Source organism: Salmo salar, chromosome ssa09, assembly GCF_905237065.1.
Source record: "Salmo salar chromosome ssa09, Ssal_v3.1, whole genome shotgun sequence".
NCBI lineage: Eukaryota > Metazoa > Chordata > Actinopteri > Salmoniformes > Salmonidae > Salmo > Salmo salar.
In genome coordinates, this window is record NC_059450.1 from 130,621,325 (window position 1) to 130,728,959 (window position 107,635).

The 107,635-nt window shown below is 43.4% G+C and overlaps 2 protein-coding genes across 4 annotated transcripts; both read right to left on the reverse strand.

The window, feature by feature from the left end:
• Positions 1–2,018: 2,018 nt before the first annotated feature.
• LOC106612791 (synergin gamma-like) lies at positions 2,019–49,190 on the reverse strand. Its single transcript, XM_014214286.2, is given in 25 exon segments — positions 2,019–3,407; positions 4,364–4,402; positions 10,288–10,326; positions 10,757–10,867; positions 12,376–12,524; positions 15,146–15,242; positions 15,558–15,611; positions 15,831–15,997; positions 17,134–17,709; positions 27,037–28,035; positions 29,236–29,301; positions 29,544–29,659; positions 30,529–30,659; positions 30,661–30,665; positions 30,862–31,123; positions 33,443–33,639; positions 33,810–33,875; positions 35,462–35,740; positions 37,149–37,499; positions 38,288–38,402; positions 38,569–38,674; positions 38,818–38,930; positions 39,890–40,023; positions 42,103–42,143; positions 48,804–49,190. Coding segments are annotated over 25 exon segments (4,380 nt in total). The 5' UTR covers positions 48,839–49,190; the 3' UTR covers positions 2,019–3,275.
• Positions 49,191–57,173: 7,983 nt separating this feature from the next.
• On the reverse strand, positions 57,174–76,120 carry LOC106612790 (hepatocyte nuclear factor 1-beta-A). 3 transcript variants are annotated; one of them, XM_014214283.2, is made up of 10 exons: positions 75,551–76,120; positions 72,678–72,877; positions 72,063–72,333; positions 71,442–71,677; positions 64,890–65,041; positions 63,286–63,412; positions 62,835–63,026; positions 62,398–62,516; positions 61,509–61,553; positions 57,174–59,563 (listed from the first exon to the last, which is right to left on the reverse strand). In XM_014214283.2, the coding sequence occupies exons 1-10, from the start codon at positions 75,919–75,921 to the stop codon at positions 59,543–59,545; spliced, it is 1,734 nt and encodes a 577-aa protein (XP_014069758.1). In that variant the 5' UTR covers positions 75,922–76,120; the 3' UTR covers positions 57,174–59,542. The 3 variants fall into 3 exon arrangements, with proteins under 3 accessions (XP_014069758.1, XP_014069757.1, XP_014069760.1); XM_014214282.2 differs by having other exon boundaries at positions 71,430–71,677; positions 75,551–76,119; XM_014214285.2 differs by having other exon boundaries at positions 62,853–63,026; positions 71,430–71,677; positions 75,551–76,118.
• Positions 76,121–107,635: the final 31,515 nt, after the last annotated feature.

Below are 107,635 nucleotides of genomic sequence, written 5' to 3' on the forward strand. Positions count from 1 at the left end.
CGCTTGTTACACCATTGATGGCGTAAGAGAAGGCTGCCTAAAAGGGACATGATTTTCTAAAGCAACCAATCCTCATAGAGGAGTGGAGAGATGCACTTTGTATGACAATACCTTGACAGCAAATGAAAACTACAGTAACCTTGGTAATGGTCACCAAGTGCAGTGGTGCTGTTAGTGATGAACATTAACACTGAATCAATGCCTGGGCACAGTAATCAATTGCTGTGGCAAGCAAGTGCTGTGGAGGAAAGAATGGTGGGAGAAGGTGAGGAAGAGAGTATACTGTATGTATGAATGACAGACTGAGTTCATGTTCATTTGAAAGTGAAACTCAATAAAAATGGAGACAGAATGTGATGGGTTATGAATAGCCCAAGCATCATCAAAGCAGTTATATTTGTCCTCGTGTTCATTACAAAACCATTTGGTACGACGACTTCTACTGAAACACAATCATGGATGTTTCAGAAAACGATCACAGAAAATCACAGAATTCTTGCTCCTTTTCCATAGTCATATAGTCAAAGATGGAAGTTCAATCGAGAGAGGGAGACTGACCTTGAAGTAATTCAATTTAAGCAGGGGTGGATGAAGTCATTCTTTCTCAGTGATCGGTTGACTGAGGGTGATTCTATCCTCTCTTCAAGCCTGCCTTTGACTCATCTGTCCATTCCCCTTTAGAATGAACACTGATGAGCTCTAAATCCATGGCCCTGTTGTCTGGATAAGTTTATAGAAGGACATAGATGCTGAATACTGTCATCTATTTGTAATAAATAATTTGTGATTAATACATAGTAAGGAATTCTAATAGTTTCATCTTGTCATTTTTAAACTGAACAATTGAAAGTGACTGTAGGAGATATCTGACTAATCTTGTCAGTGCCTTCTTCAAAGACCCATATTTCACCAGACAGGGGTTTCAAATCCTTCATTTCAAAGTACAAGATCTTGGACACTCAAGTGAAAATCTTCACAGATCTCAAGTCATTCAAGCCTCAAGCCTTTTTAAATCAGCAAAACTACAGCTCAGTCTGAAATATCACCCAGATTAGGCTGTGAACACTAGCTTTCATGACCGATAGGATGTTTGTATGAATTCTAAAGAAAAAAAAGGTGAGTCAGGTGAGCAAAAAAATCTGCCTTTAATCAATACTGTAACTGACAATGGGCAGAAAATCTGAAAGAGCCTGTGGCTGAAGAATAGCAGTCAATACAGTAGGGTAGCACTCCCATCTCTCCAGACCCATTCTCCTCAGGTGATCCTACGAGGCACAGCCCTGCAGACAATACTAGGCATGAAGAAGACAGGACATGGGGACAGACGGGTGGGTCTGAATTTCAAATTTACAAAGCCTTATTATTCAGTAATTTGAGCATTTGTAATTTTCAGTAATCTGGCAGCTCACGGTGAGAAGACGGAGAGAGGAATTCATTTTCAGCAGGATGTTCAATTAGGGAATGGTGAGAGATAAAAATGTATGTTGGAGAACACACACACCTGTCCTGTACACACGAGACAGAATGATAATGAGACTGGTTCCATGCATGGTGCCACTACAGGCATGTTTTTCATTTGATTGTCTTAGCTCTCCGTCCTCCAGCGATGGCCCAGCAGGCTTGTCTGAGGTTAATGTATTTCATTTGGTCACAAAGTGATAGAGATGAAACCTCCCTGGTCTGAGAAATAACATGTTATTGAGTGAAAAATGAAAGACGTGACAATCTCAAACCATTTGGCATTTTAGGAGAAGTAGTGCTAATATGATATTGCTGCATTAGACTCTGAACCTGACTTTGTTACAGATGTCATCCAGATTAAACGACTCGTGCTATTGAGACAATAGAATGCCTTCAGGATTCATGTTGACATTCAAACCAACCTTGATTATATTCAGAAAATATTGAAAACAAAACCAAATTCAGCAGAATTGTACAATACTCTTAATTAATGTGTATGGTAATAGGCTTCCAGGTAATACATTCATTGATTAATTGATTAATGACCATGAAATGTATTTAATTTATGCATCAATGTATTATTTATGTATATGTCATCACTTCACATTACAGTTAGTCATTGTAATTACAACACTATGATACTGTAATCCACACAAAGTGCTGCTGCAATAGTAGTCCATAATCATAGTTGACTTCATTCAAGACTTAGATCTGCCAAAACATCCCCATCAGTGTGAGTATATATACACTGGCACAGCAAGACAGAAAAACAAAACCCACAGCCAACAATCTTTAAGAATTAAGACTCCCTTTCAAGTCCCAATGTCACAAAAAAATTCAAACAGCACATTAACATTCATTTAGATAAAGCAATCCTTTTCAAACAATACAAAGACATTAAAAAGCAGTTAATGTCACACAATACCTAAAAAGTTAAATATGAATTAAAATGTTAGCAACCATAGACTATCCTTTTAGAGACCCGACCGTAAAATTGATTCAGTTCCAGCAGTGTGATGATACCACAACCCCGACTCGAGAAGAACAAAGGACAAAATACTACTTTAAGACCGAAACACCAACACAGTCCCTCAAGCATTAAACAGTAACAAAGCAACAAGTGACAATCAAGGGAAACGACAGATAACTTTACACTTCAGTTTGTCTCCAAGTTCCTTCATTAGTAGTATATTGCACAGTTTTAATAGTTTGTTATGGACTTGTTGAGTCACAGAAAGAGTGCATTACAGAAAACGTTGAGACCCATTACCCCATTCATATAAGTGTCCACATTTTCCCCTGCTCTGACATAGGGACTAGACCTCCTCTGGGTTACCGTAGCACAACATTGGTTCATTATCTGAATAATGTTTGCCAAAATAAATCCTGCCAGAGAAGTCGCATAAGCATCAATGCTAAAATGCCAACTTGTAACTTCTATTGCATTATACTGTATATGAGACCAGACAATGGAAAAAAAAGAAGGAAAAATGAGAAAATGACACCATTTATAAAGTATAATTTTACAATACATTATGATACAGAATAGTCTTTACTGTGTCAAGCCTTGAATTTGTACAAACTAGCAGATTTGCACTTCTTCACCGCTGCAAAGAGCACAGAGTACCTCTGAGAGAGAAAGAGAGAGAATAAAAGGCAAATAAATAAAGATGATTCCAGTGACTTCTGAGGTCTCTCTGTGATCTCTGTATTCGCAGCCCAAGGTGTGAGGTGTGCGGTGGGGAGCCCGGCTGTTGCACCTCGCCGGTGTTGATTACCTGGCGCCCGTTGCCATGGCAGCGGTTGTCTGCAGTTCAGAGCAGGTCGGGCAGAATGAGGCCCGGCGGTTTGGGCTCCACGCAGTTAATCCAGAAATTGGCACAGCTGGCGTGGTACTGGTGGCCCCCGTACGGCAGCTTGAAGTTGTCCGTCTCTGAGTTGAAAGCCTGGCGGAAGGGTCAAATAAGAGCGAAACGGGGGGGATGTTAGGACAAGGTTCTACTGAATAGTTAATAAACAGATGAACTTGGCAGTAGCTCAGGCTAACAAATAGAAAGCAGTGGTAAAGATAAATCAACGATCAACAGGAACTAAATAATTGATCTATGAGAGTAATGCTAGAAGCAGGGATTTGTAGGTAGCTTAACCTGCATACAGTATCTCCACTGTGGCATACAAAGAAGGGGTCAATGAAAACTGGTCCTTTGAAAATATGACTCATGTTTGGCACAATGATCTGTTTACTGATCAATAAGACTGCTGCTCATTGGCTGTCCTCCTGACTGTTAGTTGAATATATTGAGATAGCTGAATGGCACTCCCACATAACATCTGAATATAGCCGTTGAGAAAATAAACTGAGTGAACTGAGAGGGGCAGAGAGCTGTTATGTGAGCTTGCATTTAGCTGAGCCCAGCTGTAGCAGCAGGTTGGTGATAAGGAGGAGATGCTAATGTTTAAGAGTTTGCATAACCCCTCGTCTCCACGTCCTCCCTCTCCTCCTCCTCACCCTCACCTCCCCCTCCACAGTCCCAGCCTGCAGAACTGTAATGATGTGCAATTTACCCATCAAACATGATTGTGCCAACACATATAATGTGGTGAGACATAACAGAAGTAGAAAGTGCTGGAGAGAGGATATGCTTGGGAGAGTTAGACAATTTGAAAACAGATGGAGGAATAAAACCAAAATGAAAGGTCAGCATGATTAATCCTAGGTGACCTTTCTAACTGTAATCTAAAGGTTAATGACCCTCCATTAGGAAACCAAGAGGACAGTGCTGCTCATGGTGCTCCAGGGCTCCAGACTAGAAACACCACCTGTAAATGCAAGGGGCATCATGCCTAAAGAGGGAGGCTACAGTCTACTGCTGCTTAAGAGGCGGAAATAAGTGAAGCATACCTTTACCCTTAACCTCTTGTCATGGTCTTTAGCCAGTGCCTGTAAGTAGCATAAGAGGTGTCAGCATTTTCCTGGTTTCATGCATTGTCCTGAGTAAGCAAAGTTAAACTCTACAGTAACTGAGGATCAGTCCGTCAGTTTGTACAGAACGGAACGTTGGTACACCAAAGTTAAACTGTACAGTAACTGAGGATCAGTCCGTCAGTTTGTACAGAACGGAACGTTGGTACACCAAAGTTAAACTGTACAGTAACTGAGGATCAGTCCGTCAGTTTGTACAGAACGGAACGTTTGTACACCAAAGTTAAACTGTACAGTAACTGAGGATCAGTCCGTCAGTTTGTACAGAACGGAACGTTGGTACACCAAAGTTAAACTGTACAGTAACTGAGGATCAGTCCGTCAGTTTGTACAGAACGGAACGTTGGTACACCAAAGTTAAACTGTACAGTAACTGAGGATCAGTCTGTCAGTTTGTACAGAACGGAACGTTGGTACACCAAAGTTAAACTGTACAGTAACTGAGGATCAGTCCGTCAGTTTGTACAGAACGGAACGTTGGTACACCAAAGTTAAACTGTACAGTAACTGAGGATCAGTCCGTCAGTTTGTACAGAACGGAACGTTGGTACACCAAAGTTAAACTGTACAGTAACTGAGGATCAGTCCGTCAGTTTGTACAGAACGGAACGTTGGTACACCAAAGTTAAACTGTACAGTAACTGAGGATCAGTCCGTCAGTTTGTACAGAACGGAACGTTGGTACACCAAAGTTAAACTGTACAGTAACTGAGGATCAGTCCGTCAGTTTGTACAGAACGGAACGTTGGTACACCAAAGTTAAACTGTACAGTAACTGAGGATCAGTCCGTCAGTTTGTACAGAACGGAACGTTGGTACACCAAAGGAATTGAAAGAGCAACATTCCAAGAGCCCCAAAGTGAAAGAATCTAAAGAACCACCTTACAATCATCCATCTAATTTTCCAATAAACATCAAACAGGGATGGGCATCTTTCAAACAGGGATGGGCATCTTTCAAACAGGGATGGGCATCTTTCAAACAGGGATGGGCATCTTTCAAACAGGGATGGGCATCTTTCAAACAGAGATGGGCATCTTTCAAACAGAGATGGGCATCTTTCAAACAGGGATGGGCATCTTTCAAACAGGGATGGGCATCTTTCAAACAGGGATGGGCATCTTTCAAACAGGGATGGGCATCTTTCAAACAGGGATGGGCATCTTTCAAACAGGGATGGGCATCTTTCAAACAGGGATGGGCATCTTTCAAACAGAGATGGGCATCTTTCAAACAGGGATGGGCATCTTTCAAACAGGGATGGGCATCTTTCAAACAGGGATGGGCATCTTTCAAACAGGGATGGGCATCTTTCAAACAGGGATGGGCATCTTTCAAACAGGGATGGGCATCTTTCAAACAGGGATGGGCATCTTTCAAACAGGGATGGGCATCTTTCAAACAGGGATGGGCATCTTTCAAACAGGGATGGGCATCTTTCAAACAGGGATGGGCATCTTTCAAACAGGGATGGGCATCTTTCAAACAGGGATGGGCATCTTTCAAACAGGGATGGGCATCTTTCAAACAGGGATGGGCATCTTTCAAACAGGGATGGGCATCTTTCAAACAGGGATGGGCAGGATTCCAGACTCTGCAATAGATTGAGAGAAATACTGTGCAGTCTGCAAAGCGATGGAATTAGGCATCCACTGCCAAGTAAACTTATTTAAATGTTATTGGCCTAGTTCCAGATAAAGTCATAACCAAATTAAACAAACTGAAAGATAATTTAAAATACAGTATATTTCAGAATCTGACATTTATGAATAATAATGCATCATACTGCATAAATTATTATTGGGAAAAAATCCAAACCAGTACTTTTGGGAATGATTGCACTCATTAGCATTTATCACTGACCAAAAATAGCAATACTTCATTAAACCCAAATGATCACTCAGAGAGTTTATAGCTTGTTGCAGTCTCCAAGTAATAAACTATGTTTAGATGCTACCTGTTGCTTAGCCTGATAGCAGATCTGTATGTGCTGTAACCAACTCCCTTGTCATTCGTTGTCATACCATACATGTTTGCCATGACAACAAGCACATCAGAGGACTTGGCTAAAACCCAGGCTGATCTGCTACCAGGCTACATGGTGCTGCCCATCCCTGACTCAACATATGAAGGTGAATGGATGAAGAACATGGAGACAGGTCTCCGTTGGATAAGTTAAAACCCAGAACCGAGTCAGCAGTATCAAAGACCAACAGCCTAGGTCCAGTCTCTCAACGGTGCCCATCATAATATTATGCCGGTGATGCCATCAACACCACACCTCTACTTCTAGTTGGAAGGCAGACAGAAACTACCTGTACTCTGAAAGATAATAGTTTTATCCGCTTCTGTATTAAAACGCTTTCTGTGATTTCATTATTCTCTGAGGGGATGTTATTCTCTGTTTGGCTTTTATGCTTTCTTACAAATGTTCCTCTGGACAAAAGTTGAATTAAAAGGTGGGTTATTAATCTGATGTCAGGGGCATGCTGAATAAAACTATTATTCAGCCTGACTCAGTCCATGCGAAAGAGAGAGAGAAAGATGGAGATGAACACAGAGAGAGTGTGAGAGAGAAAGATGGAGATGAACACAGAGAGAGTGTGAGAGAGAAAGATGGAGATGAACACAGAGAGAGTGTGAGTGAGAAAGATGGAGATGAACACAGAGAGAGTGTTGAGAGAGAAAGATGGAGATGAACACAGAGAGAGTGTGAGAGAGAAAGATGGAGATGAACACAGAGAGAGTGTGAGAGAGAAAGATGGAGATGAACACAGAGAGAGTGTTGAGAGAGAAAGATGGAGATGAACACAGAGTGTGAGAGAGAAAGATGGAGATGAACACAGATTGTGAAAGAGAAAGATGGAGATGAACACAGAGAGAGTGTGAGTGAGAAAGATGGAGATGAACACAGAGAGAGTGTTGAGAGAGAAAGATGGAGATGAACACAGAGAGAGTGTGAGAGAGAAAGATGAAGATGAACACAGAGAGAGTGTTGAGAGAGAAAGATGGAGATGAACACAGATTGTGAAAGAGAAAGATGGAGATGAACACAGAGAGAGTGTGAGAGAGAAAGATGGAGATGAACACAGAGAGAGTGTTGAGAGAGAAAGATGGAGATGAACACAGAGAGAGTGTGAGAGAGAAAGATGGAGATGAACACAGAGAGAGTGTTGAGAGAGAAAGATGGAGATGAACACAGAGAGAGTGTGAGAGAGAAAGATGGAGATGAACACTGAGAGAGTGTGAGAGAGAAAGATGGAGATGAACACAGAGAGAGTGTGAGAGAGAAAGATGGAGATGAAGACAGAGAGAGTGTTGAGAGAGAAAGATGGAGATGAACACAGAGTGTGAGAGAGAAAGATGGAGATGAACACAGATTGTGAAAGAGAAAGATGGAGATGAACACAGAGAGAGTGTGAGAGAGAAAGATGGAGATGAACACAGAGAGAGTGTTGAGAGAGAAAGATGGAGATGAACACAGAGAGAGTGTGAGAGAGAAAGATGGAGATGAACACAGAGAGAGTGTTGAGAGAGAAAGATGGAGATGAACACAGAGAGAGTGTGAGAGAGAAAGATGGAGATGAACACTGAGAGAGTGTGAGAGAGAAAGATGGAGATGAACACAGAGAGAGTGTGAGAGAGAAAGATGGAGATGAAGACAGAGAGAGTGTTGAGAGAGAAAGATGGAGATGAACACAGAGTGTGAGAGAGAAAGATGGAGATGAACACAGATTGTGAAAGAGAAAGATGGAGATGAACACAGAGAGCGTGTGAGAGAGAAAGATGGAGATGAACACAGAGAGAGTGTGAGAGAGAAAGATGGAGATGAACACAGAGAGAGTGTGAGAGAGAAAGATGGAGATGAACACAGAGAGAGTGTGAGAGAGAAAGATGGAGATGAACACAGAGAGAGTGTTGAGAGAGAAAGATGGAGATGAACACAGAGAGAGTGTGAGAGAGAAAGATGGAGATGAACACAGAGAGAGTGTGAGAGAGAAAGATGGAGATGAACACAGAGTGTGAGAGAGAAAGATGGAGATGAACACAGAGAGAGTGTGAGAGAGAAAGATGGAGATGAACACAGAGAGAGTGTGAGAGAGAAAGATGGAGATGAACACAGAGAGAGTGTGAGAGAGAAAGATGGAGATGAACACAGAGAGAGTGTGAGAGAGAAAGATGGAGATGAACACAGAGAGAGTGTGAGAGAGAAAGATGGAGATGAACACAGAGAGTGTTGAGAGAGAAAGATGGAGATGAACACAGAGAGAGTGTGAGAGAGAAAGATGGAGATGAACACAGAGAGAGTGTTGAGAGAGAAAGATGGAGATGAACACAGAGAGAGTGTGAGAGAGAACGATGGAGATGAACACAGAGAGAGTGTGAGAGAGAAAGATGGAGATGAACACAGAGAGAGTGTGAGAGAGAAAGATGGAGATGAACACAGAGAGAGTGTTGAGAGAGAAAGATGGAGATGAACACAGAGAGAGTGTTGAGAGAGAAAGATGGAGATGAACACAGAGAGAGTGTTGAGAGAGAAAGATGGAGATGAACACAGAGAGAGTGTGAGAGAGAAAGATGGAGATGAACACAGAGAGAGTGTGAGAGAGAAAGATGGAGATGAACACAGAGTGTGAGAGAGAAAGATGGAGATGAACACAGAGAGTGTGAGAGAGAAAGATGGAGATGAACACAGAGTGTGAGAGAGAAAGATGGAGATGAACACAGAGAGAGTGTGAGAGAGAAAGATGGAGATGAACACAGAGAGAGTGTGAAAGAGAAAGATGGAGATGAACACAGAGAGAGTGTGAGAGAGAAAGATGGAGATGAACACAGAGAGAGTGTGAGAGAGAAAGATGGAGAAATACCCTCAGCAGATTTCTTAGCACCTGTGCTCCCAGCTCCTGACTGATCTGATGCGTGAACCACATCAGCTGTCTAAACTCAGCCATCCTCCGCCTCACCAATCCATCTCTAGCTAAATGATGCAGGGGAACATCGCAACAAACAATCAAAGCAACCCTGCCCCGCAGACTGTCCAGTCAAACAATAAAATTAATGGACCCCAATATGACAAATAGTTACTGATGATCAGGGTTTGACAAGTGGAAAAGAAAGTGTCACAAACACATTTTAAGTCACAGCAGAACTCAAATGATGAAACAAATGAACACACAGATATGGATGAGTATTGTTTAGACTTGTTGTTAGTAGCTGGTAAGAGGTGAAGTGAGAGGTGGCTGTCAGATGAGGGTTGAGCTAAAAGCCTGTTATTGTAAGAGTAAAGCTGCATGCTTCACTGACCCTCCAGAAACCTTCCCACAATTCCCTCAGCCCAACCAGAGGTGCCAAAAGAACAACTTCACTCCTCTCACGTCCTGTCTGTCTGTCTCCTCCAACTCTCTTTTTATCGTCCTCTTTTTCTCCGTCTCTCTCTCTTCCTGAATTGTTATCATCTTAACAGGTGTCATTTTATCATCATTGTTTCATCACGTTCTCTTCTAAGACTCATAAATGAAGGTGACCTGAAATCATTTTGGAGGGATATTTGGTGAAATCGGATTGTCTGGTCATTTCTAACACATCTGTGCATGAACACAGTGCTGCTGCCGGCACTGGTAGCATCTCAAATAGCACTCTATTCCCTGTATAGTGCACTAGTTTTGACCAGGGCCCATTTTGTCTTTTGGGATGCAGTCAGTGTGAAGGGAGGGAGCTGTGAGGAGAAGAGTGTGCTGTCATTTTGGCACCCCATCGGCTGTCTATCAGTGGAGAATTTGGCCCCCAGGCCCCCAATAGCAGAGAGTGAAGTGAGATTCAGTTGACAGTTCACGGCCTCATACTCTTTTAAACAGACGTCCAATAGTTGTCTCTTCTTTGCTCTGCAAAATGTTCAAAGTCAAAGAAACGATCATTTAGTTATTATGCGTCAACCACTAGTTTAAAAACAACTCTAAAATAAATGGCAAAATGATTCATGGTTTATTCAGCTTGAGAAATCTGTTGGAACGGATTTGTAATCAAATGTTTCAACAGTTGTTGGGTCCATCTGTTGAGGGATTGAGGGTGTGTTGGTTGGCAATCATGATTGTGTGTTGACTGAGAATTACTGTATGCTTATTGTGTTGTGTGTCCTGTACATTAGTGTGTGTGTGTGTGTGTGTGTGTGTGTGTGTATGTGTGTGTGTATGTGTGTGTGTGTGTGTGTGTGTGTGTGTGTGTGTGTGTGTGTGTGTGTGTGTGTGTGTGTGTGTGTGTGTGTGTGTGTGTGTGTGTGTGTGTGTGTGTGTGTGTGTGTGTGTGTGTGTAGACCTTGCTGCGTGAGTCCACGTTGAGCAGGCACACTCCACAGGCCAGCTCCTTGGCGTTCTTGATGCCGTGTCTCAGGATACAGGAGGAGAAGTCCAGCGAGCTCTCATCAGGCTGTACAGAGAAACACACAACACAACATTACACAAGGAGAAACACACACACACACACATTTTATTACTTTTAATACTTTATTTGAATCCACAAATTGCATTACATTCAAGAAGGATTCAAAATGCATGGACACTTAAGGATACAGAAAGCACCTTCTCATAACAGCTGAAACAGAGCAGTACCGAGCCAATTACTTTGTGTTAGGCTGGCCTGCAACCTGGAGGCCACGTACTGTAAGCCTATGTTTGTGACCGAGACACACGGTTGGTGGCTTGCCTCCTGTATGGAGGTGCTGGCAGATTGGTCTGATCATAGTGGGTGGGGCACACTATGTTGCTACGCCTCACAAAACACTGCATGAAACCAGGGATCTACAGTTCTGAAATTTGAGGAAATGTACCATATTTGCAAGGATTTTATAAGGGTGCCAACCAATTTACATTTAAACAAATAAGTTGTATATTTAAGCAATAAGGCCGGGGGGGTGGGGTATACGGCCAACATACCATGGCTGAGGGCTGTTCTTAGGCACGACGCAACGCATTCAAGGCTCGAACAACCTGGTTTACAATACCTAGATACAGACCACTAACTGTACAGGTGTAGCAGCTTCCTCTCCAACACTGAGCTACAGAACAATAGCTCAAAGGAATAGACATGTCTCTATTCATTCATTAACCAGCTAAATGAACTGAAGTAGAAATATGTCTTTAATCTGGGAAATGAAAGTAAATACAGTCCATTAGTCTGTTGGCAGCAGAGCTGTGTGAACAAGTGAGTGTGCCCAGACAGCTCTCTCTCTCTCTCTCTCTCTGAGGAGGACCGAGCCTGCAGAATCAAAAAGCAGCTGCAGGTCTACGGTCTGAGATAACGTAACATTACTACTCACTCACTGACTCCGTCTCCCTCTACCTCCCTCTGTCCCTCTCCGCTAATTCTCGCTCTTTCTGTACTGACATTATCTCGAGTCAGGAGATGGCCAGCCTGTATTATCTGCTGGCATTTGAGAAGCAATGTTATTCCTGAGGCTGGCTGTAGAGGATAAGGCCAGCCCATCTCCTCTCTGCCTCTGTTCTCAACACATCACTACAGCCTCAACAGACAGCTCTACACTCCCTGTCCCCTCAGCTACACACACTAACAGATACCACCATAGGGCTTGGTTTAGTACACGGTCACACAATCAAGGTTTCATTGATAATCCTACTAGACAGTCTTTATCCACTCAACATTTCATCAGGAACATTTTCTAGACAAAGTTGTTACAATCAAGTGTCAATTTCTCAGGTCTGTGTGTAGCCTAACCAAGTGAATTTTAGGAAGGGAGGTCTGTGAGTGTGTGTGTTGACTGTACTGTGTGCGTGAGTCTGGGTCTGTGTGCGTGAGTCTGGGTCTGTGTGCGTGAGTCTGGGTCTGTGTGTGCGTGTGTGCGTGTGTGTGTGTGTGTGTGTGTGTGTGTGTGTGTGTGTGTGTGTGTCTGTCGGTACAGTACTGTGTGTGTTTCTTACCGCCAGGTTGGCCAGGGACATGAAGCCCATGAGGTTGTTCCAGACGTGGCTGATGTCCTTCAGCAGCTGCTGCAGCTTCTCAGAACACACGGCCGTGGCTTTGATCCCCAGCTCCACACGCTTGGTCACGCGGTACACCTCCACCACACCTGCCACATAAACACACGTAGACAATAAGACAACACCCCTGCTCCCAGTTCTCTCCCACAGCCAGCTCCAACATAAGCCAAAGATAAGAGAGTGAGAAATACAACAAAGACAATAAAAAACAGCTAACATGTCTACACTCCCCTATGTTGAAACCAACCTGACATAATGTTGGCTGTAACACTACCCTCCCTGGGGAATAAAAGGTTAACATGGAAGGGTTGTTAATAGAGTTGTTGTTCTCCGTTGAGAGGGTAAAGGTTTATAATGGTGTGTTTTTGGAAGAAGACTCATTGGTGGTACACTGTGTTCTGTTCTCAGCCCCTCACAACAGTATGTGTCCCTGTCCCACTCTCATCGCTCATTAAAAAGACACACTGCTGTCTGTCTGGTCAGATACACACTCTTGTGCATCCCAAATGGCACCCTATTCCTTACATAGTGCACTGCCTTTGACCAGAGCCCTATAGGGCCCGGTCAAATGGAATAAGGTGACATTTGAGACGCATCCACAGTCTGTCAGGCCGAGCGAAGACAAGCCCCCACTAGGATCCACAGTCTGTCAGGCCGAGCGAAGACAAGCCCCCACTAGGATCCACAGTCTGTCAGGCCGAGCGAAGACAAGCCCCCACTAGGATCCACAGTCCGTCAGGCCGAGCGAAGACAAGCCCCCACAGTCCGTCAGGCCGAGCGAAGACAAGCCCCCACAGTCCGTCAGGCCGAGCGAAGACAAGCCCCCACAGTCCGTCAGGCCGAGCGAAGACAAGCCCCCACAGTCCGTCAGGCCGAGCGAAGACAAGCCCCCACTAGGATCCACAGTCCGTCAGGCCGAGCGAAGACAAGCCCCCACAGTCCGTCAGGCCGAGCGAAGACAAGCCCCCACAGTCCGTCAGGCCGAGCGAAGACAAGCCCCCACTAGGATCCACAGTCCGTCAGGCCGAGCGAAGACAAGCCCCCACAGTCCGTCAGGCCGAGCGAAGACAAGCCCCCACTAGGATCCACAGTCCGTCAGGCCGGGAGAAGACAAGCCCCCACTAGGATCCACAGTCCGTCAGGCCGGGCGAAGACAAGCCCCCACTAGGATCCACAGTCCGTCAGGCCGGGCGAAGACAAGCCCCCACTAGGATCCACAGTCCGTCAGGCCGGGCGAAGACAAGCCCCCACTAGGATCCACAGTCCGTCAGGCCGGGCGAAGACAAGCCCCCACTAGGATCCACAGTCCGTCAGGCCGAGCGAAGACAAGCCCCCACTAGGATCCACAGTCCGTCAGGCCGAGCGAAGACAAGCCCCCACTAGGATCCACAGTCCGTCAGGCTGGGCGAAGACAAGCCCCCACTAGGATCCACAGTCCGTCAGGCCGGGCGAAGACAAGCCTCCACTAGGATCCACAGTCCGTCAGGCCGAGCGAAGACAAGCCCCCACTAGGAACCACAGTCCGTCAGGCCGGGCGAAGACAAGACCCCACTAGGATCCACAGTCCGTCAGGCCGGGCGAAGACAAGCCCCCACCAGGATCCACAGTCCGTCAGGCCGGGCGAAGACAAGCACCCACCAGGATCCACAGTCCGTCAGGCCGGGCGAAGACAAGCCCCCACTAGGATCCACAGTCCGTCAGGCCGGGCGAAGACAAGCCCCCACTAGGATCCACAGTCCGTCAGGCCGAGCGAAGACAAGCCCCCACTAGGATCCACAGTCCGTCAGGCCGAGCGAAGACAAGCCCCCACTAGGATCCACAGTCCGTCAGGCCGAGCGAAGACAAGCCCCCACTAGGAACCACAGTCCGTCAGGCCGGGCGAAGACAAGCCCCCACTACGATCCACAGTCCGTCAGGCCGAGCGAAGACAAGCCCCCATTAGGATCCACAGACCGTCAGGCCGGGCGAAGACAAGCCCCCACTAGGATCCACAGTCTGTCAGGCCGAGCGAAGACAAGCCCCCACTAGGATCCACAGACCGTCAGGCTGAGCGAAGACAAGCCCCCACTAGGATCCACAGTCCGTCAGGCCGAGCGAAGACAAGCCCCGCACTAGGATCCACAGTCCGTCAGGCCGAGCGAAGACAAGCCCCCACTAGGATCCACAGTCCGTCAGACCGAGCTTAGACAAGCCCCCACTAGGATCCACAGTCCGTCAGGCCAAGCGAAGACAAGCCCCCACAGTCCGTCAGGCCGAGCGAAGACAAGCCCCCACTAGGATCCACAGTCTGTCAGGCCGAGCGAAGACAAGCCCCCACTAGGATCCACAGTCTGTCAGGCAGAGCGAAGACAAGCCCCCACTAGGATCCACAGTCTGTCAGGCCGAGCGAAGACAAGCCCCCACTAGGATCCACAGTCCGTCAGGCAGAGCGAAGACAAGCCCCCACTAGGATCCACAGTCTGTCAGGCCGAGCGAAGACAAGCCTCCACTAGGATCCACAGTCTGTCAGGCCGAGCGAAGACAAGCCCCCACTAGGATCCACAGGCAACACTGGAGCGCTGGATAAATCTCTCAGAGGGGATCAGGCAGAGTTTGGGGTTCTAGCTGAAGACTGTTGGACCTTGTTTAACAAGCTCAGGACCTCCCTGTTGGCGTGTGTGTGTCGGCGCGTGTGTGTGGGTCAGCGTGTGTGTGGGTCTGTGAGTCTCACCCAGTAGGTAATCCATGCCCTGAGCAGACTGGATGACCTCAGTGCAAACAGTAGAGCAGCTGATGCTGTTTAGGGTGTTGTTGGCTTTAATGATGACCTGGGGACAGAGACAGACAGCAGAATGGGTTAGGGTTACACACACACAGCAGAATGGGTTAGGGTTACACACGCACAGCAGAATGGGTTAGGGTTACACACACACACACACACACACACACACACACACACACACACACACACACACACACACACACACACACACACACACACACACACACACACACACACACACACACACACACACACACACACACACACACACACACACACACACACACACACACACACACACACACACACGTTCAGATACGGCAAAACAGGAGAGGGGGAACAGTCCTGCACACTATCTTACCTGTACAGCACTCTCCAGACACCTCTGCCACTCATATGCATAGCGCTCACTCTCCTGAAACAACATGTTATAGTTGTTAGAATGACTTCAGATATATGAGAAGACATTTACACATTTCCATAAAGACACTTACAAAAATACCAAAAAAAACTAAAGAACTTATTAAGGCCAAAGCCTCTGTGGTTTGCTACTGAAATCAATGTCTACTGAACTTGTAAACACTCTACAGAGCATCTGGATAATTGGAACGTAGTTAACATGTCTGGGTCTCACCTCCACCTCCCCAGTCAGGTCCTTGTACTTGTCTCTGATGACGGGCAGGGCAGGCTTCTTCTCACTCAGGGTGCTGGAGCGGTCTCTGAAGGGCTGCTCCGGGGCGGGGGAGGGGGGCGAGCGCCCAATCTCCTTCTCCCCCAAACTGTGGCTACGCTTGTGGGAGCCTGAGGCAAGGAGAAGAGGAGAGAGTGTCTTGATACATACATAAATAGTATATACAGGCAATGTCTGGCATACATTCAAATGTCATTTTAATGGCCACTTCTACTAACCCAGAGATGTTGGCTAATTCCAGATATGCACCCGTTTGTTTACTATGGCATAATTGGGACTTTTTACTGAGCTCATTTTCTGTTGTGGCTAATTCCTTCCGGACAAGGACACAGACGTCAAAACACTTTATTTACAACAAATGATAATTATGTACAAAATAGCGCCACGGCAACCAATGCAAGTATGAATAATTCATGATGGCTCACTCACTCACACAGACAGACACACACAGAAAAAACAGACAGACACATAAAAAAAGACACACAGTCACATGCTGAGCCCAAACTATGCCACAGGGGCTCTGTCTGTCTGTGTGTGTGTGTGTGTGTGTGTGTGTGTGTGTGTGTGTGTGTGTGTGTGTGTGTGTGTGTGTGTGAACCAGGTAATCACCCCCTGCGGAGACATACATCATCCTCCCCACAGCATGACAGCACTAATACATTCCCCCATTACCTCACAGTGATCAGATTACCATTCAATAAGGACAGAAGAATAACAAGTAAAAGGTAATTAGGGTTAACACTGGGAGAGAAATCATTGAGGCAAATGAGCCTTTATCACTTTGGAGGTAGGAATCGCTAATTAACTATGCATGAAACATAACACCGGAAAACAGCAGTAAAAAATGAACACACAAGGAGTGAATACGGTTAATTTCGTCTGGGCATGGATTTTCTGGGCTGCGCTGTTAATTAATCTAATTTGCCTGTGTTGTGTACGAAGGATGTGTTTTACAGTCTCTGGGCTGTAGTCACCACATTGCCATCTATTGTCTGTCAGCGGAACTGCACTGAGCTGCAGGAGTAGCCACAGATGCTCCAATACGAGGTGATGAAAGTCCTGCTATGTCACATCACAGCCAGCGGATCTGATTCACACCACTACATCAGAACTAGAAGGCATGGCGTAACTGGACACAATATACCACCATCTACTTACTGAGGATCAGAAAATGTATGTATATCTACTTATCAGAAAATAAATCAACAAGAGGAAAGAGAGAGAGAGTACCGATCAGATGACTCACCTTGTACAGAGAGGTCAAAGGTGGCCAGTTCGCTCTTGATCATCTCTTCACTGGACTTGACCTTGGTCTGAGAGCTGGCCTTCAAAAAGTCAGACTTCCCAAACTTGGCCTTGTCCCCCTGAAAGGCCCTGAACTCATCCGAGGCCTCGTTCAGGTTCCCCTCTGAGCCCGGCTCGGCCGCTGCCGCGGGGGAGTCTGACTTCTCCGACACCGTGCTGGCAAAGTCCCCAAAGTCATCATTCTCATCCCCACCCAAACCTCCCGGCTCACAAGAGCCAAAGTCAGCGAAGGCCTCAAACTTGCTGTCGGTCGACCCACTATCCTCTGTTGAGAAGGTGGTGATCTTAGTCTGGGCGGTGTGTGTGATGGGGATGTTCTCTGTGCTGCCGAACGACGTCTCCTTCCTGTGGACTACGTCTGAGGGGAGAGAGGAGGAAACACCAACACTGTCCAGGCCCAGATGCTTCTTGGCCTGATCCTGAGCGGACAGGCATTCCTCTCTGTCTGACCAATCATAGCTGGCCAGACTGCTGACCGCTGACGTTCCGAAGGGGTCAAACTTCACGTCGTCTCCTTCTGTAATGACATCAAAAAATACACACTGGTACCTCTAAGTGGGAAAAGGGTGCTGAAATGATAGCTACTACTCAGTCAGCCATGATAAAGTGAAAAAGCATTTGGGCAAGCTATGATACGTTATATGAAAAATACTTACTGTGGAAGCCATATTGTTTCTGACGCTGAATGTGTGTTGACTTACAACAAGCAGCTTTACTTTGCTCCGAGTACCACCTCATCTCCCCTACATTGTAACAGCGAGATCAAATGCACTGCATTTAATCGTGTGCTGCACTATAGCGTGTGTAAGGGTTCACTTACTAGGATGTGATCACCAGCTTAAAGGAGGGATAAAAAGCTGAAATTGATTGGGTTCTAAAAATATCTTTCTTCACCAGTCTATTTCCAATTGGTGACATAGATGACAGATAATATAGGGGTACAACATACGCTCGTTGCTCACATACAGATACAGTGAAATATTAGTTTGGATAATACCAATAGGTTTAAAACCTTTACAGGATCCCCCCGGCGGGATGGTTGAGCTAACGTAGGCTCATTAGCATGAGGTTATAAGTAACAAGAACATTTCCCAGGACATATCTGATATGGACAGAAAGCTTAAATTCATTGTTAATCTAACTGCATTGTCCAATTTACAGTAGATATTACAATGAAAGAATACCATGCTATTGTTTGAGGAGAATGCACAGTTATGACCTTGAAAATGTATTAATAAACCAATTAGGCCCTTTTGGGTAGTCTTGATACAACATTTTGAACAGCAATGCAATGGTTCATTGAATCAGTCTAAAACTTTGCACATACACTGCTGTCAGCTAGTGGCCAAAATCTAAACTGCGCCTAACCTGGAATAATACATTATGGCCTTTCTCTTGCATTTCAAAGATAAAAAAAACTATTTTTTCTATCTTTTACCAGATCTAGTTTGCTATATTCTCCCACATTAATTTCACATTTCCACAAATGTTTCAAATGGTATCAAGAATATGCATATTATTGCTTCAGGTCCTGAGCTACAGGCAGTTAGATTAGGGTATGTCAATTTAGGCGAAAATTGGAAAAAAAGGGTCCGATCCTTAAGTTAAAGGGATACTTTGGGATTTTAGCAATGAGGCTCTTTATGTACTTCTCCAGAATCAGATGAACTTGTAGATACCATTTGTATGTGTCTCCACCTTCCGGAGACACCTGAAACCCCACCTCTTTAAGGAATACCTGGGATAGGATAAAGTAATCCTTCTAACCCCCCCCTTAAAAGATTTAGATGCACTATTGTAAAGTGGTTGTTCCACTGGATATCATAAGGTGAATGCACCAATTTGTAAGTCGCTCTGGATAAGAGCGTCTGCTAAATGACTTAAATGTAAATGTAAATGTGTCCAGTATGAAGGAAGTTAGAGGTAGTTTTGTGAGCCAATGCTAACTAGCGTTAGCACAACGTCTGGAAGTCTATGGGTATCTGCTAGCATAAATTAACCAAGGGTTGTGTTAGCTGTCCTCTGATCCAAAGGAAATAGATGTCCTGTCAGGGTTGGTTGTTGGGGTTGTGAGGTAGATTGGAGACCTGACAGTTCTGAGGCAGATAAGACATGATAGGACGAGGCCCTGCTATAGAACACCTCTCTACTGTTTTCTCTAGGTGTGTGACAATACTGTAGCACAAACTATTAGGAGCAGACAGTTCTGCTAACATGATGATACAAAATGACATCCTTTTCATTACAGATTGCCATGGCAACCTCAGTAGTGAGTGGAGCCGTTCTGTCTCTGTATTGACTATCTACCCCACAAACTGTGTTGTACAAGCAGAACACTGTTCAATTCATAACATATCGGGCAGGAATTGTAGAACTACCGGTAACATAAACAAGCACACATTCTTACAAGTGCTCACACAGTCACACACTCATACACTCAGATACACACTCCTTCTAAGATACAGTATAACCTGCAGGAATGTGTGGACCCAGTCAGCGTAGCCTCATGTGTGACACAACCCTTGCACGCAAAAAAAGCAATTTGTGAAATTGACAAGGAGCTAGTGTAGTAGTAGGCCTAATGTAGCTGAACATAATCTGGCCTCTGAGGATAGGAAAGGGAGAAAATAAGACGGTACGCATTTCAGCAATACCAATAGTAATATTTATTACGACAACATGGGTTAAGAGAGCGAGAAAGATCACAAAATACTCTGAGAGAGGTCTACTGTTACAAGAGGTTTGTCAAACTAACACTTGTAAAAGTATATTTGAATCATTTAGAACACAAGGGCATGCAGAGTCAGAAAATAAGAGAAGAAAAACAAACAGAGAAAACGGTAAAAGAAAGAAACCCCCAGAAGAATATAGCTGCAGAAAGCAGAATGAGAAGGCACATTCACAGACTAAAATGAGTAGATCTCGGTAGAAGACGACACACTGTAGTTGTACTAATAGGGTGGAAAGCAACAGGTTGATTGATAGAAAGATAATTGAATACAGAACACTTGAAAAGCCAAAGTGATTTACAGTGAGGGGAAAATGTATTTGATCCCCTGCTGATTTTGTCCACTGACAAAGAAATGATCAGTCTATAATTTTAATGGTAGGTTTATTTAAACAGTGAGACAGAATAACAACAAAAAAATCCAGAAAAACGCATGTCAAAGATGTTATAAATTGATTTGCATTTAATGAGGGAAATAAGTATTTGACTCCCTCTCAATCAGAAAGATTTCTGGCTCCCAGGTGTCTTTTATACAGGTAAGGAGCTGAGATTAGGAGCACACTCTTAAAGGGAGTGCTCCTAATCTCAGTTTGTTATCTGTATAAAAGACACCTGTCCACAGAAGCAATCAATCAATCAGATTCCAAACTCTCCACCATGGCCAAGATCAAAGAGCTCTCCAAGGATGTCAGGGACAAGATTGTAGACCTACACGAGGCTGGAATGGGCGACAAGACCATTGCCAAGCAGCTTGGTGAGAAGGTGACAACAGTTGGTGCGATTATTCGCAAATGGAAGAAACACAAAAGAACTGTCAATCTCCCTCGGCCTGGGGCTCCATGCAAGATCTCACCTCGTGGAGTTGCAATGATCATGAGAACGGTGAGGAATCAGCCCAGAACTACACGGGAGGATCTTGTCAATGATCTCAAGGCAGCTGGGACCATAGTCACCAAGAAAACAATTGGTAACACACTACGCTGTGAAGGACTGAAATCCTGCAGAGCCCACAAGGTCCCCCTGCTCAAGAAAGCACATATACATGCCCGTCTGAAGTTGCCAATGAACATCTGAATGATTCAGAGGACAACTGGGTGGAAGTGTTGTGGTCAGATGAGACCAAAATGGAGCTCTTTGGCATCAACTCAACTCGCCGTGTTTGGAGGAGGAGGAATGCTGCCTATGACCCCAAGTACACCATCCCCACCGTCAAACATGGAGGTGGAAACATTATGCTTTGGGGGTGTTTTTCTGCTAAGGGGACAGGACAACTTCACCGCATCAAAGGGACGATGGACGGGGCCATGTACCGTCAAATCTTGGGTGAGAACCTCCTTCCCTCAGCCAGGGCATTGAAAATGGGTCGTGGATGGGTATTCCAGCATGACAATGACCCAAAACACACAGCCAAGGCAACAAAGGAGTGGCTCAATGTCTGGACTGGTCTAGCCAGTCGCCAGACATTAATCCCATAGAAAATCTGTGGAGGGAACTGAAGGTTCGAGTTGCCAAACGTCAGCCTCGAAACCTTGGAGAAGATCTGCAAAGAGGAGTGGGACAAAATCCCTCCTGAGATGTGTGCAAACCTGGTGGCCAACTACAAGAAACATCTGACCTCTGTGATTGCCAACAAGGGTTTTGCCACCAAGTACTAAGTCATGTTTTGCAGAGGGGTCAAATACGTATTTCCCTCATTAAAATGCAAATCATTTTATAACATTTTTGACATGTGTTTTTCTGGATTTTTGTTGTTGTTATTCTGTCTCTCACTGTTCAAATAAACCTACCATTAAAATTATAGACTGATCATTTCTTTGTCAGTGGGCAAACGTACAAAATCAGCAGGGGATCAAATACTTTTTTCCCCTCACTGTAAAGGACAGGTTCAAGGCAGGACAGTGATTAACCCTTTGAGGACCTGAACGCTTCTCTACTATTCTCGCCATGATAGAAACTCAAATGTCAACGGCAGACTTTAGAGATAAAATAAATAAGGGTTTTGTCATTTTTAAATCAAAACTTTGTGTCCTACTACATAATGACAACATCATATACATTGGATACATTTCTACAGTCTACTACATCCAATAGGACTCCGAGGCATTACATTGCCTTACATTCTATTTCTGAGAATTTGGAGGAGAGGTATGGATCACCAAATCCATTGTTTAGCCCATGTACATTACCGGTCACAAGTTTGGGGTCACTTAGAAATGTCCTTGTTTTTAAAGAAAAGCTCATTTTTTGTCCATTTAAAATACCATCAAATTGATCAGAACAGCGCAAACTGTCTCTAACCAGAACAGAAATAGGAGTGGGAGACCCCGGTGCACAACTGAGCAAGAGGACAAGTACATTTGAGTAGTACACAGCGTTGTACGAGATCTTCAGTTTCTTGGAAATTTCTCGCATGAAATAGCCTTCATTTCTCAGAACAAGAATAGAATGACGAGTTTCAGAAGAAAGTTCTTTGTTTCTGGCCATTTTGAGCATGTAATCAAACCCACAAATGCCGATGCTCCAGATACTCAACTAGTCTAAAGATGGCCAGTTTTATTGCTTCTTTAAATCAGTACGAAACAGTTTTCAGCTGTGCTAACATAATTGCAAAAGGGTTTTCTCATGATCAATTAGCCTTTGAAATTATAAACTTGGATTACTTAATAACACAACGTGCCATTGGAACACAGGAGTGATGGTTGCTGATAATGGGCTTCTGTCCGCCTATGTAGATATTCCATTTAAAAAATCTGCCGTTTCCAGCTACAATAGTCATTTACAACATTAACAATGTCTACACTATATTTCTGATCAATTTGATGTTATTTTAAATGGACAAAAAATGTCCTTTCCTTTCAAAAACAAGGACATTTCTAAGTTACCCCAAACTTTTGAACGGTAGTGTATGTAAACTTGTAAAGTGATCCAACTACATTTTTCTCCATTATGATTCTTCATAAAACCATTCTGCTCAAGCTCTCAAAGGGTTAAAGAAACAAAGCAGGCTATCTTACCACAAGACCTCAGAGAGGTTCTGCATCTTCTCCAATCACAGGTGACAAAATAGATTTAAAGAGACAGTATCATTTTTCTCTTGCTACCTATTAGTTCAACGCTCCTGTGTACAAGCTCTTAAAAAGACTCATTCAATAACTAACAGCAAGATAGGGTTTCTCAAGATAATAATCAATCTTTGATTCTGAACCAATCTAAAATATTTTCCATAACTAGCCTATCCTCATAAATACATTTAATCTTCAAATAGTTTACACAACACAGTTTAAAACAATATCAGGAAGTCTATCTAGTTTGAAAATAAATAAGAATTCATTTTCCTGTAATAAAAATACACTATTAAATCTGTATACATTTAGAATTTTTTGATTTTCTTTAATAAAAACAACTAGTAATACTGTTAAGCAGAAAAATGGCATCCTATAATATGTTCTTGTCAATTTCACAAATTGAACAGGCAGGCACACTGCAGCAAAAAAGCAAGGCAGGGCGGGTATCACTAACTTCAGTGTGTTCTCAAGGAGCCTGTTCGTAGATCAACACATAACAAAACATACCTGAATATCAAAGACAAATGAAAAGGCTTCCTTTTGAGCTGCTCTGACCCAAAGGAGCCCCGGTCGGGGAAAATAAATACTGTCTCTTTGAGGTTGGTTTCATTATATCCAGGATTGAACACAGTGCAAGCATGTTGAGACTTTCACACTCCAAGGCCTGCTACTGTACGCTTTCTTAAAGATGAGAATTGATTGGTGCTGTCCAAAAACAAAAATACTGATTGGATGAACGTGGGCCAGAATAAAAGCGAGCAGCAATTAACAGGTTCTGAGGAATGTTTTCAACTCTCCACTATCTCCATCATATTAACGGCAACCATTTTGCTGCAGCTCCGGGATCCGTTGCCATTGGTTATTGTCTTACTCTCTCCTTCGAGAGTAGCCTAACCATTTCAGTTAAACTGAAAGTTGATTTATTCTGATGTGCAATAAAACTTAAACAAAGAAATGGGTATCATTACATTGATCATTTCCGATTTAGAATAACTAAAATGGTGAATTCCTAGACGGAACTTGATTGTGATGCCTCTTTGCCTGAACTGCTAAAACCAATAAACTGATATGTTGGCTAGTGTTGAAATATTATAGGCTATAAGGACATCTCACTGCACACTTATGCTAATAGATAAGCACATGGGTGTTAAAAGGAGTGTGCTGCTCACACACAGGGGATGTAAGGAGAGACCTTGAATGTACTCAGAGGAATATGAGACGTGACATGGAAGATGAGATGCTTGGTAAATTAATTACGACCATGAGAGGGGAGAAGGGTGCTGATATGGACAATGCCTGGACATTAAAGGCTAATTAGATTCCATGAGAGTGTTTCCATTTAGAGGTTCAGTGCCCTGGTCTGCTAACCTCTTATCTCTTTGTAGTGATGTGGGCTTTGTGGGGTCAGGGCCAAGAGACCACTTAGGTTTAGGGAGATGGAGCAAAAGCACTATGGGAGATTGATGCCTAACACTGGGAGTGTCAAGGAATACTATATGGGTACTCTCACACACAGTAGGAAAACTCACTCGTACACATACAAAACACAACCAAGCAATCACACTCACACATACCAACACATAACGAGCAATCAAAACAATTTACTCAATGCAATAAGATGAACTGTATGATATGATAAACTGTAGGTGATTTCTGCCATTCATAAATACTTTTTGCCTTTTCATAAATACTTTCTTTTCACCTAATACTTAAGTACAGTGCATTTGGAAAGTAATCAGACCCCTTCCCTTTTTCCACATTCTGTTACGTTACAGCATTATTCTAAAAGTTATTAAATAAAACATTTCCTCATCAATCTACAGACAATACCCCACAATGACAAAGCAAAAACTGGATTTTAGAAATTATTGCAAATAAAAAAAGAACACCTTATTTACAGAAGTATTCAGACCCTTTGCTATTAGACTGGAAATTGAGCTCAGGTGAATCCTATTTCCATTGGTCATCCTTGAGATGTTTCTACAACTTGATTGGAGTCCACCTGTGTAAAATTTAATTGATTGGACATGATTTGGAAAGGCACACACCTGTCTATATAAGGTCCCACAGAAGACGGTGCATGTCAGAGCAAAAACCAAGCCATGAGGTGGAAGGAATTGTCCAAGACAGGATTGTGTGGAGGCACAGATCTGGGGAAGGGTACCAAAATAATTCTGCGGCATTGAAGGTCCCCAAGAACAGTGGCCTCCATCATTCTTAAACGGAAGAAGTTTGGAACCACCAAGACTCTTCCTAGAGCTGGCCGCCCAGCCAAACTGAGCAATCAGGGGAGAAGGGCCTTGGTCAGGGAGGTGACCAAAAACCCGATGGTCACTCTGACAGAGCTCCAGAGTTCCTCTGTGGAGATGGGAGAACCTTCAAGAAGGACAACAATCTCTGCAACACTCCATCAATCAGGCCTTTATGGTAAAGTGGCCAGACGGAAGCCATTCCTCAGTAAAAGACACATGACAGCCCGTTTGGAGTTGCAAAAAGGCACCTAAAGGACTTTCAGACCATGAGAAACAAGATGCTCTGGTCTGATGAAACCAAGATTGAACTCTGGTCTGAATGCCAACCATCACGTCTGGAGGAAACCTGGCACCATCCCTACGGTGCCGTATGGTGGCGGCAGCATCATGCTGTGGGGATGTTTTTCAGCTGCAGGGTCTCGGAGACTAGTCAGGATCGAGGAAAAGATTAACAGAGTAAAGTATAGAGAGAAAACCTGCTCCAGAGCGCTCAGGACCTCAGACTGGGATGGTTCACCTTCCAACAGGACAATGACCCTAAGCACACAGCCAAGACAACGCAGGAATGGCTTTGGGACAAGTCATTGAATGTCTTTGAGTGGCCCAGCCAGAGCCCGGACTTGAACCCGATCAAACCTCTCTGGTGAGACGCCATCCAACCTGACAGAGCTTGAGAGGATCTGCAGAGAATAATTTAAGAAACAGGTGTGCCAAGCTTGTAGCGTCATACCCAACAAGATGAGGCTGTAATTGCTGCCAAAGGTGCTTCAACAAAGTACTGAGTAAAGGGTCTGCATACCTAAGTAATATTATTTTTAATTATTTTTATTTTTGCAAAAAAATCTAAAAACCAGTTTTTGCTTTGTCATTATGGGGTATTGTATGTTGATTGATGAGGACAAAAAAACAATTTAAGCAATTTTAGAATAATGCTGTAACGTAACAAAATGTGGAAAAAGTCAAGGGGTCTGAATACTTTCTGAATGCACTGTATGTCCACGCTCAAGGAACATCTTTACAAATGTTCCTTGTATGCCTCCTATTATCATCATGTTTGATTTGATAACTGAGCATTAAGCATCAATATAATACATCTGAGGAAGAATTTGGCTTGCTGTGAGTAAAGGTAAAGCCTACTGCAGCATACAGTAACTGGGCATTCTGAAAGTGATAAATAAAAGAAAATCTCCTTGTACAGAGGCCCATCGCCATTACATGGCCCTGCGTTAATCTGCATTCAGCCATTTTAGTTGCATCACTCAACACACAATCACGACTGGGGAGACAAAAGGTGCATTAAGGAGATGAGCGATGTGTGCTATGACAGCACAGACAGGGAATGAAGGCCAGTGGTATCATAGAGCAGCTTGACTGCATCACATCAACCTGACTGTCTCTCATCAGAGGAGGCGAGGAGGCCTGTGCTTTTTGACTGTGCTACAAATTCTAAACAAATTAGTATTAAATAATAAATTAATCAAAAGTACCTTAATACGGTTAATAAATAAATAAATAATAAATAAATATTAGGTGAATAAATATGCTGAATTTAATACCAGGTAACGATGGGTTTGGGAATGAATGACTGGTGGGTGTGATGAGATGACTGTCTCATCATGATTCAGCAGTAATGTGGATGAGCTAGCTCACTGCTTTGCCCTCTAGTCTAAACCCTAGTTTAATGGGCGCTATGGGGCACTGAGGAGGGTGGAGACAGAGAGGCCACCGCCAGGCCTACGATTGGTTCTCTATGTGTGACTGGGCGGGGCCTCACCAGAGGAGGCGCACTAGTTCCTCACCTGCGGCGGGGGGTTGGTGGGCCGAGAGGCCCGGCAGGTCCAGAGAGCTGTCTGACATCACGTGCTTCAGGTCTCCACCCATGTCCGACAGCTTCATGTCCAGCTGCACTGACAGAGCGTCCTCAGAGTCCTCCTTGCCCACGCTGCTGCCCCCGATGGATGGGAGGTCTAGGGACTTAACTGAAGCCGAGTCCTCCTTGCCTCCATGTTTGAAGGCTGACACCTTATCCACCAGGCTCTTCTCTGAGGCCCCCAGCGCCGTGCAGAACTTGGACGACTGGAAGTCGGCGAAGTCGTCTGCTTCGCTCCTGAGTGAAGAAAACGAGCCGCCGGCACTCTCCTTGTTGTCGTCGTACGCCAAGCCTCCCTCCAGAGACAGCTGCTTGAACACGTCGTACTTGTCAGAGCCCTGCTGGGGCCGCTGTGGAGCGATGATGGTCTCTCCTCTCCCCTCTGCCCTGCCCTCTCCAGACCTCAACCCCTCACCCTTGGCCTCCCCCCCAGAGCTGCCGAAAGCCATGAAGTCTGCAAAGTCATCCTGAGATGCTGCCACGCCCCCTCCCAGAGCAGTGCCAATAGGAGCAGCCTCAGAAGACGAGGCGGGGCCAAAGAGGGCAAAGTTGCCAAAGTCCTCAGCCCCTCCCCCTGGGGGCTTGGCCCCACCTGGTGGGAGCACTAGGGAGGGGGGCACAGAGGGGAAGGGACTGGGCTTGGTCTCAGCAGGGGTGGGGGCTGAGGGAGCCATAGAGGAGAAGAGATCCAGGTCAGCCATGTTGAGAGGGTTTTTAGGCTGAGAGAGAGACACTGCTGATTGTTGTTGATGATGTAGCTGGTGTTGTAGTTGTGGTAGAGAATGAGAGTTAGGAAAAGCAGGAGGGAAGGCTGGCTGAAACATCTTGGCCTGGTCTGGAGGGTCTAGTGGAGAGATGCTGTCGGCGGTTTTAAAGTCTGTGAAGCCATCATCCACGCTGACAGACTTGAAATCGGCAAATCCTTCCCCTGCGAAACAAATAGAACAATTGAAGAGGATTGCAAAAGCATTTAACACAGCAGCCAGACAGGGAGGACATTGGCATGACACAAAGTAACATCAGTCGCCTCAGTTCCAGATTTTTTTATAATTTCACAATCCTACAAGAAAGAGAGGGGCGGATTAGTTACGCCTCTGTAACATAGCAGAGGCGCGTGGTGAATTTCAAGCAGTGGTGAGACCTGCGCTGGGCTGTAGTCCAGAGACACACTGCTATGAGAGAACAGCAGCAGCACACAGCAGTACACAAACCAGGCTGGGCTCTCTACAGAGACACACACAACACCACAACATGCAACAAGCCGTCTGTCAGTCCCTAACCGTGGGAAAGAACTCCCTACAATCTACAAAGACTTCCTTCCAAGTCTCAGTAGTGTTTTTGATTTTTAGAACAGCATCTTAATCCCAAACCACACATTTTACTTCAATCATGACAGGAGGGCCCTAGAAAACCACAAAGGAAAAGTGAGTAGAGAAAGTTGTGGTTGTAGGGGCTGCTACACCGCTGCACTGACAGAAGCAGGAAATTGTGTTCACACCACTTCTGTTTTGCTGGGAAAGAGAGAACTAATGTGGTCATTATGGAGAATGAGCCTGGCAGGCAGCACACAGGAAAGGTCACTGCAATCAGACTCAGGCAGGACTTACTGGAGTCGTGAGAGCTGCTGTCCCCATCGGAAACTGTTCTAGTGAAACAGGGAGCAGCAGGAAACAGATCTACATCAGGGATACTTCTGAATGTACTGAACACTCTGGAAATGTGCGCAAGATAAAAGCACACACACTACAAAGCAAACACAGCACTCAGAAATTATACAAATAGTATTCTTCTTGGTACTCAGTCGCTAACCCCGTCCCATTTACACAACTCTACATTGGTCTAAATCTAGGTAGAAAACATGGCTATTTCGGTCTACCTACAAAAACAAGTCATCAAACATATTTTCTCCTCCAAGGCTGCTGTGACTTTGTGTTTGAACGTCTGTCAGTTTCTTCCTCTAGCCATCTGTTGAGTACAGGGACCATCTCAGCCCAGTCCCACTACGCACTCTCTGAGAGAAGGCTTGGGATCTGTGGGGTTTTGCTTGGGAACAGTGTGTGTGTGTGTGTGTGTGTGTGTGTGTGTGAGACCCAGCCCAGAGCCAGGGAGGAGGGAGAGCTCTACTTACCTACTGGTTTCCTGTCACCTGGTGGCTCTAGCTGTCGGAACACACTGTATTTGTCTCCGCCAAAATCTGGGTCAAACGAGATAAACAAAACAGGTAAGCTTTCAACTGAATGATAAATGACAGCATATTTGGCAGGCAGGCAAGCAAATGTACTGTACTACAATACCACACAAAGACTATTAGGTAAGTATTCTATGACAAACAACATGAACAATGTCTATTTCCTACACATGTGTTAGTTGTGGTGGAGGATGAGCGTATCAGCAGTGAATAGTTGAGGTGTGTTGTAGGGCCAGGAGGGTGTGTACCTGAGACAGGCTGAGAGGGCTCTGGAGGCTGCTCCACAGAGAGCTGCTTGAAGACAGCATACTTATCAGAGGATGACGAGGAGGAGCCAGAGACCGGAGTCAGAATGGCAGGAGCACTGCAGACAGACAGACAATACACCATGCTCAGTCCACAGGGGAGTCTGGGGCTGTGTCCCAAGTTGCACCCCATTGCCTATATCGTGCACTACTTATGACCAGAGTGCGCTATGTATGTAAGGAATGTATGTAGGGATTTATGGACGCAGTCTGGGGGTCAATGCTGCACCCATCTCCCCTACCTTAATCCCTTTAAACTGCCTGACTCGATTGGACACATACAATGGTGAAATCCCATGGCAGTTTTACACCATACTGTCCCGCAGATAAGACACAGGGAATCCAAAGCCTGGAGGGGATGAGGGATCTCTCCTGACGCCTAGCCTTCAACTGACCATCATCTTGTTAAGAGCCATTCTACTGCTGCTGTGAGAGCCACCTGTCTATCCTGACGATTCAAGATGGGGTTTTTCAGTCTCCCTTTCAATTAGACAGTGATCTGAGCCCGGGGTGGGGGGGGTGGAGATACGCAGGAGGAAACAATTAAGCTTTTGTTTTTTGGGAGAGAGGAAGGGGATTGTAAGGGACTATGCCACCATGCCACTCAGACGTGAGATCCTTTATTTCCACATTCTCTTTGTTCTTTGTCTTCTAAGATAACTGGCTTTGGGCTGCCTCTTCCTGAGGGACACTCCCCACGCAGGGTTTGAAAAGTAACATAAAGAAACTCATTAAGAGATGGTGAGGTGCAATTGTTACGCTGGAGAGACTATTACAAGCAACTAAGAGACCATGTACTTGTTACCCACAATACCTGTATAACATGTAGCATTCAGCTTTACTTCCATACAGGACGCATCATCTTATTTAAAGTACTAGCAAACACTGATCCAGCCACTGAACTGAAGTCAGTCAGTCTGTACGGTACCTGTTCTGGTGCAGAGAGGGTGTGGTGGTGGGGAAGGTTTCCCCTGACTCCCCCTGGAATTCAGTGAAGGACTGGTCCCCTCCTCCTGCCCTGGGGGCCTCCTGGAAGTCCTGGAACTCATCATCGTCTGCTTTCCCCTAAACACACCACCAAGACGATGGACACATGAGTGAGTAAACACAGAATGAATGAACACACTACTGTAAGTCGCTTTGGATAAAAGTGTCTACTAAATGGCATAAATTCTATAATTATACATAATGTGAAATGAAACCACATGTATCTGTATATACTATGGAGAGGCTTGGTTGGCTCATTGGCTGGATGTGATACCTGCAAATGTGGGAAGTTGGTGATGAAGTTGGTGGGTAGTTGGGCAGAGGGTAGAGGAGTACCAGGAGGAGCCCTGCCCATGACTGCTGGGGTAGGCATGGCCATGGACACGGGGACGGGGGGCTGAGTCATCATGGGCTGCTGGTGTTGGGGACTGCTGGGGCATGACAGGGGCCATAGCCATAGCCAGGGCAGGCAGGTTGGGCACCGGGGGAGAGGGGAACTGGCTCAGGATCTCCACATTCATGGCTGGAAGACCACTCTGCAGGGGAGGGATGAACAGGGATCAGTGGTCAGGTTCAGATAAGACTGTGTCTCCTGAATGATGATATATATATATTTAAAAAAAAAAAAAAGGTATTTATGCCCCCTTTTACTCCCAAATTTTGATCTTGTCTCATCGCTGCAACTCCCCAACGAGCTCGGGAGGCGAAAGTCGAGTCAAGAGTCTGTAATGAATACGCTATCGTCTGGTTGGAATATTATCTAATATTTATGTTAAAAAGACCCTAAGGATTGATTGTAAACATCGTTTGACATGTTTCTACGAACGGTAATGGAACATTTTGACTTTTCGTCTCTGGTTTTGCGCTCACGCATTTTGCCTTTGGATAGTGATCTGAACGGGCGAAAAAAAGGAGGTATTTGGACATAAATATGGAGTTTATCGAACAAAACAAACATTTCTTGTGGAAGTAGGAGTCCTGGGAGTGCATTCCGATGAAGATCAGCAAAGGTAAGTGAAGATTTATAATACTATTTCTGAGTTTAGTTGACTCCAGAACTTGGCGGGTAACTGTATAGCTTGCTTTGATGGCTGAGCTCTGTACTCAGAATATTGAACAATGTGCTTTCGCCGTAAAGCTATTTTGAAATCTGACACAGCGGTTGCATTAAGGAGAAGTGTATCTATAATTCTTTCAATAACTGTTGTAAAGTTTATCAACGTTTATGATGAGTATTTTTGTAAATTGATGTGCTCATTCACTGGAAGTTTTGGGAGGCAATACATTTTCTGAACATCACGCGGGTTTTTGGACATAAATATGAACTTTATCGAACAAAACATACATGTATTGTGTAACATTGAGTCCTGGGAGTGTCATCTGATGAAGATCGTCAAAGGTTAGTGATTCATTTTAGCTGTATTTCTGGTTTTTGTGATGCCTCTCCTTGCTTGGAAAATGGCTGTGTGGTTTTCTTGTGAAGTTGATGTCCTAACACAATCTAATGTTATACTTTCGCCGTAAAGCCTTTTTGAAATCGGACAATGTAGTTGGATTAACGAGAAGTTTATCTTTAAAATGGTGTAAAATAGTTGATTGTTTGAGAAAATTGAATTATGATATTTTTGTTGTTCTGTATTTCGCTCCCTGCTATTCCATTAGCTGTTGGCTAGGGGTCCCGCTAGCGGAACTCCTGTCCATAACAGGTTACCCGGAAGCCAGCCACACCAATGTGTCGAAGGAAACACCATTCTACTGACGACTGAGGACAGCCTGCAGGCGCCCGGCCCCGCCACAAGGAGTCGCTAGAGCGCGATGAGCCATGTAAAGCACCCCCGGCCAAACCCTCCCCTAACTCGGACGACGCTGGGCCAATTGTGCGCCGCCGTATGGGACTCCCGATCACGGCCGGTTGTGATACAGCCCAGGATCGAACCCGGGTCTGTAGTGACGCCTCTAGCACTGCAATGCAGTGCCTTAGACCGCTGCGCCACTCGGGAGGCCACAGTAACTGCTTAATGCGTCAATGTAGATTTTCATATGTTAGACATTTAGAAAGTTACATAGACAGGGACATTAAACTTCGCAAAGACACCCGTCATCCTATAGTGAATAGGCAGTGCTGTCTGTAAGTGCATCATAATTATAAAGCAGTGACACTGGAAAATTGTGCTTTTCCTTTCATCTAACCCAATCATCTATTATAATTGTATTCCATCCAGCAGGAGCCAGACAGATGTTTTGCTGAAATAAATCATTCATTAGTCAAGTTCCATTTTAACAGCCATCACTGGCGGCGGCTTCCCAATCTTTTTCATCATTGTACAAAGGATGTAGCTCATGCCGGCGCTCCCTCAAGACTCTTACATAACAAAATAAGTGATATTATTCTCGCTGTGGCAGGTGGCGGTGGCGTGCAGAGTGAGTTGTGCAGTGCAGAGGATTGTCAGTCTCCCAGGGGTGCTGGTGAGCGACAGGGCCGGGCCAGGCCGGGGGAGATAAGAGGTATGCTGTCATACTAGGCTGAGAAGAGACTCAGTCACTTTCACCTGGCTGCCTGAGCTCAGTCACACCACCACCCTCACTATCAGTCTCCCTTTCACATGTCTGGGCTGAGACTGTAAGACCGTTCTTGGAAGATCAACTGCACACATAATAATATGCAGTAGGCCTAACTACTGAAGTGAAGTAAGGTGCTATGAAACATAATATTAGGGACTGTCCTTTACTTCACATGAAGAAAAGATCACAGTGAAGGATGGCCTTGTGTCCCCAATGACAGAACAGATCCTCAAATCTTTCTGTTGTTAATTACTCTGACCCTTTAAAAAATGTAAGGTGATGCAAATGCCTACCTGTGCCACACCAATCAGAGCCAGGACTGTGTAGAGCTCCTCCTTGGTCAGCATGCCAGGTGTGGTGCGATTGGCTGAGGCCCAGATCTGGCCCAGTGCTTCCCTGGGCAGGCCTGATGACATCAGGATGGGGTAGAGCTTGGCTGTGTCGATGCCCCCCGGAGTCATGGTGAACTGCAGGACCTTTTTGAACATCTCTGGAAGGGAGAAAGAGAAGGCATAGCAACAGGTCAAACATATTACAGAAAGACTGGCTAGAACTAGGAAGTTTTCTCTGACTCAATGGAGAAAGCGTTGGACAGGATCTGAGTAGACACCATAGACATGCATCATTGGAAGAAACCTGTTCCAAAACGTAGGTGTTTACCTGGGATGAGGCTGTCGTTGTAGAGCCAGCCTGGTACCATGGGCTGAGGGTACCCACCAACACCTGCTGTCAGCAACACAGGGACAGTTAGGTTAGGAGCTGAAGCAGAGACTTAGGGCTGGGTGTACTACCTGCTCTGCTCAGCATCTCACCAGACCAGAGCCTGCCTGTATAGTATTCTCCACCTACTGGAGATCTGAGTGGCAATGTAATGCTGCTCTGCACTGATTCACTAAGGACACATCCAAAATGGCGCCCTGACGCACTACCTTTAACCAGGGCCCATATGGATCTGGTCAAAAGGAGTGCACTATAACGAGAAGAGGGTGCCACTTGGGATTCCACATCCTAAGCTTCCTGCTGCTTCATACAGCTATTCATCTGTACTTGTACCAGAACCAACTACTCCGACAGCTCCTGAGGGGGAAGAGAGGGTTGGATTTGGGTTATCAAACAAATAAATGAGCCTCTCTCTTTAATTCATAGTGACGTTGATCTAAATATTCTGTGTAACCATGAGGTGATTTTTTTCATGAACGTACTAATTCTGATTCAGCAGGTGTAAAAGCAGCTCCTAAAACACACTGAATAAGGTGCGTTCGGAGAAGAAGATGCCTTAATGGATGCCTTAGACTAGAACGTCGAAATGACAAATGTTGACTCAAGCAGCTACTAGGCTACATCATCCCCTCATCAGACCAGCTCAACCGTCTCAGACACTTAAATAACTCTATCACAGTTCACCCAGTCTCTGATGAGGAGCCTCTACATTGCCCTGGATGACAGACAGCAAGCGACTGAGGAAAAAGACCAACAAACGAAACCAAATAGACAGCAGCAGAGTAGCAGAGTGCCATGCGGAATAAGAATGAGGCCCCAGGTCTAAACCCACGGGACCCCAGTAGGTACGGGTCAATCCAAGCGTAGCATCTCATCCGTGTTAAACCTAAGCAGTCAGCAGCATGCGCCAGTCTCTCTATGACTGCGTCAAATGACACCCATTACCTACAGAGCCCTATGGGCCCTGGTGAAAAGTAGTATACTATATAGAAAACGGGGGGCCATTTGGGACACAGCCAGAGCGAGAGAGGTCAATCTCTGGGAAAGTGATCCCCAGTAGAGGAACAGACAAGAGGATTATTTAGTCAGCAGCCAGGTATTCCTCCAGGGGATCTCCACATTGTGCAGGCTAGCGTGAGACAGGCCTAAAGAGATCTGGATGGAGAAGAGACCCAGCAGAACGATTCCTCAGCTATATAGGAGTCCCGAAGCAGTTACCCAAGGAGGCAGAGATGGGACACTCTAGTCCCTATGAGTGACTCATACAAAACAGGATAAATGACATCAAGAGGTTTTAGGCTTTGCCAAACCAATCTGTGAGCCCAGAAGTGGTTAGTATGATTTCCATTACAGATTGGAAAATCAAGAGAATTATCAGGGTTAGAAACAGTAAAATCACATTTTCTGAAGTCTTATCAGTCAACGTTGAAGTGTTTGCTGAAAAATAAGAGAGCGGAATCGGGGGCATTCGGCCATAAGCTTGAGTGGAGAGTGAAAAAATAGATAGGCCCCATGCTCTGCATTGACTGTGTTAATTCTGCAGTGATCGAAGGCAGAGAGAGAGACTGTTAAGAAATGGTTTATTTTCTCACCACCGTCACTACTGGTTTGGGGAGGAGGGGTGTCGGCTTGCGGTGAGGGGGCTGTGGGCCCCCGTGCTGGTGCCTCTGGTTGTGGTGTTTCTATAGTGAAGGCAGAACTCAGGTCCCCAGGAGCCTCAGCCCAGTTCCGGGCCTTGGTGCTGGAGTGAAACTGGGCCGAGACTGTAGCTCTGTTAGGGGCCAGGGTCCTCTGGGACTTAAAGCTAACCTGGGCCTTCTTTTCAGCCGTTAAATCACACGAGGAGAACAGTTTCTCTTCCAGGGACGGGCCTAGAGAGGTGGGTGAGGAGGAACACAGCTGCTTGATAACCCAACCATTCATACTGCCTGTTTCTTAGTTCTATTGAATTTAGATTTCACAGAAACTGACCATCATTGCTTTACAGCTGTTATTCAGTGTGCCAATTTAAACTCAGGGACACTGTAAGAGTGTAGAACTGAAGTGCATCAGCAGCTTCACACATTACATGACAACTATGTTCAACTTTTGCACCTAGGTGGAGCTTCTGGCCGCTTACTGAATGCTACAGATAGGCTAGGCTATCAGTTTCTAGGTCGGTGGCACTAGCAGCATATCAAAGAGCTAGAGCAGGGGAGTCAAACTCATTTTGCCCCGGGGGCCTGCATTCGGTCATCAGCGAGGTCCGGAGGGCCGCACTGAAAATGTGTTATAATTTGCAAAAGATAGTCCTCTATCCATCGTTTTTGGAATTTTCGATGCTCCCTGACAGTCTAGCTTTCATTTTGGTGATTATTAGCGAGCAGGACACAGACAAGAAACTGTATGAATGTAGGTTCATTATCATTTCTACAGTGTTTCAATTTGGTTTTAGTCATTTTAAAATATGTTTTAAAATAACCCCCTTGCAGGCCGGATCCGGCCGTATGTTTGTGCATTTTTTGCTAGAGTATGTATGTACCACCTAATTGGCTTATTACAGATGGTAGACAAGTAGGTCACTAACTCCTTAAAGGATTGGAGATAAAAAAATAATAAATAATAATTAAAAACGGAATTCAGATGTGTGCGTGCGTACCATCTCTCGGCTGGCGTGTGTCCTCTGTAGGCCAGTTAGAGCTCCCTCCTTCTCCGTACAGAGAACACAGGGAATGATCGAGGAGATTACAAGGCAGGGGACACAAAGAGCCAGGCTGCGTCTCAAAGCGCACCCTATTCCGCTTCCTATTCCATTAGGGAATAGGGTGACATTTGGGATGCTGCCTCAGTCTCCTGTCCTCCTGGTGTGTTTACTGTCTGTCAGAGTCTTCCATCTCTTCCTCACTATAGCTGGCTTATCAGGGCCACTGCCAGCCAGAGTGAGCACTAACAGTCCCAGCCCATACTGGATGGTACAAATACCTGTGCCACTGGGAGTATTTTACTAAATGTCAGTAACACAGAACTGGATGTTGGGTTCGGCACTCACACGGTTTACTTTCTACTGTGCATTAACTTAAAGGCTTAAGTAATCTGACCATCTGTCGTACCGTCTGTATGCTTACACACAGTAAACAGACAACAAGCCGAGTCTGACGTTAGAGGGTTTTCAACACCCCGATGCGGTACGGCCTATCGTCGCATCAGCAGCACCGGTGATATCTTCCAAACTGTGTTATAGGTTGATTATGAACACTGAACACTGACTTATGAGGTTGATGCAAACAAAAAAACTGTTACCTTGAAATGCAGATTGAGAGCTGGAGTTTCCAGTAGAGTGTTGGGTGGCAGTAGGAATGGACACAGAGGCAGGGAGGGACTGGGAGGAGGAGGAGGGTCTCTGACCAGGACCTGGGTCTAAAGACTGGGGATGGGCCTGGGAGGAGTGGGGGAAGGAGGGTCTCTGACTAGGACCTGGGTCTAAAGACTGGGGATGGACCTGGGAGGAGGGGGGGAAGAGGGAGGAGGAGGAAGGGAAGGAGGAAGAGGCATCTACAGGCCCCTGCATAAAGTCACTAAACTCGTCATCATCATTGGTGAAAGCAAGGGGGGGGGAGTGAGAGGTGACAGAAGAGTGGGATGGCGATGAGTCTGTAAAAATGGAGGAAGACAACACAGGCTACGATGACGGGAGGTGGACACAGTGCACAGCACTAGAGCAGTGACACAAAGGCTAGTTTGTGCAGGATCAGAAAACGTACCATGGATTCTTAAGCTAATTATTGTTGAATATGTTTATCATATGAATGAATAAATATGATAATGTCCATAGTTAATATGAACTAAGGATGTCAGATCAATTAATACTAAATAAATAAGGTGGTTAGTTTGATGTTTGTTAATAGACAACTTTCTGTAATGCACAAGGTAATGACAGTGAGAGACACAGTAGGTCAAGTTGAAGATCTAAAACAAAGTGAAACGTGATAGAAAAACAGAAGATTATGTTGCTCTCTTAGTATGCTAGAATCTTTGTGAGACACAGAGGCAGATACAGGCTGCTCTGTCCTTTGCAACAGCTGCTGTCACATAGTCTGGCTGTCGCCAGCCTGTCTGTCTGTCTGTCTGTCTGTCTGTCTGTCTGTCTGTCTGTCTGTCTGTCTGTCTGTCTGTCTGTCTGTCTGTCTGTCTGTCTGTCTGTCTGTCTGTCTGTCTGTCTGCCTGCCTGCCTGCCTGCCTGCCTGCCTGCCTGTCTGCCTGTCTGTCTGTCTGTCGGTCTGCCTGTCTGCCTGTCTGCCTACACCCCAGAGGCAGCCTTATCAATCTCAGGGGAGGCTGTTCAGTCAGGCAGCAGGGGAGTGGAGCTGTGTCCTGACTCCTGGAGGACAGATACGGAGGAAACACAGAGTGAAGGACAATGACTGTACTGATGAGTGTACCTGGCTTCTTGGGGTGTGAGGATGGCGTGGGGTGCATCTTGGCGTCTCTGCTGAACCCGTCCAGATTGCCTTTGATGGCCTCCAGCGCGTCGTCCCGACTCGCCCCCATCTGTCCCTGTGGATGGGACAAAGCAGGGCTCAGGAGGGGAGTGTATCTAAACTGACAGCATTGAAGCGTCCTAAATTGCACTCCATGTGTCCTTATCACAGTGTGGGAACTAGGACCGGATGAGGGTAGGACTGAGGCAGCAGCCAGGCATGATGATGATGATGTGGCTCACCTTGGGTTTGACGCTGCTCAGCAGCCTCAGCTTCTGTTTCTGCTCCTCAAACTGCCTCCTCTTCCTGTCCTCCTCCAGCATCCGCTGCTGCTGCTCCAGACGCTTCCTACACAACATAACACACAGAGAGCATACAGCTAACACACACACTGACCACATAGACAGACAGAACAACATGTAGAGAGAAAAAGAGAGAGAGAGAGAGAGAGAGAAAGAGCGAGCGAGAGACAGTGAGAGAGAGACTCTTACTGGTGTTCCTCAGCCATCTGTTTCTGCATGTCGGCAGTGTACTGGGGCCCGGGGCCCCTCATGCCCATGAACTGCGGCTGGCCCATGAACTGCATCCCCATGGACATCCCACCCTGCACAGAACACACACGCACACAAAGCGGAGGTCCTTTCATTCATTATTATCACAGCGCAATGTCAGGAAACCAATGCATTTCTAAGTGGTTTTAATACAGAACTCACTACATAAGTACAATCAGACTGGAAATAATGTGTGCTATTAACACTATGCAACACAGAGAGGTCCTAACACTTCAGCAGTGAATGGAGGAAAAGTTGTCATTTGATAAAAGAAAGAGCAAAGAGAGAGAGATAAAGGCAGAGGATTTGGTAAGGATGAGGCAATGCCCTGCAAAGTGCTCCTTCTTCTAAATGTCTAGCCTGAAAGAGAGAGAGAGATAAAGGCAGAGGATTTGGTAAGGATGAGGCAATGCCCTGCAAAGTGCTCCTTCTTCTAAATGTCTAGCCTGAAAGAGAGAGAGAGATAAAGGCAGAGGATTTGGTAAGGATGAGGCAATGCCCTGCAAAGTGCTTCTTCTTCTAAATGTCTAGCCTGAAAGAGAGAGAGAGATAAAGGCAGAGGATTTGGTAAGGATGAGGCAATGCCCTGCAAAGTGCTCCTTCTTCTAAATGTCTAGCCTGAAAGAGAGAGAGAGATAAAGGCAGAGGATTTGGTAAGGATGAGGCAATGCCCTGCAAAGTGCTCCTTCTTCTAAATGTCTAGCCTGAAAGAGAGAGAGAGATAAAGGCAGAGGATTTGGTAAGGATGAGGCAATGCCCTGCAAAGTGCTCCTTCTTCTAAATGTCTAGCCTGAAAGAGAGAGGTAGCTTGAGGCAGTCTGCTCTCTTATAAAGAGACGCATTACAGGAGAGATTGTCTTGCCCTTCTTCTTCTTTTGGCTTATTTAATACCTCAGAGGACCAAAGAGACAGTAACGTAAAACAGAATACCTTTCACTCTTGGGTAATGAAAGGAATATGTTGTGGCCATTGCATTCAAATACACACACCCGTGCACGCACACACAACACACCTGCATAGGCATGGCACCAGGAGGCATCTGGACTCCGAAGTTCATTCCCATCATCCCTTGCATGTTGGGCTGCATTTGGACTTGGACCATACCAGGGAATCCCTGTTGTTGCTGCTGCTGTATGGGCATCATGCCTGGACGAAAACACACCACACATGTACAGTCACACCACAAGCTCTGCAAAAGGCTACACTGACAAAGGTTTGTTGCAAACCATAAAGATAACATGTAGTCACTAAAGCATGAACATGTAGTGTCAAAGAGGACAATATAAGTAGAGTTGTCCCAACTGGACTGGAGTGTGTTATTGGATATAGACTAGACGTACATTGTGCAGTACATTATTATTGCAAACACATTTCCTGGACAGTGAAGAGTCAACAGAAGCTCAGCAACAACCCAATCTGTTTTTCCAGTGTGAGTGGAGTGCTGTAACAGCTCAGAGCAAAACAGAGGCGTATCAGGGAATAGAACTAGAGAGTGTGTTTGTTTGCACAGATGCTCTGGCTGACAGTCCTCCTGGAGCCTCCACATGATTTACCATATAACGCCCCAACCAGGCTGAATAATGGGTTATGGATCATCCAAACAAAGTGCTGCATGCATTCTGATGCGTATTTGCTGAAACATCTAAGGACCCCTAACACAGCCACAACGGTGTGTGTTTGTTTTATGTTTTTGCCCCATATTCCAAATGCCTGTATCGCAAGAATCGAGGTTTTGTTATTTTTCGTGTTTATGAGCTTGTTCTGATGTTGTATTTTTAGTCTCCTCGCTTTCACTCCTCTGTGCTGTGTGCGTCTTCCCCATTTACACCAGAGATCTGTATAACTTTTCAAACGATATCCTTTTTATGCCTCAACTAGTCAAATTGCACGATGAGCAGACACTACTAAAACGAGACGATCAATGAAAATTGATTCTGGAAATTGAATGCTCAGTTTGTCGCAACGCGGCATTGGTACCACGTACCGCTAGCAGCATTTTAGCCAACGACTGTTATACTATCTGTCTAGTCTGTGTTTTAGAACCATAAAACACATTATATAAGGAATTGGCAGCTCGTTGTCATTCTGAGAAATAAGGTAGACCACTTGATTTCAACATCTGAACAAAGTGGAAAGGCTAGCATGCTGTTCAAACAGTTGGAGACAGACAGAAGGGTGAGTTAATAACAATTTGACTGTTCAACTTTGTTAGCTAGGAAATAGATTCAAGTTGGCTAAACTTGAAATATAAAGATTAGCTGGCTAATCACTAGCATGAGGGCTGAGAGTTTGTTGATGAGACCTGTCTTCATTCTCCATTGCCTAATGCCTGCTACAAGAAGTCAGTCATTACTAGTCAATACGCATTGTACATATTCTAGTTACATTTGGAACCAAAAATTGCATTTTCATAGACAGACTTGAAAGCCAGAAAAGTAATTATTGCAACAAAAAGCAAGTGAAACTATTTGAATCAAATAATGAAATGATTAGAGGGTCTTATGTTTGTGGAAGGCTTATATTTAGTCCTGAATTCATTATATTATTGCTGACTGTTTTAAATGCAGTGTATTGTACCTTTAATTATACAACAACGCTCATTTAAAGACAAAAATGTTTTTGTAAATCAAGATATATTTAGTGAATCGCCCATAAATTTGAAGAAAATCGAGATGTGATTTTTAGGCCATTTCGCCCAGCCCCAGTTTGTTTATGAAGAGTCATTGTTAACTCAACAAACACCTTATACATAACACAGCTACAACATAAGCTACATGATACCAGAGAGTTGTCATGGGTAATGACCAACGCTTAGTATTGTTAAGTCATCAAGGTCAATTCCAGAGCTTACTATCACACTGCCAATGTGAGATGATGAAATATCCCCATTACCTAATAAACTATTACAAACAGATTTATGTCCTATGTATTGTATTTGACGGATGTTGTTGTTGATAGCGCAGACTGCACATCTGAACTGACTTTACTCTGATGAACATCATTATGAGTTATTGGTTAGGCCTATTTACTGAATCCAAAAACTTCTCCAGAAACCAGGGCACATTAGAGAGTGAAGTGCCCGGGGAGATCTGGAAAAGTACCGCTGACTGACAGGACGCGTCACAAATGGCACACTATTCCCTATATAGTGCACTACTGGTCAAAAGTACTGCACTAAATAGGGTATAGGGTGCCATGTGGGACGTAGAGTGCAGGATGACTCACCTTGTGGCGGTCCCAGGCCCCCTCCACCAGGATAAATAAAACTGCAGGAGAGAAGGAGAAACACAGGTCAATAACACAGCTAGAGACTAGCCTAAAGGGAAGACTAATGGAGAACATCTAGGCTGAAATCATTCAACTGTCACTCACAATAGGCTATCGCATAAAAGTAGGAAACATTGGGCTATTCACCGAAAATCATTCAGCAAATGGATCATTATCAGTTCACACCAATCATTTGTCTGACTATAAACAATGTGACACAATAGCTATCATTTTAACAACGGAGTCATCATTCACATCACAAAGCATTACCAGAGCTGGAGATTGGATGTGATTTCCTTACAATGGCACGGAGAGAAAGTCAAATAATAAACATGCAACTGTATGGTAATGTGGCAATACCTAGCCTCCCTTTTTCTGTTCGGGCTGTATATTTTGGACACTTTTCTGTTCGGCTAGGCAGCCTGGACTTGGATCCAGTGTGGTCCTTATTGTTCTAGCTCACTGCTTTCCAGGGAACGCATGAATAAATATTGCATTGACCGCGAACACTAAACCTGACAGGCAGGAAGAAAAATCTATCCAATAACCCTTTGCTGTTGCTCAGAAGAACATTTATCGATCAGGGAATGAGCTCCTCTGAAAACAGTCGTTCTGGAATGCTTCTCCTAGCATACCCACGCTCTGTAATTTTCCATAGTGGTTAAGTAATAACAGCTAGACATGAAGATTTTAAAGGGAATGCACGTCAGTGGTCGTTTCATGTGCTGTAATTGATGGGAGAATCTGTCTAGATCAGGACACGGCAGGGAAATGGAGACAAGAGCAGGAATCTATAGAAACCTGTTTATCTATAGAAACACAAAAGATAGACTAGATTCTAAGAACAGACCGTGTCAGAGAATTAGGTAAGAGAGAGGGATAAAGAGTCAATAAGGCCAGCTTGGAACTTTGATGCAGTCTGCTTCTTGCCTGACTCCTCCTCTCACTGGCTCTATGGTCCTACTGATGCTGGAGGAGAAAAGAGATGGATGAGGATGAAAGCAGACAGCTTTAGTCTACCTGCTGCCCATCATAACGCCTGAACATCCAGAGAGACTACTAATACCCAGGGAAGCCCACTAGCCCAGTCCATCCTACAGAGCAGTACACTGGACCTTGGAGCTTCACTTTACAATTGCCATTTCAGGCAAATCCATGAATCCATCCAAATAGCACTTGCATGCTCTGTTTTTTCTCCATCCTGTCAAAATAATCCTTTCCCAATGGTACCAAAATGCCATGCGAGACAAAAACTTTGTTTTTCTATTTTAGGATGCCAGAATCATATAATTATAATTAGAAAAAAACAGTATCCCTTTGTTTACAAATAGAATAATACAATGCATTAACAATACCAGGATGCTTTCCCTTAACCTGGGCTTGATGTGGAGTGAGACATTCTGGCGGCATCTGTTCTGCCTCAGATTTAGCCTGTAGCTTTACAGAGCTTTCATAGCAGCGCTATTCTACGCAACCACAGCAAATGAAACCCCCTGGAACAACAGTGCAGATTAACCCAGAGTGAGATCAGCAGTGCCAGTGATACCAGCTGTGGGCTCTGTATAGGCCACTGCATTGTACAAGGCCTGTGTTCATTGATACAACCAACATTGTTGGGCTAATTTAAGGCTTGGGCCATGCCACATGCATACAGGTGCTTCTACCACATGCATACAGGTGCTTCCACCACATGCATACAGGTGCTTCTACCACATGCATACAGGTGTTTCTACCACATGCATACAGGTGCTTCTACCACATGCATACAGGTGCTTCTACCACATGCATACAGGTGCTTCTACCACATGCATACAGGTGCTTCTACCACATGCATACAGGTGCTTCTACCACATGCATACAGGTGCTTCTACCACATGCATACAGGTGCTTCTACCACATGCATACAGGTGCTTCTACCACATGCATACAGGTGCTTCTACCACATGCATACAGGTGCTTCTACCACATGCATACAGGTGCTTCTACCACATGCATACAGGTGCTTCTACCACATGCATACAGGTGTTTCTACCACATGCATACAGGTGCTTCTACCACATGCATACAGGTGCTTCTACCACATGCATACAGGTGTTTCTACCACATGCATACAGGTGTTTCTACCACATGCATACAGGTGCTTCTACCACATGCATACAGGTGTTTCTACCACATGCATACAGGTGCTTCTACCACATGCATACAGGTGCTTCTACCACATGCATACAGGTGTTTCTACCACATGCATACAGGTGTTTCTACCACAGTAACTAGCCTGGCAGATCCGTGTGCATCATTAGACCTAACGTACCTTCTCCTTTTCACTCTGGTAACGAATTTAAACAGAAGCACTGATATTTCAACATCAATGAACTCCTCATATGAGCCTTAAATGATGTAATGCATCCATCTACTGCAATGTGCACTGACTGCACTGCAACCTAATGTAAACCATATTTCTGCAAGTCTTTCATTCTTTTGGCATTTTGGACATAATGAATAAATAAAGTGCATAGTGAAAGTCTGGAAGCACCAGCACCAGTCATGTACCCTCCCAAAGTCTGATTAAACAGCTCGGCTTTAATATGATACTTAACTATGAACCTATTAAATAACACTTAACCCTGTCTTGAGCAATTCATCCAAGTACAATTTCTCAGTCTCACCCATCAAAGCACTTTAAATGAAGATGAATGCTACATATAGCTGAGCTTTTCCCACAAGCTCAACACAACTCCAAAATGTCGCTCGTACCTGTTGTACATTACAGCTCTCCTATCGCAACTCCCTATTGGCCTCATTTTGATTTTTTTACTTAATTAACCTTTATTTAACTAGGCAAGTCAGTTAAGAACCAATTCTTATTTACAATGACGGCCTACACCGGCCAAACCCAGACAACGCTGGGCCAATTGTGCGCCGGCCTATGGGACTCCCAATCACGGCCAGTTGTGATACAGCCTGGATTCGAACCAGGGTGTCTGTAGTGACGCCTCTAGCACTGAGATGCAGTGCCTTAGACCGCTGCGCCACTCGGGAGCCCAAAGCGGTGTGCTAGTCCCATGATGTGTGAGACTTTCTGGTCAAAAGTAGTGCACTACATAGGTAACAGGGTGCCATTTGTGACACATCCTCAGAGTGCTATGCCAGGCAGCAGGGCGAGTGAAGAGTAGACTCACGCCTCTGGCTACTGTTGACAGCCTGGGATCAGGATGGGTTTCATTAATTTCAGGCTAGCTTGCCAGCACAGCGCCTGCTCCTCGTCCCTGGCTCAGTGTGTCACATTCTGTCATCAAGTAGTATGTCCACATCGCACAGCCTTCACCACACACTAACACAATCACACAATCACACACACCCAGCAGAGCTATGCACAGCTAGCCATGGTCACGTTCGCTGATCTGAGACCACTAGCCAGCACGTTGGGTGTAGACAGCTAACTAATAGAGAAGGGGGAGAGGCCTGAATAATACCAATAGTACTAGAGAAACATAGGCTACTCTGGCCAACCCAATCTGTAGGCCCAGCCTAATCTAAAGCTATTTGGTTTCCCCAGCACCAGTATCCGTATCACCTGGCTGGTCGGGTCCAGAGGCATGTAGCAGGCAGACATGAATTATTCACACCGCTCAGCTCAGGCCGAAGCTGCTGATGAAAAAGTCATGAGGATAGCCTTTTCAAGTCCAATGTAGGACGAGCTGCTGCTTCACCAATATCAACAGGCTCATGCAGGACTCCAGATTTTACTAAATATTTACCACTTCTCATAGACCTCTACATCAATCGCTAAAAACGGAGAGGAGATTTAAAGCAAAGGCTTTATTTCACTACAGCAGCTCAGGTTTAACATGATAACCGCCTGGACTTTCAGCCTATAAGTACCCACTAGAGAAAGTTGAGAACGTTACCGGCCATCCTCTTTAGCATAATCATCAGATTCACATCAACCCGCAAGGTGCGCAAACATAAGCACCTAGACTTGATAAATAGCGCATAAACAATTGTAAAGCATGAAATGCATGAATAAATATTTGTGGAAATATATCCATGTAAAATATAACAATTAAAAAAACATAAGCCTAAAGTACATTTTTGACACATTAACATTCTAACAGTCTAATAAATACATTTCATATAATGCTATCGGAAGAAGAATTTGGTTGTTTATAAAGGTCTTAGGTCACATTAGAAAACTAAAAAACTATTCGTAAAAACGAAAAACCACTAGTTCAAGTCCATCACAAAGAACTCCATTATAATTTTCGTTTTGGTAGGTCAAAAGAAACATTGTGGAAATAAGAAAATGAATTTAAAAGAAAACAGAATAGCATATTTTACAATTATTATGTTACTAGTCTTTGCTTAGTAGCCAGAGCAATGTTGCCATGCTGGTGGTCATGTGCTGAACGCATGGACAGCGCAAATATTCTTGGAAAAAGTCAAATTTGTAAATAGTGCTGTACCTCTTGAATTGAGAGTAATTTGACAAAGGTAAGTATAGATCTAGAAATCAAAACATGTTACCTGCATGTGACTCTGAGGGAGGATTTGATAGTGATCCTCCTTTCCTTGCATCTGTCAATTACAAGATGCGCCCATCTCTTCATGTATAATTTGACAACTCATAATATTGTCACTCATCAGACTATTGTCAATTTAATCTTGTCTATAGGCTATACTGAAATTAGTTTTGGTGTAGTTTACATGGGCCGGCTACGCAGGCTGACTGGCATCGTTTGTTTCCCCTTGCTCATCCACTAGGATAGTCAATTATATGTTTTGCATTATTCTAAAGGCCTACTGCAACACGTAGCATGTTTTCGTTTCCAGTACAATCAATGTGATTAGTAATAGCGTTGTAGTAAATAAAACAGTCAGGTGACAGCTTGTTTTTACAAAATAAAACGTAAAAGAGAATGGTATGAATCCGCAAGGCGTGCGATCAAATTATTAACGGTGATAAAAAGGCATAACACAAACTCTCCAATATACTAATGTTGTTCTAAATGAAATCAGCCTATTCACCTTCATCATTCAGTTAGGACTAATTTAAATTTGATTGTTAAGTAACTTGCACAATTATATTCATTCAGTGGGTTGGCATTGTTTGCTTCCCTTTGCTCATCAACTCAGAGTCAAGGATATGTTTTTCATTCTAAAGGCCTGCTGCACGACATAGCATGTTTTTGTTTCCTTTACAATAAATGTGATTAGTAATAGAGTTGTAGTAAATAAAACAGTCCTGTAACAGCTTATTTTTACAAAGTAAATGTAAAAGAAAATCATATCAACCCGCAAGGAGTCTGGTCAAATGTTTTGCTATAAACATAAGCGTCAACACTGATTTAAATTCAGTTGTGAAGTAATGTGCACAATTATCATGAATTCAGTGAGAGAGAGACTCATTAGCGCCTGGCTGGGTAACAACGTTCTACAGCGCATTGTCTCGTCGGTTAAGTTGGGAATAGGTGGGGGGGGAAATGAGGGAAAAGTCTCTAAATACTTTTCTGTTTGTGATTTAAAAATCCTAACAAATGAGCAATGTAAAATAGAAACATTTAGGAAAAGTTAGGGAAGGCTCAGGACCTTGCATTCTTTTTGGTCCAATTTGTTTAATTTACAAAATCAAACGTCAGTGGCCGTTGGCCTATAGCGGTTCTAGTGTTAAGACATGACTGATAGATCTGACTGACTGAACTACAATAGTTGTATTATAATGACATCAGACCAGAAGCAAAGATCAGAAAAGCAAAAGTATTTTTAGTCTAAGCAGAGAGGATTTATCTTTCATGGGGGCAAAAACGAGATCTAGGCTATATGCAGGTGTGATGAGATCATGATCAAGCCTGGATTTGGCCACTGAAAGAATGAGGGCATGGCAGCTTGCTTCATGATGTCATCCAACACCTGATCAGACATCAGCTTTGTCCAAGAAGATTCACCATGGCAGCACAGGTTAGCTGCTTTAGTGCTTGAATGTTTAGGGGATAACATCTTATGGGATATTAGCATGATTTGACCTCAGTTTTTTACAAGTCCCCAGTTGTCTTGAAAGCACCATCACCATTGAAGGAGGTTGGGGAGAATGTGTGCAGTGTGGATACTCTGACGTAACGTTAGTTATCGTCCTTATTAGCTCGGGCTATGTTAGCTCGTTAGCTAGTCAGCTCAATCCAACAATCTAAAGATGACAGTGTGTTCAGTTATCGAATCCGCTTAGCCTGCCAATCCATACCTGGGCTGCTTGCACAAGCAACTAGCATTACCTAGCAAACAACATCTGACAACTCAGCTGATCTACCTACTCGCTAACGTTAGCTGGATGGCTAGTTAGCTAACTACATTACTGTGTTGCAAATACGCTTTATATAAACTAGAACACATTATTTGTTATTATTATTCGACAGCCAGCAAAGATGTGACAATACATCTAACCGTTAGCACTTCACTAAAAAGCTGCATTCCTATGATAGCTAGCTAACTTAGGCATCTAGCATTATTAGCTGTATAGCTAGCCTGCCTCGCCTAACGTATTGCAACGCTCATTCTTCACTCGCTATTCCGTGTGTAAATTTAAACCGCAGTTGTCAAGTGCAGAATACCGTGAGACAAATAATTGACTCGTTTCTTATATATTTATACAGACAGAAAATAAGTACCTGCCACCTCCCCCAGATCCTGGCCGTAACGCCATCTTGATAACATTGGTCTGTGACAGAAAGATGTCGTCGGCAGTGACGGTGTGTGACGGATCTTCCGGGTCACTGTTGTTTCTCCTCCACAAGATGTCGCTGTGGTGCTTCTGTCAAGCTCACTAAAATGTTTGGCATTGCGTCCATGGAACATGATGCCAAGGCTCTTGGAAAGTTTACAGTAAATATGTAAATTGTGTACCTGTCTTGATTATATGCTTCTCATATCACAAGACAAACCTTTCAAATAGTCCAACATTTCCAAAGTATTTTTGATTTTAGATAAATAAAAGATGAATAAATGTCACTAAGTCAATGCTGATGATTAATTTCCCTGGGTCTTCCATATCACTGACATTATAACCCTGTCCTGGGCTGGATAGAATTAAACCTGCCTCTGCAAGGTTTGCAATATGTGTGTTTTACTTAAATACTGTCAGTTCAACACATGCATCGATCATGGTGTTTTTTCAGTCTCTCAAACGCTCTGATTTTATTTGATGACATGGGAAAAGTTATCTTCGTGGATAGGCCTACTGCAACATGGGTTCAATTGACTTGACCCCTCAGTCTTCCTAATTGATAAGATTAGATTTCCCTAATACAGATGTAGGATCTTCATTTGATCACCCTTTTGCAGAACTTTCCTGCAATGCAGGAAATGTAAAACTTGTAGTGTATTTGAGGTTTAAAAAGCCTTCTGAAGTTTGTAATTTCCACTTTGACATTTCAGACATTATTTTTCCTTACGAAATGTTTTATCAACCCCTACAAAACCTTCCATGAAATATAATCTACATAATAATATAATTTCCTGTTGCTGCAGGATTCTTTTTCTGATGTAGCAAACTGATATTTTTACAGCTTGTTGTATTTTATGGCACCTGCATTTGTCCCCTGAGGGATTTGTCCAACATTTATACTGGCTGAATGAGGTATTGAGGCTATTGTGTGGCCCCTCACATAAACGTTTTCAGTAAGCTTCTTCATTGTTGCGCCAGTGACAAGGTGGAGTTATAAGAATGAGCCCTTCTCCCACTGCTCTGTCGGTGTTGTTGTGAAAGATTTACAGCTTAATGAGGGTAGGGTGAGACATAGAATGACAGGCCCCTCTGCTATCCATCACCCGGTCGCAAAGCCACCAGCTAGGATTGACCCCATTTATATCATTTTTACTCTGAATGCATCTGATGCTTTCAATAGGTCACAGACAGGGTATATCCTGATTGTGTAGAATAATACCCAAATATGCAAAGGAGGATATTGCATACTTATACCTTTGAGTATACCATTGTGCATCCACATTAGTATATACTGAACTTTCTGACAGAAACTACAATTTCCAGGTTACAAATTGCTACAAATAAATTACTGCACTACAAATATAAACAAATGACTTGACCCATTAGTCCATATTGTGTCCATATTGGTACAATGACACATGGCTACTGACACAAATTTAACTGATACTTGGTGCAATACATTCTTTGAAAGAAAGTACTAACTACTCATTACTAAACTATCATTACAGACACTGATTAGCAGTTGTCCTATCCTGTGATTTGTTTTAGTGTGAAGTGCTGATTTATACAATATCTTCTGAAGGAATTTAATTTGTTTGCTACTTTGTGCTACTTGTGAAACTCATCAGTCTCCTCAGTCCCTCCTACACAGCTCTTTGAATCCATTCACAGGCCTTGAAGAGAGCATGGGTCTCCTACCCTGCTGGGAGCACAGAGTTTAGCTGGAGGCCGGCAGAGTCAGGCAGGTCCCCCTACGGTGGAGCTACCTGGGCAGGCTGTGGGCAGGCAGACCCCAGAGGTGGCCCTGTGAGAGAGTCGAACATTAACCCAGGCCCACTCTGGGCATCCTAACATTCTCCATAAATCATTAACCTCTTCAGCACCAGGCCAGTGACAGCATCAGCATGACAACTGCAATCTGTCAGGATCCTTCTGTACTGTATATGATCTGTCTCTGACGGGAGAAGACAAGATGAGACACATCTCATTTACTATCCATTTAGAAACAATGAGCCAAAAAGAGCTTTCATTCTTATTCTGACTTATTCCTCTGATGGCCTGCTAGTAAGATTGATTCCCTCAGGCTGTGAAAGGACTCCCCATTCGACTTATTTATCCTTTAACAATGTTATGTATCACATCTGAGGGTTTATGGCCTACTGGATAAAGCTAATTTGTTTATATTTGTAGTGCAGTGATTTACTTGTAGCAGTTTGTGTCCTGGGAATGGTTGTTTCTGACAGAAAGTACAGTATAGTGTACTGTGACAACAACTCTCAGAAGTATAGCACTTCATTCTATTGACTGTTTGTTTCTCTACTTCAGTTGTGTTGTCTCCTGTGTTTATGATACACAACTGTCAGACTCTCAGCTAAATTATGGCTTGTAATAGATAGAACATCTTCTAGGAGGATTTGTCCTACTTTTTACATGCTAATTGAGCCCTTTGTGTTGCCCTGGACAACTACTTTTCATTTAGTATGGCATAAGGGTTTACATACTTGCACACTGAAGACAATAAAGTAATCCCACAACAATGAGCAGGTTATATCAATTTACAGTACTTTTTACTTGACATCGCAATTTCTGCCAGTTACTGCAGATGAATTATATGCTGAGAAAAAAAGGGGATGAAATGTTTTTTTAAATAAACACAAAAGAAAAAGAGCTTTCAAATGTAATCTGAACCTACAACAACAAAGAATTGCATTGAAATGCGTCTGTAAGAAAGAACCAAAGGCCTCCTATACTGTCTATACTTGTCAAACTGCATCACTGTAGGTGGTAGTGAGGGAGATGTACAGTGAAGGGCTAGGATTGTTCTAACTCAGGCCTGTCTGAGAACAGAAGTACAACAGAGGAGCTCTCTTTCAGTCAGATCAAGGGCTTTGATGGAAGACGCCTCTATCAAAGCTGCTGTATACATGTGTATGTATTTCTCCATGGAGGGCCGGCCGGTGGGCCTGAACTCTGTTCGCTGTGGCCAATTAGCCCTGGTGGAGAGTGGCCTCCTGACCCCTGACCCCTGCTGGGCAGTCTTATCCATTAACCTCTTGGGCCCCAGCTGGAGTTGATGTAGTACCCATTCTTTTGGGACTGCTAAACACACGGCCACATTCACCCTGCCGCTTCCACTTTCCGTCCCTGTGTCCCTTCCTTCTGTTCCCCACGTGTCCATCTCGCTCCTTGCGTTGACCTTTGGGTCCCCACTGGAACTGAAGATTCACTCCTCTGTCTTGGCAATACACCAGTGAACAAATGTCAAACTCTCTGGTCAGTGAAACCTATCCTTACATGTTCTACTCTCTTATTACAATTTAGCTATGCTGTAATCGGTATCTCCATGACTTTTCTCTTTCCCGGCTTAACTTTCTCCTCTACCTCACATCTTCCTTTTTCTGTCCTCTTTGTTTTTCACAATGTGGTCGATGACATGAATGATGACAATACCATGTCGGTCATTAACCTGAGCTCTCTGGCTAGAGATTCCATAACAGAGACAGACTGGATGACAAATGGGGACAGAAGTTGGGGAAGAGACTGTAGGTTCATTTGTTTAACAATGGTTGATGGATCAACATCACATCAAATACTATTGAAACAAAAGGCAATGTTGTAAGACTAAAATAAATGCACAAATAGAATCACTAGATTCTAAGTTCAGATATGGAGATATTAGAAGCTGCCTGGCAGTTAGATTTCCCACCAATTTTTGTTAGACTATAATATTTCAAGATAGACAGTCAAATATTTCCTCTCACAGAGCCAAAATGCAAACATAGCCAAAATGATGCAATAAAACACACAATGATAATGTACAATATTAAATATTCAGTCCAATGCTATTGTCAATATGTGCTCACATGAACAAACATAATCTGTGATTTCAATTATAAATTACTCTCAAATTATAACACACAAAAAATCAGATTAGCCCCAGAAAACTGCAACAATATATTGAATTATAATTTAATTGAAATGTTGTGTTTAGTTTACACACAGCAATTTTGATAGAGATTATGTAAACTATTGGGTGACTTTAATGCTGTATAGTATAGCATTGTAAATTCCCTTTTCCAAAAGGATGCAAATGAGTATAGTGCTCTTTCTTCTATAACCTGTGTTTCTTTCAGTGAAAAGTAGTTAAAGAGTAGTAGTCAGATCTTCAGTGGCTCCCTGGGACTAAAATCAAAGGGCTCATTGATAACCAAACAGAGCAACATCATTGGATTACAAGGGTTTCCCCAGCATGACTCCTCCTCTTAGAACTATGGAGGACAGTCTCTTTCAGGGTCTTTCAGTTCTCTTTAAACTCAGGATAGAATAGCTCAGCCAGAGTATTACTACAGTAATTTGCCATCACATTACATTAACTCTTACAATAAATATCCATTCACCCTCCTGTATATTGCGGTCTCTCATTGTGTATTCAGGTTTTCTTGGACAACACACAATAAAGTGCATTCTAACACTTTGTAAGATAACGTGCTCACTGACTCACAGATGAATTTATCAAAGTTGTCCCCTTCCAGAGAGAAAAAAACCCAGGGGCTAATCTTGAACGTTGTATGGCTGAGATCCTGTCATAAACAAATGATATGCAAAACACTCACTTGTGTCAGTGGGGGAGAGCTGACCTTAAGAGTTGGACACTATAAACTGGATGAATGCTGGACTAAAATCATATCATATTACTCCACATAGGATGCAGTTTAAGTTCAGATTTGAGACACTGTATGTTTGTTGTAGTTTTGAGAGAATGTTGTAGTGTTGTACAGCTGAATTAGTTTTGCCAAACTGACTCCCGCTATAACTGTGCATTCGAAACAGTTTCTACATGTGAATATTTACATTTCCATGTGTCATCCTCCCATTGTTCAACTTTTGTAGTAAAGTTTGCATGAAGGAAAGACCCTTGAGTATTCAAGCAAAGAAACGGTAAGCTAACTTGTGAATGATTCATTCATTTGAAGTGCAATACATTTCTCAATCACTTCTTTCTCAACCATAGCGAGTAAAATGTATTATTACTTTGATAATGAAATAGTGTATACCAATTGGTTTTATATTTGTAAGTACAGTTGAAGTCGGAAGTTTACATACACTTATGTTGGAGTCAATAAAACAAATTTTTCAACCACTCCACAAATTTCTTGTTAACAAACTATAGTTTTGGCAAGTCGGTTAGGACATCTACTTTGTGGATGGCGCAAGTAATTTTTCCAACAATTGTTTACAGACAGATTATTTCACTCATAATTCACTGTATCACAATTCCAGTGGGTCAGAACTTTACATACACTAAATTGACTGTGCCTTTAAACAGCTTGGAAAATTCCAGAAAATTATGTCATGGCTTTTGATGCTTCTGATAGGCTAATTGACATCATTTGAGTCAATTGGAGGTGTACCTGTGGATGTATTTCAAGGCCTACCTTCATACTCATTGCCTCTTTGCTTGAAATCGTGGGAAAATTAAAAGAAATCAGCCAAGGCATCAGAAAAAAATTGTAGACCTCCACAAGTCTGGTTCATCCTTGGGAGCAATTTCCAAACACCTGAAGGTACCACGTTCATTTGTTCAAACAATAGCACGCAAGTATAAACACCATGGGACCACGCAGCCGTCATACCGCTCAGGAAGGAGACGCATTCTGTCTCCTAGAGATGAACGTACTTTGGTGCGAAAAGTGCAAATCAACAGCAAAGGACCTTGTGAAGATGCTGGAGGAAACAGGTACAAAAGTATCTATATCCACAGTTAAACAAGTCCTATATCAACATAACCTGAAAGGCCACTCAGCGAGGAAGAAGCCACTGCTCCAAAACAGCCATAAAAAAGCCAGACTATGGTTTGCAACTGCACATGGGGACAAAGATTGTACTTTTTGGAGAAATGTCCTCAGGTCTTATGAAACAAAAATAGAACTGTTTGGCCATAATGACCATTGTTATGTTTGGAGGAAAAAGGGGGAGGCTTGCAAGCCGAAAAACACCATCCCAATCTTGAAGCACAGGGGTGGCAGCATCATGTTGTGGGGGTGCTTTGCTGCAGGAGGGACTGGTGCACTTCACAAAATAGATGGCATCTTGAGGCAGGAAAATGATGTGGATATATTGAAGCAACATGTCAAGACATCAGTCAGGAAGTTAAAGCTTGGTTACAAATGGGTCTTCCAAATGGACAATGACCGCAAGCACACTTCCAAAGTTGTGACAAAATGGCTTAAGGACAACATAGTCAAGGATTTGGAGTGGCCATCACAAAGCCCTGACCTCAATCCAATAGAACATTTGTGGGCAGAACTGAAAAAGCGTGTGTGAGCAAGGAGACCTACAAACCTGACTCAGTTACACCAGCTCTGTCAGGAGGAATGAGCCAAAATTCACCCAACTTATTGTGGGAAGCTTGTGGAAGCTTCTCACATAGCCTCTCACATAGCCTCTCACATACCCTCTCACATAGCCTCTCACATACCCTCTCACATAACCTCTCACATAGCCTCTCACATAGCCTCTCACATAGCCTCTCACATACCCTCTCACATACCCTCTCACATACCCTCTCACATACCCTCTCACATAGCCTCTAACATACCCTCTCACATAGCCTCTCACATAGCCTCTCACATACCCTCTCACATAGCCTCTCACATAGCCTCTCACATAGCCTCTCACATAGCCTCTCACATAGCCTCTCACATAGCCTCTCACATACCCTCTCACATACCCTCTCACATAGCCTCTCACATACCCTCTCACATAGCAACACAATCATGCTTAACCTCAGCTGAGCAATGTGAGAGACGGTGGCCAGGGTCCATGTATGAATTACATGTCATACATGTTGTTAGCAGTAGCCTCCCCTCTGTGTGCCCTCTAAAGACCTAGCCCACCCATAATAACAATGTGAGACTCCCAATACTGTGCTTACCGAGACACCAGATTGGCCCTTTCAAGTTGTTCTTCCTTGGGGATATTTCGGTTGTTGTTCCAGACAAGTGGGAAAGGTCTTCCACTGACTCCCTGTACTATTGGTCTGTCTGTCGCACTGGAAAGGAAGGAAAATAATCCTCTGCGTTGAAAATATTATGATTTAATATGGGGACGTGTTCATTGGTTTGCTCAGATCATAAGAAACATACTGATGATGCTTATACACACTAAAGTTTAGAACACACCAGGGTAGTTGAAATCAACTTGCTAGATTGCTTGGTGAAGGTGCCTTCCTGTTGGAAATTGAACACACACTTTAGATTTACAAACTTCAAAGACGCCGTTGTCTTATCTCATAGAAATACAACAGATCTTTGTAGAGGGCGCTGTCGTCTTATCACATAGAAATACAACAGATCTTTGTAGAGGGCGCTGTCGTCTTATCACATAGAAATACAACAGATCTTTGTAGAGGGCGCTGTCGTCTTATCACATAGAAATACAACAGATCTTTGTAGAGGGCGCTGTCGTCTTATCACATAGAAATACAACAGATCTTTGTAGAGGGCGCTGTCGTCTTATCACATAGAAATACAACAGATCTTTGTAGAGGGCCAATAAACACAGAAATTGACCAACAGGGCTCATTGCTTCAAGGGTTATGTGCATTGTGTTACACATTGCTCCTACTGACAAGGAACACACACACACACACACACACACACACACACACACACACACACACACACAGGGACAATGTGACAATGTGTACACCTGGGAATTCAGTGTGTCAATCAGATAGCTTGAATAAACATGATTTGCAAAGGCATGAGGGGTGTGGGGTCATCTGGTCGATAGGAATACATTCCTTTCACACTTCTCATAAGGAAACGGTCAGGTGAAAAGGTAACACTCGGGACGTTAATGTTGTAAAATGCCAGGTAATTTTGTGCTTAGGTTAGGGTGATAACCATTTACCTCAAGGTCCCTCTGAGTCATGATTAAGTATACATGTTGCAAGGGAGGAAGAATCAATCTATTGCAAAATCTGTCAACCACTCTTCCCACTGGGCAAAAACTGGTTGAATCAACATTGTTTCCACGTCATTTGAACAAGAAAATTCAATGACATTGAATCAATGTGGAAAACTGATTGGATTCGAGAAAAGTCATTAACTTAAGGGAATTTAGTATTTTTTCACCCAACTTTTATGCTAAATCCAATGACATCGGTGAAATTGTTTGGGGATTTCACGTTGAATTGAGGTTAGTTGACAACTCAACCAAATGTAAATCAAAACTAGATGTTGAAGCATCATGTGTATAACCTTTCTGTTAAAACACACCAAAACAGAAAACACTGACCAACACTAATTCATTCATTTTGAAAAAAAAGCTTTACTTGAATATCAACATTTTCTCAGAAAGTATAAATAATGATTTTAAAGGATTGATTTCCATTTTATACAAAAATACATCAAAGAGACAATAACTTGTCTTCGTCTGTCATCTACAGTTGAAAGTGGACCTGCATGCCCTCTGATTAGATGGCAGTGGGTATGTTTACAACAGATTGAAACAAGGTAGTACAAATAATAACAAGATAGTGACCTATTGAAAGGGAGTCTGTACAGTATGTGCCAACCAAAATATGGAGGTGGAGAGGGTATGACTTCAATTTAGAAAATATGAAGTAAAATAATTATTCAGAAAACACGCAGACAGTCTATACAAATGTTCATTATAAAAACCTGATTGTTTGTATCCTGTGCTTGTTTTTCTGGACCCCTCTGGTGGATTGGGATTTCATAAGTAACTAAGTGCGGCTGGTTATCCAACTCTCCATAACATTTCTCAACCTCTGTGGAATCCAGCCTGATTACATTGGCTGCTGTCACAACAAGAGATGCTTTCATCTTCCACCCATTCACAAGTTACAAGACTCATATCACTGTTTTGCTTGCAAATACCTGTAAATATTGTCATTGTCACGGGGGGAGGCTGTTATGATTTATAAAGGAGAAAAATAAAAAAGGGTCCAATTCCATATGTGTCTTTAAATGAGGAAACGTTGGGAATGAGGAAGTGGGAGGAGAGGGGAGGGAGCCTGGGAGGGCTAAAGTCCCATTCCTGAAATTCACCTGAACGGTATGAGCAAACATCAGTCAGAGAGAGGTCTCCCAGGCAGGCAGGCAGGCAGGCATTAGCCACCCTAGGATTGGGACAATGTGTGCATCCTAAATGGCACCCTATTCCCTATGTAGTGGACTACTCGTTTTAACCAAGGGTAGTGTCTTATATAGGGAATTTGGTGCCATTTGGGACAAAAGCTAGAAATGGGTTTGAAGGCATACAGTGAATATGTGAGTCAACACTCCCACAGGGCAGACTTTGTTTATGATATCATAGCACGCTGACTCTCTCTTCAGAACGAAACATGGGAAATGGGTGAAAGAAAAACACCCAAAGTGTCCAACTGAATTTCTGACTACTTTATATACAGTATCTACTGTACACGTATATAAAAAAAAAAAAAAAAACTTTGGTTTAATGTTTTGTGTCATGTTGTGCGCAGCTCTGACAACAGAAACAACATGAGGGTCATTAAGTTCATAGAGTAATGGTGCGTCTCAGAAAGTCCTCTGTCTTCTGTTTGTAGAGTACTGTACACGTTTCAGTCTTCTGAGGCTTCATATGCACTTCATATGCACTTCTATGCACATTGCATAGTCCTTTAGTTCTAAAGATTGTCATATCTTTCAATCACAGTTTACAATTGGAACCAAATAAAAAATACAAATATATTGTCTATTATATTTCCCCCGTGTTTGGGAATTACAAATGTTGAAATCCTTTAGACACATGAACAAAGTTATAATTATCTGCACTATTGACTGTTCAGTACAGAAAATCACATTATGAAAAACAAACATGGAAGACTCCTTCAAACAGAACAGGTACGTATGTATATGAAATATCTATCTACAAAAACCTATACAGTTGCTCAGGACAAAGTTAATATGATTGTCATCCAGTAGTTCTGATAGTTGTGCATTGCCGTTGATAATATACAGTATAGTGGGGATCAGATTATTCAGATCTGCCCATCATGAATCCGGGCCCTGTGCCAGAGGGAATCACCCAGTCCCCCATACAGTCCATCCCCACCACAGCCCAACGTAGCTGGGCCGACTGAGGCAGATCGTGTCCTCTCACCCCAGCCTCCGTACGCCTTCATCTTTCCACATCAGATCATAGTAACATGTTAGTTCTTCATGGACATCCACTCCACCAGTCCTATTCTTACATACCACAGCATGTAAGGCATAATGTGAAGATCCATTTGTTTTGTTCCTTGATAATGTCACAAATGACTGGCCACATAGAAGCGATGACTTGTCATTTGCACACATTTTCAATGAAAAGATAGAGAAATGAATACTTTTTTCACAAGATTGTGTTTGTAGTGAAAAATCATACATCCTTGTTGTTGATCTTCTGTATGTCAGGGGAAATCCAGTTCTCCTCCCTTCATTTAGGTGTCCATTAATGCAAAATGTTAATTTCTCTCCCCTTCTCTCACTCCTCCTCTCCTCTCAACCTCCACCACTGCCACTGTGGATTTATTGACTGACTCATCGTCCAGTGCGCTGTTGCCAGTTATTAGGAGTTGTCATGGTTACCACAGTGAGTGGGTGGAAAAATGTGCTCCTGTTGCTAGGCACCAAGGAAGTCAGGTGTGTACTCTCACCAGGCTTGAAGAGGACACTGCAAAAAGAGAGACCAAGAGAGAGGGAAAAAAACGTCAGAGTGAGTACATCACACAAACAAAACCTATTCAATAACACAAGAAACAGTTTCTGGTGAGGATGTATTTAATATGTATTGTCATGATAATAGGTCCCATTTCTAAAGTCCCCATGGTGTCAGATTCAGATTGGATGTAAACGGCTACAGCAGATTTATCAGCCCTGTGGCCTACTGCCTACCTACGCCACACCTGACCAAATACATTCCACATCCTTCTTCCACTTCACTGAAAAGCCTTGCTTCCATTCAAATGGCCTTTTGGAGATTGTTTGTGGAATTCATGTTTTCCTTTCGCTCAAGGGGTGGAGGCAGTTGACCCTGGTGTGACCCTCTGGCCAGCAAACAGCCCTACCTGATAAAGGTGGAGGCCAGCTGCTCAGACCACAGTCTAACCCTAAGTGGAGGTGAGTTTAACATGGGGTGGGAGGGGTGTCCTCAGCAAACAAGAGTTATAAAGTCTGAGCATGTTGGTCATGTCATGAGAAGAGCCCACTGGCCTCTCTGCACCACCCAGTCCAAATAAAGACCTGAGAGGCAGCCTGGAGGAGCCTGCTGTCCAAACGCTGGCTCGTTTAAATGCTGCTCCACCTATAAAGCTACAAATATACCATGATATCATCAGAGCATAGCTCAAAACTAGACACCAATATGTTTAGGTTTATTTGCAATGCTCAGAAAAAACATTACTGATGACCGTCTTAGGTTTCGTTACTCAACACTGTAGAGCGATGGGTTCTACATACATATCAAACCAAAAGCCCCCGGTCAGTATCTTTCCAAAACCACTCTAACAAGGGGACAGTTTGCTTTCAAGCCAATCGGAGCATCTGCCAGAATGTTGCTCTGAGCGAGACATCTCAGCACTTCAGCCTGCCACCCAATGAGCAGTGACAGTGCTGCGGCCGGGCAGCATAGAGTGCTCTGTCTCAGGCAGCGTGGGAAATTGAGCGTGTGAAAGCAAAGCACAGAGGAAGGCATTTCAGGCTAGAGCGATCACTGGGACCAGGGAGATGTAGGAAAGGGGAAGAGCTGTAATTACAACAAAAAACACCCCCACCCTCACCCTATACTCCCCCACTATCAACCCCCATAACAGGGAAGTAAGTAGCAGGACACAAGCCTCCTGAACTTTGATTAACAGTGGGGTTCATTTCCTGATCAGGGGACTAGGTCTTGCCAGGCCAGGGAGCGACCAGCCCTCTTTCTCCCCAATGGAGAGGAAAGCGAAAGGAGGCATCATTAATCAAATGCCGTTCAGGATGAGGGCACGGGTGATTGATTGGTCCGGCCTTTCAAAGGAAATAGGAATTCTGAGGAGTATCCATACACCCGACTCCTTGGGCCAATGATTGAGATTTGTGGTCCACATGCTCAGACAAAAGCAGAGTGAACTGAGTACTAGGGTCAAACCCAGCATCAAAGCCAGAGCCTCACAAAAACATTAGCTGTGAAACCATTATGTGAATAAATAACGATTGCATTATTCAATATCTCATTAGTCTGATCTCATATTGCCATTCATTGACTTTAGATGCATAAGAAGGGTAGTGTATGTTGATTACACGAATTAAGGTTCCTGTATCAGTCTGTATTAACATTAATTTATGCCTATATAGTAATCTAAAGCACAGACATTTACTACGCAAAATATGGTATATTGCACACAAATATTCAGTTGAATGACCTTGGCTTTGGGACAACAACACATCACATTGGGGTGAATTCACTGAGCCAGAGCAGTTAAACTAAGTTTGCCTGGTATCAGATCGGTTTGTGCTCTTGCCAACTCCATTGCTGTCATTTTCAAGACCAATAGAGTTGGCATGATGGCACAAACAGACTGGCACTCGGGCTAAAACTAAGGGACTTTATTAAGTGACTGAATTAAGAAAATAGTATTTACCCAGGAGAGACCCCCCAGTTGCACCATCTTGTTTACGGTAGAATCCTAATGTAACAGGGATTAAACAAGTCAACACACAATCACAACACACAGACCTAGTGTGCAATCCAAAGGGCACCCTATTCCCGACATAGTGCACTACTTTTATCCAGAGCCCTATGGTGCATTATATAGGGAATAAGGTGCCATATGAGACACAGCCCTACTGTATCTATCCTAGTCTATCAGCCTACTGTATCTATCCTAGTCTATCAGCCTACTGTATCTATCCTAGTCTATCAGTCTACTGTATCTATCCTAGTCTATCAGCCTACTGTATCTATCCTAGTCTATCAGTCTACTGTATCTATCCTAGTCTATCAGTCTACTGTATCTATCCTAGTCTATCAGCCTACTGTTAGTGAGTGCTCAGTTCGGGGAGGGGGTTGCGTGTCGGCTGTGAGGAAGATTTGGTGTGTTAGTAGATAAAGAAATGAATCAAGCCGATCTCTAATGGGAGGTTTGCACAAGAAATAGTACAGCGCCTAAACTCTGCAAGCTCGGAATTGATTTTCAAGCTTTACAACTTACATTTACAACCACCTATATTTCACAAACATTTTAGTTTAAATACAGCTTATACAGTGTAACTTGTGCAAACATATCTCAGAGAGCAGCAAAAGGGATTATTCCTCACATTATATATGTACATGCTCTAATACACAGAGAGGTCAAATATCAGAGACTGAGGACAGACACTGAGGACAGACACTGAGGACAGACACTGAGGACAGACACTGAGGACAGACAGAGAGAGGAGACTGTATTGACAGAGTCAGGGCCAGGGTAGAGGGAGAGGGGCCTGATTGTGGCCTGTGTTAGATGAGACTGAAGCAGGTTAGTGACTGACTTGTTTGCTGGATGACATGGAACTGAGAGTACTGAGGCTGTTGGTGTCTGTCACCACCATGGCTGAGGGAAACCGTGACTGGTGGGAATACTGCATGGGCTCCTGCTTGTGAGGATACACTGCCATAGACAAAGACATAGAGAGAACATCTCATTGTTAATTTTAACCCAATAGATTCACCTTTATTAATTGGTTAGCATTAGGGTTAGGATTGGGGTTAGGATTAGGCTACATCTGTACATACTGAAATTGAGTTTCAAGCAAATTGCATATTAGCAGTAGCCTGGATGGCAGTCTGTTTCTGCTCTCTTGTCAACTCCTTATGGAATTGTCACGCTAAACAGAGCGTGTCAATGAGAGAAAAAGTATCTGGGACCAGGCTAAATCGCCATTATATCCCATCTATGACATGGCATTAGCATTCGTTTAGTGCTTACTAAGAGGCAGGTACTGACTGTGTGAGTGAGTCACGGTGGCCATGAAGGGCTGCTGGCTGGGGGACTGCTGCATCAGGCCATGCTGGTGGGGACTGTGGAGCTGCTGGGAGAACTGCACCGGCTGCAGCGCTGCAAGGCTCCCCGCCACGCTGTTGATCACTGGCACCGACTGAGACTGCGACGTGTTCAGACCTACAACCAAATAGAACCTCAGTGATTTGGCTCATGTCAAAAGCATGACAATAAAAGCATGGCTATATTCCCTATATAGTGCATTATTGCCAATTGGAGCTCAACCATTGTGTTCATACGAACGCACAAGAAAATAATACAAGAATGTGTGCATAAACAGAGGAGAATAAATGGGCAGTTATTACAGTAAGAAAGTCACTTGTGGAGACATGGGAAATGCAAAGCGCTGGCTGGTTGGTTGATTGGTTGGTTGACTCACTCTGTGCGATGGTCATGACTCCAGAGAGAGGCATGATGAGGTTCTGTGTCTGCTGGTGTGTGTGGTGGGAGCTGTGGATGTTGGTCAGCGTGCTCACAGGTGGCAAGCCTCCACCTGACGCAGACATCTAGAGAGAGAGACACACTAAGAAACTTAGTGATACCATTCTGGACCAAAAATGAAGTCATGTACTGACAATATCCTAAATCTAACATGCTAACTGGATATAAGGATGGTTAAATCAGGGTATAGAGTAAAGTAAATCACTTTAGAAGTGAAATCAGATGTTCTCAGCAATGCAGCTCACACAGATAAATGTTGAGTTAGTTCTGCTGCGTTTTTATTGTCTTCCTTCTCAGGTTTTGCTCGGTGTAGATGACTGGAGTTACACAAACACAGTGTAACTCCAGTCTGTGTAAGTCCAGTCATCTACACCGAGCAAATCCTGAGAAGGAAGACAATAAAAATTGAAAAATCTGATGATAAAGCATAAAAGCACAGACTGAATGTAGTAGTGTGTATGCATGTGTGTGCACGTGGGTGTGTGTGTGTTCATATTTCCTGCCAGCTGCTCTGAGAGGAGGGGATGATCAGACAGGGGATGTATCTGAAATCGCACTCTGTTCCCTATATAGTGCACTATGGGCCCTGGTCAAAAGTAGTGCACTATATAAGGAATAGGGTTCCATTTGGGACTCAGACAGTCATCTGTACGGTACCCATAGATAACAACCTGTCTGCTCTGACCTGTTCCACACTATACTGACCTGCCCTCCCTACGAACATCTAACTTCCTACTGACAGGAGAGGATGACAAATGTATTATGAATCATCAGGGATCTTCTCACTAAATAAAATGGTTTATTTTCAACTTGGTTAGATTTAAACATGGCAAATCTGGTTAGTGTCATAAACTCGTTATTATTCTGATACTAAGAATACAATATAATAGTTTTTTGGCACCAGCGTTCAAGAGTTAGTCTCTGCATGTACTGTACTGTCAAGTTTCACTTTCACCAATCAAATATTGGACTAGGGCAGAGGGCTGAGTTTCTCCCCTCGCGCTCCCTTTTCTGAAGGTAGAAAAAACATTCAACATAATCAAGCGCTGTCGTCATTTCCCTGGCAGAGCAAGCAGTGCTGAGCGCTCCAATCTCCGCTTATTTTTACAGGGCATTTAATCAATAAGCGCATAATGCAGAATGTTTCTTTGTCAGGTTTATCGGCTCAGCTCTGGACCTACCCGGTTCACTTTGGTGGTGAAGGCGTACTGTATGGCCTGAGCCAAGGCCTGCCGCCTGCCTGCCTGCCTATCTGCACGTTCCACAGAGAGAAGCACAATGCTGTAACTGTTGTTCCCTACAGACTGTTCCATGGGAGTCTGGCTCCGGGACCTACTTTATATGTCTACGGTTGCGTACCAAATTATACCCTATTGCCTTATATAGTGCACTACCTTTGCCCAGAGCACTATGGTGCACTATATAGGGCATAAGTAATGCAGTATAGAGGGAATAGGGTGCCATTTGGAACGTACCTCATGTTAAACGCAGCCCTGGTCCTTATCTAATCAGAGGCCAGGAGGGCCCAGGTGTGTTACTCACCATCTTGGCATCAGGTGACAGCAGACTGTGGCTGGGGTCCAAGCTGCCCGGAGACACCTGCTGTAACACCGACTGGCTGGTCGACATGCTGCCGTGGTGACTGATGGTCGTCGAGGAGCTGACCTCACTGGGTCCCTGTTGGCTGTACCGCACTGGAGGGAGGGAGGGAGGGAGGGAGGGAGGGAGGGAGGGAGGGAGGGAGGGAGGGAGGGAGGGAGGGAGGGAGGGAGGGAGGGAGGGAGGGAGGGAAATTGACAGATTGTTAGATTGAGAGTTTATTTCTTGACCTAACAACATCTGTGTTACACAGGATAACAGTATATAGGGTAGAGAGATATGGTAGCAGGCCTCTCAGTATGACTAAGTGTGCTATGTCAGCAGGTGCTCCAACCCATCAGACTCACCTGCTCTTTGACTCAAACAGGGAGAGCAGAGCAAACAAACACACTGACCCCTCCACTGGTGCTATCAGCCCAGCTCAGCCAAGGCCATTTAGTGAGTACAATACACCGTACACCAGCCCCCCACAATCCCAGTCCTAGACTTTATGAACTCAAGCACCATTGTTTTTTAGAAAATCAACACTACAGCTTCAAACACCACAAATACAATTATTTACATTCAATCCAAACAGTTGCAATTCTCATTAAATTCATTCAACATTAAAGTCCTAAACTGCCATAGAGGCACCAGAGAGTCAACATGCAGGGAGTTCTGTAGGTTATTCCAACAATGGGGGGCACTAAAACGGAAGGCAGATTTACCTAGATCGGTACATAACCATCCCCATGAACGGGTTTGGTGTCTCATATTTTGTCATTTTAACAGTGAAGTGAGGTAGGTCGGAAGCTTGTGTAGTCGAGCTTTGTAAACAAAAAGGGAGTAATGAAGTGATCTACGGGACTTTAATGAGGACCAGCCAACCTTTTGATACAGGATGCAGTGATGTGTATTAAAACAGTCACCTGTGATAAAGCGAAGGGCGCTATGATAGACGGCATCCAAAGGTTTAAGAGTAGTGGCTGCTGCATTCTGGTAAATGGTGTCACCATAGTCAAGGACTGGCATGTAAAGTTGACTGTACAATCTGCTTCCTGCTGTTTAGGGAGAGGCATGATCTATTTCTATAAAATAAGCCTACTTTAAATCTCAACTTTATAACTAGCTCATCATGTAGTAATGTAAAATGATTGTCAATCCAAAAGGCCATATATTTCTAGGTGGGAATCAGCTCGATGAAAGAACCATCCATTGCATAAATGTGTAAGCATCTGAAATATTTATATGACAATTATAAAGCAGCAAACACTTAGTTTTTCCCGCCTTACGTACCAATCTTAAATCAAAGCAACAAAATCACATTGCAGCTCCAACATAGCCTGGTCAGCCGTAGGGGCAATAGTGTACATAACAGTGTCACCTGCATACAGATTGATGGTACAGGTTTTTTCAGCTAGACCAATATTATTTATACAAATAGAAAAGAGGACAGGTCAAACAATAGACCCCTGCCGGACACCTTTAGTAATATTGAGGAAACTTGACACCATCAGAAAGCACACATTGTGTCTTGTCTGACAGATAGTTCCCAAACCACTTGTAATACGCCTGGTTGAGGCCCATTTTAGACAACCTTTGAATGAGTAGGGGAGGGTCGACAGTATCAAAGGCCTTGGATAGGTCTATAAATATGGCAGCACAGTGATTCCTACCCAGCATGGAAAGGATCCCTCTGTGCCCAGGTACACCTATGAAAGTGAAGAAATGCCTTCTATGTACAGTATGTCATCAATAGGGAACCCTGCTATGTTCTCACCTATCCTTCTACTGTCCAAACACTTAGTCACTGAATTCTGTGACATCACTGAATGACCCATCTCTTAATCCCGTGTCTAGATCCATTGTTGTCTCCCACCTCCATTGGCCACCGGGGCCAAAGGAATGCTGCTCTCCTCCTATCAAATAGATGTTTGCCAATCCTGGCCCCCTTTGATACCAACAGAGCAAACATTACACATTTACAACCAATGTCAAACACATTCTTATCCTGTAGTCTCAGTCTCACACAGAGTCTCCCTCCCTCCCCCCTGCAGAGCAGAGCAGTGGGCTGTGACACTGGGCCAGTACCAAATGGCACCCTATTCCCTATATAGTGCCCTAATTTAGACCAGGGCCTATAGTAGTGCACTATGTAGGGAATAGGGTGCTATTTGGGACAAAACCACTGTGACAGTGTTTACTCTCAGATCCCACATCTTCCCTGGGCCCTCTGTCCCTGACCCACGCATGTCACACTGAGTGCCCTGTCTGTCACAGTCACAGATAGTCACAGACAGTCACAGACAGTCCCAGACAGCCACAGACAGTCCCAAACAGCCACAGACAGTCCCAAACAGCCACAGACAGTCCCAAACAGCCACAGACAGTCACAGACAGCCACAGACAGCCACAGACAGTCCCAAACAGCCACAGACAGCCACAGACAGTCACAGACAGCCACAGACAGTCCCAAACAGCCACAGACAGTCATAGACAGGAGACACCAAGCATCATATATCTGCCATAAAATAATGGGAGACCGTATCTCACTCAAAATAAAGTTTACCTTAGTAAAAACATGCTTTACCGCCTGGGAAATACAACTAAATCAGACCAAAGAATTTACCATTTTCATCTTGACTGTATTTCATTCACTAACAACAAACATGTTGTCCAGTCTGTCCAGGCAGACCACAAGAGAACCACAGACAGACCTCATATTGTCTTGAACATCACACTAGCAACCCCACAGCACTTGTTAACACCGCTACAGAACAATACCGCACTCCATCAGGCCCATGACCCCCATACCCTCACAATGGCAGAGGACTCATAAACAGGCATTTATCTCCAAGCTGGACATCCTGTAAAGTGTCAAGGGGAGAGAGGTGCTATTCAGGCCAGCTTTGTTTTCCTGTGTCAGGCAGTAATTCTGGCTGCAGGGAACCCCAATCCCAGGAAAGCTTCCGTCGTCTAGTCTGTCTGAGGCAATTGGTCATTTGGAAGGAGGAGGAGGGCTCCATTCCTGGGACACCAGTGGGGCGGCCAGCGGTGTCCACATACCAACCTATTCACCCCCAGTTTGTTATTGGGTTATTATAAAGATGCTGTCAATATAGCTTGAGATTAAGAAATCTTTCTTCCTCAAGATAACGTTATATTAGAGAAAAAAACAACCCAAAATGTAAACAACTACTGTACTTTCTGGCTGCATGACATTTGACCAGTTTCAGACTGTGTCCTACATCCGCTCTTATTTACATCCTAACAAAAGGTAGCTAGCTCCTCTCTATCACTAAATTCTCAGCTGAAATATGGTTTGAGCTAAATCAACCACAATACCAAGCACCCTGAGCACTGGACCAGGGGAGACTAGAAGTAGACCAGGGGGAGGGGGAGAACCCTGTGAAGGGGAGTGATAGCGTAGGCAGCAGGGAGTTGCAGCATGTTTAAAAGGCTTCAGTGCTCTGTGTGACCCATGTAATATCAAAGCCCCTCTTCCCATCCCCAGGCACTGGTCATTGAAGCTTCGCTGCATATGAGAGACCTAACGGGTCTCTGCAGGACATAGCAGGCCTTGGTACCTCTCTGACCAGGCTGGGGCTCCCAGTGGACAGAGCAGGGCCAGGCATAGGGCAGGCCTTGCCTCTCTATCCCGCGGCCAGGCAAACTCCCACATAGCCTTGGGTGACACAAGGCATTGAGGCAACACAACCTTCTCACTATTTTTCCCTCCTATAATATGGGGTTTTACTCTCACTGTTATTAAATTAAAAAACACTGTTTTCAGAGGATTACCAAATGAATAGAACGTGCCCATTACACCAGTCTACCAGGTATTGAACCACACTCCCCTCACTGCAGTCTTAATTTTACAGCTTAAAACTTTCCAATGTGTCAGATTAGGGGGGAGATTCCTGAATCAGCAGGCTTTGCCGTGTGAGACGAGGGAATATCCCAAAAAAATGAAATATCAGCAGGTTATCAGGCATTCAATTCAATCTCTTAGCACATTCTGGTGAAAAAGATGCTACTGTTGCTGAATTATCTGGGTTGATTGGCACGTCAGCGTTTTTATCTCAGCTTTGATGCAGGTCAACATAAAGGGAGGGCCTATTTAGAACTCTAGACAGCACTTACATTCAATATTATTGACACAGAAGTAGCAACAAAAAAGAAAAGCCGCCCACCTCTATACTTTGCTGAGAGATGTATGAAACTGCTCCCTGTGCTTAGCTTTCAGATTCACCCCCAAAGAACAAAACAATACTTTTTTAATGGTGAGCGGTTCGCCTTTTCCTTTTCAATGATTATCACATTTTTGGGTTGCACCTCGACTCACATTGGTTGAGCGTCCTCTACTTCTTTCCAGATTCACTCTCAAAGAAAGAAACATGACAACTATACACAACACAACAGTATGGTCATGACATCCTTTCCCATAAAGTATGGTGAAACACACACACAAACACACACGTATTGGCATCTGTTTCGTTTAGAAAAGGGTTCAATTCCAATTGCCTATTCTCAATAAAAACGTAGGTTGTATGGTTAAATGAATGATCCAAGGGGAAACTATGGCCCTAAAAGTGTTATGGCCTCAGACACATGGATCATTCAGCTGATGAAACAGTTTGATTAGACCAACAGTGTGTGTGAATCACCTATTACATGTATGTATTTACACGTGACTAGTAACAGAAGATATCTATACATTTGTTTTGTTTTGGTCTTTTACCAAACACTGACGGTAGAATAACCTCATCTGTCCCCCCAAAATACTATTTGACTGTTTCTCCCATTGTGACCAATCAAGTTAACTCACCCTTATCAATAGAAGTAAGAGAATCAATGAAAACTCCAGGAGTAAGACGTTTTCCTTGATGTGACCTGATAGTGACCTCCCTCACATAACTGTTGTAGTGGCTCTGAAGGAGGGGGTTACCCACACCTCACTATAGGCTGGAGCACAAGGGGTCATCAGTCCTGTCTGGCCAGAAAAGAGCCAATACCCCAGAGGACAGCTCCTGCTGCTCTGGTCTGCAGAGCGCCCAGCCCCAGCCTCCCTCGGCCACTATACTGACGCCCCATAAAGGTGAGGGGGGAGGCTTTAAAATAGGCCCTCCCCAAGGCCCAGCAGTGATAAATGAACCTAGGTTACAGTCACTGCAGTCTTCCAATACGCCACAGACAATAGGGACCCCTGCCAGGCTGGGGTATAGAGAAGAGAAGTCAGGGGAGCCACTTATCAAAGGACTGGGAGATGTAGTAGCCAAGGATTTTAACTGTCCATTAAGCATGCATAACACAGGCCGTGGCCTAGCAACGCGATGAGGCAACCTGCTGGGGTGCTATTGTCAGGCCAGGGGCTGACACTGAAAAACAGCTGATGCTGTTGGCAGCACACCGGCAGGACACCTTGTAAGCAGGCAACCGAGGGCTAGGGTGAGCAAAGTACCTTCCTCTTCTGACCCTTACCCTATCCCTCTACAACCAGCCCCTTCTCTCTCCCCTCCACACAAGCCTATCATTGAACCTAGCTCCTCAATTTGCAACCTGAGGTCAATGCTTGGTCAGGTGTGCTGGGAAAAACCACAAGCAAACAGAGCATGGGCTAATGGGCCCAGTATAACCAAAGGTAAAAGAGCAACCCGAGGCAAACGGCTTGTTTTTCTAGAGAGTTGACCTCGTGTTCTAACTTGAAAGAACGACAAGGGGCTTTGATTGAGTTCCTCCAATCATTGCTTTTATGGAGGTGAGCGATGGCACTGAGGATAATGCTGTGCCAAGATATCAGCTCCATTTTATCTCTTATAGACACCGGTAGATGGCTAAATTGCACTGAGTGCAAACAGCATTATGATGTTTAACGGTCAGTTTGTTGGATTTCCTCTTTACAACTTCAGGAACTTTGTTGATTCCCCAAAAAGTCACCATTGACCGACCGACCTTATGCTTATAGAGTGAATGTGGAAGTAGTGGTTATAGGTTGAACTAGCGCTGAATCCTTCCGTGACCCTGCCCTGACCCTGGCCTGTCACAGGACTGCTGCTCTTTGTGCCACTCTCCTGCTCCTGCCTGCCTGCCTGCTGACTTTGGAGTGGAGATTGCAGGTACAATGTGGATTGTTCTCGGTGTGTTGTCAAATATCAGAATAACAATGACATTTGCTCAGCTCCCTCAGAGACTCTTATTGATCACTTGCCCTCTCTCTTCTCTCTCCCTGATCTCATCAACCATTTTTCTCTCCCTCCATTCACTCTTGCTTGGGGATGAAAATAAAATCATCCAATTATTTTGCCAACCATTGTTCTTCTAATTGTCAAAGACATGTCCCTGATCAGGATACCATAGTGATTAAATGCACTCAGATCATGGCTGGGACAGGTCCAGCAGTAGGAAAGCCCACATGTTTTATCATTCCATGATTGTGTGTAGTATTATATTAGATATAATAGCAGAGTAATGTACTGTGGTATGCATGTGATGTGGAGACGCTACCTTGCATCTTACTAGGGGGGGATGCGCTGGTCTGGGAGCTGTGGGGGTGTGGGGAGCTGTGGCTGTGAGACAGGAGAGGGTTCATGCTGTGGATGGGAATGGGGTAGGCGTCCATCGCCAGCTTCTGTCGGAAGGCCTCTTCCTTACGCCGGTTGGCAAACCAGTTATAGACCCGTACCTCAGTGACCAGGTTAGAGCCCAGCCCATGAGCTTTAGATGGAGACACCCCTCTCTGGAGACACTCAGCCCTATAGGAGGAGAGATTTAAATAGTATCAATGGAATAAAATGGAAAAGAACAAAGGGGAAGTATAATGGTAGTTGCATTGGAATGATAGTTGGATACAGTAAACAAAGAGAGACATTCAACCCTGTCAAAATCATTCTAAGCTAGGGCCATATGCTGCTGTAATAATGGAGTTAGTATCAAATAAGATGTGCCAAACATTCAATTATTGAATGGAAGAACAAAGTTGTGTCCCTTTTTCCCAAATGGCACCCTATTCCCTATATAGTGTATTACTTTTGACCAGAGCCATATTGGCACCAGTGGACTAAATAGGAAATAGGGTGGCATTTGGGACGCAGCCCAAAAGGCGTAACTTTCTCATTCTCCAACACGTCCTCCGCTCACCTGTTGCACTCCTCCACCAGCGCCTCCCGCTCCTCTTTGCTGGGGTTCTTCTGTCTTTCATAGGCCTGGTAGAGGATCTGTTGGGATGCAGGCCCCCATTTAAAACGGTTCCGTCTCATTTTCTTGCAGGAGGGTTCAGAGCCCACCTCCTCCCCTTGCTGCCCCATGCCCTGACCAGGAGGGTTGAACTCTGGGAAGAAAAACAGCACCTGATCCTGACTGCCTTTGTCGGTCATATTGCTGACAGAACCTTGAACTGCCTGGTTGAATTCTGGAAAATAAGAACAAGGTACATTCAATGCATCTCATGTCACATAAAAACATTGTATTGGGTGGAATGGAGACAAATCAATAAGACAATAAGAAGAAATAAGGCATAATTTAATGAGGGACAATTTCACAATATGTAGCCTATACCCTAATGATAAATCAGACACATTTGAGGCATAGGCTTACTGGAATATGATGCTGACCATATGTAGAGCCGAGATATGACATTTATTTTCATGCAAATTGTGTTGTGGATGGCCATTAGCATTATGACGCCCAGGCCAACACACCTCTGTGACTCTAACTGTATCAAAGGCTGTGTGAGAAACTCAAATATTAACTTACGTCTGAGAACTTCCCGCTGTTTCCTGACATACCAGGTGTAGAGCGCCGCTCGCTTCTGGGTTTTCATGGGCGTGCCTTTGTTGAGGTGCTGTGAGAGGTGAGACTGATTTAGCCCGGTTACGTCCACCACCTCGCGCTGTGGTATGTTGTGCTGTTGCATGTAGCCTTTGATAATGCGGGCGGCACGCCACGGGTCCTCACTGCGGTTAAATAAAACACACATAAAACAATATTCGAATCACCTTGCTAAATACATGTTATTCGTTCTATTAGTAGCCTAATAGTGTTATGTGTATAATGGCCTATAGGTGTTGGTGCTAAATTAGCACCAACTCCTAGGCTATAGACCATTATACACCATAACACTCATACTAATACCACTGCTAATCTAATGTATTATTCATTGGCCAAATACATTCCTAAACTAGCTTCAGCATCAAGATACAGCACGAACATGTATTTCCCTTGGTTTATTCTATTCGTTTTTCTCTCGGACTTCTTCGCCTGACGTTATCCCTGTTTTGCAAGGCCCCAAGTTTAAGTATTTTTGGGGGGTTGGGACAATTGTTAAGTACCCTAATAAACGACCATTACTCATTGTATTCAATAGGATGTAAATATTTTCAAAGGTTACTGATTTTACTGAGATAGTGTAAATCGCCTGGATGACTTCAAGTGGTGTATTACTTAAGTAAAAATACGTTAAAGTACTACTTTAGTAGTTTTTTGGGGTATCTGTACTTTACTATTTATATTTTTGACAACTTTTAGTTTTACTTCACTACATTCCAAAAGAAAATAATGTACTTTTTACTCCATACATTTTCCCTGACAACTAAAAGTACTCGTTACATTTTAAATGCTTAGCAGGGCAGAAAAATGGTCCAATTCACGATCTTATCAAGAGAACATCCCTGGTCATCCCTATACTTGCCTTTGATCTGGCGGACTCACTAAACACACATGCTTGTGTGTAAATTATGTCTGAGTGTTGGAGTGTACTTTAGTCATTTTCTATTAAGGTATCTTTACTTTTACTCAAGTAGGACAATTGGGTACTGTTTCCACCACTGGTGATCTCATAATACGTTCAGAAATCTGAAAACACTCCGAATCAGGCCTATTTTCAATTCAGTGTTATGACTGTAGCTAAGAGGCAACCCTGGTGAATTTGAACATCTAAATCCTAGACCTTGGTTTATACCTTTTCCACTGTTTTTGAAAAGTCAATATTTCATAGCGGATGTGAGATACTAAGGATATAGGATACAGAAATATATTACAAATGCTACTAAATTAGGCTATCAAATAATCTAAACTAAGCACCAATAGGATAGGCCTAGTGTACATTGGTTTAGAAGCACAGTATTTTATGTCATCTGAGTCTGACACACACTGACGTTCTAGTCTACATTTTCCCATTTGGACAATAGGCCTATAGGCCTAATCAAATTCAGACTAAATAATCCCAGAATCGAGTATGAATCAAATAAATAAATAGGTGATTTGGTTGAATAAGATCATGTTGTTTGCTTAAACATAGGAAATTGATAATACATTGATAATAAATTGAAGAAATGTATCAATTCAAGGCTTCCATCCAAAATTGCATTCAATTATCGAAGAATACACTTGCCCATGGTCTAAAATCCTCTGAATTATTCCAATGCTTCAATTATATCAACTATAAACAATTGCACAATTGCACCCAAGGATGACAGCTCAATAGGAGGTTTATGGCGATAAAAAAAAATCTATATATCAAAACAACTTAAAAGGCCTAGAATATATGCGCAGCTTGCTGTAAAATATTACAGTAAAATAACACTTAGATTTATCCTACCGTCACAGTCATCTCAGATTAAGTATTGACTTCACATGGGTCATTTTTGCAAATCTACACACAACTGTTTGTTTTGGAGAATTAAGTCTGCGGGTTTATGTGTTGGTTTAGATGTTGGTTTATAACATTCGACAATGAATAACCAGATCTCCATTCACTCTAATCATACAACACTGTGTATCTTTCAGTTGATGATTTATAGAATACAATTAATAATAACTTAACTACACGTGGGTTAGTTTTGATTTTCTGCCGGCCACTTGATCATGTTACTAGCGTAATGAATGAACATTTATAAATGTATTTTAGAAGATAAATTAAGACAATAACAACATATATAAAGATTAAGGCCTTTATAGACTACATTCATCAAACAAAATAATATTTGCTTCAAGAAGTGTTGCAATATTTCACCAGAACGTTATTCTTATTCTTACTATTAGAGCCTGTATCTAGTGCAACATAAACAAATGCGTGGGTGTGAATTCACTTTCTCTTCTTGCACTGCCATATATAATCTAAGTGAGAGAGATCGAGTAAGTTAATAATAATAGATCTCGTTGATATTTTGCTAAGGTAAATAAATAAGAACCCGTGTGGATAATTAGTAACTAGAACGCGAAAGTACTACTTGCGCATTATTTTAAACTTGTAAACACAGGGAACATATTCCCTTGCGCTTTACATTTAAATTAAAATGTGTTTTTACAGGAGTTTTGTCAGCATTCTAAAATACAGACACGATGCAGATACACTTCTTGGGGCGGAAGGTAGCCTAGTGGTTAGAGCGTTGGGCCAGTATCTGACAAGGTAAAAATCTGTCGTTCTTCCCCTGGACAAGGCACGCAGTCATTGTAAATATATGTTAACTATAAAACGTTTTAAATGCACTGAAATTACAACAAAATCTAAAACAAGTAGGCATATCCATAATAACATATCTTTTTTGTGAGCCTTTCCCTACACATTCATTCGGTAATGAACAGTCCTAAATGTATGCAATTAAACATTTAAAGTTGTATCCACTTACGCTAATATTCGGTCAACTTCTGCCCTCTGCTCCGCTGCTTCCTCCGTGTTAAGCGACTGGAGTTCTTTTAGTATCGGTGGGGTATCGAAATCATCTCCGTCCTCGGACCCCTCGTCTCCCGACAGTTTGCCCTTACCGTGCCCGTTGCTCAACGTAAGAAATACCGGCTTCGAATCCGAATCATTTCCGTTGATTTTAGAACTTGGCGGAGACATGTGTAGATTCTCCAACTTAACTCCAAAGCCATTCGGGCTAGGATCCATATCGTCCAACGCTTGGATCAGAACATCTTTGGTAACTCCGGAATCTAACAAGGCGCTCAAGAGCTCCTGTTGGAGAGATGTCAACTTGGACACCATTTTCGAGAACATTAAAAAAAAAGTTAAATTCTGAACTAAAAGGGAGGCTGAGGAGAATAAAGAACTAGAAAATACAAAAATAAAGTTCGTTCTTTCTTCCTCTCGTGCTCCAGTGTTTATGTGAATTCCCTACTCCTGACACCTGCTCAGAGAAGCTGGTTCACTTCCCAGTTGAGGAGAGTGATATCATTTGCCATGATGCTTTCAGAGGGCAGGGAATATAAAACATGGTAATTAGTGGGCTGGCTGATGGGGTCTTTATGCAAATCGTCAGAAGAGGGCTGCACTGACTAACTGAAGCAGGTAGACCTGACAGTGTTTACACTGGAGCGCTGTTGCTTTTTATTGGCTCTGCTTATCAGCAACAAAACTTTCATGAACTTTGGACTCTGTTGTATAAAGACTTTGGTGAAAGAGGAGGGATGGTATACTTGTGATAATAATTACTCTACTACGACGACTACTACTAATAATGATAATAATAATAACACATTGTAATTATAATAATATTGTATAGACAATATCATATATTATTCATTATAGCATTTATCGTATCAACTGTGTTTATTTTTGTGGTTGTCATTAAATTAAACAGAAAAACATGCAAGCTACATAACATGTATGCTACACAACGTGACACATTCTTAATTATTCACCTACTGTCATAACAAAGTATTTACACAAGCTCGATTATTTCATTATAAAAAAGAATCTGATTGTGATATTGTTTTTTTTTTTATTGTTTTTTTTACATAGGACTATAAATATATCTGAAACGTCTTGGCCTATGCATAACAGGTCTGCCAGTCTTGGGCTTGTATTTTAGTTTTTCTATATCTTTCTCATAAGATTTATAGTCTATAGGAATGTCTGACCATTTAAACCGCTGTTCCAGTGAGTTATTTTTTATATATATCAGAATAGACATTAGAAGAGGAGGAGAGGAATCCATGAACAGATCAGCGCTGGAATCGTGGCCAAAGTTCAAACGCTCTAGTCGCAGAATGGCGCGCTGAGGACGTACCAGATTGACCAGGCCAACAAGCAGGTGCCGATTAATATCATTTTTATTTATTTATTTATTTTATTTAACTTCTATTTAACTAGTCAAGTCAGTTAAGAACAAATTCTTATTTACAATGAAGGCCTACACATCACAGTAAGCCTACACAATCGGGCAGGTTCGGTGACCTGTAGAACGGGGAGAACTAAACAAATGAAGTAGGCTAATATGGAAGAGTTGGTTGGTATAGTCATAAGAGCAAAATGTGGCCTGGAATTGTAATAATTTTTTATTCATATGAAAATGTATTAATACTGCTTAGCATATTGGTTAACAAGATGTTGATTATATCATATCTGATACAGTGGTATTGCCTGCCAATAATTATACCGCCCTTACTGTCAGTGTAGTATCAATACTCGTGGTTGATCATTATATGACCAGAGGACAGAGCAAACCTACTATAATTGGTCTGCAAATAATGTTTACATTATGCCTATGTTATGCCCCACGTCGTGTCAGTAGGATAATGCTTCTAAACTAGGAATACATTGAATTACTTAGACAATTCCTAATTGTATAGACGTTTTCTTTATAAATATGCATTAATCCAGGCAAATAAATGATTGTAGGCCTATATGTCATCCACAAGGCTGTATCACAACCGGCAGTGATTGGGAGTCCCATACGGCGGCGCACAATTGGCCCAGCGTCGTCCGGGTTTGGTCGGTGTAGGCCGTCATTGTAAATAAGAGTTGGCAAGTCAGTTAAGAACCTAGTTAAATAAAGGTTTAAATAAAACAAAACAAAAAACAAGGCTGATCAAAAATAAATATATTTCTATTGGAACTTTACATAATGTCGGTTTCTTTTCCAGCCTTGTATTAGATTTAAACTAAAAGTCCTATATCTATCTAACTATTGCATCAAACTATCTTTTTTAATTGGTTTTATTTAAATGTCCTATGACAAAAATATGTTCATTTTAACAATTTCTAAAAGCTAATGTTATTAAGAGGGCTTTGACCCCCAAAAGGCGTTGTGTTGGTCATGACACGTCTTGAGACGTGTGTCATTTGGTGTCATTACACAACGCCTTTTGGGGGTCATTTGGTGTCATCGCTGCTATTTTTCTCTGTGCCGCTGTCTTGTAAAGTTTTCCTGAGGCTGACACACAACTTTACCTGCACTTCGAACTGCTGTAAATTTCCATCGATCCATTCTGTGCAGCCCGGGTAGAGTTGATAGCAGAACGGTAACAGTTACCGCTGAATCCCAGTCTGTCTACATACAATACTGTCTCCTCCAATGACAAGTTTATCTGATTATAAGAATGTGTTTTTTTTTACTTTCCAGATAGAATTGAGGGGAATTATTTAATTTCAAAACGATGGGATCGAATTACTCGTTTTAGTCATATCCACTTCATATCCCGCCATATAAATTATTGTAGGTCTACATATAATCGACAAGACTGATCAAAAATAAATATATTTATATTGTAACTTTGAACAATGTCGGTTTCTTTTCCAGCCCTGTATTAGATAGCGGATTGCAACGAACTGTCCTCTATCTATTTAGCTATTGTATCAAACTATCTTCTTTTTTTTCTTTTTTTATGTCCTAAGTCAAAAAGTTGTTGATTTTAACAATTTCTCAAAGCAAATGTTAAGAGGGCTATAACCCCCCCAAAAGGCGTTGTATTGGCCATGACACGTATAATGGTCTTGAGACGTGTGTGTAATTTGGTGTCATTACACAGGATAATGTAATGCAATCAATCAGCTTCTTATCGCTGCTATTTTTCTCTGTGCCGCTGTCTTGTAAAGTTTTCCTGAGGCTGACACACAACTTTACCTGCACTTCGAACCGCTGTACATTTCCATCGATCCATGCGATGCAGCCCGGGTAGAGTTGATAGCAGAACGGTAACATTTACAGCTAAATTACGGTCCGTCTACATAGGAATGTTTGTTTTTTACTTTCCAGACAGAATTGATGGTAATTAATTAATTTCGAAATGATGGGATCGAATGACCTGTTTTTGTCATATCCACTTCTCTCATAATTAATTAGATAAGGGTGGCCTACTGAGGAAATTCATCATCTGAGGTTTGGTGGAATTGGCACTAGGCAGAGTTCCATGAAATTAAACATCTGAATAGAGGAAGTAATTCGGACTTGACAACAAGACCTATGGTTCATATGAATAATTAATAAGTAGAGCTGTACTAAACATTGTATGTCATGTCTCTCTCTAAACATTATGTCTCGTACGCCACTTAACGGTATGTCTCTAATGAATATGCATGAGCACCTACAGTACACTGTTAAAAGGAAGTGCTTTGTAACACCAAAACTAGTGACAGCTGAGCTGCCACCAACTTGAAGGAGATGAAACCTTAACTTTGCTGGAGTATTGAAATACATCAACCTGAGATATTCTTTGGGATGCTGCACTTGCCTTTTCCTTTGATAATATTGAATGTGGGAATGGGTGCTGTCCTCATTGAATGTCAATTTGTCTGACGTTTTTGATATCCGTTCATCACGGTCCATTACACCTCATGGCACAACAGCTTAATACTAATATGGAAATATACTTTTCTTTCTTTCAACATGCATACAACATTGTATGAAAGAATTATAAAGTCTAAACATTTTGAATTACCAACAATCCTCTAAAATCAGAGTTAAGTGGCAAGGTATGAAACGCAAGGTGATTAAAACCAGACTTCCAATTAGTTCAATCACTCTATTGTCTCTCATTGCAACACAATCTCACACTCATTTCGTGCAAATATGTACAAAAAGTATTTCAGCAGATTTTGTGCGTTTCTGAGAGTTTTATGTAGCTCAATTCCTGTGAAAAAACAGATTTTGGTGCGACTTCATTCATAGGAAAATACATTTTTCGGGGGCAAATTTCGGAACAATCTTTTGAAAGTTATTAGCGCAATGCATGACGGGCAATGGTGTTCAACACTGCTTTTTTTTGTATCCCGCATTTATTTATAGATAAAACATGAATGCGTTAACAACCCAATATTGTAAATCAACCAGGTTGTCACCGAAATAATTCTAATATAATAGTAGTAAAATCGTTTTTAAATTATTTTTATTCATGCCAATACGGTTTCTATGCTTGTTTTAGCTTAATACTTTGGGACACTGGTGCATTTGTAGTGAGAAAGGCCCTTTTTTTCATGTAGGTAACAGTAGGCCTACACGATTTTCTTCATAAATCATTTCATATTTCATGGAGCAACAATTTTCTTCATAATTCATTTAATACAAGACTCCACTTTTTCATGTACATTACACCATTTCTTTCATAATTCATTTTATACAAAGCTATGTCGAATTTTATGAAGGTTGCCAGATTTGAGAAAAAAATACAGATTTTTGTTTGTGGTATCGATTAAGGTATTTGATTGGGGAATGTTAAATAGTCGTAAATCTCTGATTCATTTAGCTTTTGGTATATTTGCCATTTTTATACATATTCTGCATTTCCACTGAAAGCAATAATTAATCAACCCACTACTGTAAATAAATGAACAGTACCTGTTATAAAACAAAAATTGCTCTCCGTAAATAAGTATGAGAAATGCTAAGTCTGAAGCCATTTGGCTTTGGGTTTCACAGTCCTGTAATAATGATACAAGTTATATCAGCTTAAAAAGGGTTTATTTCCAACCTCTGGGGTATAACATGTTGGGCAAAGTGGTATAGGAGAGTCTGACACATAACCCCTAACTTGAGTTCAGTCTTCGCCAATGAGGACCAAGAGGGGCCTAGCTTCATCCTTTATGACTGAGAAAGGCCTTGATTCTAGGCCGTAAGAAATCCTACAACCATCTCATTAGATCAGAACAGGATGGATCAACTGGTTTGCATCCTAAAAAAAAGGATAGTTGTGTTTTTCTGCATAATACACATTATTTGTCTACCCATGTGATGTGGATCATTGTCAGGTTATTAGATGTATAAGCTTCAGTAACAACAGAACACCATGGCTGTAGTAACACTTTAAACAGCTAGTTTGTAAATGTGTAGAATGTGCTTGTTTTGGGTCCACACTGGTAAGTTAACTTATGGAAATGTCTAGTCACAGAGGATTTTCTTCTGAATAACTGGTCAGATCATAGCACTTTCCATTCAGCTTTAGGCAACTTTGATGTAAGGCCTGATCACACCTGTAGTGACTAGTTCTATCCGTCACGCCCATTGTTGCTTATCTATTGTTCACTAGATATATTCATCTAATTACACCCAACAACAGAACGCTCACTACTAGATCACATAACTAGACATGAGCGGGACGTGATCCCAACGCTGCCACCTGTGTAGCGGAAGAAAGTGACAGCTGCAACAGGGACTCTAACCAGGGCTCATACGTGGCAAAGTGAGCTCTAACAGTCGTTGCCATGAAAGCCTAGTAGGCCTCTGGGCAGAGGCAGTAGACCTACAATGCTGGCATATGCTTTGTTACAATAGCCTAAGTATATAACATGATTGACACGACCGTAATAATCATCATGAAGTGCTATAAGTGTAAGCCAACATAATTCATTATTTTACATTAACCTGTTTAACTGCATTGATATGGCTTAATTGATCATAGTCCAGACTCGTTATCGTTGAAAATACCATGCAGTTGCACCATGGGAATTTAAACCAAACAAAATGTTTCCCCACATTTCCCATCATGAAAATGTATCCCCCTTCCCCAATCAAATACCTTCATCGATACTACAAAACAAACAATACAAATACAGCTATTTACTCCAATCTGGCAACCCTCATAAAATCTGAAATAGCACCAGTATCCCAAAGTATTAAGCGAAAACAAGCATAGAAAACTGCATTAAAAAAAATAAGGCTACTATTATATTATAAGTATTTTGGTGACAACCTGGTTGATTAACAATATTGGGTTGTTAACATGTTTTTATATATATATATATATATATATATATATATATATATATATATATATATATATATATATATATATATATAAATGTGGGACACAAAAAAAGGCAGTGCGGAACCCCATTGCCCAAAATGCATTGCTCCAATAACTTTCAAAAGATTGTTCTGAAGTTTGTCTCCCAAAAAATGTTTTTTCCTATGAGTTAAGTCACACAACATTTTTGTTTTTTCACAACGAATTAAGCCACACAAAAACGCACAAAATCTGCTAAGTATTTTTATTTAAACTTTATTTAACTTTATTTGATAAAATATGCATTTTGATTAACATATTTAGTTGGATTTATTCTTAGATTATTTTGGTAAAATTAAATTAACAAATCATTAAAACAATTTGCATACATTTAAAAAATACATATTTTGGGGGTATCTTGACACTTTATTGAGACAATGATGAAATGACAAAGGAGATACAGAAGGTGGAAGAAACAGACTGAAGGGTTGGAGTGGGAATTTGGTGGGGAAAGGGGTGACATGGCTAAACTGGGTGCGTTATCACTAGACCATGGGCTCTGCACGACTTGCATGAATTTTTATTAATTATATGTTAAATGTATTTTTTTGGGTCAATTTCAGTTAACCCCAGAATAATTTCGTACAGTGTGGTTGAGTGGGTAAAATTCCAACAAAATGTATCATCTTACTGCCCCTCCTGTTTCTAATCTGTCTAAATAAAGCATTTAAAAGATTCTCCATAGGCCCCTATCATGAATCAATATTTAGGCTATAAACCATTTGCATTTCTAAACCATTGATTGAATGAGAAACACAGCTTTTGTGTTGTGATGCTGCCTTTTACATGAACTGAAACCCTCAAAAAGTGTTTTCAGAACACTCTTAAAAACATCAATATTAAGGTTGAAGAACCACTTTGGGTGTTTCAGAGTACTTAATTCCTGTTTCAAAAAACATTCTGTGCATTAAAACACTTACATTAGGCTTTCCTTCAACCACCCTCCAAACACCAAATCTCAGTTTAGGTGCACTATTCATGGTTCATTACACAATCACGGTATTCTGAGACTTCTTACAGTGTAGTCCATTAATGATTTGTCTTTGTTTTTCAAAATTGCTTGTATTTTTCCCGCTCTTATGGATCTGCCCCTTTTTTTCAATTTTTGCCTAAAATGACATACCCAAATCTAACTGCCTGTAGCTCAGGCCCTGAAGCAAGGATATGCATATTCTTGGTACCATTTGAAAGGAAACACTTTGAAGTTTGTGTAAATATGAAAGGAATGTAGGAAAATATAACACAATAGATCTGGTAAAAGATAATACAAAGAAAAAAAAAAACTTTTGTATTTTTTCTGTACCATAATCTTTGAAATGCAAGAGAAAGGCCATAATGTATTATTCCAGCCCAGGTGCAATTTAGATTTAGGCCACAGCAGTGTATGTGCAAAGTTTTAGACTGATCCAATGAACCATTGCATTTCTGCTCCAAATTTACTATCAAGACTGGCCAAATGTGCCTAATTTGTTTATTAATAACTTTTCATGTTCAAAATTGTGCACTCTCCTCAAACAATAGCATGGTATTCTTTCATTGTAATAGCTACTGTAAATTGGATAGTGCAGTTTGATTAACAAGAATTTAAGCTTTCTGCCAGTATCAGATATGTCTATGTCCTGGGAAATGTTCTTGTTACTTACAACCTCATGCTAATCGCATTAGCCTACGTTAGCTCAACCGTCCCGTGGACGGAACACCTATCCCGAAGAAGTTTTAAAGCTCTTTATGTAATGAAAACACTATAAAAGTTGAATACATTTTTATTAGTGTATAAAATAACTCAGTAGGAAAATAAAAACAGGTATGAATGCAACATTTCCTGAAGGTCATTATTTGTAGAAAATGTAAATGACTAAGGAGCCAGGCTCCTGTCATTTTCACATACCTCCAAAAGATCTGTCAACTATTAACAAGAAATAATAACAAACAGCAAAAACTGTTTATCCAAAATGCAGTGCATCATCGGGCTTGGCTGTTGTGAACTGTGTGTTGGAGCGTAGCGGATAACACTGACGGACACAGGATTCTCACATGAGTTAGTGACACAGGCAGGGACAGTTGTGCAACAGAGAGTCTGTTTCCCAAATGGCACCGTATTCCCAATATAGTGCACTACCTTTGACTACACTGCACTACTATGAGGCCGGGTCAAAAGTAGTGCACTGTACAGGGAATAGGGTGTCATTTGGGATGAAGACCATCAGAGGAGGTCAGCAGTAGTCCTATTACAACCTCAGTCATATGCAGTGCAGTGGCCTCTGAGTTTGGTCTTCAAACCACTTCAGTATAACAATCTATATTTGGTTGTACTTTGGACTGTTATGGACTGTACCACTGACAACTGTTACAGTATTCATTAGAATATTGAAATCAGATTCAGTTGAAATACAAGGACCACCGTGCCGAAGGTCATGCAAATCATTACCCAAAATAGCTATCAATGGGGCCTAACAAACTGGGACACAAATTGAAAACAGTGAGATTATTCAGGAGGACTGCTTCAATTACTGTTGGGAGTTGTATGAAACAACATAGATAGAACAACAGTAGCACATTCATCCACATAGTTTAGACATGACAACACATGCCAACACCTTAATTAAACCCATAAGAGAGAGTCTACATTGATAGGCATGTCATCCCCATATTGTTCCCTGACTGTTGAGAGGATGGGAAAAGACCACTGAATCACTCAACATGGGCTGATAAGTAAATGATCCCCAAAGCTGGAAGAACAATACAACTGACAAATCACAGACATTCTTAATGAGATATACTCAATTTCCAAAAACAATTGGCCAATCGGATAAATCTCATCCCTAAAGTTCTGTGTTCCCTTCAGAAACCAACAAGATCATAAAATGGATCAACACCTGGTGTAGAAGTGGGACTGAGTATAAAAGTGCCAAGCCAGGATGTGACAGTCAGTATGGGATCTGGATCCATCTGGTCTAGGCAAGTTTGCTGTCTACAGTTTTAATGGAAGTGTGATGAGTCCACAGGTTCTGGGATGAACTGTGAGTCCAGGTGGTGACCAAAACTATGCTTGGTTGCCATTTCAGTCTTCAGTGACCTCTTCCCCCCTAACCCTCCTCCCCCTGACTTTACGATGGGTTTGGGGCAGACAGCGGAACGTTTGGAAACTCAGACTGAAAAGGGCAAAAGCTTCATGTCATGTGCGTGAGATTCAGGAACCAGAGACCATGTCCCGTTCCACAGACTAATCTGGACCTTACCCTCCTCACATTTCACTCCCTGATCGCTCCCCGTTCATCTCTTCATTCTGAAGAAGGCTTGAGTCTCTTGTCATCTGTTTACTGTCTCTCTCTTTTGCAATATTATTCTATAAACACTCAGCACTGGTCTTTCATTGTATTTTCAAATTACTTTCCGCATTAAGCACTATTACAAAATTCACACAGAATTTATGTTGTCAAAAAATCTTTGTGTTTTACGAGTACATTGACTGGGTTTTACTTATGACCAACTGTTTTTACTCATGCCCTTTATAATGATATGTGGAGATAGGTGTTGTGTTACCTTGACATGGAACAGATCGAAGGGGCAATCATCCACACCTACATAACAAAGAGCCTGTTTCAGTAGCATAAGGTGTGTTTCGTCTGCTTTGGCACAGTGTGATAGGATCTATGTCTGTCACGTAAAAAATATCACTGTCTTATCGCATGATTAACAAAAATCTTACCTCAATTTACCTAATTTAAACTAGGATGATCCTGTTGAGATAAGTAATCACCTTTCCAAGATAGTAAGACGAGTTGTGTCATTATAACACAATTATCATACAATTCACACTTCCATTACACCAGTTTTCCTAAAGTTGGAACCAGATAAAACAACAAATGCAATTAATCAATCAAACCCCGGGACAATCACATGCTAATAAAATGATAAGTCCATCGGTTATTTGATTTATTAGAGCGGCAGAGGGGCTTTGATTGTAAAACATTGAGTTTCCATTGGAAACATTAGCAGCTTTGATCTCTGAGAGAGGAATGGGATTTCATCACTGTCCCTGTAAATCACAGGGAGAGTTCAGCCAGTGATGTGGCTGATACCAACACACACCAGCATAGCTTACTTCTCATTGACATCCTGATAAAGTGATACAGGAGGACACTGAAGAGGAAAGTGATGAAAAATGCTGCTGGTATCTTGGCACGGCCTCCTCCCTATTGTTAAACATGACCTGTGGATGATCCTGGCCTGACTGAGGCCCTGACTGTCTGACAGCTAGGGACAGTGTTAGCTCTGTCAACACCCACTGGAGAGGGTGTGCGTTTCTGTGGGCTTTTCTTGAATCAGGCCCAAGACATGAAAGTCTCTATGCCATGTTTGCTCTTATGGAGTGCAATTGAGTTTTTCCTCCTTTCTTTCTCTTTGTTACATCCTGTCAGATCATAGAAGCTTTGAGGTCGCACCGTCATTCATCAGTGAGCTGCAGGGAAAACTGTCATTTCTCTTTCCTTCTATTATTCACTCACGTCCTTTTACTCTCTCTCACGTCCTTTTACTCTCTCTCACGTCCTTTTACTCTCTCTCACGTCCTTTTACTCTCTCTCACGTCCTTTTACTCTCTCTCACGTCCTTTTACTCTCTCTTTTACTTTTACTCTCTCTCTCTCTTTTACTTTTACTCTCTCTCTCTCTCTCTCTCTCTCTCTCTCTCTCTCTCTCTCTCTCTCTCTCTCTCTCTCTCTCTCTCTCTCTCTCTCTCTCTCTCTCTCTCTCTCTCTCAACTAGAGAGTCATCTTCAATCATCTGACTGGCAAGCAAGAACAGAACATGAGTTAGAGGATTGTGCAGTAACATTAGCTTGCCCATCGGGGCAGTGCGACCCCTTACATCATTCGATACGCCCCCTCTTCCCAACAGTCAGGATCAGCCTGCTCCCGGCACCAGCTGAGACAGGCAGGCTGCACACTACAGTACATACAACACACCACCACAACACCACACCACTGATTCATCCTCCTGTCAGACTGGGCCTGGGGGCTGACTGGGGCAGCCCTGCTCAAACTTGGCCCCTCACACTGAATCTCAGGGGAGCTGGTGCTATTGTATAGGGCAGGGGCTACACAGCATAATCTATTGCTCAGTTTGAATGGTACCCTTAATACTTTCTAAAGGAGTTTACATCAGCACAGTACATAATGGTTTACCTTAAAATAGCATTTTACAACACGTAATACAAAACAGATTTGAGTAGATGATAACATATTAAATTCACCCTACTCGGTGAGGGGGTGTTTTTGAGGAACACCTCTGTCTGTCTGTGTGTAACATACATGGTACACTCAGTAGAAACCACAAGGTCTACAGCACCTTCCTATTCCCTGCTGTTGCATCCATCCTCTCTAGACTCCAGCTGCAATCAACTTGCTGCTGTTTTTCTGGCAACAGCCACTTTGTCAGAGTATAGGGGGCCGGAGACGGTATCTCTATGACTCCTCAGGTGTAAACATAACATGCCTGGCCTTCTTACTGCTGGAAGTCAGGGATGGCAACAAGGAGAACATGCAATACAATCTAAAACACACAATGATTTCCCTTTAACTCTGATGTTACCCACATCCAGACACCTGCAACAATTTCATCCCCTAGATAGACTCCTTTGGGTTTAGCATGGCAGTGAATTGACTCCTTTTGTTTGTGAACTGACTCATTTGGGGTTAGCATGGTAGTGAACTGACTCCTTTGGGGTTAGCATGGTAGTGAACTGACTCCTTTGGGTAGTGAACTGACTCCTTTGGGTAGTGAATTGACTCCTTTGGGGTTAGCATGGTATAAGGTAGTGAGATGATAACTTACACAACATACAAAGAGATCAATTAGATTCCATGACCTTTCACTGAGACTGAGACCAAGCTCATGTACTTAGCGGGTTCTTTAGATGATGGATGGATGACTTTCTGGTCCAATCCTAAATGGACCCCTAAGCCCTACACCCTGTGCTCTTGTGGAGATCTAAGAGGATTTGACAGTTGTAAGTAATATGGTAATAGCTCCACCTTGCCCTCTGATAGCCTAGGTGGAAGTTTCACCATATTACTTCTACCAATCAAATCCTCTCAGATCTCTATAAGTGGATAGGGAGTAGGGCAAGGGGCCCATTTGGGATTGGGCCTTCATGTAGACAAACTGGACAGAGAATGATCAGTCTTTTGCATATTTACTGATGAACTGACCACAGTTACAGCCATGCATCAACCATAGAGATAAATAGAGGACTCATCTTTGTATCTGTGCCATTATAGCGTCTGTGACAGCATGGGCAGCGCCATTGATGCTTTCTCCATTTTGAAGTAGTCTATTTTCTTCTTCACGATTCGCTGATCCCTTCTGATGACCCGGTTGGACATGATTCCAACAGGGTCACCAGGAGGAATCAGCAAATGAAGTTGAAAGTCCCACCCAGACCTCTATTATTCTCTATGGCATCAATTCAACTAATTCTTCCTGTGGTGCGGCCAGTTCGCTTGAACGTTTGCTACGTTGCAGAACAGTTTGTACTGAATGACACGTTTCACCAAAACGTTCTTGTACGTTCTTGAACAGACTCCCATTTGGTTGGTGTGGCGAGATCTGGCTTGAAGCAATATGTGACGTATTTAAATGGCAGTGGACATACTGACAGCATTCCCCAACCCACAACTCAACCCTTCCCCGATTTTGAACTGGTCACCACGTACAGCACCGTTTCCGTTCAATTGAACGTCCCAGAATGTAAAAACGTACTGAACGCAGCCCTGTTCTCACCCTACAATTACAAACATCTGACCAATCAGAATAGAGAAAGTAGTTGCTAGGTAGGTAATCAATTAGCATTATAATTCCAAACAACTGATTCACCATATTTTAGAACTCATCAACAATAACTAAGAAAGGAATATGTCCCATAAAATATCATCATATTGAGACCAAGACCAAGCTTCTAATTCCAAAGATAGTACGCACATTTCACAGGAAGGACTTTCACACGTTTGATACATTTACACAAAGGTTATCATACCTCAACTGTAATTATATTACACTTGGTGTTGTGTTAACACTTTCAGGTCTGCAGAAAGAAACACCTTCAACTAATGCTTCCCAATTAATCTGGGTCCTGGTAGAGAAGTTAATAACAGAGTCAGGTTCCATCCCAAATGGCACCCTTTTCCCTATAGTGCACTTCTTTTGACCAAAGCTGTAGGGGCCCGGGTAGTGCACTATATAAGGTGCCATTTGAGACGCAACCTCACTCTCCAACAGAGTGACTCAGGGAAAACAAATGAGACCAAAAACACACACAGGCACATTGAGTCATGAGAAAAAACGTGAAGGTACGTGTGTGGCCCACCACCATCCAGGACCACCAAAGCTCTTTTTTTTTCTTCAGGTGAAACAAGAGGTGTTTGTTCACCAACATTTAGTGAAAGGTCACAGTAGATAAATGTGTCAGTTTGGCTCTTGTCCACTGTTTGCCATGGATGACTTGTGCAGACAGCCATAGAGGCCACATCACACTTCTCCTGGTGCCAACTCCTACTCAAGGCCTGCCTACGCTTTTCTCCTTCCTCATCCATCAAAGCAGAAATCACCCACTACAGGACTACAGTACAGCCACAGGCCGATCCAAACTGCACACTCCACATTTCTCTTTGTTTAAGAACAGTTCCTCTCAATCCCAGCCTAAGGCCCCAATTACACACTGGACATCCATTATTCCAAAAGGACACATGGTCTATCAGATTGTCAGGTCTACATCCTTTGAGAGCGAAATTATGCTATGGTAGTTATTATGGTAATTATTAGTCAGCACCTGTGTCCTGCAGTGAGCTGTGCAGTGCTCACACACCATGCAAAGAATGAGGAAGACCCACGTCCCTGAGCCTGTGGAAAAAAAGGTAACCTTTGTTTTTTTATTGTGAGTTAGCCATTGGTGACGCTGAACTAGTCAACTCTGAAGGCATTTGCATGATTATGCGTGTGATTCAAATGCTCTACAGTGCTATGATGGAATATGCGGGCTTCAAATCAACGGCCAATTCCTGATAGGTCTCTTGAACTGCTGAACTGTATACTGCTCCTTTTGTATTACATGTGATGTCACAAAGGGTATCAGGCAGAGTACTACTAAAACTACATATGGCCTCACTGCTGCCATCTACTGAGGAATGAGCCAAATAGCTGCACTAAAACCAGACATGTAAGGCCTCAGCTAAAGTATAGCACAAGCAAATTCAAACCCTGAAAAGAAAAACAATCAATTTTCACCCTTTCTCTGTTTAAACACACAAACACACACACACACACACACACACACACACACACACACACACACACACACACACACACACACACACACACACACACACACATACAGACACACACACGTGAGTATGCACAAGGCACACACACACAAACGCACTCACACACACACACACACACACACACACACACACACACACACACACACACACACACACACACACACACACACACACACACACACACACACACACATACAGACACACACACGTGAGTATGCACAAGGCACACACACACAAACGCACAAACACTCATAAATACATACAGTATCTCCATTGACCTCATTCAGATTCGACTGAAAGCAGAGTGTGCCAAGAACAAGCTAGGTGTGGCGGTTGGTTGCTATAAATCTGCTGAGAGAAAACCGATGAAATTCTGACTTGACTTGTTAGATGAAAGGAATTCAAATCAGATACAATCCATTAGCTCCTGTTCTCAATGGTTAGGCATACATGACCTCAAATCCTGGAACAGCCTGTTACACAATGTATAGCACGTTAAAAGCCCTCTTTATTTAATGATACATTTAAAGTAATTGCATTGTTATGTTATAATCCCCTCCATTTGACAAATTGACACAATGGACACAAAGAAAATGCCATATAAATGTTCCCGAAAATATATCTCATTGTGAAACTTGTGTAAAATCTATCTGGTTGATTGTTGAGACAGTTAAGTGAAACCTTTTCTTGCTTTCTTGAGAAATAGTCTCAGTAATCTTTATTCCAATGCAATCCAATTTCCTGTTGTTGTGGATTTGCATAATGCAATCAGAGGAAGAGGTGGGAGAGAGTGGAAGATAAATGGGACAAGGCAGCGTTTACTCTCCCAGAACTGATTCTAACAGGTGGATTTACTGAGGCAGAATCCTCCCTCATCTCCATGCATCACAAACGCACTCACATACACACACACACGCACACGCACGAGCACGAGCACACACACACTCACACTCTCCTTGGTTGGTCGATGCCCGGGCTTGTTTCAGCGACTTAGGAGGGACCCACAATGCTCTTGACCAGAGCACTGATGCATGTTGGGGTGAGGTCTGGCTAGGAGTCAGGAGTGCATGTGATTTTGGCCACCCTCCTCCTCCTATGCCTCCCCTTCCCCCCTCTTTTCCCTCCCTCCCTCCCTCCCTCCCTCCCTCCCTCCCTCCCTCCCTCCCTCCCGCCCAATGTTTCCCATCCTCCTCCTCTCCACAATGAAAGATTCAGAGGTTATTAACTGCTTGGCTTCCTTTGCGATTAGAGCCGGGTTCACTGCCCCTTATTAATGCAGAGGCACACACCACTGCCATTAGCAGCCATGAGAAGTGGAATGTTCTGACTGAGACCCTGCAGAGCAAACATCGGCACACAAACACACTCTGTGACACACGCATGCACGCACACAAACATGTACACACACACGCACACAGACACATAGACACACACACTCACACAGACACACACATAGACAGACACACACAATGACTGCACAAACAGCATATACACCACCGAGGGCACCTTCTTTGGCACATAGAAGTAAGAGAGACTTATTTCAGTAGGCTATCATTTAGACCATAAGAGGTAAACCACAAGGGGTAGACCACAAGGGGTAGACCACAAGGGGTAGACCACAAGAGGTAGACCACAAGGGGTAGACCATAAGAGGTAGACCACAAGAGGTAGACCACAAGGGGTAGACCATAAGAGGTAGACCACAAGAGGTAGACCACAAGGGGTAGACCACAAGGGGTAGACCACAAGGGGTAGACCATAAGAGGTAGACCACAAGGGGTAGACCACAAGGGGTAGACCACAAGGGGTAGACCACAAGAGGTAGACCACAAGGGGTAGACCACAAGGGGTAGACCATAAGAGGTTGACCACAAGGGGTAGACCACAAGGGGTAGACCATAAGAGGTAGACCACAAGAGGTAGACCACAAGGGGTAGACCACAAGGGGTAGACCACAAGGGGTAGACCATAAGAGGTAGACCACAAGGGGTAGACCACAAGGGGTAGACCATAAGAGGTAGACCACAAGGGGTAGAGGGAAAAAGCACTGAGTGAATACTGGTACTACTAGGTAGGCCACAGGTTGCATCCCAAACGGCACCCTATTCCCTAGCCTAGCCTATATAGTGCACTACTTTTGACCAGACTCCAATGGGCCCTAGTGCATTACTTTTGACCAGACCCCAATGGGCCCTAGTGCACTACTCAATATTAGGAAGGTGTTCCTAATTTTTGGTATACTCACTGTATAGGGAAATATGATGCATTTCAGAAGAAGCCACAGATTCACCATTCCCTAGAACAGCCAACATTGGCCTATATGTGATAGGATAGAGGGTAGGTACGGTTGTACACTGAGTGTAAAAAAACCATTAAGAACACCTTCCTAATATTGAGTTGCAACCCCACTGGCAGAACGGGTGTTGTATGTGGAGGATGAGGGCTGCAGTATGTATCTCAGATAGGGGGGAGTGAGGCCTAAGAGGGTTTTATAAATAAGCATCAACTAGTGGGTCTTGCGACGGGTATACAGAGTTGACCAGTTTACAGAGGAGTATAGAGTGCAGTTATGTGTCCTACAAGGAGCATTGGTGGCAAATCTGATGGCCGAATGGTAAAGAACATCTAGCCGCTCAAGAGCACCCTTACCTGCCGATCTATAAATGACATCTCCGTAATCTAGCACGGGTAGGATGATCATCTGAATCAGGGTTAGTTTGGGAGCTGGGGTGAAAGAGGAGCGATTATGATAGAGTAAACTAAGTCTAGATTTAACTTTAGCCTGCAGCTTTGATCTGTTCTGAGAGAAGGACAGTGTATTGTCTAGCTATACTCCCAAATACTTGTATGAGGTGACAACCTCAAGCTCTAAACCATCAGAGGTAGTAATCACACAGATGGGAAGAGGGGCATTCTTCTTACCAAACCACATGACCTATGTTTTGGAGGCGTTCAGATCAAGGTTAAGGTCAGAGAAAGCTTGTTGGAGACTAAGAAAGCTTTGTTGTAGAGCGTTTATCACAAAATCTGGGGAGGGGCCACCTGAGTATAAGACTGTATCATCTGCATATAAATGGATGAGAGAGCTTCCCACTGCCTGAGCTATGTTGTTGAAACTCTACAGCTTTAAAAATGAGCTTTGTATTTTGGCTATAAACAGGGACAATATAAGCTGAAAATGTGACAGTAGCAAGGATGACCTTTGGGTTCAAGTTCTTTTTCTGTCAGCAATTTATTTGTCTTGTCTGACAGCCACAGTAGCAGGTTATCTGTCCCTCTCTATGAGCTCTTTTTATTTCGGCTCAATGTTAATAGATCACTAAATGTGTGAGGAATCAGCACATTTCCTTTTACCTCAGACACCAATCAATGCTGGTGTGGCCCCACAGAGAGAGGAGGACTAAATGGGAGCATTGTTGAGCTCACTTACTGTACTGGTACCTCATCCTCGTCCAGACATAGTAGACCACAATCACCTTCGGTGCTATAAGGACTTAAGAAAATGAATGCAAAAGATTGCATCTCACCTGAAGAAGAACGAATTACAGTTGAAGTCGGAAGTTTGCATTCACCTTAGCCAAATACATTTAAACTCAGTTTTTCACAATTCCTGACATTTAATCCTAGTAAATATTCCCTGTCGTAGCTCAGTTAGGATCACCACTTTATTGTAAGAATGTGAAATGTCAGAATAATAGTAGAGAGAATGATTTATTTCAGCTTTTATTTCTTTCATCACATTCCCAGTGGTCAGAAGTTTACATACACTCAATTAGTATTTGGTAGCATTGCCTTTAAATTGTTTAACTTGGGTCAAACGTTTCGGGTAGCTTTCCACAAGCTTCCCACAATAAGTTGGGTGAATTTTGACCCATTCCTCCTGACAGAGCTGGTGTAACTGAGTCAGGTTTGTAGGCCTCCTTGCTCGCACACACTTTTTCAGTTCTGCCCACAAATTTACTATAGGATTGAGGTCAGGGCTTTGTGATGGCCACTCCAATACCTTGACTTTGTTGTCCTTAGGCCATTTTGTCACAACTTTGGAAGTATGCTTGGGGTCATTGTCCAGTTGGAAGATCCATTTGCGACCAAGCTTTAACTTCCTGACTGATGTCTTGAGATGTTGCTTCAATATATGCACATCATTTTCCTTCCTCATAATTTTCCTTCCTTTTGTGAAGTGCATCAGTCCCTCCTGCAGCAAAGCACCCCTACAACATGACGCTGACACGCCTGTACTTCACGGTTGGGATGATGTTCTTCGGGTTGCAATCCTCCCCCTTTTTCCTCCAAACATAACGATGGTCATTATGGCCAAACAGTTCTATTTGTGTTTCATCAGACCAGAGGACATTTCTCCAAAAAGTACGATCTTTGTCCTCATGTGCAGTTGCAAACCGTAGTCTGGCTTTTTTATGGCGGTTTTGGAGCAGTGGCTTCTTCTTTGCTGAGCGGCCTTTCAGGTTATGTCGATATAGGACTCGTTTTACTGTGCATATAGATACTTTTGTACCTGTTTCCTCCAGCACCTTCACAAGATCTTTTGCTTTTGTTCTTGGATTGATTTGCACTTTTCAAACCAAAGTACATTTATCTCTAGGAGACAGAATGCGTATCCTTCCTGAGCGGTATCACGGCTGCGTGGTCCCATGGTGTTTATACTTGTGTACTATTGTTTGTACAGATGAACGTGGTACCTTCAGACATTTGGAAATTGCTCCCCAGGATGAACCAGACTTGTGGAGGTCTACAATTTTTTTTCTGAGGTTTTGGCTGATTTCTTTTGATTTTCCCATGATGTCAAGCAAAGAGGCACTGAGTTTGAACGTAGGCCTTGAAATACATCCATAAGGAACACCGCAAATTGACTCAAATTATGTCAATAAGCCTATCAGAAGCTTCTAAAGCCATGATATCATTTTTTGGAATTTTCCAAGCTGTTTAAAGGCACAGTCAACTTAGTGTATGTAAACTTCTGACCCACTGGAATTGTGATACAGTGAATTATAAGTGAAATAATCTGTCTGTAAACAGTTGTTGGAAAAATTACTTGTGTCATGCACAAAGTAGATGTCCTAACCGACTTGCCAAAACTATAGTTTCTTAACAAGTAATTTGTGGAGTGGTTGAAAAACAAGTTTTAATGACTCCAACCTAAGTGTATGTAAACTTCCGACTTCAACTGTACATTTATATGTATTCATATGTATACAACAGTGGAGGCTGGTGGGAGGAGCTATAGGAGGACAGGGTTATTTTAATGGCTGGAATGGAATAAATGGAACGGCATCAAATACAACAAACCAATATAAACAACATTTGACTCCATTCCATTTACTGTTTCCTGCCTACCATCCACCTCTGATCCACCTCTACGCAGACGACACCATTCTGTATACTTCTGGCCCTTGTTTGGACACTGTGTTCACAACCCTCCAGACGAGCTTCAATGCCATACAACTCTCCTTCCGTGGCCTCCAACTGCTCTTAAATACAAGTAAAACTAAATGCATGCTCTTCAACCGATCGCTGCCTGCACCTGCCCGCCCGTCCAGCATCACTACTCTGGACGGTTCTGACTTAGAATATGTGGACAAATACCTAGGTGTCTGCTTAGACTGTAAGCTCTCCTTCCAGACTCACATCAAACATCTCCAATACAAAGTTAAATCTAGAATTGTCTTCCTATTTCGCAACAAAGCATCCTTCACTCATGCTGCCAAACATACCCTCGTAAAACTGACCATCCTACCGATCCTTGACTTCGGCGATGTCATTTACAAAATAGCCTCCAATACCCTACTCAATAAACTGGATGCAGTCTATCATAGTGCCATCCGTTTTGTCACCAACGCCCCATATACTACCCACCACTGCGACCTGTACGCTCTCGTTGGCTGGCCCTCGCTTCATACTCGTCGCCAAACCCACTGGCTCCAGGTCATCTACAAGACCCTGCTAGGTAAAGTCCCCCCTTATCTCAGCTCACTGGTCACCATAGCAGCACCCACCTGTAGCACGCGCTCCAGCAGGTATATCTCTCTGGTCACCCCCAAAGCCAATTCCTCCTTTGGCCATCTCTCCTTCCAGTTCTCTGCTGCCAATGACTGGAATGAACTACAAAATCTCTGAAACTGGAAACACTTATCTCCCTCACTAGCTTTAAGCACCAGCTGTCAGAGCAGCTCACAGATTACTGCACCTGTACATAGCCCATCTATAATTTAGCCCAAACAACTACCCCTTCCCCTACTGTATTTATTTATTTTGCTCCTTTGCACCCCATTATTTCTATTTCTACTTTGCCTTTCTTCCACTACATATCTACCATTCCAGTGTTTTACTTGCTATATTGTATTTACTTTGCCACCATGGCCTTTTTTGCCTTTACCTCCCTTATCTCACCTCATTTGCTCACATTGTATGTAGACTTATTTTTCTACTGTATTATTGACTGTATGTTTGTTTTACTCCATGTGTAACTCTGTGTTGTTGTATGTGTCGGACTGCTTTGCTTTATCTTGGCCAGGTCGCAATTGTAAATGAGAACTTGTTCTCAACTTGCCTACCTGGTTAAATAAAGGTGAAATAAATCAATAAATGCAAAATCCAAGTGATAACTCCAGATGGAATAAGGACAGGTCTGATAAATGTGTTGTTCCAATCAGAAGATAAACAGCGGACCACATGGAACAGGTCTACTGTACACTACACCAATAGCCGTCGGCTAAGTCATTATCTAAAGCCTACAGTACATATCCATAACCCCTCCTATGGAAATAATGGAAATGTGTAGCTACTGTTCTCTATAAATGTAGGATACTACAGGCCTACTATTTACAAAGCTCTAATGTTGATCACAAGTAACAAATACTTCAAGAGCCCCCATTGGGTCTACTTTGCTTGTTTAAATTGGTTTAGAACTTGAACAAATACCAATCTGGCCCTTTGCCACCTAATGTGAAACCTACGTTATCTATTATAATATGAGTAAAGAGAAAAGCTTCACACTCAATCAACCATGGCGTCTGTCTTGTCCCTCTCTGACAGCTTGAAGCAGCTATAGTTACCTTCCACTCTGAGTGTGTGTTGTCACCAGACATGACTCTTAGTTTAGATAATGCTCTGTCTTTCCTGTACCTCGTGCCAAATGACGATGATCTTCCACAAGAGGAAATAAAAGTTATTTCTTGATTTCAAATAAGACACACAATAATGTCATTAAATATTGACTGAATATTTGTTTGAATAATAGCAGTACTGAAGTATTTCCACAGAGTCACTTATGAAAACAACTGTTGTCATAACCGACAGTTGATTGTAACAAACACCAGATTAGGTCAACGACAGTCTCTATCAATGGTAAAGCATCTTAAAGGTCTTGGCCAGTGGTCTTTTGGCCTGGTGAAAACAGTTTATGATATTCTCTATCATGTAGGATAATGTGTACCCATCTCTGACACTTTTCTGTTGGTAACTGATTCATTTGAATGGTTATGTTTTTGTGTGTTATTGTTGGCATCACTATTGTACCAAGTGAAGCATGTAGTGCCATGATGATCACTGGGGGTCAGGGAGCATGTAGGCAGATCCACCTGTCAGTGATCAGGACGAGGATGGATGCCAATGGAAGTGCCCAGATCAGCCCCCTCTCATTACCACCCCCTAACTCCCCTCTGCTCCCCCCACCTCCATGGACTCTGCCTGCTCTGTCTCCACGCTCCTCTGCTCATCCCTTAAATTAATTCATCTGCACATCTCTGTCCCTTTAACACCACATTAACCCCGGCCACGGGAGGCATCCTGTCGGAAATAAATGTGCATATGTGGCTCAACAGTGCCACATCAGTTTGACCTTTCCAACTCTACCCCTGAGCACCCCCTGGCTTTAGGCATGTTTCATCTGAATTTCAACATAGGGCCAATGCAAAACATACCCAAACGCCTGCTCATCGCTCCCTGCTCTCTAACATTTCACAGGGACCAGGTGTATGGGGAATGGGGAATAGGGGTTTTGAGATGGGGGCTTTGTGTCATTGTGCACCATCCTTTCAACCACCCTAGTTCAAGAAAATACATTCACAAAACCTTGCTAAACATATGCTGTTGTCTAATGATAAAATATCTCTATTATTTCCATGGAGAGGGATGGAGTCATTGAGCTGGGTCATGCTACACTGGCTGCTATCTGGAGGACAGAGAGGGTGTATTAGCGATGACTAAGGACTAGTAGATTGAGACATGGTGACTGCACAGCTGCATCAGTACCCCCTACCTGTGTGACTCCCCAGCCCCCCTGGCTCCCCCGAACCCCCACATGACCCCCTCAGTCTCACATCCACCCCCACACACACACACACACACACACACACACACACACACACACACACACACACACACACACACACACACACACACACACACACACACACATACGGTCAAACAAACATTGAGAACAATATGGGTAAGTAACAACTACATGAGATAAAAGACCACTTTTATAACACCTTTACAATTGTAGCAGAGCAATCTAGACCCCACATTATCTCTGACACAACTTGTATTTTCTTGTAACTAAACATACAGTATATTACTTTTGTCAGTATTTCTGTCCAAGCACAACCCCCTAGCTCACAACTGTTTAAATGTTTTGAACCATTTCCCTCAAGAGGCATTACAGTACATGTTAGATTCCAACGCTGTAGGAAAATGTACTGTGTATTTGAGGATGTTTCCTATTCAGGAATCATTTACATAAATCTTCAATCTTGGAAACCTTTACCGGGAAAGAAAGCGCAGCCAAATGGGCTGAGGGTGAACAGCACTGATGGCTTGGCTGGCGGACTGTTTCAGTGCCTCTGGCTCCACTTCAGAGCAGTGCAGTGTAGGCCCTGCAGCCTGGGAGGCAGAGGACATCGAGCAGAGACACTCTTTCACAGTCTGTCCCACTCATAAAGAGTTGCATGGTTTTATGACCCCGTTGCTCAACATCATATGCCTCCACTGCCTGGATGTGGCCTGAGATAAGGCTGAGGAGAGAATGAGCCATGTGCTGAGCTCTCTGGCTACTCTCTCGCTACTCACAGTTACACTACTCACAGTCACACTACTCACAGTCACACTACTCACAGTTACACTACTCACAGTCACACTACTCACAGTCACACTACTCACAGTCACACTACTCACAGTTACACTACTCACAGTTACACTACTCACAGTCACACTACTCACAGTCACACTACTCACAGTCACACTACTCACAGTTACACTACTCACAGTTACACTACTCACAGTCACACTACTCACAGTTACACTACTCACAGTTACACTACTCACAGTCACACTACACAGTCACACTACTCACAGTTACACTACTCACAGTCACACTACTCACAGTTACACTACTCACAGTCACACTACTCACAGTTACACTACTCACAGTCACACTACACAGTCACACTACTCACAGTTACACTACTCACAGTCACACTACTCACAGTCACACTACTCACAGTTACACTACCCACAGTCACACTACTCAGAGTCACACTACTCACAGTCACACTACACAGTCACACTACTCACAGTTACACTACTCACAGTCACACTACTCACAGTCACACTACTCACAGTTACACTACTCATAGTCACACTACTCACAGTCACACTACTCACAGTCACACTACTCACAGTTACACTACTCACAGTCACACTACTCACAGTCACACTACTCACAGTCACACTACTCACAGTCACACTACTCACAGTTACACTACTCACAGTCACACTACTCACAGTTACACTACTCACAGTCACACTACTCACAGTCACACTACTCAATTAGATCAAAGAGAGGAGAGAGGAAATTCAAGATGCAATGACAGCCCAGTATTGGTATTGCTACTGCCAACTACACCAACAAAAAAGCCCACTGAATGAGACTTGTCTGATCCTGGCTCATAACAGCAGCAGTGTATTTCATACCATGGCCTACTTACATTTCTTTATCAGAGGACAGGTAAACCATAGCCCACTATACTGACCCATTGCCGTTTAGAACATTTCACTTCAATGAAAGGGGGACGGTAAAAGCATTGAAATGCCCTTGTTGCTTGCAGATTCTATAAATCATGTCTTTATGATAAGCTAATTGCCTTATCCTTGACAGCAGCTTGCAGTGAGGGCAGTTAAAGGGGCAGGATTACAAGACGATGGCCTATAAAGAGTTTAGCTCAGATTGTAAGTGGGTGTGTGGGAGGGAGAGGGAGGGAGGACTGGTGACTGGCTTTAGGTCAATAACAACAATTTTTTTCTTCTGGATAATCTGAGACAGGTAGCTACTTACTGTATCCCTTTGAACTATTCAAATATTCACTGTCACCACATTGATAATCATAATTTATCAAGGAAAAGTTCAAATATCCCTGTTTCTGACTGTCTGTCTCTCTCTCTCGCTCTGTGTGTGTGTGTGTGTGTGTGTGTGTGTGTGTGTGTGTGTGTGTGTGTGTGTGTGTGTGTGTGTGTGTGTGTGTGTGTGTGTGTGTGTGTGTGTGTGAGTGTGTTTGGACACGGTAATAAAAGTGCAGCTATCTACCAAATACAAGTATTGCGGCCCCATGAAAGACAGCCTTTTCAACCTTTAACCTGTTTCCCACCTCGTCATGCAACCCGATGTTGGCTAGTCCTATCAAGACAGAAATCAGATTGGAGCTTCTTTTCTCAAGTGTTTTAAAGTTGTTTGCTTTCTCCTTTATAGATTCATTTTATGATCACCTTTGCACTATAAAAACCATATCAGTGGGAGAACTGCTTGGATCCAGGGGTAAAAAAACCAGCTGAAACTGCTAAAGACAATACATGGGAATATATCGCTATATAGAAGTAGAATATATATAGAATATAGAATATATAGAAGCTCTTTGCTACCTTCTACTCCCTCCTGAATCCTCCTCCCCCCCTCCCTCTCTGCGGATGACTTCGTCAACCATTTTGAAAAGAAGGTTGACGATATCCGATCCTCGTTTGCTAAGTCAAACGACACCGCTGGTCCTGCTCACACTGCCCTACTCTGTGCTTTGACCTCTTTCTCCCCTCTCTCTCCAGATGAAATCTCGCGTCTTGTGACGGCCGGCCGCCCAACAACCTGCCCACTTGACCCTATCCCCTCCTCTCTTCTCCAGACCATTTCCGGAGACCTTCTCCCCTTCCTCACCTCGCTCATCAACTCATCCTTGACCGCTGGCTACGTCCCTTCCGTCTTCAAGAGAGCGAGAGTTGCACCCCTTCTGAAAAAACCTACACTCGATCCCTCCGATGTCAACAACTACAGACCAGTATCCCTTCTTTCTTTTCTCTCCAAAACTCTTGAACGTGCCGTCCTTGGCCAGCTCTCCTGCTATCTCTCTCAGAATGACCTTCTTGATCCTAATCAGTCAGGTTTCAAGACTGGGCATTCAACTGAGACTGCTCTTCTCTGTGTCACGGAGGCTCTCCGCACTGCTAAAGCTAACTCTCTCTCCTCTGCTCTCATCCTTCTAGACCTATCTGCTGCCTTTGATACTGTGAACCATCAGATCCTCCTCTCCACCCTCTCCGAGTTGGGCATCTCCGGCGCGGCCCACGCTTGGATTGCGTCCTACCTGACAGGTCGCTCCTACCAGGTGGCGTGGCGAGAATCTGTCTCCGCACCATGCGCTCTCACCACTGGTGTCCCCCAGGGCTCTGTTCTAGGCCCTCTCCTATTCTCGCTATACACCAAGTCACTTGGCTCTGTCATATCCTCACATGGTCTCTCCTATCATTGCTATGCAGACGACACACAATTAATCTTCTCCTTTCCCCCTTCTGATAACCAGGCGGCGAATCGCATCTCTGCATGTCTGTCAGACATATCAGTGTGGATGACGGATCACCAGCTCAAGCTGAACCTCGGCAAGACGGAGCTGTTCTTCCTCCCGGGGAAGGACTGCCCGTTCCATGATCTCGCCATCACGGTTGACAACTCCCTTGTGTCCTCCTCCCAGAGTGCTAAGAACCTTGGCGTGATCCTGGACAACACCCTGTCGTTCTCCACTAACATCAAGGCGGTGACCCGATCCTGTAGGTTCATGCTCTACAACATTCGCAGAGTACGACCCTGCCTCACACAGGAAGCGGCGCAGGTCCTAATCCAGGCACTTGTCATCTCCCGTCTGGATTACTGCAACTCGCTGTTGGCTGGGCTCCCTGCCTGTGCCATTAAACCCCTACAACTCATCCAGAACGCCGCAGCCCGTCTGGTGTTCAACCTTCCCAAGTTCTCTCACGTCACCCCGCTCCTCCGCTCTCTCCACTGGCTTCCAGTTGAAGCTCGCATCCGCTACAAGACCATGGTGATTGCCTACGGAGCTGTGAAGGGAACGGCACCTCCATACCTTCAGGCTCTGATCAGGCCCTACACCCAAACAAGGGCACTGCGTTCATCCACCTCTGGCCTGCTGGCCCCCTACCTCTGAGGAAGCACAGTTCCCGCTCAGCCCAGTCAAAACTGTTCGCTGCTCTGGCACCCCAATGGTGGAACAAGCTCCCTCACGACGCCAGGACAGCGGAGTCAATCACCACCTTCCGGAGACACCTGAAACCCCACCTCTTTAAGGAATACCTAGGATAGGATAAAGTAATCCTTCTAACCCCCCCCTAAAAGATTTAGATGCACTATTGTAAAGTGGTTGTTCCACTGGATATCATAAGGTGAATGCACCAATTTGTAAGTCGCTCTGGATAAGAGCGTCTGCTAAATGACTTAAATGTAAATGTAAATGTAAATATCGCACTGAACAACCACAGACTGTTCCATAGTGATGCACAACATGTCAATGTTGTTCTGAAATTCCTCTCACCCTTCACACCATCATCAGTATGACCAGTAATTCCCCCAAAGATGCCTAACTTTTGTCTTTTCATTAGTCTAAATGGGTTTATTAATGAGTTCATAACACATGAGTGATACTGGACCAGAGTGAAACTGCATAACGTGAATGCCTTAGACTACTTCCTGCATTGCTTTGCAAAGAGCCTCATGGCTGTTGGCTGCCCAATCCATTCAGAGGAAGCCATTAGAACAAACGACTCTCGGGGGCAGCAAAGCAGACCGGGCATGACATTTACAAACCTAATCACCTCCCAGTCTCCTATGCAAGGACAAACCACACAGACTGTCTGCATACAAACACAATGAAGACAAGGTGAGGTGAGGGACTTCTACTGATATCCCCATGCAAGGTCCTTGTTTTATCCACAAGGCTTCTGGACAGGTCTAGAATGAGAGATTAGACAATGAGGAAACTCTTGAGGAAGAAAGCCAACATTCGTTTTGAAACAGAAACTTTCCCGATTCGCTTTACATACACTACCTGTTGCTTCCTGCCTCTCGACCAAACGCATCCACTCTGTTCTCCCTCACTCTCTCTCGCGCTCTTTGTCTTTCCCACTGGTGGCATCAGACACTGTTAATGATTATTACCATGTTCTGCTTCAGAGCCACCAGGCCACCACCTGACACCTGAGGGTGGGGAAAGGGGCTATTCCTCTTCGTCCCAGGGTAACCCAGTGAGCCTAGAGAAGAATGATGTCACCTCTCTCATGGCTATGTCACGTCCATTGTCCGGAGAGGACATAATCCCAGTAGCTGAAAACCTGATGTTACACCCGTGAGTCCTGCTCTTGCTATGAACCATTTATTGTCCAATAGAAGAAATAGAATCCTTGTATTTTTGTGGTCAGTCTACTAACCAAGGAATTGTATTGTTTGTGTATTCCAGAAGAAGGGTACATACACTACTGGTCAAGTTTTAGAACACCTACTCATTCAAGGGTTTTTCTTTATTTTTACTCTTTTCTACATACTACAATAATAGTGAAGACATCAACACTATGAAATAACACATATGGAATCATGTAGTAGCCAATATTGTATATTTGAGATTATTCAAATAGCCACCCTTTGCCTTGTTGACAGCTTTTAAGAATCTCAAAAATGTAATATATTTCTGTTTAACACTTTTTGGTTTACATGATTCCATATGTGTTATTTCATAGTTTTGATGTCTTCACTACTATTCTACAATGTAGAAAATAGTAAAAAATAAAGAAAAACCCTTGAATGAGTCAGTGTTCAGTGACCGGTAGTGTATATTTTTCCCTTGTCATCTTGACAAAAACATATTTTGATATCAAACTACTTAGAAAGGATGTCACTTATGTTGTTGCTTTACGTTTCTCTTCCTAAGAACATGACCATAGACGACCTGCAGGAACAGTCAGTGAAGGCTATTGACTGGGTGGTCAGTGTAGTCAATTAAGTGGTTCTACCTGCTATAGCCTTGTACCAGAGATGACATCAGCACTGGGCAAGATGGATGACCTCTATAGCCAGAGAAGGGCAGGTAAGGCGGTTCTGAGGGAGATTGTGTTTCACTTCCGGGCTCAGGAGGTGAAGCCCAGGGTTGCCAGCTCCCTCTTGTCAGGGGTCAGGTAAGGAAAGGGTCAGGAGGTTTCTTAGGATAATCTCTGACAAGTTCCACCTGCTGCTGTGGCTGAATTTGGAGCCTAGGTTTAGGCTCCTGGGTGGGCATCCCCTGATGCGCCCCCCAGACATGGAGGATGAGCTCCAGAACAGGGCAGCTATAGTATGACCGTGGCTGTGATTCTGCACAACATCCAGCCCTTCGTGGAGAGCAATGAAGCAGGACCATCCTCCCCTGGGGCTTTTTCCCTTCAAGGCCTCTACACCACTGTTACTGATGACTTGTCACTGATGCTCTTCCAAGCTCCACACTGTCTCAAGGATGGACAGAGCAGGGATTGATGGTTGAGCACATTGGCTCAGCCATAAGTGAGGACACCTTGGACAACATCACAAGCACTCTGTTGTTCCAGAACATGGACTACAGCCCGGCTACCACGCCCTCAGAGGGAAGGGCCTCCTCCCATTAGTCTTCGACAACCCCAACACACTCTCCAGGAGACAATTTCTGTGACGGTAATGGACCATGCCCTCTTCACATCTGGATCGGAGAGCCAAAGTGAGTTCCTCTCCGCAGAGGAGAAATTGGAGCTGGTCAGGGTGGTCATTGGAATTATCGTTGACTAGCCTGGTTGCCTCTGCCTGGCTGAGAACAGCATCTCTGCAGAGTCGTTGGTTGACAAAGTGATAGTGGCTTGTAACATTATCATGGTTGTCCTTAGAAATGATTATACAGTGCAGAAAACAATTATTGAGGAGGAAGAGGAGGGCATGGAGACTACCCCTTGCTGGTACGTTGCCTGAACTACACCTTGGTAAAGGATGTTGCCAGTGAGCTTGAGGCCATGAGAGCTCATCCTCAGGTCACCCCAATCCAGTCCACCATTGGTGAGGCAGTGCTGGGGAGAACTAAGGTAGGGGATGCCCATAAAGCCTTCATTGAGGGGTCCCACCTGTCTTTGCAGGGAGAGCTGTGGAGGTACAGCAGGCCAGCAGCCCAGGTAGGGAGATGGACTCCCATCAGTCCTGTTTCAGCCCAGTCTGATACATTGGCTGCTGTATGTATCACATACACACACACAAACACACACACACACACACACACACACACACACACACACACACACACACACACACACACACACACACACACACACACACATGCACCAACCTGTACTTCTCCTGAGTTGTTAGTAATGTGCTGATGACAATACTGAAGTTAGTGACCCATAGCAACACCATTAATCACACAATACACCCATCGTATGATTGTAATAAATATGCTATAGATTATGTCTCAGTCATGTTTTCATTGTAAAATATGAGCTAATCAACATACAGCATCCATGAGTGACAGCTGAAACAGATCAGTCTCCGTCCCACTCTCCCAGTCCATGACAGAGACTATGATTTATTTTCTTCTACCACCATCTAGTGGCTATTTAGTGTATGACGTTTCTAGAGTAGAGCCTGAATTATTAGATCAAATCAAATCAACAACAAAAATGTCACATGTGCCGAATACAACAATACCGTGAATGCTTACTTACAATCCCTTAACCAACAATAGGTTAAGGGCAGTAATAATCTAAGTATTAAAAAATGTATCATGATCAACATAAACGTGTGGCTAACCGGTTAAGACAGGGAACGTGCACAGGACAGTTGGGCCTGAATGGACATTGTGACGTAAAATGCCTCGCTTATGGAGGGAAATGTCCATACTGTAATCATTTTAGTTATTAAGCTAGCTAGTTGAGTAGACTGAGTCGGTGTAGGCTACCTTGACATTGATGTGCAAGACAAGCCATTGCGATGATGATATTTAGCAAGTATATACACTATATATACAAAAGTATGTGGACATTAGTGGTTTCAGCTATTTCAGCCACACCCGTTGCTGACAGGTGTAGAAAATCGAGCACACAGCCATGCAATCTCCATAGACAAACATTGGCAGTAGAATGGCCTTACTGAAGAGCTCAGTGACTTTCAACGTGTCACCGTCATATGATGCCATCTTTCCAACAAGTCAGTTCATCAAATTTATGCCCTGCTAAAGATGCCCCGGTCAACTGTATGTACTGTTATTGTGAAGTGGAAACATCTAGATGCAACAACGGCTCAGCCGCGAAGTGGTAGGTAACACAAGTTCACCGAACGGGACCGCCGAGTGCTGAAGAGAGTAGCGTGTAAAAATCGTCTTTCCTCGGTTGCAACGCTCACTACTGAGTTCCAAACTGCCTCTGGAAGCAACATCAGCATAAGAACTGTTCGTCAGAAGCTTTATGAAAGGGGTATCCATGGCCGAGCAGTCGCACATAAGCCTAAGATCACAATGCGCAATGCCAAGCGTCAGCTGGAATGGTGTTAAGCTTGCCGCCATTGGACTCTGGAGCAGTGGAAACGCGTTCTCTGGAGTGATGAATCACACTTCACCATCTGGCAGTCCAGCGGACGAATCTGGGTTTGGCAGATGCTAGAAGATTGCTACCTGCCCCAATGCATAGTGCCAACTGTAAAGTTTGGTGGAGGAGGAATAATGGTCAGGGGCTGTTTTTCATGGTTCTTAATGCTACAGCATACAATGACATTCTAGACGAAAATCTTAGCTAGCAGTCATCATCATGAATCAAGTTGACAATCTACTTGCAAATCCTTTTCAATCCTTGTCATATGAAGATAAATTATAGATAAAACATTTCGGTGCTCATCGGCCATTGGACATAAACATTTCACAACAAGTTTGAAATCTCAAATTCAATAAATAGGGGTTTGGAAGGAATCAATCACTAGCCTGGTATTCAGTGGAGAGTGTGTGTGGTCAAAGTGTGGATTTAATGGTCTCTTTTCCAAGCTTAAAAGGAT

Coding starts and splice junctions, on each gene's coding strand:
- LOC106612790 (XM_014214282.2), bottom strand. CDS start 75,921: ATGTTCTCGAAAATGGTGTCCAAGTTGACATCTCTCCAACAGGAGCTC. Junction 65,042..71,429: donor CCCCCCTAGTAAGATGCAAG/GTAGCGTCTCCA, acceptor CCCTCCCTCCAG/TGCGGTACAGCCAACAGGGA. Junction 62,517..62,834: donor CAGTCAGTACCTGCCTCTTA/GTAAGCACTAAA, acceptor TGTCTATGGCAG/TGTATCCTCACAAGCAGGAG.